The sequence below is a fragment of the Mustela nivalis genome, assembly GCF_964662115.1.
Source record: "Mustela nivalis genome assembly, chromosome: 8".
NCBI classification, from domain to species: Eukaryota; Metazoa; Chordata; class Mammalia; order Carnivora; family Mustelidae; genus Mustela; species Mustela nivalis.
Genome location: NC_139027.1, coordinates 37,071,318 through 37,212,491, shown reverse-complemented (window position 1 = coordinate 37,212,491; position 141,174 = coordinate 37,071,318). Strand labels below are relative to the sequence as shown.

General features: G+C 51.8%; 2 protein-coding genes and 3 long non-coding RNA genes across 13 annotated transcripts; 2 read left to right on the top strand and 3 right to left on the bottom strand.

The window, feature by feature from the left end:
- Positions 1 to 34,455: 34,455 nt before the first annotated feature.
- Positions 34,456 to 40,469, bottom strand: LOC309870873. The gene is made up of 3 exons (XR_014314863.1): positions 38,716 to 40,469; positions 36,492 to 37,482; positions 34,456 to 36,317 (listed from the first exon to the last, which is right to left on the bottom strand). It is a non-coding gene; the product is annotated as an uncharacterized lncRNA (long non-coding RNA).
- An 11,236-nt stretch (positions 40,470 to 51,705) lies between these two features.
- PAX8 (paired box 8) lies at positions 51,706 to 108,744 on the top strand. Of its 9 annotated transcripts, none has more exons than XM_082746587.1 (13): positions 51,706 to 51,808; positions 52,139 to 52,246; positions 71,949 to 72,144; positions 82,943 to 83,108; positions 85,054 to 85,251; positions 86,599 to 86,687; positions 86,960 to 87,085; positions 87,349 to 87,524; positions 91,602 to 91,725; positions 92,271 to 92,398; positions 99,036 to 99,137; positions 105,941 to 106,027; positions 107,513 to 108,744. In XM_082746587.1, exons 3-12 carry the CDS (start codon positions 72,012 to 72,014, stop codon positions 106,025 to 106,027), a joined length of 1,329 nt encoding a protein of 442 aa, XP_082602713.1. In that variant the 5' UTR covers positions 51,706 to 51,808; positions 52,139 to 52,246; positions 71,949 to 72,011; the 3' UTR covers positions 107,513 to 108,744. The 9 variants fall into 9 exon arrangements, with proteins under 9 accessions (XP_082602713.1, XP_082602709.1, XP_082602707.1 ...); XM_082746583.1 differs by having other exon boundaries at positions 92,192 to 92,398; XM_082746581.1 differs by having other exon boundaries at positions 87,349 to 87,536; positions 92,192 to 92,398.
- LOC309872427 lies at positions 65,182 to 67,411 on the bottom strand. The gene is made up of 2 exons (XR_014315859.1): positions 66,399 to 67,411; positions 65,182 to 65,337 (listed from the first exon to the last, which is right to left on the bottom strand). It is a non-coding gene; the product is annotated as an uncharacterized lncRNA (long non-coding RNA).
- Positions 108,745 to 119,868: 11,124 nt separating the features above from the next.
- Positions 119,869 to 135,523, bottom strand: PSD4 (pleckstrin and Sec7 domain containing 4). The gene is made up of 16 exons (XM_082743443.1): positions 134,490 to 135,523; positions 133,278 to 133,385; positions 132,913 to 132,991; positions 132,030 to 132,411; positions 129,310 to 129,486; positions 128,791 to 128,871; positions 128,533 to 128,645; positions 128,241 to 128,299; positions 127,972 to 128,061; positions 126,589 to 126,632; positions 126,079 to 126,239; positions 125,034 to 125,104; positions 124,754 to 124,920; positions 124,127 to 124,271; positions 123,713 to 123,856; positions 119,869 to 122,171 (listed from the first exon to the last, which is right to left on the bottom strand). The coding sequence occupies exons 1-16, from the start codon at positions 135,471 to 135,473 to the stop codon at positions 121,914 to 121,916; spliced, it is 3,063 nt and encodes a 1,020-aa protein (XP_082599569.1). The 5' UTR covers positions 135,474 to 135,523; the 3' UTR covers positions 119,869 to 121,913.
- On the top strand, positions 124,198 to 125,062 carry LOC309870871. The gene is made up of 2 exons (XR_014314861.1): positions 124,198 to 124,302; positions 124,670 to 125,062. It is a non-coding gene; the product is annotated as an uncharacterized lncRNA (long non-coding RNA).
- Positions 135,524 to 141,174: the final 5,651 nt, after the last annotated feature.

Sequence of the window (141,174 nt, the reverse complement as noted above, 5' to 3'; positions counted from 1 at the left end):
TGTCTGGAGGAATGTACTTCATGGTTTGAATCTAGAATCTGTGGAAAGCGAGGGAGTGAGGTATTAAGGTGGAAGGTGTTATGAAAGGGAAGTTGGGTAGAAGGGAGAGGAAGGAAGCTTCCAGATGGAGGGCAGGGGTTCAAGGATAAGGTTGGTGTAAATGGGGGGCCGAGGCTGTATGAAAGCAAGAGAGACAGAGACAGAGAGGCAGAGACAGAGGGAGGCAGAGGCAAGCAATGGAATCATTATTTCTGAGCAGTCAGACTGATAACTAGCAAGATTTTAGAGACAAGCTCTGGTTCCACCTTCCAGAATTTTGATCTCAGGACCTTTTTACTCTCTAAAAAAATGTGAGCAGCCCAAGAACCTTTATTTATGTGGGTTATAGGTAATAATATTTGCTGTATTATAGATCAAGAGTGAGACATTTTAAAAACCTGTATTTATTAATTCATTTTAAAGTAACAATAATAAAATCACTGGTGTTAATATAGATCATGTATTTTGATGGAAAATAGCTATATTTTTTTTTAAGTGAGCTGGGTGTCATTATTATATATATTTGCACATCTCCTGAATGTCTGGCTTAATAGAAGACAGCTGGATTCCGTACCTGCTTTTGCATTCAGAGTGTTGTGATGTGTTGTTCTGGTGAAGGTTTATAGGACAAACTTAGGCCTTAATCAAATAAGTAGCTGGAAGAGGGACAAGTGTATTAATCACCTTTACAGATCATTGTGGGTATCCTTCTTTGACACTACCTCACAATTCAGCAAATGGTAGTTTCTTTTTCACTTTCTTAAAGATTTTATTTTTGAGTAGTCTCTATGCCCAACATGGGGCTCAAAATCCCAAGCCTGAGATCAAGAGTGGGGCACTCCACCAACCAATCCAGCTAGGTGCCCCCAACAAATGGTTGCTTCTTCAAGGTTAGTTGCACCGTGGAAAGGAAATCTTTTTTTTTTTTTTTAAGATTTTATTTATCTATTTGATAGAGAGAGATCACAAATAGGCAGAAAGGCAGGCAGAGAGAGAGGGGGAAGCAGGCTCCCCGCTGAGCAGAGAGCCCGATGCGGGGCTCGAACCCAGGACCCCGAGATCATGACCTGAGCCGAAGGCAGAGGCTTAACCCACTGAGCCACCCAGGCACCACATGTGGAAAGGAAATCTTATCAGTGAAGTTTTAGGACCCTCTTACTTTATTTTTTTTTTTAAGATTTTATTTGTTTATGTGAGAGAGAGACAGTGACAGAGAGCATGAGCAAGGAGAAGGTCAGAGAGAGAAGCAGACTCCCCGTGGAGCTGGGAGCCTGATGCGGGCCTCGATCCCAGGACTCCAGGATCATGACCTAAGCCGAAGGCAGTCGTCCAACCAACTGAGCCACCCAGGCGTCCCGGGACCCTCTTACTTTAAATGCATTGCTCTGCCTTGAGTGGATGCTTTGCCCATGTATGGTCTGTAACATCAGGCATTGGTTATTTGGAAAATGCTGGCTAATGTCTGTGGTATGCAGAGCTTCCAAACGTACGGTAGAAAACCCCACTCTATACTCAGGAGCGAATGACAGACAAAAAGGCAAATGACTTCACAGACCCTTTTAAGGGTCTCAAGACCCTTAAATGCCCAACATGGGGACTACACTTGGAGAACTCCTGCTGTGGTCTAATAAAAAGTGTCCCAGACTGGGAAACAGACAACCCAGGTACGAGTTCAGACTCTACCATTCAGTAGCTTGGGTACATCCCTGAACTTCTCTGAGCCTTTTCAGCCAAGCCAGATGACTCACTCTTTCTTAAAACTTCTCCCATGAGTCCTTCCTATCGAGCTACTCGTCTCCTCCCAGTCCTCCAACTGCCACCTGTCAGGTTCACCCCTTCTTGAAGCCATCCCTTCCCTGATGTATGTCTGAGTGCCCCTCAGACAAGCTCATCACTCCTCCTTGGGCTCTTGCTGCCTTTGTCTGGACCTCTCTTGGGGATCTGTTACCCCACCCTGAGTGAGGATGACCAGAGTGCTTGTCTTCCAACCCCAGCCACCTGCACGGCCCTCCCGCCCTGACCGTCCCAACCATGGTGAGTCCCTGGAAGGCAGCGACCCCTGGGCTCATTGATGCTTGTGTCTCCTTCCACTACCAGCCATAGGCCTGACACAGAGTAGACACCCTGTGGAAGTGAAATTAATTGGTTAGCATATTTCAGGAAGATCTATCTGTAAGGTTGAATGGATATTTATGGGGGGCAGAGTCTGGGAAGAGGTGACTGGGAGGTGAAGGAAGAGGAATGATGGTACATGGAAATAAAGAGAAAACTGATAGAAGAGATGGAGAGCATAGGTCAGAGTGTGCACCTATAGGTCACTAAAGAGAGATAAAGGGATGGGCTGTGATCAGGGTGTGGTAAGAAGATAAGAAGGGCATTTTAGGGGAGATGGGGGGGGGGAGGGTATAGACGCTTGGGAAATGACATTGCATGGGATTAAAAAACTAAAGGACACTTGAGATGAAAATCCAGAGACACTGGTTGGCAGAGGGGCCTGAGTCCTGGGCAGCATCAGGACGGCCGCCTTTGTGAGTGAGTGAGTGAGTGAATGAGTGAGTGTGTGAGTGCCACGAACAAGGGTGAGAGGGAGCCCGCCCATGCAGTCACATTTCCAATTCTCTCCCTAACCATGCCAAGGATGCTCTGGGCTCCCAGACACCCAGAAACCCCTGCAGAAACCCCTGCCTGCTCCCACACATCCGGTGACGAATGAGCTTGCATGAGGCAGAAGTGAAAAAGAGCAAGACACTCTAAACCTCTATTTTTTTCTCTTCAAATATTTGCAGAGAGGGAGTGTGGCACGGGCACCGCGAATGCGGTGCTTACTGCTCACACTACATTAAAATTCAGATTGGCTTGTGCAATATCCCCAGCATAACCGCTCTGTGCTGATATTTTTATAACTCTTAATATCAAACAAATTGCCTCTTCACTGAGACAGTTTAATGGGACGGGGGCCGTGCCCGCCAGCTTCCTCACACCGGCCCCATAAAGATCACCGTTCTGTTACTGGGGACAGAGAAGCCATGAATTTCTTATCAAAAATATGGCTGGATTATGCAGAGTAAATCTTGGGTCGCATTAAAGGGATCATGGTGTTTTAATTTCTTTTCTCTCCACCCCACGCCCCCCACTGAATCTTTTCTTACTAATAAAAGGAAGGGGGGAGGGGGCTCCAGATTGGCTCAGCCATGAATCATCTTTTTTGGCCAAGATCCCTGTTTTTGTCACATTCATGCCTCTGCCCCAGTCATCACTGGATGCCTTCCGCCCACCCCACCCTCAATATGTTACCTCTCTTCTTCATGATCTGAGTGAGAAGGAGATTTGGATGGATTTTCCTAGACAGTCTCCACCATAGTGTCAAGCTCAGAATCAAAAGAGCACTCCAGTTTAAGCAGAATTTGCCTCAATGGCAGCTGGACAGTGGAGAACTATGATGACATTATACACTACTTCTCCAGCTCGTTCCACCAAAGACCCTCCTTCCTACCCATCCAGCCATGAACTCCTACATGATTAGAAAGAAACAGACTGTGTTTATTAAACAATTGGCTCTCCCTTTCACTGATGAATCAAAGACATAGGAAAATGTCAATCAAGGCAATCTGTTTGAGATAATAAATATCCCCAAATCGAGTTGGTATAAATTAACTGAAAGCAACAACAACAACAACAAAAACAAGCAAACAAACAAACCTTGACATTTTATCAGCCCAAGACACTTTCTAGCAGGTAACCTGAGTATTTTCCAAATATTGGAAATACTTCATGGACTCCTCTCTTCTTCCATTGCTGCCTCAGAGAGACGCTCAGGACATGAGGTTTATAACAAGTGGTGTAAGGTGTCCTCAAAGGCCCCAAGTACCAGATTGAGTGGAAGGACTGCACACAGAGAGATCTCAGTAAGACATGTGGTCATTCTCATTTGTTTGTAGTTACAGTGATGAGGACAACACGAACTCAAACAGCAAGTAATCAAATTTCTTCGCATTATCTTACAGGCTTCCTGAGATCCAAACCCTCCAGACTGATGGACAGACAGACATACAGATGGGCAAAGCCTTATTTTTCAAAGGAGAGAGGTGACCCTCCACCTCAGAAGCGTCCTGTCACTTGGGTTACCTATGCAGGGCACTTAAATATTGAATTTTTTTCTCTGACATCTTTATACCTCAAATTCTTCTTCCTCCATCACTCATATGCTAGTAGGTACTTTTCATACTAGACTAACCAATTTCAAGTTTTACATTTTAGTATTCTTTGAAATCAGTATGCTCATATAACACACTTAACATCCATCGAGGTAACGTGGCCTGTTCCTATAATTATTATCATTTGGCTCACATTTTATTTGAAAATGTCTTATAAACATTTAGGCTGAATAATCTTTTTCTTCAAATACTGGATCTTTTGGGGTTCTTATAGAAGCTGAAGTCGTATTTACCTCTCTTGTTTCCAGAACTTTCTCAGATCACCTTGGTTTGCGGAGTCAGGGTGTCTTTGAAAATCTGTGAAGTTTCTAGAAGGGTTGATCCAGGCTGGGGTCTGAGGCCAGGCCCTTCGAGGTATCAGCTTTTAAAATACATCACACTTTATTCTTAATTAGCCAGGAAGGAACAGAAATCACTGCTTTTATCACTGACTAGGATTTAAAAAAAAAAAAGGCACGATTTGGATAATAAAAGTTTAGCACATCTTTATAATAACAAAAATTTAGGAATAATCAAAATAAACAAAAATAGGTACCTTGCTAAAAAAAAATCATACACAGAACATACAAACATTCAATAAAATGCAGTATCCATTTACAATTATATCTTAGGAGTGCCTTGGTGGCTCAGTCAGTTGAGCACCTGACTCTCGATTTCAGCTCAGATCACTGTCTCAGGGTGGTGAGATCAAACCCAGAGGTAGGGATCTGGGTTGGGCATAGAGCCTACTTAAGATTCTCTCTCCTTGTTCCTCTTCCCCTCTCTGCTCATGCTCTCTCTCTCTGTCGTAAAATAAAATAAGATAAAATAAAATAAGGGTGCCTGGGTGGCTCAGTCCGCTAAACTTCTGCCTTTGGCTCAGGTCATGATCCTGGGATCCTGCAGTCTAACCAGAGTTAGGCTCCTTGCTCAGCAGTGAGTCTGCTTCTCCCTCTCCCCCTTTCCTGCACACGCTCACACTCTCTTTCTCTCTCTCAAATAAGTAAATAAAATCTTAAAAAAAAAATAAAATGAAATGAAATCTTAGAAGAATACTTAATATCATAAAAAAGTATGCACAATATAATGTTGACTGGAAAAAAAACAGGTCAGAAAAATGCTTTTTTTATATACATATATTAAAAATTAGGACAAATACCGAACTATAGAATAACAGTTGATTTTTATTTTCTTTTTTGTGCAGTTTCCTTAATGTTTGACATAAAAATAAATGTATTGCTTTTAAAATAGAGGGTAAAAAATAGACTGAAAAACTGGTTTCAATCCACATCCCATTGGAGTTTCTAAATGGAGCCTTGAGCTTGCCAGACATCTCTGTGTTCACTGAGTGAGTGCCCTCACTCCCTGCGCAAAGGCTCTCGCTCTCCCTGAGACACTCCAGACCCACCGCCTGCCCTCAGGGCGCTTACAACCTGCTACCCAGACTCCCCCAGGGATTAAACCCCTGCCAAGAGCTTCCCCTGCCTCGTTGAAGTACCCTGAGCTCTGGAGATGGCAGAAGAGGCCTGGGCTTCGAGGGGGCCCGGGGCCAGCGGAGCGTACACACCTGCCCACCCACCGTGGCCAGTCCCGCTGCCCTGGGTGGGACACCCACCTACTGGCGCTCTTCTGTCCCCTCCCCTTCCTGACCACCTCCAGAGGGACCTGCCTTTCCACTCGCAATCTGTTGCTTCTGTCTCTCTAGAAAGGTCCCTGGCCTCTGCAGCTCCGGGTCCCAGGACAGAAAGAAAGGCGCCCCGGAGCTGGCAGCCGCTCGCCCCAGGGGCGGAGTTCCGGCGGTTGGCGGCAGATGGGGGAGGCCCCAGTGGGGCGCACGTGGATGAATTTCTGGGAGGAAACCATGTACCATCCGCTGTCGCTCGCTGCCATCCAGTGTTTTCTCCCCCCAGTGAGTCTCTTAATTTTGCTCATTTATCTTAAAGAGCTCCGTAAGCGCCGTGGGCTCCGGTGGGGGGGCCGCACGGGGGCTCCGACACCCGACCCCCACGCCCGCCTCCCAGAGGAGCCATCCAGCGCGGACCAAATCTCATTTTCCTACAAATAGTTTGTCAGAAGCAGCAGGGCAAGTAATAAATCACCGAGAGCGAGAGCGGAGCAGGAAGGGGGAGAGGCAGGGAGCGGGCAGGGCGGGGCGCGCGGCGCGGGGAGGCTGCCGGCGCAGATGGAGGCCCAGGCGGGGAGGGGGAGGCCGGGGAGGGCGCCTGGGAAGGAAACCGGAGGAAAAGGAGGGAAGGAGATCGCAGAGACAAAGAAGAAAGGAGGGAGTACGAGAAAGGGAGGTGTGAGGAAGGGGAGAGAGGGGCCGGGTGGCGGGGGTTGGTGGTGACAAGGGGAGAGAGGGAAGGAGGAATATGAAACAGATCGCCAGGGATGAATCCGGACGCAGAGAGACCTGGGGGGAAAGGAGAGAAAAAACGAATCTGAAGGTGCTAACAGAAGGAGGAGACAGAGGTCAAGAGGCAGGGCTGACTGGTGGGCAGAGACACACCCTGCCCTCCTCCGCTGCCACCTTCTGGGCCCTCAGTTGTTGGGGGACCTGTGGTCTGACATCTTGTCCTCTTCGTCCCCACCTCTGGCCCTGCTGCCTGCTCCCAGCGAACAGGTGCAGGATGGAGCTCAAAAGGGTTATCTTGGTCCACTCTGTTTGCCAGCCTAGAAAGTCTCCAGAGACTGCTCTTGGTTATAGAGCAGTTATAGAGCAGGAGAGGGGGAAGCTGCCTACCAACTTTTATGATGAAGCTGTGTGGCCTTAAGCAAGCCACTGCACTCCTGTGTGCCTTGGTTTCCTAAACTAGAGAATGAGAACAACAATCCCTGTGTCCAGACCCAGAAAGACTGAAAAGGGTGACCTATATGGAAAAGCATCTAGCGCGCAGGGCAGACTGTTGATCAGGAGAAGGGGCCTCCCTTGAGGGTCCGTGGTCAGCGAACTTGGCCTGAGGGCCCAGGCCAGGAGCCTTCAGAATCTGTGCACTGCTTGGCCACCCCCGCAGCCTGTGATCCCCAGCCAGGATCTCGGATCCTTCAGCTGTCAACGCAAGCACACTCCAGTGCTTTCTGCTTTGCCTTTGGTCTCCCCCAGGAAGTAGGGAACACTACTGAGGTCATCATTGTCAAGCTCTCTGAGCTTCTGGTGCAAGGTCAGCCTGATAAGGTCCACCACAGTACCACCCTCTGCTTCATTCCCACCCCCAGGTCTACCTTCAGGACCTCTGGCTCCTGCAGGGCTATGGGCTCCAAACAAGACAGATTTTCTGCTTTCCTCCCATTCACTCCCTCCTTGTCCCTGGGTGCTGGGAGGGAGCCCGCTGTCACTTCCAGGTTGAAGGAAGGAAGTAGTACTTTTGGGGACCCAGGTTGTGTGGGGGCACAGAACTATCCCCAGCACCTAGCACAACCCTGGCACATAGCAGACACATAACATGAGTGAAATTCATTTAATGTCAGGAATATGCATTCACTCATTCATGCTTTACAAATATAAAGAAGCTGTTGTTATTCTGTTTTATAGAAAAGGCAACTAAGACACAAAATCGCCCAGCCAGGAAGTGGCAAGACTGGGATTTAAATCCAGAGCAATCATCCCTCCCCCTGCACTCCAGGGCTGGGCACCCTGCCCTTCAGCATCCATCCCTCTGCAATCCTCTGTGTTGTTCTAGGGATTCCTGAAGCCCAAGGCAAGGAACTGGCTAGGTGAATGCAGTTCCTGCACTGCTTTCTCCTTCCTCTTTGGACTTGGGGTAGCTTCTCCATTTCTGGGTTCTGTGCCACTGGCATTGCCCTCTAGCCCTGCACCTTAGGCTATGCCATCTTTAGGCAGAACTTCAGCCCCCAGGCCTCTGTCCTGCTTGGGGCTTTGAGGATGAGGTCACATCCTTGGACCTGCCTCCCCTCAGCTCTCAGGACCCTCCACTGGCTCTGCTCCCCTGTCCTCTGACCCGCTGGCAAGGCGGGCGTCCTGCAGGGATCCCAAGTCTGACCCAAGAAGGCGCAAAGCCCAGGGAGAGAGAACCAGTTTCTGTTCTCCTGCCATGTACCAGTTATATGACCCTGGGCAATTATTTTCATCTCCCCAGACCTCAGGTTCTTCAACTGGAAAATGGGGATTGAAAAAAATCCATGCCTAACTCCCAGGGCTGTCACAAGGATCAATTAAGGCGAAAGCTGGGAAGCACTTTACAAATTCTCCACTTTCTCTTATTCTCTGCTTTTTTCTGAGGCCACATCCCCAGCTCTATCTCCTCCTGTCCCTGCTCTCCTGGCCTGATGTGCATGTGATCATCATCCATCCAGGGTCTGACCCCCAAGGCCTGCAGATGCCTCCCAGGCTTCCCTTCCTGAAGAACCACAGTGAGAAACCATTTAAAATCCCAGAGAAGGCCTCGTGGGCGAATCAGGGGAGGCAGAATAAAGTAGAGCTGTGTGCTCTGGCAAAGTTAAAAAGCCAGATTTTCAAATTCTAGCATTCCCATGTATTACACTGTTAACCTTGAGCGAGCGCTACCTCTCTGAGCCACAGCTTCCCCATCTATAAAATGGCACAGTAATGACACTAGCCATCTTATAAGGTAGATAACTCCTACGTAGCAGTAGCCCCATATTAAACTACCAAGAAATAGCTACTTTTGTTCTTGCCCCGTTATTTTTGTCTCCACTCCTAAACAAGAAATCAGTTGCCAAACTTGGTAGCTTCTCACCTCTTTCTCAATTGTTCCAGGGCCAGAACCTGGTTGGCATCCTTACCCTCCCCTCCTTCCGTGAATGGTCCAGCCTCTCCTCCCAGCCCCCGAACTGCCCACTCAGCTCTGGTCTGGCCTCGTGACTAAGGTGATAAGCTACCTTGGGTTTCCAGAGTGCCAGACAACAGAGGAGGAGGTGAACATGGAAGCCCTTTAAAATCATGGGATGGTGAGCAGGGTGGGAGAGGAGACATGACCTGCCCAAGGTCATAGGGATGCTACCAACAGTGTGACTTCTAGGCCCCTGGACTCCTGGGGCTGTTCCTTTGGCTCAACCCCACCCAAAGCCCTGATGGAGCATTGAGTGCCTCACAGCCCAGGACTGCCTTCCCACTGGAAGCACCCTCCTCCTCAAAGCCCACAGGCTGCCCATGAGTCCCCGATTTGTCCCAGCCCACCTTCTCAGCCCTTATCACTCACCCCAGCTCTTATCTTCCTCTGATGGCTCAGCCGTGCCTGTGCTGGGCTTTACATTCACTGCCAAGGACCCAGGAGCTTCTGAACACAGTCTCTGCCTCAAGGAACCCTAGTATCCTGAGTGCCTGTACACCCATTCAATCTCCCACCCCAGACTTCCTGCTCAAGCTGAAACCCATCCTCCTCCGCAAAGCTCTCCGAGATTGACAGACTGATGGAAGGCTGCTTCCTAAAGCCTCGCAAATGGCACTGTTCCTCTCTGGAAACTCTATATGCATGAGGTACTTTTATCTCTTTTTAAAAAATTGGACTTCTCTCTTTGTTGATATAATATATATGGCTAACATTTTTAAATTGGCTTTTAAAAATATACTGTCTTATCACTTTCTTGAAGATAGAAGTCCACACCGCTGTCTGATTCCATTTTGAACCCCTGGAGGCAGAGACCCCAGTTCTCTGTGATTCTCAGGGAATCAGGCCCAGAAAGCCACCAGTGGGAGGGGGCGGCCAGGCCGGCCTCACTGAGGAAGGGAAAGGCACCCAGGAGCTAAGTAGAGCTTCACAGGTACCATCAGAGAGAGGAGATAGAGCACTGTGAACATCAGACAAGGAAAAGACCAGGAGAACCCAGGGAGAAATCATCTTCCATTCTGCTCACCTTCAACACACCCACTTCAAGGATCAGCTCAAGCTCCTTGCTCCAAAACAGAGCTGCTCTGATCCTCAAATGTGTTTGAACTCATTCTCCTAAGGAAACACACCACTCTGCATGGATCCGCCTTGTGACACTTCATGGGTTCTGCGTGGAAGTTGTGGACCGTTACATCTGTGCACAGCTTTGCCTCTTGTGTGCAGGTGGGCTGTGCCAATTCTTCCCAAAGAGAGGCCAGGCTCTCCAACATTTGTATTCCTCCGTCCCCGCACCCCGCCGACATTCCCCCGACCCCCAGCTTCATACTGGTACTTGGGAGGCTACTCAATTAATGCTCGTTGAAGGAAAGAAAGGAAGAGGGAACAAGAGAAAGGAAGAAAGAAGAGAGAGGGGAGGGGAAGTGGGGGAGAAAGAGGGAGGAGGAAAGAAGGGGTGAAGGAAAGGAGGAGTGAAGGGGGGGGCACAGAAATGCTCTCAGGTGGAAACACTGTAAATGATGCACAGAGGCTCTTCCACATCTCTACGTGGGGTTCCTCTCCTTCCCAAGGGCCAACAAAGGGGCCTGGGGAGCAGACTTAATTTTCTATGATCGCCCTGGGGATAGGGCCCCTGTCTCCTCAGCACGCAGAATGGAAGCCAACACTTCATGGATAGCGCTAAGTATGTGTTTCTGATGAGAAGAAACAGTTGCAAGCTCATTTGGATGATTAAGATTGCTCAGATCAACAACCTTGAGCTGGATCCAGTAAGATACAAGAAATCCATCAGCACCGCCCCTCCTTTAGGAACAGGAGGTCACTGAAGCAGAGCAGGACAACCAGCAGCCAGCCAAGGTCATCTGGCTGAGATGTACGTGGAACTTCCAGGTGAGAACACGGCCTCCAGATGGCAGGCACGTGGTGATGGCTGGAACATCCGGGGCTTTGAGCTGCAACATCCGGGGCTTTGAGCCTGAAAAAGGGGCGGGGGGGGGGGAGTGTGGAGAAAAAATGGAGTCTGCTGAAGGGTGACACGAACAAAAGTGTATTCCCGCACTTCTCTTTTTTTTTTTTCTGAAACATGGGGGACCTACAGTTCCCATTTCAGTTCTTCCTAGCAGAGGAGGAATTTGCCACAGAATGCAAAGGTCAGGCCAGCCCAAGAAAGGTCCTGGACTCTAGTGCCAGAGCTGCCTCAAACTGGTGGCATGGCCTTGGACCATTGGTTCCTCCCACCCAATCCTCATTTCTGAAACATTGTCCCTGTCAAGGTGGCTTTGTATTCCGTTTTTTGGTCTTTATAGACTCTCTTCTTGAGCAAAGAAGCTTTAGTGGGATTTGAAAAAAATCTCCTTTTTTCAGAAAAACTGTAGGCTGTAGCTTTCATTATTTCAATTCAAGACTAATTCCTCCTCTCCCACTCCGTATGCTTCTGGTCTTTCCTCAAGGGTTGCCCACCATGTGAGAATTTAGTTTGCTCTAAAACTCACTCTGCCCTCTGTGTCAAGACCTATTTTTTGTCCCACCCTTTGAAGACATTTTCACCCATTCACTCATTCAGCAGATCTTCTACTGTGCACATACTATTAGAAAGGCTACAGGAGAAAAAAAATAAAAGATGAGTAGCACTGCTGTGCTTTTAAGAAGCTCCTTTGTGGGAGAAAGAATGTAAGTGAACAGGTTAATTACTGTGTGTACAGGGTGTGCGTTCCATACAAAATAATGCCCTAGAATGTCAGAGTCCATCAAAATCCAAGAAGTCATCTAGCTGTTCAAATATCTTTGTATACTGGCCTTACAAATCCGATGCCAACATCATCTTGTGCCTAGCATCAGGAAGGCATAAATTCTACGGTTGTAAGAAAGAGATCAGAGCCTCTTTATCAGATCATCTAGAAGAAATGTCTGTCCTTCCTTGTGCTCGCCTGTCTCTATCCTGTTGGCCTTTTTAATCCAGAGCTTAACCTCTCCAGGCCTTAGCTCCTTCCTCTGTTAAATGAGAGGGCTGGACTACATGACTTCGGAGACCCTTCCAGCTCTAACATTTTATGATCTATGATTAAGACTCAGATGACATTGCTCAACCTGCTGTCCAGAGGGTCACCCGCCAACTTTCATAAAAACAATCATCATTAACCTATGTTAATTGGTCAATAAAACCATCACAGTTTTATAGCATGAAACTTGGGACCTGCTGAGACCAGTACTACCGTGCCATGTGGAAGCTCAGCCTTAGAAACGAAGAGAGCTGGCTGGTGACCGCTCGAGTCGTATTAGTCAAAGTGACATCTCCACTAATGGAGAAACAGAGTGACATATAAAACAGTCTCAGGGCTGGAAGAACATAGGCCAATCAGATGGAGGGGAGGGGGCTTTCTGGCACAGGGACTGGTACCAGAAGAGGAAGCCAGAGGCCTTGCTCAATAAGAAGGAACAGGTCCCCGTCTGTTTCTGCATCCTTGTAAGACCACAGCCATAACCACCAGGGGCCAGGCAGCCTGTGGCCAGTGAATAGGGTCTGGGTCTGCCTTCCAGCCTCATCTGACAACTACCTCCCACCCTTCCTCGAGTAGCTTCATCTGCTCAGTATCTGCTTACTTCTTACAACTGTGGACTCACAGTCTCTCCATTTGTCCCTTGGACTTGACAGAAATCTGATCTCCTAGGTTCAACTTCAAGATTTTCCTACTGTGTGCCACCATGTTCATAACAAAATGAGTGTTCTTGTTACCACCTTCTGTGTACTAGATGATTGTGTAGTAAATCCTCACCACAACCCTCTGAGATCAGACTTTTCCTTGCCATTTTTTAGTTATGGAAACTGAGGTTCAGAGAGTTGAAATTAACTTGCCAAGATCATATAAAGGTCATTGGTGGAGCCAGGATTCAAACCTGGATCTTCTGGCTTCCAAAACTCTTCCACCATCATGAAGACCTCCACCTGCTTAGTGACCTGGCCAGGTCTACCTTGACCCCCTTTCTCAAAAAAGGATGAGATAGTCACATTGTATTTTATCAATGACTTTGCCTTGTCTGAGAGGAAAGGCAAAATGGTAATGAGAGCAAATTCAAAAGCTGTGAGAAACATTTGAGGGATGAGCTAAGGGGTTCAGACAGAAACCACAGGAGACAGGCAAGGAGTTTGGAGGTCATGGAGGTCAGGGTCCAGAGGCAGCGCAGGTGAGAGCAAGCACCTCAAGAGACCAAATGCAGGACACTGGGGCCTGTAGTAAGAGGAGTCTTATAGCACAAAGCACAACCTGCCAAGGAGAGGGAAGTTCATTATAGATGACGCACGTAGCTGGACAGGAGGACGTCTCAAAGGTCAGCCGTCCTGCTTCCATCATCTTGTGTCATCTCTGCCAAGAAGCCTTCCAGCCTAGTACAGAGAGCCAAAGTGTGTGTGTGTGTGTGTGTGTGTGTGTGTGTGTGTGTGTGTGTATGTATAAAATGTATAAAATTTCAGAGAGAGACCCTATTAAGTTAAGGGAAAAAATATATGCATGTCGATCTACATTCCATATACCTACCGTCTTGTCACATGAAGGCAGCAGACCCTTACTGCAACATTCAGAAGTCAGCCCTCAAATATTACAGACAGGCCTGCTTTAGGAAAACCCATTATACAAATGTGTAAACACATCAAGCTTTGTTCTTGAAGAAGGAATTCTTCAGGTTACCTACAGGTCTGCGTTGCCCGATTTCAACTTAGAGATGAGTTTTCTAGAACATGTCTGTTGTGAAGGGTGATGATGACCTACAAAAAGCATTGCAGATGATTGCACTGTGAGAATCTGCCCAGGCTGCTTTCAGCTTAACAGAGGACTTCCTGGTTTTCCTCTTGTGGTATCGTTAACCAGAAAGATTCCAGAAACACGTTTGGAAGTTAAGCCAGATCATGACTGGTTATACTGTACATATGTAATTAAGGTTCATATTCGTGTAAGACACTGTAACAGTGTTAGATGTGTATTATAGATGCTTGATTAGCAATACATAATATTGTTAGTGGTTTAATGAGTGATAATGAGATGGTCTTCCCCAAGTATTCATGTTGAACAAACTACCTAGTATGTGAAAAACATTAAAGGGTCACCGGCTTCCCATGCTGTGAGGACTGTTCTTTTGAGCTGTGTGACACCATTCAAACCACTTACCCTCTCTGAGTCTCACTTTACTCATCTGTAAGTCCTGAACTGGGCCCACCTCCCAAGTCCCTCCCTCCTCCTGGTCTCTCTCCACCTCATTCCATCAGCACTGACCTTCTGGGCAGCCTCGTCCCTACCAGGCTCCCTCCCACCTCTGGGCTTCTGCACCTGCTACCCACTCTACCCTGCTCACTTTTTCTTAATTCTCAGCCCACTTGGCTCCTGTCGTCCTTTGGATCTTGGTTCAAGCATCATTTCCTTAAGAAGTCTCACTGCAGAAACCACTGGGTCAGATCCTTCCATTATAGACCATGTTTCACCACATTTATCACCAATGCAGATTTGCATGCATTCATGTGATGATTTCACTCGTGTTTATTTCCTCCACTGGACTATATGCTCCTGAGAGGAGAGACTGTTTAAACTCATCACCGTACCCCAGGACCTAGAACACCGTGAGAGCTCAATTACTAGGTGTTGGACCAAGGAATAAACTAATCAATCAATTGATATAAAGTGGGATAACGCCCAGCTATTACTAATAATAGTGATTAAGAGAAGAATAGCATACTCCTTCCATTACTAGGCCTTCCCCCCACCCCGCAGCACATGACTCTTACCTTTAGGAACATATAATCTCAAATTATAAAATTCTGGCCTCACCAATATTCCGTCCCATCTGCCAGCTGCCCACTGCCCACCACTGGCCTACCCATGAGAGTGTCCCTTAATGCCAGGCTCAGATTATTGTTTTATTTATAGTGTCAGCTATTGTTTGGTCTTTAAAGAAATCTGTATGCTCCCCTTCCTCCACACATCTGCTTTTCTCCCTTATCATACATCCCTCTCTTACCTCCTTCTCCCTGTAGTCATTTTATTTGTGAGCCAAAAATTGACCTTAATCATGACTGATAAATGCAAGAGCAGTGCTCAAGTGATTCGTCTGAATCAATGAGAGGGAGAGTGGAATTAGATGTCATAAAGAAACAGAGCCTCCAACCTCAAAAGTCCTTGAACATTCACACATCCTTCTCCAGAGTCCCCACAAAAGTCTACACCTTCAGCCTTCCTCGATTTCTACTTCTTCAAGAGGTCAACATTCAGGGAAAATGCAAACACAGGACATCCAACTGTTAGGTGCATTGTTTAATGACCAAATAGCAACAGTATGATATGATGGTTCCTTTTGTTGTAGTTGTGCGGGATCTTAGCTACACTGGAGTGGCTGATGAGGGAATTCTAAGGATTTATAGATTATATCTATGCAAAATGTTCCCACTGCAGGGCTCTTCTGTGACTTTCATCTTAACTTCCGAGAGAAGTTGGAAACAAACTAGTAATCATGGAGATTTGTTGGTGGTAAGACCCCTCAGATTTTAAAAGGGGACTGGTAATATCAGGTCTTTCTTTGGCCTGGAGTCTACAAGGAGCTCCCAAACTGACCTGGAGTGAACTCCTAGCAGCAAAGCCCCGGGGGCCCATGATAAAGAATGAAGTGTATGCAAAGCCTGCAACTGTAGTGATATGTCCCAGAACTTGTTTCCACCTCTGTCCCTGGGTCACACATCTGCCTGTCTCTGGGACAGCTGGCTTTCCCTGTCTCACCACCTCTCCTTATCATCCAGCTCTCAAAGGAGCATGCAGTTAGAGCTTCATAGAATTCATAGTGCAATGCAACTATGGAAGCCATTTTCCACTGAGGATATCCACAGCACGAGCCACGCCCTTGACAAACAGAGCCATAACAAGGTAGAAATGACAATGAACTACTGGTACTTCATCCAAATAAAAAGCTCCTGCACAGCAAAGGGAACAGTCAGTCAGCAAAACTAAAAGGCAACCTATGGATTTAGAGAAGATATTTGCAAATGACAAGTCAGACAAAGGGCTGGTATCTAAGATCTATAAAGAAGATATGAAACTCAACACCCCAAAAACAAATAATCCAGCCAAGAAATGGGCAGAAGACATGAACGGACATTTCTCCAAAGGAGACATCCAAATGGCCAACAGACCCAGGAAAAAATGATCAACATCACTCGGCATCAGAGAAATACAGACCAAAACCACAATGAGATATTACCTCACGCCAGTCAGAATGGCTAAAACTAACAAGTCAGGAAATGACAGATGCTGGCGAGGATTCGGAGAAAGGGGAACCCTCCTACACTCTTGGTGAGAATGCAAGCTGGTGCAGCCACTCTGGAAAACAGTATGGAGGTTTCTCAAAAACTTGAAAATAAAGCTACCCTACGACCAATCGCACTACTGGGTATTTACCCCAAAGATACAGATGTAGTGACCTGAAGGGGCATCTGCACCCCAATGTTTATAGCGGCAATATCCATAATAGGCAAACTATGGAAAGAGCCCAAATGTCCATCAACAGAAGACTGGATAAAGAAGATGTGGTCCATATAGACACACAATAGAATATTACTCAGCCATCAGAAAGAATGACTACTTACCATTTATGTTGATGTGGTTGGAACTGGAGGAGATTATGCTGAGGGAAATAAAGTCAATCAAAGAAAGACAATTATCATATGGTTTCATATGTGGAACATAAGAATCATAAGGATCATAGAAGAAGGGAGGGAAAACTAAATAGGAAGTATTCAGTATCTGATTAGAGAGGGAGAAAAACCATAACTCTAGGAAACGAACTGAGGGTTGTTGGAGAGGAGATGGGTAGGGGGGATGGAGTAATAGGGTGATTAAAGAGGGCACACGATGTGATGAGCACTCAGTGTTATACACAACTGATGAATTATTGAACTCTACATCTGAAACCAATGATATGTTGGCTAATTGAATTTAAATTTAAAAAAAAGTAGAAATGGCTATTGACACTTTGCATATGAGAAGAGTCAAGCTGAACGACAGAGAGGGGGTAAGGTATCTGAGATCTGAGCATGGCCAGCAGCCTTCTTCCTTCTAAGCCCCTGTACCTGCCATGCAGCCCAGTCCAGGGGCTGACATGTGCATGCCTGGATTCCTTATCTGAGGGCATACTGCACACAGAGCCCAGAGTGGGCAAGCCCCAACTGGTAAGTTTGGCATGTGTACAGAGGGAAAACCAAGGTGAGCCCTAGGTACCCAGGGTCCAGTCAGAGGGGTAAGAGGCCATAACCAAGGAGCAGAGTTGTGGGCCTGGAGCCACAAGTCAGGAAAAAGTGAGAGTAAAGAACAGGTCTCTCCAGGTGGAAGAATCAGGATGGATTAAAAAGAGGCTGGAGTTCCAGTGGTCCACACCTACCCAGGCTTGTCACAGATGTGGAGTCCCTGTTGCCCAGAATCTGTGACAAGCAGAGACCCCACAGCCTCTGCCAGAAAAGAAGCAGCCCCTTCCTGAGCGCGGAGGCCCACACCTGCCTGCATACAGTAGGTGGGGCTCTAAGATGTTATGTAAATGACCTGAGGCTGGTTTTTAATGCCCTGGGGAGATTCCCTCTTTGCAGTTCCCTAAGAAGAAAAAAAGAGCAGTGTGAGATGCCTCAATAACCAGCCACCCCCGCTCCCCTCCTTCCTAAGCCTGTGTCTGGCAGAGCAGGCCTTCCAGAAGTGGGACAGCTGAGCTGACCCTGGCCTGTATTTTCTGAGCCCACCCTGGTTTCTGATGAGCAGCGAACCACTGATTATTGCCCCTGATGGCTGCTGTGGCCTATTTGTAGGGGTCTCTGGGGAAAAAGATCCACAACCTTCTTCACAAACTCATTTCAACTCCTGAAGTTACCTGAGTCTGAGACTTCTCATCTGCCCCTCATCCTACACCCCCACTTCAGGAGAGGGTCGCCATCCCCTGGAGTCCTTCTTTGGGCCGGCAAGCCATTTTTCCTCTTAGCAATCCTGCTTTTCCTTTTGCTCTAGGATGCCCAGATCCCCCTTCTTTTCCCCCCAAAATGGAGACCTCTCACTGAGGAGCAAGGCATTAGAGCAAGTGCTGGCCTGAGGCAGACTCCTGGATGTCGGTGGGGGTGGGGAGCAGCTCTGTCAATGAGGAGCTGGGTCAGCTTAGTCTGCGGCTTGCCCACTCTGACCCCCAAGTCCCTAATCTGTATGAGATAGATAAGAGCAGCACCCACCACTGGGGCTCTCAGGATTAAAGAAAATCAAGCATATCGTAGCTGGCATGAGGTCTCTGTGACTATCACTGTGTCAGCCTCTGTCCCTCTCCACATGCTACAATGATCTCTTCCTTCTGCCTCCCCATGCTAGAATGATCTAGAAGCTTCATGATAGTAGGAGGCTGTGTATGGGGGGCTCCACTCAGCGCCCCAGTTTGTACGGTTCTAACATAGGTCTGGTTGCACTGAAGCTTATAATAACTGTGGTTACTTATCACACCCTATATGTTAATTTCATTATCTCAAACACGTATGTTGTATATGCTGAAGCCAACACCCATGGCTTGGTGACCTACAACACCAAGCCAAGGAACAATTTGGGAAGTGAGAATGGAATAGCAGGCGTGGATCGTATCCTGGGGCGCTTCCTGGTTATTTGGCAGAGACACCCAGGCACTCGAACACCCTCCCACTACCCTGCAGCTGGTCAGCCAGAATGCAAGCAGGTTCTCCAGGGAGGTCTTTCCTCTCTGGTGCTCGGAGCTGTCCGTGGGGCCTATGGATTCTGCCCCCTGCAGATTTACCTGAAAGGTTCCTTCACCAAGAGCAAGAGGTGGGGTGACGAGGGGTGGCAGGGGAAGGAACTGATTCAGCGGGCACTGTCTCTGTTCTAGTTCTGACGTTGTGTGTACACTCCAGATGTTTCATTTAATCCAGGAACACACACGGAGGGCTGTGGTGGATACTGTCCTGTGCTGCCCTGGTCTCCCTTTGAGACTGAAGGACTTAGCTGCCAGCTGTCAGACCTCTCCAGAACTGTGCTTGGCTGAAAAGAGTCAACTCACCCAAGGTCAAGGCCCACATCTAGTGAGTGGTCAATCTGGGGCTTTAAGGGGGTGGTCAGCCTGGGACAACTCTGCAGGGCTATCCCAACTCCAGAGCTCTGCAGGTAATACATCCCAGTTTGGCTTCTGCCTCTGCCCAAGCCTGCTCCCTTCCCTTCCTCCACAGGCACTGAGCCCAGAAGCATGCCACAATAATCTTCCCACACGCTCAACTATACGAAGAAATAGAGGCTCAGAGAGGCTAAGTAATTTTCCCCAGGTCACACAGCCTTTACGTGACAGGAGCGGCCTCAGACCCAACTTAGTATGACCGTAAAACTCTACTATTTTCAATATATGAGAAGAACCCCGTCCCTCATCAGTCCTTGAACTCTAAAGCTCCCAGAAAGAAGCAGAATGTCCACTTCAGGCCATGGGAAGCCCAAATGAGATTTAAAACAGACCATAACTCTTATTCTCTTCCCCCACTGAGAAGTTGTCCCTGATCATCTGTGTAGGAGGTCTCATGTAACTGGCAAGTGCACAAGCGATGGCTCCAAGTGCCAGTACAACCCACCACCACCACCCCGCCCCCGGCCACTTACTCTCTGTGTGACATTGACAAATTACTCAACACCTTTGGCCCTTGGTTTTCTCATCTATACATTGGAAATAAGAGCCCTGCCCCCAAGATTCTTTTCAAGACTTAAATAATATGATCAATATATTTACACTATTTTGAACACACAAAATTTTCCAGTTCTGTCAGTACCCAGAACCTTAAAAATGGGATGATAAAAAGGCATTTTCCCAGAACCCCAGGGCTAATTCAACCTCTTCACAGCTTGTGCAGCCCATCTCACGACTGCAGGGGTTCAGAAGGGACAGTGATGCTCTCAGGGGACCTCCGGCTGGCATTCGCCTTCCTTCCTGGGGCAGCGTGGGACGCTGGGACAAGCAGGGGTGTCAGGACACCTGGACGGGAGTCCTGGTTTTCTCAAAACTGAGCTTTATCAGTGTTACATGCCCTTTCCACTTCAGGGTCCAATCTTCTCTTTTTGGAAGTTAGGATATTGGGCCCAATGCTCCATAGTACAGCTTCCAGCCCAGCCTCGTAGACTCTATATATCTAATGTCTTCTAGAAGGAGAGTTCTTTCCGCTCCACCCCACCCCCAATACTACCAGCCTGTCTCCCCTACCCTTCCACCATGGGGGGCGGATGATGTCCTCAAGGCCCAAGTCAGGAGCCAGGAATGGCAGGAAAGGGAGGGAGAAGACTGCCACTAAACCCAGGGTCACCAGAGTACCGGCAAGCCATGGGCAACCATGAGGCAGTGCCGATGGCCCTCTTTGGCTCGGTATATGAAGGCTACTCCCCAATGCCAAACCTTTACCTGGCGGTCAGAGTACACACCCATGGCACCTGGTGATTCTCTGACCTCAAACCTCACAACACACCCGATTGTTTTGCCACAGAACATCTCAGGAGCTGCACCTTGATCTTACAATAAGTCAAAGCAAACACAAAGGAAAGAAAACGTACCAGGAAAGAGTTGTGTGAATGGACAGCAAAACCATAGACCATAGTTGTTCAGAAAGTCAGTTTACAAAGTTAAGGACCAGTACATTTCACTCAGAGTATGTGGGGCAACAAGAATGTGGAGCAGCTGTCCTGGGGTGCGGCGGGGTATGGCACAGCCGCCTTCTTTTTTTTTTAAGATTTTATTTATTTATTTGACAGAGAGAGATCACAAGTAGGCAGAGAGGCAGGCAGAGAGCAGAGAGCCCAATGCGGGCCTCGATCCCAGAACCCTGAGATCATGACCTGAGCTGAAGGCAGAGACACAACCCACTAAGCCACCCAAGTGCCCTATGGCACAGCCTTCTTGCAAAACCCCTCCCTGAGAGACATGCACTTTCCCGGAAAAGAGGGTGGGCAACTTGCTGGGATGGACAATTTTTCTCTGTTAAGAGCTCATCACCAGCACATCCCCTTGATAGCAGTTTTCAAAAGGAAGCTAAAGTTTTCAGGAAAAAATGCAGAATATTGACGATGTTAACAAAAACTAGAAGGGCTCTAATTTCATTCATTCGTCCTTCATTCATGTACCCATTCCCTCCGAAGTGCCTGGTCTAAGTATCCGCTACATGCAATTTCCTGGACTGTCAACCAAAACTATATGAATGCCCATGTGATTTTGAATGGCTGGTGTAGGAAATTAAGTAGAAAAGTGATAAAGAGTAACTTTTTATAATCAGTTTTTAAAGAGTGGTTTGTTGCTTTACCTTGGTGTGGGTATTGTAACAAGGGGACCATCGGGGATTTTGTGTTGGCTGCCCTGTCCCTGTCCACCAGCAAAAGTGGTATTTATAGATGATTCTCTGCAGTTGCCAGAGGACAGAGGTCCTGTAAGGCAATCGAAGGCATTACTAGTGTTGGAACTCAGCTTCTAGTCTAGAGAAGGTCAAGAGTTCACCAAAGTCAGCAACCCCGTTGATGGCAGTGCTGGGTTAAGACATATTCTGAGGTCAGCGTGGACCAGTGGGAAAGACTGCCTTGGGATTCCAGAAAGAGAGGGGTATTTGATACCCTGGCTTTGCCATTTTGAAGGCTGTATCCCAGCATCCTTTGGGTCTACTGATCAGAAGCATTCTCCCGCTGTTCGTGGCCTCCTAAGATTGCATTCATGCTGAGGTCTGGGCTCTTTTTCCAGAGTGCGGGTCTAAGCTGGAGAGGTGAACCACACAGTCTGAGCAGAGGACCAAAGCTCGGGAGCCCACACCGTCTGCCACTTCCCTCCTGCTTGAGGGAAGCTAGCCAAGGGAGTGAGCACTTCCCTCCCAGCAGAGAGCAAGGGTCAGGCATGGCGTGAGTTGGACCAACCCCATGGAGCCATTCCTCAGGGACTCAAGAAGCCCGTCCCCTCCATTTGGCCAGCAGCCGATTGCAGAAGTTACAGCTTCTTATGAGTCGTCCCTAAAGACAGCTGCGTTCCTCACCTCCCATCTGCATAATTAACCAGCAGTTGTTCCTGCTTTGTGGAACATGGACCAGACAACCCCTGTGAGGTCCTGTGGGGACGTTCCAAATCTGACTGGCAGACAGTTGGCAGGCAAGCCGGCTTCTGCAATGCTTGACCGAGGGGACCGAGGACAGCCAAGTGTTCCTTTCCCATCTCAAATTGTCCTTATCATCCACCGCTGCCCCTCTCACTCCAGACCCTCCCAGTGTAACCCTGGCTGGCCCTACTGGACCCTGACCCCACCATTCATTTGAGGCCCTCCAGCATGGCCCCTGATTTCCCCTCCTGGACCAGAAAGCTGAATGAAATCTTAAAACCACTGAATTCTAGTGCATCTAAGCTGGAAGAAATCATAAATCTTTTGATGACAATCTCACTCTCATGCAGAAGGCGAAACTTGCCCACAGGATGCCCAAGGACACACAGCTGGCCGGGGCAGGGCTGAACCCACTCCCAGAGCTGGTCACGGCCGAATTCCACTCACATTTTCTCCTCCCCAAAACCCTACAAGACATCCAATCCATAGCCATCTGGAGCCTCCTGATATTCCTAGACAAGCCTCACTCTGTTATTTTAACCCTCATTTCTACACATACAGCACCGACCTTTTATTTAAATTCCAGGTCTATTTTTTTCAGATAGCTAAAGCTCCCTCAGAGGCAACCTGGTAGAACCCCAGTGCCTCCCTCTTTCCTAAACCCATACTGCCATCTGTGCTCTTTCCTGGAAACATTCAATTCTGGGTGAGGATATGTCCTGGGAGGCTATCACCCTCTGGGAAGAAATATGTCTCAGTCAGGTAGTCACAGGGGAATTGCAGTGGGGGCTGCCGCTCAGACACGAAGATGGACTCCAGACCACCAGGATGATTGTCTTACCGGGGTAGGCTTTCTGGGAGCGGACAAGGAAGCTTAGAAGCCAGACGTCTCTGTCCCTACCCATTCTCAGCTGTCTACATTCAGGGCCTGAACATCCCTTCCTCTTCAGATGACACAGTCTGTCTTAGGGGATTCATGTTAGAACCTAGCTCTTCCAAAGGGTGAACTGAATCCTACCCCTCTCCACAGCACTAATGACATCGGTGTTATAGCCTGGCTAATGTTTAAACATGGCCCCCAGGCCTCCCAGACCAAATACTTCCAGGTCCCAGTGCTTACAGGACCTAATCCTCGGGCCACCCCAGGAATACACCTCATTTGTACTGGGGGAGCCTGGGGGGTAGGCCACAGCGTGCTCAGAAGGGACCTGGATAGAGTGGAACCCACCTGTCACCACTCATGTCCTAGCAGTGGTGATGTTCCTAGCAGCCTGGGCATAGGATCTCTTCCCAATCTCTTAAGAATTGGGGATCCCTCCATCAGGGTATCTCCTTCCTGCCTCAGTCAGGATGCCCTGCCTTGACTTCCCAATGCTCCAGCAACACAAACCACAGGATCTTTCTCAAATTCTTCCTCGCCTGCCAGGTCTACTCTGGGAGCCTCCATGATGGCTTCCTGTAAACATTCTCTGTGAAATACAGAGGATTGGTAAGGCTCTCCCAGCTGAGTTGAATAATTCTGGTATTCAATTGCCTTCTTGGTTAACTTAATCATAGCTTCTGCTTTCCTCTTCCACCTCAAGGGCATGATCAGGCCTGGCCCAGTGCTATTATTACTTAACAAACGCTCATTAAGTGGGATTAATGCACCTTGAGGAAGAGAATGGACTGGGAAAGGTCAGAGTTACTGGGAATGGGTCGATCATTCAGAAGAAGCAGGCAGCAAAGGAAGTCTTTCCCAGGAGAATGACACAAGTGGGCCCAGGGCAGGTGGGAGAGGACAAGGGGACAGACCACACCCAGAGGAGAAGAGAAGGGGCAAGTCATCATGCTCAGGCCTCTTGTCTGGGATTCAGAGTTTGAGCTGAGCTAAAAACGAGAAAGATTGGAGGCCATGGGGAATGACGGTCATGAGGCCAGGAGCTTCAAAACTGGGGCTTGCAGCTCATTCACATGCATCTTCTGAGCCTCAGTTCCCCATCTGCAAAACGGGGGACTTAGAGCCAGAGTCTCAAAGTGTGGGTGGAGCATGTTAGTGATGCAGAGTCCCAGGCCCAACCCTGGGACTGAGTCAGCCTTTAGCCAGTCCCCAGGATGCCATGTGTGCAGAAGTATAAGAAGGCCTCCACAGTTCTCACATGCTGCTGAGCCACAAAATCACCTGGGAAGCCTCTAAAACCTCGGGTCTGCGAGGAACCTTTCTGGGATGACAGGTTATCCTGTATCTCAACTGGGGCAGTGGTTAGAAAGATGCGCATACTGGTCAAAACACAGGAACTGTCCCCTTCCAGTGGGTGCCTTTTAGTATATTCAAATTATATCCCAATAAAGTTGATTGAAAAGAAAACTATCCCTTGCTCTAATCCATGTTTGCTTACTGTAAAGCCATAGTAAAGAACACTGCATTCCAGAATGTCTTCCAACATAGAGAATTTCTCCCCTTAGAGAAAGACTGTACTCTGTCATAAACATGAGATGACGTGTTCTCTGAGGATACAAATCAGTGTTTCTGTATCTGTATGGTAAGCCTCTCCCACCTGTCATGCATACGACCCCCCATAATCCCTTCTAATTAGGTCAGAATCCCTGGGTAGTTTGTACCCCTGTCCAGGTAAGTGTAGTGGGCATCTGAGCCGACCAGCACTTGAGCGCCTTCTGCAAGTATCAGCAACCAATACTCATGGCTTCACCAGGATCCCCGCCATCCCCCCCACCCCAGTACCCAGCCCTGCGCTGAGGGCCAAAGTGGGAGAGACAGAGGAACAGCATGTGACACATTATATCCCCAAGTAATTCACAATCTGGTTTGGAACACAAGACGGGGATCACATGAAAAGAAGTACAATTGTAACTGAGGCAGAGCTACTCCCACAGCAGGGGGTGGGGGATAGGGGTGTCCAAGCCCTCCCAAACCACCCCCATTCCACCCCCACAAGAGTAGCAAAGGCAAGGCAACTGCCAGAGGTCACACATACTCACCTCTGAGCTGACTTTCCAGGGCCCTCCTCTTGGCTCTCATCCCACCACTGCTTTCAGAAATGAATGAGCAGAGACTCAGAGAGGTCAAACCTCTTCCCAAAGGTCACACAGCTAGCACAGGAGGAGGGAAACCTTGAACCCACAGCCGCATGGGCTCCAGAGCACACACTCTACAGCGTACCCCATGCCCCCCGTCAGGCCGCGGACTGTCAACTTTGCTCCCTGATGTATTTGCCGGAACCAATCCATTGCTAAACCATGTGATGTTCTGACTCTGGACTTGGGAGTGGAAAAGGGAGCCAGAGCCGGGGTGGTGTGTACTGGCTGGGAGGGGTGTCTCTGGATGACAAGTACCCAGCATGCAATCACAGGAAACGAGGGGGATTGGAGCCTACAGGTGCCTGGTGTCTCCTCAGAGAAAGGAACCTCCTTGCGCAAGGGGAATAATTCAACTCCAGGAGGCGCGGGCATGGCGAACCCCACTGCCCCTCCTCCTTTGCCAGGGCAACGTAGGATGTCAGACAACACTGTGGCCGCCTCATTATTGGGCTGCTCGGCCATTGTCCCCCGGACAATGGTTTCCGGCCCTGGCTTTGTGTGGGGCTGCCAGCCGAAGTTATTAACCACAGGAGCTGCCTTTGAGGGACATCCAAGGGAGGGGTGAAAGGTCACCGGGGCAGCAAGGGGAGCGGAAGTGGGAGGGAGAGGCAGCACAAAAGAGAGGGATGAGCCCCTGTCCCCCTCCCCCTCCTCCTGAAGGAACCCCAAACAGAGCTGGGCCCAGAGGGAGGCATTGGGGGTGGGGGTTCAGGAGGAAGTTCCCGCTGTTGTTGTAGAGCAGAGAGGAGCCTGGGATGGCTGACTGTCCTTAGGCGCCTCAGAGGTATGAGCGTAGACAGACAGGGACACAAGCTGCATGTGGAAAGGACTGAATTGGGGACCGGCAGCAGAAGGGAGTGATATAGGCTGGCGTGGGGCTTCTCCACTCACTGGAAAAATAGTGCTACCCAAGACCTCTGATGGCCATGCCACCTGCCCATCCCCCAACCCTCAGGGAAGTCACCTAGGTGGAGAATGTGCTGGTCCGTCTCCAGCCCTGTGCGGCTCTGCCCGTGGGTCTGGGCAGTAAAGGTGAGGACATCGTGACTTAGAGCTGGTGGCTGTGGAGTTAGGCCACAGATAGAGCTAGAAAGATTTTCTTGGTCATCTCATGACAACCCACTTTTAATTGGACGGGGGGAGAGGACTCTGGGTGGGGCACAAAGCCGCCGGTGGGCAGAGCTGCAACGTGGTGTGTTATCTACGCCCTGCCCTGGGAGAAATGGTTTTTGGCATTTAGCTGAGGCTTCCATCCTCACCCCAGGTTTCCATGGGTTCCCATGGTGGTCCCAGCTTCCTAGATAATGTCCAAAGGCATGAGAACCCCTGAGAGGCCAGGCCTCAGGGAAGACAGCCTTGTCCTGCCTCTCAAATGAGAAAAAAGCAGAAAACACTCTTCTAGAGCTGCTACAGGCCATGGCAGGCCCATCTCCTGCTCTGCTGGCCCAGCAGAACGTGATGCCTGGACCAGAATTTGCCACCCAGAATAGGACCAGAGGGCCTGGAGCTTCAGGTCCTGAGGCTCAAGGAGGCCCGTGGCTTTCCAAGGTCACAAGGGTCAGAGCCAGAGTGCTGGTCTCCTTCATGACAGTCTCTCCTCCAGCCAGTGCCCAGGGATGGGGCAGGGGGTCATTAACTGAATAAGAGAGTGTCTTCAGTTATCTATAACTGGGTGTAGAAAGCAAAGTATAAATTATGCCACTCAAATTTTATATTTAAGGTGATACATTTTTTCAAACTAGAAATGATGTTTTAGTTCCATGGTAGGGATGGTTGCTTAGAAAGGAGAAGGAGAAGGAAAACTCTACACAGACAAGGAGCATGTTTGGACGGCGTGAGGATTCCAGGCAGGGCTGGGAGAGAACGGACAGCAGCCACCTATCGGGAACGACAGGGGCCAGGGGTCCCCGGGGGGCCTGCACCCATCCCCGTTCCCCACTTCCACATCCCAGACCTTGTCTCTGTTCCTCTGAAACAGGCTCATCTCCCTCTCCCTGTCTCTGTGCATCTGCCATCGCCCCTTCCAGGCCTCCCCTGACCCCCACCCGGGACAGCTTCACCTACCTCCTCCCCAGCTCCAGCTCTCAGTACACCCCACCCTGATTCCAGAATTTTCCGTGGTGTTCTCCCTCCTCTCGACTCCCTGTCTACCAGGCCACCCAGGCCTGGCAGCTTGCCACCCCACTCCTTTCTCCCACCCGCCCCTCCCCAAGGAAGCCCAGCCAAGCCCAGTTCTCCTTACCCTGGGCCCCCTGCCAGAATGCATTTCTGAACACCCTTTGCTTATCCTGTCACCTTTCCTGCCCTGCTCTGGGCACCCTCCCTAATGGCCAGCACAGCTCACCTGAGGGTCATAAACAGCCAGGGGAAGGCCTTCATCTTAACAAACCCTCAGTGAGCAGACCAGTCCGAGGTAACCGCAGAGTCTCTCTCTCTCCCTCTCTCCTATTCACACAGGCTCATCCATACACACAATATTCACACGCACCTACATCTTACACATACACACTCGCCCACATGTAGACATTCACAACAGTGGCACCACAACCCCACAGGTGTTGTCTATGTTCCTCTGGTCATTCTGGCCATCCTCCTTGTCTCTCTAAAGCCAAGGGCACTAACCCACTGCTCGCTGCCCTAACCTCCCTGTCCTGAAACTTCAAAACACCACCAATTCTGACCCAAAGCACTCAGCTCCCCAAATTGCAGCAGGTTCATTCGTCCTCCACGGGGCCCCTGCTTTTGCCCAACCAACCCCCCCCCCACAAAAATCCCTGCGCACCAAATGTTGTTGGGCCAAGTGCAGGTGGGGACAGAGCTCGCTCCCACTACAGACCCAGGCCTACTTTGCCCCTCTCCTCACTCGCATCCAAGAAGCTGGAACTTTCCAGAGTTTGGCAACAGCTTAAAATCTGAACCAACAACAAGAGGAGGCAGGGGGCGGGAAGGGGGGGGAATGGAAAGCAAATGAAATGTTAAAAAAAAAATTAAGCAATACTTGCATTCTCATTAGTAGGAACATGTGAGATGAAGCACGTTATGTTATTAGGCATTCTCTCGATTCAGTAAACACAAGCTGAATAAATTTATAAATATCAGCATTAAGTGAGATTTAACGGGGAGCTGTTTATCTTCCGCCTGTCAGGCAGAAGGCGACGATTGCCATGTATCACTCGCCAGCCGTGCAGTTCCCACTCGCTTGCCCAGGTGAGCTGGTCTGGGTGGAGGGGCTGGCACGGAGGGAGATCTCAGCTTGGGCTGCAGAGATCTGCATCTGAGGGCTGCGGAGGGTGGGGGCTGGGGGAACAGTGCTCAGGAGGCCCTCCTTGAGTCCTCCAGCAGCCAGCAAGTAGCTGGGTGACTCGAGGACACTCTGCAGCTTCACTGAACTAAGGCTCCTTGATATCAGAGGAACTAGTGCCCAGCAGGTGTCTGGCATGGAGCAGACTCACTGCTTACTTTATCTCCAGCACAGAGCTAGAGGAAATGGGCCCAATCAGCAGATGGGCATTGCTCTCCGGGATGGGGAAATAGATAGCGGGCTAAGGGGAATGACAAGGCAGCCACTGGGTGGACATGGGCTCGGAGAGTCTAGTGTCTATCTTGCCTCTGCTGCGACTACAGTCCTCCTGGGACTTTGTGTGACCGACTCCTCACTAAACCTCCATTTCCTTCTGTGGTCTGACCCCAGAGCCTGTGTGACCATTGCCCAGTTAGCCCGTTTGCAGTGGTATCAAGTGTCAGAGAACAGGACACCTAGGCTGAGAAGACTTTGTGTGACATGGGAGACCTGAATGTTAGGGAGATGGGGGTCCCCAGCCCTCTGCAATGTCTGCGGCCTGCCTCCCCCTTGCCTGGACATGTCCTGCAGCCTGGAGCCCCTTCATGAGCTCTGTAAACAAACAGCCCAGATTCCAAAGGCCTTCCCAGACCATGCAGTGTCTCCTGGAGCCGTCAGTAACCTGGACCTCAGGCCATGTCTGGGCTTCCACCACATCCTCACTCCCTGCCGCCCCAACGCACACACACTTACGAATAAAATAAGTTAAATTAAATGTCAGCATAAGATAAAACCTGCATTCCTATTCTGCCCTATAATGTATAAACTACTACTACATTAAGACAAGGCACAGTAACAGGCTCTCTCTAATGAGGTACTAAATACATGACTGATACTGGTCCTCGGCTAACCAGCAAGGCTTCCTTTGTCGAAAGAGGCTATAAGGTCCCAACAGGTGAAGAACAGAACGTGCACTTGGACTACCTCTGAACACTCCTTCTCTTTCTCTCCTCCCTCTGCTGAGCCTTCCAGACCCAAGGATCCGCCCTCATCAGGACAATATCCCTAAGTTATCCCAAGATGCTGGGCTGCCGGGCAGCATTCCACGGTACTGCGGGTGGATGTCGCTGGGTGAAAGTGTGCCAGGGAACTGCACTCCCACCAACACACTGCAAGCAGGTGAGCTGGGAGAAGACCCCTCGGCCTGCCACTGCCCTATGGAGTGAGTAAATCATGCAGACGGCCTGCAAGGGGACCACACAGGGGGCCCTGGGGAAGTCTCTCGGTGTCTCAGAGTGTCCACAGAATGAAGGGATTGAAGCAGGTTCATCTCTGCAGTCCACTCCAGCCCTGAATCTTAACTACAGTCACTATTATGCCATCTGCCTGTGCTGGGAAAGAAGGTTGTGGAGAGCTGAGCTGCCGAGAAGCAGCATCAGCTGCTTATTTACAGATCCTTGAGTGCAAGTGTATTGGGGTTTATGGCTGAGATAAGCACCAGGCAAATTCCATTATTCAACCACATTTATGAGAAGCTAGCTATGTGTAAGACTCCCCACCAGTGGCTCTGAAAAAAGGGAGAATTCATGTGAAAGTCATACATTCCAAAACCAACAGCATATGAGTGAGAAGGTGCCCCTGGGCCTCGCTACACCTGAAACCAGGCCCAGAAGTATCCACATTCCCAAGATGGCTGCTCCATATACTTTTGCTATTGTTGCCATGAGCTCCTAGCCTACAGAATCAGGTACACACCAGACCTCCCCCGGCCTCCACAGCCTGTGTCTAAATCCGGGTCCACAGTAGTGGCAGTAAGGCACATCTCACTGGACAGTTCCCACCCACTTCGGCGGGAGCCTGTCCACCTTCAAAATGCCACAGTCTTCCTTGACGTCTCAGAACAATTTCACAAAGACGAACATGGATACTTGAAAACAAAGAATGGGAGGGTGTGGCGGTGTTATGAGCAAAAGGGAAGCTAAGAAGAGAAACAAGTTGTTTCTTTGATCGGGGTGTGTGTGTAAAGACAATCTGTTGTGCTTGGGATATATTACCTTTGAGGCCCTTCCATGATTTCCAAGCGGCAATGCTCGCCCTGAGCTCAGGAGACAGTTGGACGAGAGATATATATTTGTTATCTACTTAGAAGAGAGCACTGAAGCGTGAAGGTTGGGAGTAGGCCAGAGGAGAGAGTGTGTTGAAAGAAGAGAATATGACCAGGGCCCCAACATTAAAATGCATCATGAACTGGAGATGGGGTGAGAAGGAAAAACCAGAGAAGTCACATGCAGAACAATATGGAAGACAGAAGGAGCCCCAGATGTGCACAACGACCCAGAAGTCAGGTGAGCTGAGGGGTTTAGGGAGGAGGGAAATAGTAACCGTGACAAAAAACACAAGTCTGTCACAAGGATTGGGACTGAGAAAAGCCATTGAATGTGACACTGGTGACCTTTACCAGAAGGTTTACAAGTAACAAAGTATGGAGAGGAACCCAGTTATAGAAGTCAAGGAATGTGTTGGTAGTAAAGACCTTCCCGCCATGTTATGGGTTCAATTGTGCACCCCCCCCCCCAAAGAGATATTGAAATCCTGATCCTGGCATCCGTGAATGTGTCCTTATTAAAGAAATGGGGTATTTGTGAAAGTAATTAGGTTGAGGTCGTTAGGACAGGCCTTTAATCCCATATGACCTGTCCTTACAAGAGAGAGGAGAACACCCTGTGAAGACAAAGAAACACACAGGGCCCCCAGTCCCTGCAGATAAAGGCAGATGTTGGAATGACTTTGCCACAGGCCAAGGATCGTCTGGAGCTACAGGAACCTGAAAGAGGCAAAGCAGAATCCTCCTCTCCAGGCTTCAGAGGAAACATAGCCCTGCCAGCACTTTGATTTCAGGCTTCTAGCTTCCAGGACCATTAGAAAGCACCTTTTTATTACCTTAAGCCCACCCAATTTGTGCTACATTGTTATAGCAGCCCTAGAAAACTAATAAAGGCAGTAAATACAACTTCATAAGAAATCTGTTCGTGAAGAGATGCAATTAAGCACTTTTAGTAAAGGGAATGTTTACCTTTCATGGAAATACTCGAATACATTTGGAGACTAAGAGAAAGGAATCCATAAAGAGGAAGAAATAGGAAACTCAAAACAACAGAAAAATGTATATGTTGATTGTATCTCAAAAAAGAAATTGAAGAATGGTTAACAAAGCACAGAGGAGGCAGAAAGAAATTTGAAATGAGAACCCAAGTGAGAGAACTGTCCTGAGAAGGAAGGGGGGCACTGTCTTGTAACGCCAACTATCTCAGCCTCGATCCTATAGAAAGCAGAGCCTGAGGCAAGGATTGAAGATGTGATCCTTTACCTGGCGGAAAGGTGCAAGGCCAGTACAGTGTGGATTAAGAGAAGATGAAAGTAAGGCAGGAGAAGGGGTGAAGCACTGTGCTGAAATGCGTGACTGTGCTGCTGGAAACTTGACAACAAACTGGGAAAACACACAGCAGCTCACTCACAGACACGTTAAGACATGCTAAGTAGCAGGCTGGTTGCAAGGGTTGCAAGAACTAAACCATACCTTCAGTAGAGTATCCCCTGAAAGGAGATGGGAGAATTTATGTGACCATCCTCCTCCAGTGTTTCATTTCCCACCAATCAAGACTTACCCAATAGTAAGCAAATGTCCCTGAACATCTGGATTATCAACATTCAATCTTCGTCCACCAACATGACAAATCTCACAGTGTAATCAAGTCTTGAAGTAGGAGGGTGGAATGTGCTCCAAACAAGAGAAAGGAGGCAGTTGAATCAATCCAAGAAAGTACACTAATACACCAGAGAAAAGGGGAGAATGGATGAGTGGAGAGAGAGAGAGACACCTTATAAATAGAGCAGAAAGAAGTTGAGGAAATTGATGTGGAATGGTCATCGATGTTAAAAGAGACAGAGCTGAAGGAGCCTGTAAGAAAGAAAGAGCTGAAGGGGTGCCTAGGTGGCTCAGTCGATTAAGGTCGTGATCTCAGGGCCCTGGGATCGAGCCCCAAGTTGGGCTTCACGCTCAGCATGGAGTCTGCTTGAGATTCTCTCCCTCTCCCTCCGCCCCTCCCTCCTCTCTCTTTCTCAAATAAATCAATAAGACGGAAGGAAGAGAGAGAAGAAGGAAAGAAGGAAGGAAGCGAGGGAGAGAAAGAAATAGATGGGGAATGGGGGATGAGATCCCACATTTCTAAAGAGCTAGGAAAAATCAAAGATAAGTACAATAAACCATCTTGAAATTTGTATTAGGGACTCCTAGACTTTCAGAGGGGATTTAGCAACAAAGTCCCGGCAAAGACTAGTGGTAACTAAGTAACTTTCCTAAATTTACAACACTTGCTGGTGGAGGAGTCCTATCTCAATAATTAATATTTTGGTCTGTGTGTTTAGGAACAGTTTTAATCATGATAGTTAAACCCTGTTACCTCCTCAGTTACCCACACTCATGGGAAATCATGTGAGTCCAAGGTTGTAATCCAGACAATTCCCCACCTGGTGGCCCCTACCTGATTTACAGGCAGTCTACTCAATGGGAAGAAACCACCATGGACACTGGCTGGGAATCCCAAAAGGACATGTGAAGTGCTCAGACTTTCACAGATCCAGACCAGCTTCTCATGGACTTGTTTTTCCCTTTGCCTTAGTCCTCGGATTTGTCCTGCTTGCTGCCCATCTCCCTCCCCCAGCCTGTTCTGTATCCCACCCCACTCTGCAGAAGGAAATAGGAGCTAGAAGTGAAAAAAACTTGTGAATTTGACCAGTGCTGGTCCCGCCAACCTCTAACCCTTTGCAGACTTCAAAGATGGCAAATGGAAAGAACACCCGTGTACATGCACACGCAGATAGGAAATGCAGGGAGAGAGACTCCATGCCTGAGGAGGCCTTCTCTCTCTTTCTCTTTGACTCCGAAAAGTAAGTCTCACCAACCTCAACCATTGTCCACCGCCTCCACCATTTTCCCTGACTTGTCTCTAGAAAAGGCCACGTGACCCCCTTCTCAGCCAGAATGCCTAGCCAAAACAGAATAAAGAATCTGGAGTGACCAGACTCCTTCCCCTCCAGGTGCTTGTGGACCTGGGAAACTCTAGGTTTCTAGAATCTACTGGACTCAAAGGAGCATCCCAGATGTCTCCATGCTAGCTGCTGGGAGCATTACCTCTGAGGATTTGATCACAGCTGCTCTGAATTCATGTGTTAAATCACCAAATCCATGTATTAAGGCTAGAGGCAGGTTTAAAGCCCAAAGAAGTCAATTTACAAGAAAGAAGAAGGAGGACTATGGAGTGGGGAAGAGGAGGAGAAGTAGGGAGGGGGAGGAGGAGGAGGGAAGGAGAAGGAAGACAGTAGGACAGAGGAGGGAGGAAGAAGGGGGAGGGGAAAGAGGAGGGGAAAGGGAGGGAGAAGAAATTCTACTTGCTTTGGCACTGAAAATATTCTAACTGATCCAAATTAACTGCCTTTACTTGCAACTAAAGAGATGGATACATCAACCAAGAAGACCGTGGGTTGGCCTTGCTGATGTTATTAGGTCTTCACTAGGTGGAGACAAGCTTCCCTCCTACAAGAAGAACATTCCTTGAGCTTCTAGACCCGCCCAGACCTTTCCTTTCACCAACTCAGTGAAGAACCGTCTACGTTCTACCAAGCCAGCATCCAGTCACACAGAACCCACCCCCAAGCCTAATTGTACAATCACCATTAAAATCAATGACACTTTCTTAAACCTTTTAGGAAATGTCTCTCTTTTTCATGCGGCCAAGGCACTATGAGAAAAGGAGGGCTTCCAGGCACATTGGCAAGCATACACCCCACCCCACATCCTCTCTCACAAGGATCCAATCTGAAAATAGAATCCATCCTTATTTAATACTTAATACTTCCTCTTTTTAAAAAATAATTTTTATTTATTTATTTGACAGAGAGAGAGAGAGCACAAGCAGCGGGAGCACCAGGCAGAGGGAGAGGGAGAAGCAGGCTCCCCACCAAGCAAGGAACCCAATGTGGGGCTTGATCCCAGCACCCTGGGATCAAGCCAAAGGCAGATGCCCAACTGATTGAGACACCCAGGTGCCCCAATATTTACTACTTCCAATATCTGTTGAGAACCTACATGTACCCAAAGTCATGCAAGGCAATGAGGACACAGAGGGAGCAAGGCAGTCTCGGGATCTGGCCTCATGGAGGTCTTTTTTCCAGCCCTCACCTCCCCTCCCTTAATGCTTCAGAGCACAAGCCTCACTGCTCAGACCCTTGTCTTCCTCCCCTCCTCATCTCCAGTCCTCCCAAAGCTCTTTTAAGTTGTGGGGGCATCCCCTGAGGCTCATGCTTTCTGCTGTCCAGGTGACAGCAAGCTTATCAAATGACCCAGTGCTTGCTGGCATCTGTTGGGCCTTACAATTCATACTTCACACTCTTCTCATCACAAATGTTGGTGTTTTAACACATCTTTGCAGTTGCAGTGTCCAAATTAGAGGAGAGACCTACTGGAGGCCATTTCAAGGAAGGTGTTCTTTCAAGTGTCCTATTCAAGAAGATTCCACTTTCCTGGGAGAGTCTGGAGAGGTGAGGGTCCTTTCCAGGCCCCACTTGCTTTCTAGATGGCTTTTCCTAACCGCTCTAGTCTCTGGTCATATCCTGGCCCCAATACTCAAGGAGTTAGGCAACCGTGGATATGGCAAACCCATGAGGCAGATCAACACCAACATCAGCCATGGCTCACCAGGATGATATGACATAATGCTTTTGAAAAGTGTTCTGGAGGTTTTCATTGCTGCCATTGCTCACGGCAGTCTTCCCACCTCCCCCAATTTGCCTGAGCACCCATGGCAAGGGAGAAGGGAGAGCCCACCACTCTTTGGGGTGGGGGGCTGAGAAATGCTAATGAAAGACTTCTGTATCATGTGCTCCCCCAGCTAGTAGGGAAGGGGAATGCCCTCCTGAAAATGCCTTAAAAACACACCTCTAAAGTTAGTCTTGAGCTCACCCTGCCCTCTCCTGGACCTGGAGTACTGTCAGCTGACTGTCTTCTGGGCTGAGCTGGGCTGGGCTGGCTCCAGGAGGCAAAGGGCTCCTTCAAACTCCCAGTTCCAGAGGCTTCCTGTGGTAAAGTGAGTGGGAATGCTGCCTACCTTTTCCTGAAGTATTGTAGGAGGGGTTGGTGGCACAACAGCCTGGTGTCTATACCCCAGATGACTACAGGGTGGTGGGGAAACAAGCCAGTGAACAAGGGGCTCTAACCAACCCCCATTATGGTCCATGTCTCTTGCCTCCTCTGTTTTGAACACGGAAGGCTGTGTCGGATCCTGAACCCATTCATCCGTCCCTTCGTGGTTGTCTGGTCTGTATCAGGCACTCTGCCTGGAAAGAGTCACAGTAACTCCAGGACCCCATGGTGTCTGCCAAGTCCAATGACAAGGGGAAATGGGATTCCTAAATAGGAAGATTTATACTAGTTCACAGAATTTGGGAGAAGGGGGGTCTTCGGAATCAGTGTAAGAAAAGGAGTAAAAACAGAAGCAAAGACAGAGCCGCACTCACTGCATTTCCTCTTATCTCTAAGAATTGGGCCTGCTACGCAAAAAGGGCTGACTGCTTTTACCTCCCTGGTCTTGAGACATCGGGGGTGCTGGTGACGGAGTGACTCCAGTGGATGGGGCGCTGAACAGACTGGAGAATGTTCTACAGAAAATTCCAAGTCCGCTGAGGAAACCAGAACCATGAGGTAGAGCCCACTATGGGCTCAGAAGCAAAGACCTTGACCTAGAGTTTCCCAGGTCCACAAGCACCTGGAGGGGAAGGAGTCTGGTCACTCCAGGGTGGACGCCGCCTCCTCCCTCCCCCCTCCTTCCCTCTCCCCCTTCTTCCCCTCCCCCCTCCCCTTCCTCCTTCCCCCCTCCCCCTTCTCCCCCTCCCCCCCTCCTCCTCCCCTTCCTCCTAAATTGTAAGGTGCTGCCAGTAACCATCAGTTCACTTCCTGCTTTCCTCTGAGCTCCAGTGCCCCTTGAGGTGAAGCCTTCCTGCAGTTTCTAACCACCTTCTGCCTTGATATCACCGTTCTTTGCGTAATCTCCAATACAATTTTCTCCTGATCCGCTCTTGGCTCCTTGGGGCGGGAATCATGACTTGCCCTGCAAGTACCCCACGAACCAGTGTCTGGCAAACACAGGTGATTGGAAAACACCCGCCTTCCGCACGGATTCCGAGGCGTACAGAGCAGCTCCGAAGGCAGCGGAGATGCAGAGGACCCCGCCCAGGCTGCGAGGACCGAAGGGGACGCGGGCTGTAAGCACGAAGAGGCGGGAGGCCGGGCCGTGTCCCGGGCCGGCTCCGGGGAGCCTCGGGCGTCTGCGCTCCCGCCTGCGTCCAGCCAGGCGAGCCAGAGCCGCTAGAAAGCCAGCAGCTCCCCACCCCGCGGCGTGCGGAGTCCCCGGGGGCCGCGGCGGGGACGGGGCACTCGGCTCAGCCGGCTGTCCCGGGACGCGGTGCGAGGACGCTTCGTTAACCTCCTGGCTCGCTCTGATACCGAGGCTGCATAAAGGGAGGGATCCCATGCAAATGAGGGCCGGTGTCGCGGAAGGCTAAAGACTTTTAATTAAAGGAAGGCACCTGGAGACCCAGCCGGTGGGAGGAGGGAACTAAATAGAGCAAGTCGGCCGCCGCGGGGTAGGGAGGGAGTCAGCCTACGCCGGGCTCGCCCTCGTCCCGGCCCCCGCCCACCTCCCCGCGCAGAGGAGGGCGCCTGGAGAAGAGAGGCCTTTCTGTCCTTTGGAATAGCTCTGACATTGCGCCGCTGGCCCAGCGCCCTGGGACCAACTCTCAGACCCCAGAATCAAAATTGTCTCGAGGAAATAAATGGCCCCAAAGGACCAGACAAGTGGGAAACAGAGTTAGACTCTCAGAACTGCCAGCCTCAGGACCTCTCTGCTGCGTAGCGGGAAATTCCAGGTAAACCTGAGGCCAAGGATAACATCTGGGGGAGCCTTTCAGAGCGCGTGCTATTTTATTATCATCATCACCCCTAAAAGCTTCAAAGCGCTTAGCAAGCCTCCTGTCATGTGCTTTACTTCTCTCATCTCAGTTAATCTTCAACAACCCTCAAAACGTAGGTGTTCTAATTAGCCCCATCTCACAGGGGAGGCAATTGAGGCCAAGTCACTTGTTAAGGCCCTCCAGTGATTGGTAAAGCAGAGCCTCCAAGCCTATCCAACTCCATAATTCAAGGTCTCGGGACCCTTTTCTTTTGGAATAAGAGCTCCCAGAAGGGCGGACGTGGCAAACGGGCAGCACCTTGGACAGCATCTACTACCTTCTTGGTGCTTGCAAAGTAGGTGCTCAATAATTGTAATGCTCCGGCCAGGCTAAAGATTTCCTATATTAAGACCATGCACGTGCTCCCAGACCTAGTTCTTTTTCTACCTCGGTTTTATAAATGCTGGTGACAAACCGATTCTGATTCATATGATTCATCTTATGTGAGGAAAGCCTGACCCTAGGTTATCTGATCAACCCTGAGAAATAACAACATAGCTAGGGGAATAACTTGAGGATAACCATGACCAGTTTGATGATTACCAGTTGCTGTTAAATGAATCGTAAAACTAAAAGTAAGATTTATATGGGAAGGCAAAGAAAACCTAAATAGTCAAAATAATTTTGTATAAAGAAAAAAGTTGTAGGATTCCCATTACTTGATTTTTAAGAATTACTATGAAGCTACAGTAATGAAGACAGTATAGTATTGGTAGATGGAGAGATACATAGATTAGTGGGTCTTGAGAAATAAAAAATGGAGTCATACAAGTATGTCCAGTGGATTTTTGACAAAAGGGCAAAAGTAGTTCAGTGGGGCAAAGGGAGTCTATTCTTCAAATGATGTGGAAGAATGGACATGCATATGCCAAAAAAATTACCTCTAATAGTTGTAATGCTCCTGCTCCCTTGCCCAGATCTTCCTTCATATTTGGGGGCGGGGCGGTGAGGAAAGGGGAGTGTTCCTCTGGAGAATGACTCTGGAGAGATAAAATTTGGAATGCAAAAATCACCTGCTGGGCCTCAAGAGCTAGGGTTATGGCCAAGGGTCCCTCAGGCACCTGGACCCCAGCCCATAGAACAATATCTTCCCACAAAGTCACATGGCAAAAGCTGAGTCCTGTTTATTGTCTTTCCCTCTTTCTTCATAGAAACGTGTGTTGAGAACTGGAGCAAAGCAGAGCTGGGACCTCTAAACCCATAGGAAGTACCTCGGACCCACGGTCGTCCTGGTTTACTTCAAGCTCCCTGACTCCAATTCACCTCTTATCCCTTCTCAAACTTTTGGCTAAGATCAAATGAAAATTCACCTCTGTTTTACTCTCTACACAGTGGGTGCTCAAGAATCTTGCAGTGTAGTAAGGAAATTCCTTATTCTCCTGTCTGTTAAAAATCAAGGTTTTTGTGTCAACCCAGCTGAAAGCTCCTGCATCGTGTCATCTCCGTTAGGGTCACCTGTAAGGAAAAAAGTAAACAACCCACTCTTGGTGGAACTCTCCTATAGTTACTGAATGGCCTGTGGAGTGACACCTACCTATAAACTTTGAGTGGGCAAAAGGTGCTAAGCCCTGTCCAACTCCTCACTACTCCGGCGACAGTAACAAACACATTCTTGTGCTACAGGCCAAAATTTTACGGACCTCATTTTGTTTAAGATCATCTACAATCATATATGATAAGCATTATCATCCCCATTTTATAAGTGAGGAACCTAAGTCTCAGAGAGGTTAAGTATCTTACCTAAGGCCATGCAACTTAAAAGCAGAGAAACTGGGATATACTCTCTGACAGCTTGGTCTGGCACTCCAGAAACTTTCCCCACCATATTTTTTAGTCTGGCAGGTTCAGCCACAGTTCAATAGCCCCAAATCCTTGTCTTGTGGAGTGCTCAGGTTCTGCAAAAGAAGATCTCCTTCTAAGAAAGGGCTTCATGGGACTCCCTGGACCCAGTCATGACAGGTGGAAAACCTTTGGGGATTTCTAAAATATCAAAATTAGTGATCAGCAGTCTTCACCACCCAAAGCAAATGTTGGAAGACAATGGTTAAAGTCAAAGTGTCGCCAAGAGTCAAACAGTAGTGATGTTGCCAGTGTCTGCCATTCTTCGTGGGGTCTAAAACCCAAATGGGCTTACTGCATGCTTCTCACTTAAATACTTATTCCTGGCTCTCGGACCAGACCAGAGCAAATGGGTCTCCCAGAAGATACCCTCCTTCCCTAAGACCTTTGAGACAATACCTCCCCAGTTTGGAGCCCCTGTAAATCAGGGCCCCAGAAGGGCCTGGCAGGGATGGAATGGGGTGTGTCTTGGCAAGGGGACCTGCATGTTTAGCACAATGACCTGATTGTGTGGCTTGTTCCAACTCAGCAGCACTCTGGTCACATGTCCCCTGGGCAGCAGGTGCTGTGACCTTTGCCCAGAGATTTGGAGCCCTTGGTGTCAGGGCTGAATGCCAAAGAGGAAGAGGTTGGCCTGGCTGTCCCCCCCCCCGCCCTTGGAACCTAGGGGAGGCAGCTCCCTATACACCTCTCATTGACCATGGCCAGGACCTGAGCCCAACTTCCACCTAGATTTTCCTCCAAGCATCCTCAGATGGCTGGAACAAAGAAGGATTTGGGCCGGCAGGTTTCTCAGGTAAAAAGTGAAGGGCTATGGAGTTTCTGCATCTCCCACCAGCTGCCAGGAACCAATGAGGGGCATTCATAGCTGAGACTTTGGCCCAGTGTTTGTCTTGTTAACTGCTGTGTGTCCAGTGCCTAGCACCACTCGGTTACAATAAAGTCATTGTTATCCTTGCTGTTACCATTCATTACATCAAACCCTCATGCAAGCCCAAATGTTTACTGAGCTCCTCTTATGCACCAAGCACTCTTCTAGGCATGAAGAACACAAAAGTGAGTGAGACCGACGAACACTCCCTGCCCTCATGCCACTTATCTGTTACTGATGGGGAGAGGGGGAAGGTGACGAACAAATAAATACATGATCAATATAATAGGTCAGTGGCAGAGAGAAATAAAGCAGAGGAACAGGGATAAAGAGTCAGGGAGAAGGTTGCAATAAGGGGGACTAGAGAGGGGTTCCATGAGAAGGTGGTTGGGGCCAGGACTTGGAGGTGAGGCAAGCATCAGACTCAGCGAGTGAGAACAAGCCTGGCATGTCTGAGGAAGGTCAAAAGGCCAGTGCAGCTAGAGCAGAATAAAAGAGGAGAAGCAAGGAGACGTATGAGGAAAGTGACGGGGTGGCGTGCACTGATGGAGGAGGACTTGGGAGCTTTGTCATTTTCTCTGAGTGATCAAGGGAGCCGCCGAGTATGCACTGGAACATATTAGAATCTCACGCCAGCATATATACATAATATAGTATATATACACATACACTGTTATTATATGTAGTGACAAATTATAAATATATTTGATATATATTACATGCAGTATTCTCCATTATTATATAGCCGATATACATAATAATACATAGTAATAGACATACGAACAGACGAACATATTAAATGAAATCATGGATATGACAGCATTTATTCACTATAGTGTATCAGGCTACAGTATTATTACTACCTAAGGGTTTTCAAGATGCTTGCACACACAGTGGCTCCCAAGAGCCAACCCAATGAAATCAAAAGCACTTTGCATTAAAAACAAGAGAACTTGGGTGTAGGGACAATGAGTGTTTTTCGCTCAGGGCACAACTCTAGGAAATGCTTCCCTATGCTATTACTTGGGAACTGGTACACGTTCCAGCTTCTACATTCTTCTTTACAGAGATGGAGACGTGAAGGCCCAAGAAGCTGTGTGACCTTCCCGAGGTCCTGCTGCTTCGGTCCAAAGCCTGGCACCCACACCTTGTATGCCTTTCCACTCCCTCCTTCATCCCATATTGTTCAGCTGCAAGGGGGCTACTGGTATCCAAGTCCGGATGGGGTTTGAAATCCAAAACCCTGGGCAACTTGAGGCATATGTCCCCTCCCGATCTCATCTGTCAGCCAGTCTGTAACAGTCCGACCCACATCTCCATCCTCTCTTGTCTGATCTGTCATCAGACAGAGATTTCCCTTGGCCATTAGGAGGTTTTGAGGTGAGAAGAGCTAGATCTGCCTACAGCAGTTACAATTTTGGGGGGGGACCCAAGATCAGAGCTCTCCAGAGGACATAGGAAGATAAGCCAGGACTAGCACTTATATTCAGTCTGGTCTTTGTAGGGCTGCAGCCTGTCACCACCAGACCAAGGATGAAATTGAAAGTCAAGAGCTGACTATGACAGTATTTCCACCTCCCCATCTCCAGCATTGCTTCTCTCCAGACCCAGTGTTCCCATCACCGCCCCCCAAGGGGAATCATGGGAACACAGTCTCTTCCAGCCTGCTGCCTGTCTGCCTCCAACCCCCTGTGAGGAAGAATTTTCTAAAGTTGCAGTGAGAAAGAACTTTCTAAAACATTTAGAATATAATTTAGAATATATTTAATATTCTAAATAGATATTAAATAGAATATATTTAATATTCTAAATATGCAATTCAAATACATTTAAATGTATTTAGAACACTTAGAATATATTTAGAATAATTTAAATTCCTTAACATGCCTACAGGACGTTAGTGAGCTAACCCTGCGCAAATTCTCAGTCACATCTCTCAGCCCATACCACACATGCACACACACACACTGTAATGGTATTTCATTTCCCACTACAGTGAGTTCTGTTCCCTAAATGTGCCTGGCACCCCCTGGCCTCTGGACCTTCATATTGTGGATTTCTTTCTGCCCATACAAGAATATTCGACCTCCATTTCCTACCATTCCTCTATTTGCCTGGTTGATTGCACCTCTTTATTCAAATGTCTGCTTAGAGGTCTCTTCTGTACAGCTAAGGCTCTGTGAGGTGCCCTGCTCTGTGCTCCCCACACCTTCCACTCCCCACTCCAGCCCCATCACGGCACCTAGCACACCTCCCTGCAGGAGCCTGCCTCTTTGTTCTGTAAAGATATGATTCTTGTTTGGGTCACTACTGTGTTCCCAGGTCCTAGCAGAGTGCCCAGCACTTAGTAGAGGCTCAATAAACATCTGTACAACTAAATTCATGGAAAGGAAGGGAAGGAGAGAGGGAAGGAAAGAGAAAGGCTCTCCTGGTGAGGTAACCCTCACATTACACTCATCATCATAACTGCTTCAAATTCATCATTTCTTAACAGTTTACAAACCACTTTCACAGAACCTTACTGACAGGATGTGAATATGATATGCATTTTCTTTTTTTTACTAAGTATGAGGAACCTGAGAATCAGAGTAAGTGACTTTCCCAAGATCACATAGCTCAGGGCAAGGCTGTGTCACAAACCCAGTCCTCTCTGATTCTGAGCTCACAACCCGTCAGGCTCTGGAATGCAGAGACTGAGTCTCAAGCATGAGGGGCCAGATCCCTCTTAATTCCTGAAGGAAAGACCATAATAGTGAGTTCAGTCACCCAGTCTGATCCGTGAAGGTGGCCTTGGGATCCCGGAGGTTGCAGTGAACCCTCTCTTCATTCCCTAATTAGTTCTGAGCAGTCAGGAATGTTCTCAGGGAGAAGAGCATTTCCCGGTCAGGACGCCCACCCTGACTTCTGTACACCTTTGTCCCTGCCTGGAGGATGACAATGACCCTGGATTAGGAAACCTCACAAGTACCTCTCTTCTTACTCTGCCTGACCTGCTTAACTTCCATCTTTAGAGGAATGTTTAAGAGCAATGAAGAGAGAAGCCAAACCAGACTGCTAGGAAGCCAATTAGTCCTGCCTATTTTAAAGGTGCCCAGACTGTGCCCCCACGATTCCTTTTCTCGTCTCCCATCTTGCCAGGAAAATATTCACACACATGCACAAAGAGTTTGTTGCAAACCAATTTTGATAAGAAAAAAAGGTAGAAGGCAAAAATACATGGAAAGGGGGACAATTAGAGTGTTTTCAATCCATATTGTGGACTATGATTGAGAAGTTCAAAGGTAGAGCTATGTACCGACATGTAGAAATGTTCAAGACATGGCTAAGCGAATAAAAGCAACTTGCAGAGCAAAATTCACAGACAGTAGGCTACTCTGTATGCTGAAACACACGCTCCTAAAACAAAGGTCATAATTTCTACCATAACAGACATAAGGAACGAATAGCGAAGTTCTGGAAGGACAAACATCAAATAGATAACAGGGTTACTGCTGGCTAAGGACTGGAGGATGGGAGCCATTTATCATTGGTTTTGATATATTATGCATGGAAGGAAGAAAGAAAGAAAACTAGCTAAGACTCTAGCTTTTCGAGATAGTGGCAGTTGGGTCAGACGTCACCCACCACGAAGCTCAGCCTGAAGAGGCAGAGCTCTAGAAGGCACATGCCAGCCCTCCCAGGAATGGTGTCTTCCTCTATTCCAGACTCCACTCTCTGGATCCCCAGGAACACTTTCTGGGAGGAGAGTTCTCAGGCTGAAGAACTTGGCAGGCTCCTCAGGCAATGGAGCGGGTTCTGATCCATGAGTGTGGTCCTGGATACTCAGAAGATAGGGGCCAGGATGCTGGGTGGGTGCACATCTGCAGATGGCCGGGAAAAGAAAGAACTCACGTATGCCACAGAAGAACCAGCTGTCCTAGGACCCAGAATGTTCCATCCTCCTTCTCTGCGCTCTCCTTCTTCGATGACCACGTTTGGTGTTGAGTATCATGTCTTCTGGTGTTGATGCCAGTCTCAGAAACGGTGGCCTCTATCATCTCCACTGTGGCCAACATTCACAGAGTACCCACTGTGCTCCAAGCACTTTACCTGACTTAATCACTGCAATATAATAAAAGAGAAGGACCATTAATAGTTCTGCTTCTCAGATACAGAAATTTGGGCTCAGAGAAATTTGATTGGGTGACTGGCACCCATCACACAGCCCCTACAGGAGTGTGCCAGGGTTCAGCTTCGGCTGCCAGACTTCCAGCCCTACCGTCATGACTCTGACACCATCTGCATGGTGGAGGACGGCATCAGGATCCAAGTGGGAAAAGATTTCTCCCCGGACTCTGGGCTCTCTGTGCTGGAGTGAGCCCTGGGGGAAGTGATTCTACTTGAAAGACTGAAGTCTCTCCCAGCAGACAAGATTGAAGTCTATAACTGACAGGGAATGGGGAGGAAATAAACAGAAATCAGCAAGACCACAGTACATAACATGTGAGGTTCAAAGGAGAAGAGCTTAAGACAAATAAAAGGAAATGCTACCTTATATGAAGAGGATACGCCTGAAAAAGGAAAAAAAAAAGAAATTTAAAACAAAGTTTTGAAACTTGCATAGGTTTAAGGTCTGTGGATCTAACGTAAAACATTGAGACTGCCATTGTTAACACTTACTTAGAGAAGGCATTGTTAACATTTGCTAAGGGAATAGAATGTAAATGTTCTCACCCAAAGAGATAGAGATAGAGAGAGAGAGAGAGAGAAACATGAGGGGTGATGGATGTGTTCATTAACTAGATAGTAGGGACTCTTGCACAATATATACACATATTCACCATGATGTTCACCTGAAATGTCCTACAATTTTATTTGTGAATTATACCTCAAGAAAGCTGAAAAAGAAAAAAAAAATGTATACCTGGATGATTCCCTAGTTCTTGCCACAAATGAGTTCTGTTTCTGTGTTTTGCCGAATGTGTGAGAATTCCTTGAGGGAGAGGTGGAATGCATTGTGACCCCAACCTTTGTTTTGTTTTTTATTCTGCCATTTACCTGGTCTCTCTGAGGGCCAAGGAAGCCTCTGTCTCATCACTAGGTTGAGGTCAAGCCCATCGGCCACAGGTGGCCCCTGAAACTGACAAATGAAACTCACTTTCCAGTTTGTTTTCAAGTTTGGTCCAACAGCCTTCTGGAAGCTACATAGCTGTCCACGCCCTTGAAACATCCCATGGGGTGGCGGAGAGAATGCGGGCTCAGGTTTTCAATTCTGATGAGCCTGGGTTCAGATCCTGACTCTGCTGCTCAACAATGGGGTGACCCAGAGCGACCTGTATGCCCCAGCTACCTCAAAACTCAGTTTTGCTGGGTGTGTGTAAGGCACTTAATAGCCCCTAGCATTAAATGATACCTTGTAAATAATAGTAGTGGTGGTTGTTATTAGAAAGAAATCCTATGCTTCACATCCGCTCAAGGTGAGAGTGTGTCTATCCTTTTGTGGGGGCCACCGAACAAGGATGGACATATTGCTGGGGCACTGGAGGAGAGATACAAAATCAGGGTCCAAAGTTGTAAACCCTCAGAGCTCCTTCTCCAAAAGCAAAGAATCCAGGGGCTTACAGCAGAATGCAAGTAGTCTTGAGTCCAGCCTAAGCCCAAAGTGTGGCAAAGCGCCCAGGATTGCTCTGTTCAGAATACGGGCAGCCTTCCAGGGGCCAGGCAGTGAAAGCTAGGGGCAAAAGGCATCTGAAATCTCCAGAACTTTCTCTATCCCTCAACCTCCCCCAACCCTGACTCTTCTCCCTCCCCGCCCCCTCCCCAAGGTCCCTTGGTCTTTCCATCAGGGCCCTGGGCACTGCCAAGGGGTAGGGGAGGCCATACCCCGGTCTGTGGTTTGTATGAACAGCAGGAGGAACCTCTGGCAGTCCAAGGCCACAGAGAACAAAGCCAGCCTGGAGCCTGACAAAGAGCCCTGGGTCTGGGTTTTTTCCTTGGCGCCTCCCCAAAAGCAGCTGTCAGGAAGGCAGCCCAATCCAGTGCCCTGGCATTGGCTTGAGAAGATTCTTGGGCCCTGAATCCTGCTGCCCAGGGCTAGACCAGGAGCCTGGCCAAGGGGAGGGCATTCCTGCTGAGTGAGCTGCTCTCCTCTCTCGTGGCAGGCAAGTTTTCTAGCCATGAGGGTCTGACCTCACTCTGGCCACTCCTTGGGTTCCAGAACCTTCCTTCCTGAGTGGAGGGTGGGTAGGTGCTGGGGAGTGGGAGGAAGTAGGATGGGGTGAGCAGAATTTCTAACACTTAAGGCAGGACCTGGATCGCTAGTGTTTATATGGTCACTGAGTCATCCACCTACCAGCTGGGTCACCTTGGATATTCTACTTACCTTCTCTGGGGCTCAGTATTCTCATCTGTAAAATGGGTTGCAAAAGGACCTTGCTAATTATTTGTAGCTTTGAAAAACAAAACTATTAAAACTAGAAAAAAGTAGACGTGCTATCCCTGTATACCTTGTTCCTGTCCTTTCCTTCTGTCACCTTCCACTCCGCTTCCCCAGTGATGTTCTTTCCTACACAGGGGTCCTCCAGATACCCCGGGTGCAGTCATCAAAAGACTGCGAGTAGGCAAAGAACTTGAAAGATACATGCCCAGGACATATCTCCAACCCAAAACCAACCAGACAAACCTGCCGTTGGTGGCTTTTTCCAAACTGCCTTGCACACACGGGCCTTTCCTCTCACCTGCCAGGACCTGTATTTCTGTTTCTGTGTTTGGACAGCCTGAGGGGGAGGGGTGGAACAGAGGCTCATTAATGATTGATTCTCTGGCAGGGCCGCCAGGAGGCCTCTGGGCAGGCTGTCAGCCATTTCCTGAGGTGTGGGGACTGGGTAGAGATCCCACAGGGCTGCAGCCTCACAGGGCAAGCCTGGGAGGGGGAAAGGCAGAGCACAACCTGCAGGTGCCCTCAACACTTCTGCCCTCTGTGAAGGGGAAGTCGGGGAGTCTGGGGGCTCTGCCCTAGTGCTGGCCCTCCCCTTCTGCCATTGGCTTTGCTCCCCTTTTGGCGGGTCAAACCATGCACTGTTCTCCTCACAGACACCTCCGCCCCCACGGCAGCCCACCCCACACACACAGCACATGGACTCACTGGCCCTTTCCTGTCCCACGGCTCAACTGTCCATTACCCCATGGTTCACAGGGCTGTTAGAAAAACTCATGTTGCAAATTTTGGGAAGGGGATTAAAAAAATGGGCTTCTCCAGCAAAATTTCAGAGAAGTTATAATTCTACCCTTCTTGAAAGTATTGGCCGGCCTCTGTTGCCTAACAATAATTAACTTCTGTGCAGAGCTGTGGTTTCCAAAGGGCTTCCACGTTCGTAACCCTCTTCATCTCTGCAGCAAATCTATGAGGCCGGTCTCACCCTCCACACTCCCCACCTGCACCCACATCCCACTGAATAAGCAAGCAAGGTTCAGAAAAAGGAGATGGGGGGCACCTGGGTGGCTCAGTGGGTTAAGGCCTCTGCTTTTGGCTCAGGTCATGATTCCAAGATCCTGGGATCCAGCCCCACATCGAGCTCTCAGGCTTCCCCTTCTCTCTCTGCCTGCCTCTCTGCCTACTTGTGATCTCTCTCTGTCAAATAAATAAATAAAATCTTTAAAAAAAAAAAAAAAAAAGAAAGAAAGAAAGAAAAGAAAAAGGAGATGGTCCTGTTTCCCATAGCCAGGGTGGAAACGCCCACCTTCTACCTCTTAGCAGAGGGCTGTCGGTTTCTTCCCAGAGAATGCATTTCAGTCCCAGAATGGTTTCCCATGCAGGGAGAGGGGGCATTGGCAGGTAAGCAAGGAGCATTTGGGGGGGCAGGTATCTTCCCCCAAGGCTGGCCTCTAGGTGGTCTGCACAGAGGAACTTCCAAGGCTTCATGTCAAAATGGGAGAGAGGGGTCCCCGATTCCCTCCCTGTCCTGTCATTAAGAAGTAAGGCCCATGGTCCATGCTGGAGTCCAAGGGGCCAAGGACCCTGAGCCACAAGGTGATAGGATTCTACCTGTGCACTTAAACAGCCACCTCAGTAGCCCATATAAACTCTGAGCTGCTTATAGAAACCCCAAACTACCGTCCTTCCTAATGCTATCAGCTATGAGGGCCAACTCCTCCTGGTATGCATAGTGCAGCTTGGTTTTAGCACCAAAAATCCCACATCTAGGGCATGCTTTCTGTCTTATCTCAGACAAACCCAACCACCGGCTCTGCCGATGTCGGCTTAATCCTGGGGAAAAAAAAGATCATGTTTTGAAGGCTCAGCAGGTCAACTTAGAATTTAAAAAAAAAAAAAAATTCACAGAATACTCCTGGGACTTAGGCAACTATACCTGACATGTATTTCAGACTCTTTGAGTGTTAAACCTGAAAGAACATTTATTTCCACAAAGAAACACTCAGATCTGTGGCCAGATCTGTCCAATTTTTAAAGGCAAGCCAGAGCTACTCTTTCTTCTCTAATTTCATATCGGCAATTAATCACATTTTCTTGGAAAAACACTGAGTTCAAAAAAATTGTAACTGGATTTAAACCACAGGTTTCCAGTTGATCATCTCAGCATGAAAACCTTATGGGCCCCAAATCTAAGAAAAGCTGGAGAAGGAAGTGTCGGTTTTAAAAATTTTGTTCTAAATGTCCCATTGATCCAGGAGTCTCTCATTCGTGATGCTAGATTATCTTGAAATATTAAGTAACATCAGAAGAAGGCTTAAGATTTTTATGTATAACTAAAATGTTCATAGATATGAGTTTTTCAAATACGTATTTTTTATTTAAATAGACATAATATAAATATATTTTAATGTATTTAGCTTAAATATTGAAATATATGTATTTCAAACTCTCATTTTGCAGAGAAGGAGAGTGATGTCAAAGAGACTAAGTTGGCGTCCTGATTAATAATTATTTTCTTGGGTTGGGCATCTGCCTTTGGCCCAGGTCATAATCCCTGGGTGCTGGGATCCAGCCCCAAGTCAGGCTCCGTGCTCAATAGGGAGATGGCTTCTCCCTCTCCCTCTGCCTGCCACTCCCCCTGCTTGTGCTCTCTTTCTCTCTCTCTGTCAAAAAAATAAATAAAAATCTTTAAAAATAAAATTCTAAAAATTCCATTTTCCAGACCTTGGTGGCGGGGAAATAGGAAGCAGTAAGTTACCCATGCCCGATTTCTGATTGTGATTAAAAACTACCACGAGGCCTTGGTTTATCTCCTCAGTAGGGCTTACTATATTCTTACTGTTCGCTAGCTCTAGAACTCTGCTAGGTCTCCTCCTGGCTGTCTGCTATCACCTGTAGTCCGGGGAATGGATGCTCTCATGACATGCAAATGGGCTTTTTGCACCTTTCATTTTCATATTTAAATGACTTTTTAAAATGAGCTCACAAATGAGACAGGAATATTTTGACAAGTGGCTGTTTTTGTCCTTTGAGAAGAGTTTGCTAGAAAAGGGGGGGGTGGATTTATTTTGTCGAGTGGGAGAAAAGCAAGAATGGATGTGTGAGTTTCCATGGTGATTGGTACCTATCAATCCCTTCGCTTGGGAAGAACTTCTGAGGTTTGCAGAACTGTTTGGGTCAGAGCTTGGCGGGCTCACCTGGGCACTGCCTCCTTAGTGGAGGGAAGCCTGAGTGGACAGTCAGCCTCCACGTCTACTGCCCCAAAGCTCCCCTATGGAAGCAGGGTGGGCACCAGAGTGATCAGCTGGCCCATGGCAGTGTCCATCGGACCTGCGCTGAGGTCCACCTCCATCCCAACACCCTTGATCTTCCCTCTCCAGTGGTCTTACCAGAGAAGTACAGGATCTGGACATTTGGAAACCACAGAGCAATTTTAAATAACAATTTTGGGGAAACTTTTCACACAGTAAGGCCCCTGCTGTTTTTGTTTAGGGCCATTGTTACAAATGTGGAAGATCCACTTGGGGACACGCATCTTCTCTGCTCTTTCTTTTCACAAAATGATTAATTTCTATGAAATCAAGAAAGCCTGGGAGAGAGGAAGAAGCGAAAGAAAACTTCTTTTTAAAAAATATTTTATTTATTTATTTGACAGAGGGAGGGGGAATACAAGCAGGCAGAGTGGGAGAGGGAGAAGCAGGCTCCCCGTTGAGCAGGGAGCCTGACCTGGGGCTCAATCCTAGGATCCAGGATGACTTGAGCTAAAGGCAGATGCTTAATGACTGAGCCACCCAAGTGCCCCCAAAACTTTGTTTTTTCATTAAGAAAAACTGTGTGGTTTTACACACACAGGCACACACACGTGTACACACATGCACACCCTCCTGAACAAGACATTCCCTCTCCCCCTTCACTCCCCTCTCACTCTGCTATCTCTGGACTCTGTATCCCACAGCAGTCCCTTCAGGTCAAGGAGTTGTGTTTCTGAGCTTGGCCATCTGGTCTGAGACTGGGGAGCATCCAGGCCCTGTGCCACCCCCCCACCCCCACACCCCCTGCCTCCAGCCTGCAAGGTGCTCCAACATATTTGTTCACATGCATGATTTTCCCTGGACCCAGCCTCCTGGACAGAAGAGAAAAACCTATGATCAACAGAGAAGGCAGCTCATTCCTACCCAAGACACCCCATCTTCTCCCTACCTAGGACCCCCAGCTCCCAAGGCTGCTGATTCCCCCAGACTAGGCCAGAGGTCAGCTCAGTCCTATCCCCATCTGACACCCTTCCATGCTAAAGTGAGATCTAGACCCTTACTGCCCGCCCTCTGAGCTGTTCTTTCAAGTTCAAAACCCCCAAAGGGCAAGAATGAGGGCTGGCTGGTGACTGCGTGTGTTTTGGAGGAGGAGAAGCCCTGTTGATGAGGTTATGGGACCATTTTCGTTAATCTAATAATATGAGTTTGTGGCTCTTGTCTGGGAGAGATGGATGCAATGGGTTCTGGGGCTATTCAGGGTTCTGCCTTGGAAGAAGTCCACACCAGTGGTGAGAAGGTCGGACTTTCCTGCCTTCCTGTCTCCAGCCCTATTTGCAGGCTTCTACCTTAAGAAACAGGCTTAAAAACAAAAGTTCCCTCCTATAGAAGAAAAGACTGCTTCCCCAGAGGGGAGGGGGCGTGAGAGAAGGGATGCAAGGTGTCACAGAGAAACTGTGTCTCTCACCTCTGGTAGTCAGTGACCCCAGGAGGACCCAGAAACCCTCATCCTCAGGCTCTGAGGCCTCCATCTCCCACTCCTCCAATATATCCAGGCCTGATGAGGTAGGGCTCAGCTGCCTCCCTCTCCTCTCTCCGCTGGAAACAGAAGCTCCAGCGAATGTTTCTAACTCCTGAGTCCACTCAGCCATGTCCCCCTTGCAAAATCCTCCCCTTCCCGCACCCCCCTGCACCCAGCCAGCCAATCCGCGGCCTGCGAGTCTCTCCAGACCCATCTCTCAGGGCCCTGGCGGGATAAAACCGGTAGGCGATGCCGGGTGGATGGGAACAAACTTCAGAACGAGGAGAGACGCAGGGCCCAGGGCACCCTCACGGGCTGACCCGGACAGTGAGGGCCTGCGGCGGCCGGCTGGCCAGGTATGCTGCCCAGGGGTCGGCTGAAAGGTGACTGGGGGACAGCGGTGATTCGAGAAGGGACAGGGGCCCAGGGAGCCTGGCAGCGTTTCCCCCTCCTAAGTTAAACTGGATAAGGCTGGGGCAACAGAGGAAGAGGGCCCCGGGCTGGAGTTTGGGGCTCCCTCAGAGGACCCCCAATCCCGGATCCTCCCAGCAAACGTGTGTGGGCCACCCTTCGCCTAAAAATCCTCTGACTCCAGCCACGTGATGAGAGCCTGAGGGATAGGGCCCGGGGAGAAGGCATAAAACAGGGACATCGAATCTCATGCCCCTTCCCCTGGGTCTGTGCAGGGCAGTGGCGTGGCGGCGGGCGCGGCGGGGACCTGCCTAAGGAAGCCCTGAGCCCTCGGCGGGCTGCGAGCGACTCCCCGGCGATGCCTCACAACTCCATCAGATCCGGTAAGGACGCGGCGCTGCCGGGACCCCAGAGCCCCCGCGTCGCCGTGCGTCCGTGCGTGCGCTCGGGTCGGTGGGGCTGGGGAGCTTACGCTCCGGGCTCGTGGGACCCACCTGCGCCGGGACGCAGCCGGGGGCGCCTCTGGCCTAGCTCTCCGCTGCGGCCGTCTCGCTGTTCTCAGGCCCCGAGGTCCCCCTCTCGGCCCGGCGAGCCGCCCTCCCCAGGCCTTGGTTTCTGCGGACCACACGGAGCGGTGAGGAGCTCTCCGTGCGGGTCAGAGGGGGTGTCCCTCGCGCCGCATCCCCGTCTTGCATGTCCCATGGGGGAGGACATCCTGCGTCTCTCAGGCCCTGGGCCGCCCCCGACCTCTAAGCCCTCGAGCGCGGGTGCGCGCCGCTCTTGCTCCAGGCTGCCCTGGTGGGAGGTGAGCCCTGCGCACCCCTCAAGCGGGCGGGAAAGAAGCCCGTGGTCCGGGGCCTGCGGGGCCTCTGAGTGCCCTCAGCTGCTCTCGGACTCCTCCTTGCCTAGCCTGGGGCAGGCGGAGAGAGGCGCGCGGGGCGTCCGGCCTGCGAGCATCCGGCTGCCCGCGGGGCCGAAACCCCCTCCCCAGCGGCGACCCGGCCCAAAACCTCCCAAAGCGCTCCGGGCGGGTCCCTCCCTGGCCGGGGCGCCTGCTCTTCCCCGCCTCCTGGCGCAGGCCCGGGTTGTTGGGGGCGGCGGGGAGGGTGGGGGTAGGTGTTACGGAGAAAGAGCCCCAGGGTCTGGGCCGGCGGGCGCGGCGTGCGCGGTGGGCACGGTGTGCGCGGTGGGCACGGTCGCCTGGCGCGCAGCAAGTGTGGACAGCCGGCAGAGACACGGCCCGGCCCCCGGTGATGGATGGAGCCGGGCGGGCCGCGGGGAAAGCGATTTATGGGGCCAGGGCGCAACGCTATCGATTTGGGCCGGCGAAGTGAGAGTAAATCAATATTTCAGATGAATTCTCGGCGAATATGAAGTCCCGCTCGGCAAACGGGACATTTGTTATAATAAGCAGGGTCGGATCGGGCACGGCGCGCGGCTGAGATCTCTATTTAGCCGAGAAAGCCATGAGTCCGAGCTTCGCCGCGCAGCCTCGGGTCCGGGGGCCGAGGCTCCACAACGAGGGGTGCGGGGAACCCCGCGAGGCTCCGGAAGGTTGCTCTTTTTGGCTTGCTCTAAGGTGGGAGAAGGAGTCAGCCGTACTTTGCCTCGCCACCTCCGTGCCCGTAGAAGAGCGTGGTCCGAGCCGTCCCGGCCACCTCTGCGGGCGCGGGGCCGCTTTCGGCGCGCGGAGTGGAGACCTCGCGGCCCTTCCCGGGAGCCGCGGGGTCGGCGAGCCAGGGAATCGAGCGGACCTCCCTGGCTCCCCTTACCCTGCCGCACTCCGGCGCTGCGCACGCTCCTTGACCACTTTCTGAGGCCGGGACCAGGTTTTCGCCCCTCGGTCATTAGCCAAACCGGGGTACAATACCGGACGTCGTCCCTGCCTCGGGATCAGAACGGTCTCCGAGGACGAGCTTAGTGCCCCTGGTTCCGGCCAATTCCTCTGGGCTCGCGATTCCATCTCCCCCAGCCCGCAGCCCGACCTTCCCCTGACCTTTCAGGCAATGGTAGGATTGGGTGCCCTGGGACCTCGAATTTACCGTGCTGCACCAGACCCCTTTCCCTCAGTTCTGTTAGAAATAAGACGAGGTCACGATCCCTTGGGTTGGCTTGATTTTGTTTTCGCTACCTATTTTCATTCTAGAAGCACTCAGAATAAATGGGGATAAAAGAAGAAGGGGGGGGGAGACACCATTTATTTTTACTTTATTTTTAATCAGCAACTGGCCCAGAAGATGAGAGGTCATTCCCGACTGGCTCAGATGCAAATTGTCCTTGGGTTTGGAGAGAGAGCCGTCCACTCCCTGCAGGGCCAGGACAGAGGTATTTTTCCGTTTAAGGAAGGCACAGAGTCTACTTCTAAACCTTCCCCCACAACAAATAAAGAAATAAAACTGCAAGGAGGGAAAATGAGCCTTTCTCTTTTCGTTTACTTTAATGCTAATAAAACAGAAGAAAACTGTAAAACACAGCTCAAACATTTCAAGGCTCTCCCATTTCTTTTCTAAATTGTCTTAACGAAAACCTGAGCCAGAGACCTCCCTCTATCTAATCAGTTTTCTTAACACCGTTGCCTATATTTAAAGATAAACTCATAAACTGACTCCCGTTTTTATAAGCCCATTTCTATCAGTTTTTAGCAGCTTCCCTCTTTTCCCCAGGCACTTCCATTCTTGAGTTGTCTTTTGCCAGGAGAGCTTCTATTTAAGTTTTCTCTGGAGCAGAATCCCGGCGTGCGCAGGCTAGGCGGTCACGGGGCTTTTCGCGGGACCGAGGCCGAGAGCACCCACCGTTTCCAAAAACCCAAGAAGCCCGAGAAAAGTTTCCTGCGCGCCCCAAAAACCCAAGAAGCCCGAGAAAAGTTTCCTGCGCGGCCCTGCCCACCCGACCAGCCGAAGCAGCTCACCCTGGTCTGGTTCACTCTCACTGTCGTTTGATCTTGCTTTGAAGAAAGGTCATATATATATATATATATAAGCTTTATTCTGAAGGGCTGCGGAGAGCACACGGGGAATTATTTTGATTGTGCTGGTCAGCAGTGAGCTGAACATTCTGTAAAATCTGCTGGGAATTTTGTAGCATCGGGGAACAAAGATCCTTTAAAGCACAAGACCACTTTTTAATGTTTAAAGATAAATGCCACATAAATATTAAAATGAAAATAATTCCGTATCAGCAAGGAAGAGAGTTTAGTAAAAGCAAGCAGGTTGTCATTAAAAGTTATGTGCCAGAACTTGCCGGCAACCCTCTTCCCCAGCTACTGAAAATAGATTATTCAAGGGGTCAAATGAGACTTAAGATCGAGAAGGAACATGCCTCTAACGTCCTAAATCTGAGATGCAAAGCCCTGTTCCCTCCTCTTGGTCTATGAAAGGAGGAAAGGGGACCAAATGCGTTTGGAGAGATCTATTTTCTTCCCAGTTTTCTTGCCTGGGTTGAAAACAAGGTCTCCGGATGGGAAACAGTCTCAAGGAACATAAAGAGGTATCGGGGTTCCTCAATTCATCTTTGTTTCAAGAGGGTCCATCCTCCTACCCTCCTCAATGCAAGTTAATTAGGAGATAATTTAGCTACCTTGTGAATTAGTTTTAAGATAAGTATCTTTTCAAGCTTTGTCACTTTAATTGCCCCACTGATTGATAAGAAGTAATTATTTCTAATTGACACTTTTTTGATGTCCACTGGAAGCATTTATTTGGGACTTTTTTGGGGTGGAAGAAAAGTTAATTAATTTCATCAGTCTCTACCCAAAAAGACTCTGCCTAATTTTGCTGAAGAGGACAAAGGAAATGGAGGAAAAACAAAACAAAAAATCAGTCTCATGAAATTTTAATTACTGCAATATTTTTATTGAAAGGAGATCATCCGCTAATACAATAATATGTCAAAACTTTCTATTTATGGCTTCAAATCTCTAATTTAAGGGGGTACCTGTTTATTGGGTATATATTTTTCGATGGATCTACTCCCAACCCCTTCAGATGCTGACTTCATTTTGAAGGTTACTACGGTTTGTAATTAATTTTTGTGAAAAGTAAAATCGATAGAACTCCATATGCTCAGAATAAATGGCATCATTTTCATAAGAGCTAATTGTAAGAAAGACTTACTAATCATCATCCCTGTTCTGTAATTATTGATAGAGTTGAGTATGAAGGTGAAACTTTACTTCGGTGACATGCCTTTTCATACTTAAACCTCGGAGTAAACAGTTTAATCATTCACACCCTCCAGAATATGTTACTGTGAAAGAGAAAGAAGGGACAGAATAAAGAGCAAAAGAAAGACCCTTAAAGGAAGCAAGGGGGAAGGGGAGGGGAGTGAGGGGGGGGGGGAGGTGGCTGGAGAGAATCAAAATGAAAGAACTTATCACAGAAGCAAAGGTAGCCAGGTGCACAGGACCTTTGTCATTCAATATATTAAAATGGGAATTCTACTTCAAAACACATCCTTTTGAACACAGATCTCTACCATAGCCCTAAGCAACCCCTATACACCACAGGCAACTTCCTCACTTTTCTATGCATGAAAAGAGGCAGGATTTTCAGGAGCCAGCTGGTCTGGCTCTTGGGTGTCTAGATATGAAGGTCTTGATTTGGTGGTGTCCCTTTTAAAAAGGAAGCAAGAAAATACGCATTGTGCTCTGGGGGCTTGTAAAGAGATTTGAGTGTTGTTTATTTTTATTATTAAAGCCCCTGGGATCTTCATTCCTAGCTGTACACCCACAATCTTTCCACCGATGGACTTGCAACTCACTGACAGAAAAATGTTTGCACACAAACCCAAAGTGGAGACACATACTTGCACACACTCATGCACGACTGAAATGAGAGAAGCACGATCAGACAAGATGCGCTCCTGCCAGGTTAATTTCAGCCAGTGCCTTTCTCATTTATGTATAAAATCTTGTCTGCTTTTAATGATGTTTCTCCCAGATTACGTGGAGCTGCAAGAATGAGGAAACATTCTAAATGAAAAAAGAAATTTAAGACGTACAAACAGCAGATAATATCACATACCAATCTCACTATTAGTGAAACTGAAAAAATATATAAATAATGCAAAAAAAAATCAGCAAGGGAGAGTTTAGTAATGGAAAATTCCCCTGCAATTAAATGAAACAGTAATTTAGTAGAGATATGCCTGAATGAATTAGCATTTATTAATTGGTTCTCATAAAAAACAATTTGTGTGTGTGTTTCCGGGGGGGGGGTGGGGGAGGATATTTAAAGTATTTATTTTTCATAGGAAAAGTGCCTCAAATATTCCTATCAAATTATGGAGTGATCATATCGTATTTTGTGAAAAATCCCAGTTTTCTCACGGGGGAATTTCACCTGCCCACAAAGAATGCGGGTTGAGGGAGAGGAGTCCTTTTAAATCAGAATGGAGCGGGTCCCCTCTTCTCTTGGGACATTTCCAAGTACCAAACCAATGGGAAACCCATTGGCAGGGTCTGTTATGCTCAGAAACATCCAAGCCTGGTACTGAGCAGACTCCCAGGTGACCTGTCTCCTCTGGGGCACGACTAACTGAGGCAGAGAAGCCTGCTTTGTGGCTCTGCCCGCCCCCACCTCCCCCCTCAACCCTCCGCAGCCAGCCCGCTCTAGCATCCTCGCCAGCTCAGGCAGGAACTGCAGTTTGTAATCTCAGCGAGGAGCTTGCTAGGGTTGACTGGTGCATGGATGTGTTTACTTTCTCTCGCCACAGTTGGTCTGTCTTCAGTTCTAAGCATTTTAAAGCTGCTCTATTTATCAGTCCAAGAGGGGCCGAGCTCTCAGTTGCGCTCAGAAAGCTTTGAGCTCTGGGGTTCTGAGGACACAAGGAGCCAAAAGATAAAAGAAACAATATTGTTTAAGGAAAAAAAAAGATGGTTTTAAAAGGAGAGGACAGGAGAATGCACCCCTATCCAATTGGCTTTTGTTTCAGTTGAAACTTGGGGACCGGCTGAATCACTGGCCCCCACAAGCCCCCGCTCCCTTCGGAGATAGGACACGGGGATATAAAACATCATATAAAAAGAGGAGAAGGCACCCCCATACTCAGAGTTCTTTGGGGGAGTGATTCTTTTCTGGGTTCAGAATGGAATAGTCCGAGTTCTTTTGGAGAAAGAGCTAGAAGACATTCTGCCTAGGAAGTATGTGCAGGGACCGCACCTGCTTCTTTGCAGGGAGGAAGAGAGAAGAGCCATCCAGGGGTCTCTCGGTTCCTGAAAGCTCTACTATCCCAGGCCAATCCCAGGTCATTCAGTCAGTGATCAGTGACTCCATGACGGAGTCTCTCGGTAGGGTGGGTGGGCAGAGGCATCCACTCTTCCTCATTTACCTGTGGTCAGCGCACTTTTAAGTGGACCTTTGAGGGTCATAACTATTTCCTTAAGTCCAGAGTTAAGGTTGACAGTCCTGTTTGGGTTTTTTGAAAGCCCCTCTAGGTCTCTCCCTCAGCCAGGTGGGGACACGATGAGCAAATGTCTCTTCCATGGACCAGGGACTAGAAAAATCTTCCCAGGAAGTTTTCTATTTTAAACCCACAATTCATGTCATGAGTCTAGGCTTTGCCCTGACTGGGGCTCCTTCCCCAGGAATGGGGCTGGGCAGAAACCAGCATCTCCTTCCTTGAAGCATGTCCAAGGTCAAGGGCAGGGAGGTTCAGGAGGTCCCCCAGGGAGGGGTGGGTTCTGTTTCTGTGTTCATTCCTCAGGATCCCTCCCTAGTCCCGAATGCCAAATAAGATGCCAAGTCTTGCTAAGGCTCGGCACAGCCAGCCCCACGCTACGCTGGCTTTCCCGATGCCACTTTTAGAGTTAAGAAAGAGCTCAGCACACCTTGGCACTTAGTGAGCCCTCAGTAAATGAAAGCTGGCTTAGTATCTCGGCGGGCTCTTCTTGGGATGGTTTTCCTCGGGAGAGGGCACATCAGCTTCTAATTTAATTCTCAGGACTCTAACTAGGCAGCTACTGTTTTTGACATTTTTGCAGAAGAGAAGACAATGGGTGCTAAGAGAGGCTGATGTGACTCCAAACCCCTTTCTTCCACCCGCCCTCTTTCCCAAAGTCCAGCTCATTCAAACTCCCTGTACCACTGCATGGTTCACGCCTGCAGCTCCGCTGGGAATTCGGGCCAGAACCTTCAATGAGAGAGGGTGTGAGAGCCTATAGGGACAGCAGTTGTGACAGCAACAGGCAGGGCCTTCTGTCTGTCAGCTTGTTCTCCTCATCTGGGTCCCTAACACTCCCACTCCTTAGAATAGACCCCTTTTCAGTCCAGTCCTTGGTCTTCCCATCTGCACAATGGGAGAAGTAGCACCCATGACGATTTCCCTCCTGGAGGTCACTGTGAGGAAGAAAGAGGTGATCAGCCACCGGGAAAGGCAGAGTTAGGGGACTTTCTTTTAATGCATGCCCCCAAGGCTGCCATGTTTCCACCTGTATCAAAAAAGGGGGACAACTATTCTCCGGTACCTCGATTTATCATAAGCCAGCAAGGAACTCAGTCCCTTGGCAGCTCCAAACTGCACTTGGCCTACCTATGTGCATCCACTTCAGAAACTAATGAGTTAGTGGGTATGATGGAAGTTTCCGAGTTACTGGGAAGACCCATCCACGACGTCAGGGGCCATCACCTGTGCCCAGTCTCATTTCCCTGAGTTTAGGCTCATTCCTTCTGCTGCTTCCGCAGAGTCCCTCTCACTCAGGGCTTCAAAACCAAATCATCTCCTCCTTCAGAGATGCCTCCGTGGTCCAACTTGTAACATTAGCTGGTAATGTTTGCTCTCTTTGCTGTGAGAGCTGCATTTCTCGGATGAAAACCCTTCTGTAGTTTAAGCGGAGAGACTGTGTGAGAGAGAGAGGAAAAAAAAAACCCTAAATATTTTATATGTTTCTTTTCCTCTCACTTCTTTTAACTCTGGTCTTTCTTCTCCTGTCTTCGGCCACAATGCTCATCAGTTTTTCTTTTGCACTTGTTCTCCTAAGTGGCCTTGGAGTGACCTGAGTAGTTAGTGCTAATTAGTCCCCTGGGACATATTGTCGCTGTCAGACCAGCACAGCAGAGAGGTCGGGGAGCTGGTTGGGTGACGCATCCAAGAAACAGCTTAATCTGCTGTCATTTTGTGAACTGCATGTTTGCACACCCAGGGTCCTCTGTGTGCATTGCATTTTTTATCCCTCAGCCTCTCTAGGAGGACAGCAGAACTATTATTCCTAGAATAAACTCCAGGGCCAGGAGGTGTCAGGAGGCAAGGGATTTTGCAGCCCCTGGGAAGCCAGGGCCATGGGAGCCTCCCCACCCCCACAGGCAGCTTTGCCTTGGAGGCTCTGCCTGTGCTGACCTTGCTGTTTTCTCCCTGTGTGACCTAGGGCAAGTCAGTTGTCTCTCTGGGTTTGAATTTCCTTGTGTGTGTGTGTGTGTGTGTGTGTGCGCGCGCGCGTGCACGCCTAGAATACGAAAATGTTGCAGGACTTCTAGAAAGTGCTGGAGTACAACCAGTATCCCCGCCTGGCACATAGCTCCTACTCAAGAGTTTGGGATTTTTCGGTTTTTGTTTGTTTGTTTGTTTGTCCTGCTCCATCCACTGGGCATAGGGAGGAGAGTCTCCAAAAATTACATTGTCTCAGCATTTCCTGTGAAACTCTGCAGGAGTAACTCACAACCCAGCATCCAAACTGTTCCAGTTAAAATTGAGGCCTACTGCCTAGGAGTGTTGGATTAAGTGAAAGCACACTGGGGAAGGGCTGGCTCGGACTCCCGTGGCCACTGTCAGCTGCTATAGCAGCGCACTCTGCAAAGTGAGTCCTTCTTTCATTCTACCAGAAAACCCAGTCATAGGGGAAACACTAGATCGGGCTATCCATGGGCTTTATGTTGGAACCCAGAGCATTCTAGGGCTTTGGTAAAATGTAGTCTTAGAGGACAGGTGCGTGGAAGTGGGTGTAGAGCTCCACTGGGCGTGTAGTAAGAGAGAACCACACAAAGACACGTCTTGGTACTTGTTCTTAATTGACACAAGACCATATGGTTATGTTTTTAAAAATTCACTAATCTCTCTTTCCCTCTCCCTGCCTCCACCCTGCCCCTTCTTGCATTTTCTTACTTTGCGTAATAATAATCCAGCTTTGTCTTGGCCAAAAACCCTGAGTGACATTTAGTATTAGCTGAGCCCCAAATCACTGACCCCAGCTCTGTTTTGGTCTTCTACCCCAACCCTGAGATCATTCTTTCAAAATGGTCCTTGGGCATCTGGCTCTGACTCAGGAGGTGGGAAGGGGGCTTGAGGAATGAGGAAGGGAAGAAGAGGTACTCTTGGCTCAGAGGTACTGGAGCCAAGATAGGACCCTGAGAGTCAGCGGTTTACTTCAATGTAACAAGCCCTCATGGTGGGCCACCCACCATGTGCAGGGCGTCATGCCAGCGAGGTGGCACTTGCTGACCCGGTGACAGGGGTGAGCAGCACCTTCCCAGGGCCACTGGAGTCTTGTGATTCTCTGTCAAGGGGACAGACCCCTTGACGAGGAGGGGAAATAATCAGACCAAACAATTCAGTGGCGAGTCAAGGACTGAAAACTAACAACCTGGGTAGTGGGAACACCAAAGGTCATTCATTTATCTCCATCAGTCACCCCGGCCCCACCGCGTCGTTGCTGACAGCGTGTAAAGCTCATCTGGCCTTCGTGAGTCTAGTTGATCCTTGGAGCACTTGTTCTAGAAAGACAGCATTGGAGCCCGTGTGGGCTCAGCCGGCTCGTGGGGGTCTACACGAGGGACCCCAGAGTGGGGTGACTGGCCGAGTCATGGCAAGATGTTGTCAATCTGTAGGTACAAATGCCATGGAGATCTGCCCACATCTGCTAAATCAAACCCTAGCCAGACACCTCTGATGCACGTCCTCCCTTCCCCCACCTTCAGGGATGTGCGAACTTCATAGGATTTCCCTTCTAGACCCCCCATCTCCTTGACAGTGTGACAAAGAGTGGGTCCTTCCGGTCCCCACATTCTGTGATGACATGACAGTGCCCCACACCGGGAAGATCCTCATGCCCCCCAAGCTTTCCCTCTCCTGCTGGCCACAGAGCTGTCTGGACAGCTGCCCCTAACTGTAACAGGTGGGCCCAGACCTAAGGGCTCACCCTTCTGCAGGTGAGACCTGCTCTCGAGAATCCTGCTGGCAGTGACACGGTGGCTGTCTTGATGGCTTTCTCACAGCTTCGTCCCTGGCTGGCTGGCTCCTGTTGGCTGGAAGGCATCCATCTCCCCGGGAGATCTGAAGCCAGGAGCGCATCGTGCCGCTGCCCACACTGCTCTCTGCCCCCACCCCCTGGAAGTCACTGTCCGTACCACAGCAAGGACGCAATTGTGCACAGCTTTCTATTGTTTGCAGACAATTTGGTGTGCGTTTGCCAATCCGCTCCATGTAGATAGCTCCTTTGTTGAGGCCAGGTGAGCCTCTCTTTCCCCTGGCTGGAGGACAAAAGGGAGTGACAAAGGGGCTGGTGTCGGGGGTCTTATAAATTCAACCACCTACACCTGCAGAAAAATAGACACTCGGCTCTCGCCTAGGTGTGGCTGTGAGGACTAGATGACCTCGGGCTTAGGAAGAGCTTAGTCGGGTGCTTCCCCCACCCAGCGACCCCCCCACCGGCCCAGCTCAGATACAACCTTCCCCTAAAGTCTTCCCTCCTCTCCAGCTCCCCAGGGCCCCCTAGCATTTTCTTTTTATGGCATGTTTTGCAGTCCACTGTGTGAAGGAATATTTCTATCTGTGGTTCTTGCCCTTCTAGATCTGGGCTACCTGAACACCTTTGAGGCTATGGGCCTCACCCAGAAGCTCCCTAGGGTTATGTGACACCAAATATCTACCTGGACCAGAGTTGGGTCCAGACCTCACAAGCCTTGTGGCACAGCAGAGGCTCCATGCTTACGACCAGGGCCGGGTCAGGGACACCGGGCTGCCTTCAGAATGTGCTGGGGTAGAGTGAGGGCAGACTCAAGTCCAGAGAGTGCTGGCTGCGGCCTGTTCTAAGTGAACACTGACCCGGGGAACAGAGGAGGGAGGCCTCCCACACCTGCTGACAGGGACTGCTGAAGCCTAGGGAGAGGCACCAACACACACAGACACACATATACACAACACGCACACTCCCATACACACAAACGTACAGAACCATACACATACGCACTCACTGGCACACCCAGCCAGAGTTGGGACTAGGGCGAGGCACTGGGAGGGCAAGATTTAAGGACGTGCTCACTCTCAGGCTCATGCAAGGGGAAGGCTGGCCCTGAGAGTGAGGGCCTCCTTAAATTCTGTACCCTGGGTGCAGGGTGTCCTGCCCCAGTCCCCTGGACATGATACACGTGCTCACATAGCCAGTTACACCCACACTCATATACACGTGGGTGAAAAATGCTCATACACATACATACAATGCTTACTCTGTCTCACTAGGAAGTGTAAACACTAGGAAGAGGCCTTTACAGTGCGGAACACTGTCCTAGGTCTGAGGGTGATTTAAAAAAAAAAAAAAAAAAAGGCCAAAAAATCCCCTGCTCTCAGAGACCCCCAGAGATCCAGCCAGGAAAACCCAGGTGCCATTGCGAAGTCCCAATCTAGTCCACATTGCTGAGAAGAACCAGTAACAGACACGGTAGACTAAGAGAGGCCCAAGGTATCCGGGGGATCTGCTCTGTGTTGTGGGTCAACTCGGATCAATGTAAGCATGAGGTCCCTGGCTTGTGACCTCCCCTTTCTTGCAGCCTATGGTTTGAGGTATGAGCAGAGGACCTCCGCTGTCTAGCCATGCCCTCCTCCCCGGGAATCCCATTTAAGTTCTAGGACAGAGGAATCATGAGGGCCCTACAGAGACCTGGGTTTCAAATGAGACCAAAAGACGGCCATTCACTTGGGCCACTCAGGAGACCAGTGTCAGAATCACTAGCAATACTCTGCCTCTGGGGTTCATATTGGCTCTTCCCAGACGAGGACACTGTTACCAAGCAGGCAGCAACAGCAGTGGGAACTGCTTATTCTAGAATCTGGCCTCTTGGTGCCCTGAGGACCGCAGCACTGAAGGCAGGTAGCTGAGGGTTGTCACTGGTGGGCTCCTTCCTCCACACAGACCATGAGAATATCCTGTCCGATCTTTCATCCTTGCTCAGAATTCCCCGGCAGCTCTCCCCGTGAGCCCTTCTGCCCTCAGCCTGCGGTTATGTGAGTACACAGGCCCCTGATTACAGAAACGTTCAGGGACCACAGGAGTGTGCCTCACAATCTCATGGAGGCACAAGGGTTCTACAGCGCTTGCATGGACCGATTATTACCAACAATGCGGTGGCATCGTGAATGCTTTGTACATTGGATCCACAAATATTTGTATCACCTTCATAAATCAGTGATTCTCAAACCATGTGTCCCTGCAGAACAGGCAGAAGTGCTCACTGATAATAATGAAACTGAGCAACAGTGGCAAGAGAAAGTGCATTTGTGGACAAACCACCTTCAAGTTCAAGGTGTAATTTTTTTTTTCTATTTAAGGGCCACTACCTCATATATTCCTTGGGATCTCGGATCGACTGGGCAGCACGTTATACTTTTTGCTATGTGGAGCTTGCTGTTCAGACGCCTTCTTGGTGGAATCGTGTGTGGCCTTCCTGAGGAGTGTCACAATAGTGTTGATGTGAGGCTAGGGCTGCCTGATGTCTGCCTGGCCGGCATAGCACCCCCATTCTGTGAAATGATGAGCTGCGCAGGCCTGCATCAGAAGGTACCATGGAGAATTTGCATTTACCACCATCCAGGAAGGAGCCCCGTCCCCAAGTCCCCACCACTCTCACCTTTCCCTTCTCAAAAAGCCCCCTGCTTTCCAGGCAAGTGGTACCTAGCATGCATGGGTCAGTCATGTAAGAGAATCAGTGATCATGGCCAAGTAAGGACACTCACCCACACAACTTGTGCAGGTTGCTCCCCTGTCTTGCTCTGGAGCAGACTTAGGGCCAAGACACCTCTCCTGGAGCTTTCCTCCAAAGATCCTGCACCCCCCCACACACTCTCTGTCCCAGCCCCCCCCCCCCCTTATTCAGCTCAGGCTGTTAAAACACAATGCCAAGGGTGCCTGGGGGCTCCATTCATTAAGCCTCTGACTCTTGACTTTGGCGCTGGTCATGATCTCAGGGTTGTGGGATCCAGCCCTGCAGTGGGCTCTGTACTCAGTGCAGAGTCTGCTTGTCCTCCTACCCTTTCCCCACCCCACACGGGCTCGCACTCTCTCTCTCTCAAATAAAATATTAAAAAAAAAAAAAAAAAACACAGTGGCACTCGCCAGGTGGCTTAAACCACAGACATTTATTCCTCACTGTCCTGGAGGCAGAGTCTGAGATCAGAGTACCAGCATGGTCAAGTCTGGTAAGGGTGCCCTTCCTGGCGTGAAGGCGGGGCCTTCACGTTGTGTCCTCACATGGCCTTTCCTTGATGCAGGCGCCTGAGGAGAGAGAACGGGTGTCTCTTCTTATAAGAATAAGCATTATTATAAGCTCAAATGATAAGCACTGTCCCATCATGAGGGCTCACCCTCATGACCTCATCTAACCCTAATTACCTCCCAAAGCCCCCCCCCATACCAAGACACCAGCATCTAGCCCATGACACCAGCCACAGAAATATCATTTCTTTTTCTCCTCAGGTGCACAGACCACTGGGTCCGCTAACCTAGTGGTGCTTCTGTTCCCAACCCTCTACAGCCCTGAGACAGACCTGTCTCCTCTCTTTCTGACCTGTTTCTCTCTTAAGTGGGTACCCTGCTGGGTCCCTGTGCCCAGATTTCCTGAGGTTTTACTCCAGCTCCTCAAGAAGCATCTGGGGTCTCTCTGCTCTCCTCCTGATTCTCCACATGCCTGACTACACCCCACCGTCATCCATGCTTAGTTACTCCAGGGTCCTAGGACACACTCTCACTCTCTCACCCAATCACACCTCCCCGGGGCCACACAAGCCTTGAGCTCTAACTCCAAATTGTTTCAAAGGACATTTGTACTCTAACATTCAGTTTAATAAGTAAACATCTACAGAACCCCTCAGCATGGCAGGTGTGGAGCTAGACTCGGACTGCAGAACTCAGGAGACACGCTGACATTCTAGAGAGAATGGAAACAAGTTGGACTTTTAGCCACAAGCGAAGAGAGAATGGAAAGGTTCCTTTCAGACAGACCTAAAATGCAGAGCTAGTGGGAGAGGGAGGGAGGCAGGGCTATGATGGGAGGGGCAGGGGTGGGACCCTACCCTGAGGGAGGGGGCAGGATTCTAGCAGGGTCTGGAGGAGGGACCAGTGGGAGCAGAAATGTGGGGTTCTAGGACTGTGTCAGCTCCAGGGACCAGAGCCGGCTCCAGGCAAAGGGTGCAGCAATGGAACATCAGGTTGGGACTCCCACAAATGACAGGGGTCTTTGACCAGAGAGGCCAGGCGAAGGCATCAATACCAACCCTGCCATCAGGAAGGCTGGGTCAAGTGCACTCAATGTACGCGTTTGGGAGTGTTTCACTCACTGTGCATGAGAACTTCCATCCTCCCCTGGTTTGACTTCGCACTTCTCTTGTTGATCTTCATCTTCCCTTTAGCTCTCTAGCTAGAGCCACATACCTATTTTATCCTCTTTGAGCTTTGTGGTATTTTTATTAAGGGGAACAGCTTGGCAGTAGTCCGGGATGGCTAGATGACTCACGTTATTCAAATGTTCTGATTTCTCTCCTTTCCCAGCCCTATTCCAGAGAATCTTAGCCTGGTGATTTTCCAAAATCATCTCAGAGTCCCGTTTGCACTTCCTTTTAGTCCAATCATTAACAGGCGTTTGTGGGCAAACCGCTGGTGTACAGTTCGAGAACATTCTACCCCACCTCCCTGACGCTGTTTCCCACCACTTCCATATGCAAACCCGTGTTCCAGCCAACTGGTCTCTGTTTCCAAAACACAGTGTGTACAGTCCCACCTCTGCACCTTTGCCCGTGCAATGGCAGTGGCCGGGACCGTCATCCCTACTCCCACTCTTTTGACAGAGTTCTGCCTATGTTCCACTTCCCTCAGCTTTTGCGACCATCCCCGTCTGATTCCCCATCTGATTCCTGCTGAGCTAGGCAAGAGTGAGAACTCTTCGTTCTCTCTACCTCCCCAGCACTGGAACACAGAATCCTATACCAGATGAGGGCTCCACAAAGGCCCGTGATGGGATTTTTGACATAAATCTCCAATAGCATGTTTTATTGTTTTGCTAGTTGACCTAAATTGTCCATTTGAGCTTTTCGAGTGAGGTCTTCCCCCCGTGGAGCCCACTTGGTCCTTTCACACGATATTGCTGTAATCACTGTCTGATTTTCTTTATAATAAGGGGGTGCTATGGGACTGAGGAGACCAGGAATTGTTGCTTTTCTGGGAAACCTGATGTGGCCACTGAGGAAGCCTGAGACCTCTGGGTCTCAGGGACCCCTCCTCAGTCCTAAAGCACCTTGCTGGCCTAAGCCCAGATGTGGGGTGTTGAAGTTTGGGTAGTAGAGACCACTGGAATTAGCAAACACTGGTAGGCTGGGCAAGACTGACCCAACAGTGTCCTTCCTCATGGATGCTGGGCATCGGCTGGGCAGGGTGGGTGGCCAGATTCAGGGCTATCTGGGAGGACCAGTGCTTCCAAGAGCTGAATTCCCCAAACTCATCTGGCACATTGTAGATATAGGCTAGATGCTTAATAAATATTTGCTAAATGAAATCACCACTTTGAAATTTGCTTTATACAAGTGTTTCTCAAGTGTAGGCTTTATTCCAGCTTCAGAAGCTTCCAGGGCTCTGCGAACAGATGTAAGGCCCTGGAGCCTGTCCCCATCACAAGAGCCCAGTAATTCTGCTGTGGATTAGCATTTGAGAACTCCAGATCTAGGGTCTGCCAGTCAAGGCCCCATCAGGGATCTCTCACACATGGAGACTCGCATGCCACATTTGCTGGGGAGACAGACCTTCTTTCTGTATGGAACCCCTGCCTCTCAGAGATTTCCCCTCTGGCTGTGGGAGAGAGTGGATCTGACTCTCATGCAGTCTCAGGTCTTCTCTTAACTGGCTGTGCACAAGTTAGTTAACCTTCCTAGTCAGTGTCTTCATCTAGAAAATGGGCTCGACATGCCAGCCCCACCTCTCATAGAATTATGAAAACCCGTCCCTGGTGCAATCAAGGTCCCATTGATATTTGTTGAATTTATTTAAATGTAAGAATCACCTACTTGCCAGCACTTTAAAAGGGCTCTACAAGTGTTAAGTGAGTCCATAACCAACCTTTGGGCAAAATCTAGAAAGTTCTTGAAAGGAGGAGAAGCCCGGAACTCCTGGTTAACTTGGGGGGAACCCCGCCTGGCCAGGCAAGAGTGATTGGCACCTACACGAGGCTTTGCTATACTGCTGTGTGTGTTGACATCCTTGCATTAAAGAAAAATTTGCCACGTGATAGAAGGATCAGGAATGGAGACCAAGATGGGAATGACAGCGATGTCAAGAGAGCAGGTGCACATAGAGAGGGTCAGATGTTAGAAAGCACTCTCTGCTTGACTGAGCCTGCCTTAGACTGGAAAGTACTTGGAGGGACAGCTGAATATCCCAGAAGAGTAGCCCCCAGGGGCCTCCCAAGTCTTCTGGATCCAGTTCAGAGCTAGAACCCTATGGATCTGTGCATTAAATTGCTGGCGCTGCCCTACCAAAGCACCACAAACTGGGCAGGGATACAGGAGGCTGAAATAACAGAAAGTTACTGTCTCACAGCTCTGGAGGCTGGAAGTCTGAGATCAAGGTGTTGGCAGGATTGGTTCTTTCTGAGGGCTCTGAGGGGAAATCTGTTTCCCATGCCCCTCCTCCAACTTCTGGTGGTTTACTGGCCATCTTTGATGTTCCTTGGCTTATAGCAACATAACTCCAACCTTTGCATCACATTCTCCCTACGTCACCCCTCGGTGTCCACATTTCCCATTTCTGAAGGACGCAGTCACATTGGATTAGGGCCCACCCTAATGACCGCATCTTGATCATTTACAAAGACCCTATTTCCAAATAAGGTCACATTCTGAGGTCCCGTGGGTTGGGACTCAACGTCCGAGTTTTGAGGGGACACGATTTGATGCATAACAATCTGAATGTTGTGGGTGGTTAGTCTGGGTCAGTCCCCCACCCAGCTCTGAATGGACCTTTAGCTGCTTTAGGTCCAAATGGCACCAAGTGTAGAAACCTCTATTGGGACTGACAGAAGAGGAGGAGAAGCCAATCTGGGTTCTGTAGAGCCTTTCTTGTTTGCCCACCCAGTGTTCCCACAGAGGAAAGGAATCTGCTTCCCAAACCCGGAACCCACAGAACAGAGCCTCCTGTCTGGGTTCATGATGTAAGTAAATAAGAATGATAAGCAAACAAGCTAGTAAGAGGAGCAGAAATCTCTTTAGGGTGTGCCTTGGTTCAGAACACATTCTGCCCAATCCCTACAATTTTCTTCCTCCAGTGTCCACTAAGATGGCGCTAGCCATCAGGTCCCAAAGGGTCGCCTGGAATGTGGAATGAACAAGGATTAGGTCAGAAAATGTGAGAAAATTATGTGAGAAAATGTGAACCTTGGTGAGGTCATGAAGTGCATTGGTGACACTAGACAGGTCGCCTCCCCCTTCCTGGCCAAGGACAGTCTAGAAGGGCCCACCACTCTGTCGCTGATCAGGATACAGCACATGGCCCCCTCCATATTCACTTAGCCACAGTGTCTCACTCTGCCATCATGCAGGTCACATGGTGGCCCAGAGGGCTACTTTCCTTCATTCCTACAAGTGGCCTCAGGGCCACCCCCTGGTAGGTCTCCTGTGTGGAAAAGTTGTCCAAGGTCCCCCACAGAGCTCTCTCTGCACCCAAGGGCCTGAGGGCAGTCCTGGCGTTGCAGTGATTGGACTGGGAGGACAGTAAAGATCATCGGTGCTTTCAGACCAGATGAGGATGCTGAGGCACAAACAGGCAAGGTCAGAGAGTGGGTGGAACCTGGGTCTCAGCAACCCCGTTCCTACCCCTGAAACCATAACCTGCAGGCTGAGTCTATCCCCATCTATGCCTTGCTGGTATCTTATGCAGCAGCAAGTGCGGCTTCTAGGGTGTGTAATCCACTCAGCTACGGTGCCGTGCCGGGTTCTGGGGAACCAGCCATCGTCAGGTGTGGAAACCACAGACATGCCATTTTGTCACAGATTTGGCTCGGTGCGTCAGGCTCAAAAAAGCAGTTCCTCTTCATTTGTTCCTACCTGTTTCGCACCTCAGGAAGGCCAGACCTCCTTTCTTCCCCCTCCCACCCCAGCCCCGAGGGTTCTGCCCCCCACCCCACACACACATACACACAGACACAAAATCTTTCTAAGTTCAGGCCAAAGCTCACCTTCAAGTTCAGGCCAAAGCTCATCCTTTCCAGCCACCTCCGTGCTGAGCTAGTCAATCACCTCTTATCTCAGTTAAGATCCAGAAGCACAGAATCCCAGTTAGAGAGAATCTCAGAGCAGAGGTCATTGAGTTCAGCCTTCTAGGTGAGGCAAGATTCCCCTCGTCTCTTTGTCACATGATTTCATGTCTCTTCAGGATGCCCTAGTGCCTGTGGCCTCTCAGGGAGGGCAGACTGCTGCTTCCTTCCCTCTCCCCCTCCCTGTTCTCCCTTCCCCTCCAGGGGCCCTTCCAGCTACCTCCCCACTCTCTCCCCTCCCCATCGCTGGGTGACTTTTAAATCAACATCCACAAAACTCACATTTATAGCATTATAACTTTCAGCTATAGAACCTGGCAGAATGTTCCATAACATACGACATCAGGACGCAAATTCTGATGACTCACCCTCATTCCCCAACACACACACACACACACACACACACACACACACACCACCCCCCACCACCATAAGCATTCCACAGGCTCATCGAAAGAACTGAAGGAGACAGTGCATGTGAATGGATTTTTAAAATTTTAAGGTTCTATAATGTGTCAGGGATTATTAACTTGTGAGTTTCTCAAGGGCAAGAACTGTGTCTTCTGCTCAGAAGCCATCTCCCCACACACACCCAGCCTGGAATATTATTAGACATAGAGGGGGTACTCATGGAATTGAAATCTAACGAACTGAAAATTGCTTTAATATAGACCCATATTTTAAAAAACAGCATTAATATCCGCAAGGCCTCTGACCCCAGGGAGGGTGCTGGAAGGTGTAGCACAGTGATTTGTGGGGCTTCTGGGATTCTAAGTATGTGTCCAGGGGCTGCTGGCCTTGCCGCCACCTCGCACACCTCTCTCCTCTGAGAGATAGAGGCTCAAGCCTTTTCTGCTGCATCATCCCCCTCACGTCCTCCATGGCGTGTGGTGTCGGGAGTCTAGAGGTCTCTGAGCTCAGTGGGAAGGAGCCGAGAAGAATGGCCTCTGGGAACCCTCCAACCAGCCCTGGAAACATCCACCAAAGCCTCTGACCAGAAGTTTATTTTTAATCAATTAATTAATGCTTTCAATAAATATCTATTGACCATCTACTGAGTGGATATAAACTCTGGGCAATCACAGAGGAACTGTTAAAAAATACAGATTCAGGGACACCTTGCCAAGAAATTCTGGTCGAACTGACTGGATGTAGAAAGTTCCAAAGGCCCCAGGCGATCCCAGCATGCAGTCAGGGCAGGAGCACGGCTGTCCCCCTGCAAGGCAAGCTTATGTGGCCAGGTAGGAAGCTACCCCTGCCTTCCAGCAGCTAGGCAGCTAGGGGGCAGGCAAAGCATGGACCCTGAGAAAGGCCTTAATAATGAGCCTCAGGTGGAGGGCTAGGGACGGAGCAATCGGAGAGGGGATAGTAAATGTCTCTGAGAGCTGGCCCAGGGGGGCTTCTATTTGGGGGAACACGAAGGCCAGAGTGTGAGGTGCAGATTAGCCACTCCAAGGCTGCGCCCCTTCAGGGAGAAGAGGCAGTGTGTCTCGAGTTGGAGAATGAAGGAAGGAAGGGAAACGGTGCCCAAGCTTAACCACAGGGAGAGGGTGGCCCATCCAACTGTTTGGATTACCGATACCGTTTATAGACCTGAGGAAGCTTGTAGAGGCCTCCAGAAATCTCTGAGACAGCCCCAGAGGGGAACCTAGCCATGGAACCCTTGCGCTTGCTGGCCCTCCAGGACTCAGAAGAGCCCATGTTCTCCCCCTCGCCTCCAGCTCACCAGCCCCTGGTCTCTCCGGGTGTCCAGACTGGCTTCAGGACAAGGCCGCACCTCACATCCGGTAGGACTTTTCCCAGGAAGCTTGGAGGTTTTTTTGCCATTTACAGCAGCTCCGTCCCTGGAAATCCACGCACTGGGGCCCTTCCTGGGAGGGAGGTGACAGGGTTAATCTAAGGGCTGGGGGAGGCGGAGAAAGGCCTTGAAACATACAGGGAAGCCAACCAGATTAATAGAGGAAGAGAGAGGGGGGTAGACCATTAGGAAGACAAAGAGAAAATCATGCTGGAGCAATAGAAAGGGAAATCTAATATCAACTAGGGAAAAATAAATGGAGATTAGGGCAAACAAATTAGCTTTAATGGGTTCAATGCTAATACAAGAATAACAGCCGAGCTGCGAATGCCTTTGAGGGGAAGATGGGATGAAGAACCTGAGCAGTCATGCAGGCAATAAAGATGGTGTGGAGAGGGGGGGCGGCCAAAGGCGCGGGGGAGGCAGAGAGGAGAGAATGCTGGGGGTGAAAGGTAGGCGAGAGGTGGGCCAGATGGGCGGGCTCTGCCATCTTGGACAGGACCCAGGGGCTGGGGCAGGGAAGGGGCGGGCTGGGAGGACTGAGAACAGGGAGACGCAGGAGCCCCGAGTGAAGGCTGGAAATAGAGACGCAGGAGGCGATTGGAAAGGGCAGGGACAAGGGACGGGAGGGCAGAGGAATGAAACCCGGATTGGAGACAGACTGGGCACAAAGCAGGGTTGGGAGCGACAGAGGGGAACAGAATGCAGGAGAATGAACCAGTATGCAGGGGAAGAAGGTATAAGAGAACCGAATTCAGTGAGTCCTCTGAAGAAAACCATCGAAAAGACAAGATTAGGCCTCAAGAAAAGGAAAACCTGGGGGGGACCCCAAAGTGGGTTTGGTAGGTGACAGAAAGGCACAGTTGCTCCAAGAGAAGGGGCCGACTATCCTGCTGCCAGGAGCCGTGCCTGGTGAGGACATGGGCCCAAGCAGTATCTTGAAGGCCCGAAGCCCACCTCTCACTTCTGCCCCTTTGTAATGGTGTGGCCTTGGGCAAGTTACATATGGCCTCTGCTCCTCAGCTCCTCATCTGTAAAACGGGGACAACAGGGTACCTACCTCAGCGGGCTGTCAGGAGGGCTAACGAAAGGATGCTTTCAGAGTGTTCTGCCTGGCTCAGGAGCCAGTACCTCCTGCCATGCTGGCTTTCCATGGTATCCCTAAGCATTGACTCATGGGGGAAGGAGGCTGAATCCTGAAAATAGCCTTTGCTCCTTGCCTCCTTCCCCTCTTTCCTCTTCTTTTAAAGTCCAACATTGGCAAATGACCCGCCAAATGTGGGTCTTTCCCAGCTAGAGACTAATCCAGAGGAAATCTCTTTATCCACCCTTGGTCGCCCTCTGCCTCTCCCAGCCCTCTCTCCCTGTTGAGGAGCAAAGAGGAAGGCAGAGCTTCCAAGGGAGCTGGACTTCTTATCCTATTGTTCCAGGGGCCTCCAGAGACCCTCAGATTTGCCAGAACTCCAAGTAAGAGAGGCTGGGAGCTGAGCCTGACCTCATGGCCTCAACCTGGAGAACCCTCAGGCTGCATTAAAGTGCAGGGAGGCCCCACAAGAGGAACAGAGCCCAACAGACCAGAAGGGAAAACCAAGAAGAACAAGGCCAGGAATCAACGAAGAACCACTTAGATAGGGACTCCAGGGCATTCTAGAACCTTACAAGAGCAAGACAATGAACAGGCAGGAATAGGCCTCTTCCTTTTGCTCCCTGCTGGGACCAGTGGCTTCTTCCTGCAATGTCCACCTCAGGATACTTCAGGGTACCTCAGGGTACCCTGCTCAGGATACCTCAAGGTACCTCAGGGGTACCTCAGGGCTCCTTTGTGCTCTTACAGCCCTCCAGCACCCAGAGAAACAAGTTTCTACACCAAAGCCTCCTGCTAAAGTGCCTAGGAACAGGCTTCTTGTTTCTGACTGGACTCCGACAGACATGCTACTTAATGTCAGAGGAGATCTGAGGAAACAGGACTCCAGGACTGGCTTGGTTGTGCCCTCGGGCCTTGAACACAGAGCACAATGCTGAGCTTCTTGGCAACGAGACCTGGGAAACCAGTTTCATTTTGACCAGCTGGATCCTGTTAGACATAAAAGGGCAGCCCTGCCCCACAGCCCCAAGTCAGAAACTTCTCCTCAAGGGAGCCCCTAACCCTGGGATGTCCAAGTCCCTGGAAGGGCAGTTTTTGACACTACACCGTGGTCATCCCTAATGCAAGCTGTCCCTTGTGGCTCTTTCCCTTGATGCACACTGAAGTCTCCCCCAAAGAGCCATAAACCCCGGGGAGGGAGGTCAACTTGTGTAGGTCACCCCTCGTCTTTCTCCATAAGGCCCTCTCAGGCCAGGGTTAGAAGGAAAAGGCTTCTCACCTCAGAATCTGCAGACCCACCTTGGTGACAGTTGCCTCACGTGGGTGACATGGCACAGTAGCTCTGTTCCCACAGAGAGCTCCCGTAGAACCAAACAGGCTGTAAGTTCATGACAAGCACTCACACATCTCGTGCTGATGACAAAGCCTGGGTGTAAAGGAAGGCCTCTGCCTTCATCCCGTGGCTCCTGGAGGAGGGCAAACTTCTCTTTTCCCGGACCCTTTTTTTAAAAAGCTCATGTCTAAGAGAATGTGACTTTGGAAGACACAATTCTGCATAGGGCAAAGAATGTGTGGGCTTCGCTAGGCTTGTTTTAGGCCTGTTTACTTTCTCTCCTCCCCCTGTCTCTCTGTCCCTCCCTTCCCCCCCCCTCCCTTCCTTCTTTCCTTCCTTCCGTTCTTCTAGTAATTACCCAACACTTATTGGATACCTACTATGCACCAAGCATTATACTAGATATCCAGGCTTTTAAGAGATTTAAAAAAAAAAAAAAAAAAAAAGCCCCATCATCCCTCAAGGGGCCCATAGTCGAAGGCCATGGGACATAGCCAGTATATAAACAGACATGTTCTCTAATACATGTAGTGGCAGACACCGTGCCCTGGCATGTTTCAAAGAAAGGACCAGAAACAGCAGGCAGGAAGGGCAGGGAAGACTTCCTGTAGGAGGTAGCTTCCTGAAGTGACTCAAGGTACAAAGTACAGATTTACCCAGAGCTGGTGAAGAAAGGTCACTGCGGGCATGGAGGGCAGCAGAAACAAGGCTACAGGCAAGAATTCAGATGCTGTGAAAGACCAACAAACAATTCTGATGTGTTCGGTCATTGGAAATAAGGCTTGGACAGGTAGGGATGCAGGCTGGAGAGGTAAGCCTGGCTCAGCTCATGAGGACCCTCTCCTCCAGGTTTAGTACAGACACGTTCTCTAATACGTGTAGTGGCAGACACTACCACCAGGTAGTGACCTTACCAGGTAGGAGATGAGGCTGTGCCCCAGCAGTCTCCTTCAGTAGGGACACGGCTGGACTTGGGTTTTAGATGTGTGGCTCTGCAGGAAAAAGTCACTTGTGCACGCTGAATGCGGGCACGGGTGAGTCCACGTGACTCGTTAATTCCTACACACCTTTGTCCCAGATTATACATCACTTAGGAACTAATTCTATCTCTCACCCTCCACCCATTATGCTTTAGTACTGTACCCTTCTGTGTCCTTAGCACCATCCAAGCAGGACTCACACATTATTTGTGTGTTCACTTTGTAAATATCTACCCATTTCTAGACTGGAGGCTCCCTGAGGTCAGGCGTCCGTTCTCTGTGATCAGTTCCAGTAAAGTGCTTGGCATGTGGTGGGTATTCAGCACATGTACACCGAATAGATCCATAAATACACAGATGCGTGAATGCAGGGATGGCTAGGAAGGTACCGGTTAGGTAAACATTTAGGGGGCAAAAATGCCATAGTTTGGTGAGTCCTCCATCTGGGGAGAATGGAAGAAGCTAAAGGTGCTCAGTTAATTCATGGGGCATATATTAATTGAATACCTAATCCAATTTAATAACAAACAAAACAGACATGGTCCTGTCCCCTTCATGGAGCTTTCAACCTGGTGAGCTACTCGGGTGTATAATCATGCCAATGAGTGTGAAATTTAAATTTGAATGAATACCAGGCAGGAAAGGAAAGGTAAGTTGGTGGAGAACATCTAAACACAGGCCCTAACCTTCTCCGTAGGAGATAGCAAAGCCACCTGGCCCAAGTGGCTTTGCACTAAACTGTAAGGGACAAGTCCGAGTTAATGAGATAAGAGGGGAAGACAATGAAATAAGTCAATCAGAGAAAGAAAATTATCATACAATCATGCTCATATGTGGAATTGAGAAAGAAGGCAGAAGATCATGGTGAGAAGAAAGGAAAAATGGAACGGACAAAACCGGAGTGGGAGACAAACCATAAGAGACCCTTAATCTCAGGAAACAAACTGAGGGTTGCAGGAGTAGAGAGGCTGGGGAGGAATGGGGTGGCTGAGGGATAGCCACTGGGGAGGGTATGTGCTACAGTGAGTGCTGTGAATTGTGTGAGACTGATGAATCACAGACCTGTACCCCTGAAACAAATAATACATTATATGTTAATTTAAAAAAAATTCTGTGTAATGGGGGAAAAAATAAAGAGGGGAAGACAACAGTTCAGGCAGAGGGAACAGCACGTGCAAAAGCCCCAAGGGAGAAGGACGCGTTGCTGGCTCTGGGGTCACGCAGAAGGCCCACGAGGGTGCAGGGCGGAGTGGTGAAGGGGGCACGAGGTGATGCCAAAGGGTAGGTCCTCTGCTTGTGCGGCAGCTCCTTGGCTCCCAACCAAGATGACACTAGTAAGAAGCTTCTTTGTGACCCAACAGGAGATTTCCAATAGGAAACTGAACGTAGGAGAAGGGGGAACGCTCTGGAGGTCCCGGGGAAGCCCGCAGGACCATCAGGGCATCAGTAGTAGGTAAAATGGCAGGAGTGGGAGTGATCACCAAGGATGACCGTCTACAGTGGGCAGAGCCCTGGGGTTTGAAAGAAGCCTGAAAAATACACACATATAGAGGGGCCTGGGTGGCTCAGTGGGTTAAAGCCTCTGCCTTCAGCTCAGGTCGTGGTCCCGGGTTGCTGGGATCAAGCCCCGAGTCAGGCTCTCTGCTCCACAGGGAGCCTGCTTCCTCCTCCTCTCTCTCTCTCTCTCTCTCTCTCTTTGCCTGCCTCTCTGCCTACTTGTGATCTCTGTCTGTCAAATAAATAAATAAATAAATATCTTTTTTTAAAAATACGCCTATAATAGAACAAAGGGAAAGGAGAATCCCAGTAGGGAGAAACAATAGCAGGTCTGAAGGTCTGAGGAGCCAGGAGACAGCACATCACAGAACCACCCTCAAGGAGGAGAACTTAGTACCAGCACCACCCCCTTCCATCCAGTACTGAGTGTCTGAGTACCCACTAACCCTGAGGCCCACTGCAGGGTAAGCAGCAGAGCAACCAGGAGGGAAAGGAAAGAAATAGGAACAGCAAGTAGGACTACTTCTTGAGAGATCTGTTCAAAAACAATACTAAGAAAAAAGTTTATGGTCAGGAGGAGAATATTGGGGGGAGGGGGTGGGGGTGAGGAAGCAGCATAGATGAATTTCCTTGTAGGTCCAGGGGAAAGACGGTGTAGAAAGGGAGACGTAAACAACATAAAAGGAATAGGATCATGTATGGAGTAGCGTTCCAGAACAGGTAGAAGGGTGAGGGGTTAACGCGAAATGAAGTATAACCCACAGCTTTAGCCAGCCCCTGACTCTGCCACTCCAGTTAGTTAGCCTGGGGGGTGGGGGTGGGGTGGGGGGCAAAGTGCAAGGCACAGATGCCAAGGCCATGCAGCAGGCTGAAGCCTGATGCGGAAACCTGCTTCTCCGCGCCCGCGTCTTTTGTGTTAGAGCTAGACGCACGGATGCGGGATGCCTGCACCATCCACGGTGCGCACTTGCAATGGCAGATGGACCGAGAGGTTGGAAGGAGGTTTTCCGTGGTCCTGGAACATCTTCTCTAAGAACGGAAAGAGGCACAGGCCCTGGCCTTTATTCCAGAAAGGCGCCGGGCCAACGAGAGCCGCTGCAAAGTTGCCGTGGGATACCACGGGCCTGGAAGCGAGGGAGCTGGGGAACAGCCTGCTCTGCATCAGCAAGGCCATTCCCTTGTGGAAGGCGAGCAGGCACCTAGGGGTCTAAAGGACATCCCAAAGCAGCCACCGCCTGCCCCCTTGACTCCCTTTGGAACTAAAGCAAAAACCCCCAGGTAGTTAAGGGGAAATTTTCCAAAAACAACCCATTGAATCAGTGTCACTCTGGAACTGGGCAGAGGCGTGAGGAACGGGACAGAAAGAAAGGGGACGGTTGTAGAGTCCGCCATTTAGGGATCCCACGGCAGGGAGTCTGCGCAGTAACCATCACAATGGCCGCCCACCCGCCCCTCACATGGGAAAAGCATTTTTCTGTTGCATGTGCACACGGAAGCATTAGACTTTTGTGGCACGTGCTGGGTGGGCAAAGATAGGGCCTCTGCACTTGAGGAGAAGAAACAAAGAGACTGATCACTGTAATCGATACCATGATGACGACTTGTAAGGAGGACTATGGGGGGCCCAGGAAAGTTCTGTGTGGGCCTTAAGGATGTGGGATTGGTGCCTGTAATAGGAGTTTTGCATGATGAGCCTCTCTCTTTTCCTTCCACCGTTCCTGCTCCTCAGAGCTCTATAAGCAGTAAAGAAATGACCAAAGAAAGCCCTAATGCTTCCCTAAATGGTCATTTCTCCAAAGTATACCTTGCTGGACATCAGGCTTTGCAGGCATCCAGACCCCTCACTATAGAACAGTCCTCTCTGGTCCCGGGAAGGTTGGCAACCCTTAGTCTGAGGGCCTTCACACTTAGAACCTGCTGGTGTCCAGCTGGACAGGCTTATCTTCCTCTTCCTTACCCACCCCTCCCCACCCACGATGCTCCAGACCACGCAAAGAGCCCTTGCTTAGGAAGATTCAAACCTCTTCCTGGTTCACACCTTCCCCCCAGCCCAACCAGGGGCCCCCACTCATTCCTGGCTTCCGGCCTCAAAGCCCACCCTGTCCACAGCGTCATGGAAAGGTGGTCAGCACAGTGGGTGGCCCAGCCCTTCCCAGGGCAGGAAGGAAGTCTGCACCCACCTCTGGGCAGTTGGTGGTGACTCACCCAGAAGAGCCCACTCCCCCGCACCGGACACAGGAAGGACAAAAGTCCTTCCATTACAAAGACTCAGCTCAAAACCTCAAACCATAGTGGCCATCTCCATCTTCCGCCAGCAGGCTCTTTCCAGACTCCGCCTGTCCTACACCACAGTAAAGGTCTTCCAATGTCTTGAGAGCATCAAGACCTCAGGGATTTATTAAATCCCCTGCAGGGATTTATTTTCCTGTGGAAACTTCTTTACCTGGTTATCTCCTAGTCATCCCTCCCAACAACCTCCAACTGACCACTTATGGCCTCCCCTAGTACCTGAACTTAACCTCTTCCAGAAACTTCTCCCTTAGCACAGTGATTCCCAATATATGTGATTGCGTCTCCCAAAGATTTGAAGTTTCTTGAGGGCCAATTTCTTGACCTTTTCAAGATAGTTTCCACCTTCATGGTAGGCACCTCGTACATGAAGAAGTGAAAACTATGATATACTAACAGTATGAATTATTATTCTTTGAAGCTGGTGGGGACAAGGTGGTAGCTGTACAAGTATTTAGTTCTTCTCTTGATTTTCTTTACAAGCCATCGCCCAGCCTAAACCAGTGGTTTGCAGTGGTTTGCCCCAGACAAGCAGTATCTGGGAACTTCTTAGAAACAAATACTTGGTTCCATCCCAGAACTGCTAATTCAGACACTCAGGGCATTGGGTTCATCAACCTGTGATTTAACGAGCCCCCCAAGTGATTCTGATGCATGCTCAAATTTGAGAACCACTGTTCCAGCCCTAAGGCCGAGCTTGGGGTCATAACATTCAACCATGTAAATATTCAAAATTAGAAAAATTTTGCACAAAATCAAGATTTTCAGCAAACCAAACACTCCTACATCCTCGTTTCCCCGTCTTCTAATAACTGTTGTTATAGGTCAACAGCAGACACAGCACAATACCCAGACACAGCACAATACCCAGACACAGCACGAAGTCCCATTGAATGGATGAGAACAGTAAAGCTGGGAAAAAAGAAAGCTACTTTCTCAAATGATAAAATTAAAACAGGCAGAGTCTGTGTAGGAATCTGGCCCAGTGCTCTTTGTACAGCAACACAAGGTCATTCCAAAGTCAGTAAAATAAGAGAAAGCACTTGAGAATTTATAATTTAAGGACCAGAAGTATGAGAACAACTTCCTCTTCACTCTGATGTTAGATGATCTAATAAATAAGCTTTCAAGGAGGGCTCCTGAGGATCTAAGGATCCTGATAAGTCCTTCAGGAAGATTTAGGACAATAGTCCACATAGCTCCTTCAATAGAAAAACAGACGGGGTTTTTTGTTTGGTTTGGTTTTTTGGGGTTTTTTTTTGTGTGTGTGTGGTTTTTTTTTTTTTTTTTTTTTTAAGGCACAATACCCAATTTAGGTATTGGGTATTGTGCCTTAAAAATGGCACTTGGTTTTTTAAACCTGTTACCTTTCTACTGGTGAAGAACTCCACGTGTAGGAAACCTTGCTTCCAGACAGAGCAGTCCTAGGACAAACACCTGAGCCTTGTGGATGAGGTAGAAGCCTAAGTTCTGGAAAATGGGGACAAAGCTGGACTGTCTCAAAGTCTTGTGTGCGTTTGGGTGGCTGTCTGGCGCCCCCTTGTGTTCAGTGTCTGCACCCAACGAGCCAAAAGACCACCGGGATGGAGTGTGGGTCAAAGCACTAAGCCATTGTCCAAGGACGGCCTGTGGCCATCAGAAGTCAGTGAAAGGGGTTCAAAAGTGGGCCATCTGGGATGTCCTCCCAGCCCTGGTGGAGAGCACTCTTTGGGACAAGCTGCCTAGTATGGGTACAGTGGAAAATTGTGTCCAAGCTCACCCAATTCCCTCTACCGGGGAAATGGATCGCTGTGTCCCTCCTGCTGGGTATTTGGCCAGCAGGCCTGTTCCTCCTGACTTAGCGCCCAGGCCAGAGACTTATAGCCTCTTTCTTTTTTCATTTAAGAGAAATTGACTGTTCTGCTGAAGCCAGCTTGGGCCCCCGAGGAGACATTGCAAGGCAGTTCTGAATGTGCTAAGTCAGTGGGTGGTAATGGGTACTGTGTGCCCAGTGGAGGCACTTCCCACCCTTTCCCATAAATAGTCCTTAACGGGCTCACACAGAAGGCTTGGGGTGGGCTCTTCCTCTTTGCCTGCCTGCTCTCCCTGACTCCTACCCCTGGAGCTCTACCATCCCAGCCAGATCACCAAGTCATCCCCTGGCGTGAAATGATATCCTTTATGCCCAAATCATGGCACCTTCAGCACAGACTGCAGGACCAATGCCAAGCTGCCAGGGTTGGTTCTGGCCATAGGACAACCCAAGAACTGAGGGGAGCCTTAATCCTTGGGTAGAGCCTGGGCGCTCCTCATATACGCTAAATTACGTTAAGTCATGGAAAGCAGGTCACTCACACTCTCCAACCCCCAGTCTTCATCAGCAAAAGGGCGATCTCAGCCCCAGAATGAGCCCAGTGTGGGTCTTGGCATTTTCAAGAGTTGAGAAGTTTGGTAAATCTAACAGACAAGCACCTTCTTGACTCTAAGCCTTTGCACATGCTGTTCGCACTGCCTGGAACAGTTTTCTCCCTCTCTCCTTCCCTTGACGAATACCTCTTTACCTTCAGTTATAGTGTAGACTTCTCCAGGAACCCTTCTCGAGTCCCCTAAGCCCGGGCTTGGTCCCCTCCAGTAGTTCCCATAACTCCCTGCCTGGTCCTGGGCTCAGCAGTGGTCACGTGGTCTGGTGATTGGCTGTTTGTTGGTCTGGGCTCTCACTTTAGTAAACGCCATGAAAAAAGAGCAGAGATCGCATCTGCCTTACTCACCTAGGCACCTGCAGGGCCTGGTACAGTGCCCAGAACACGGTAGGCGCTCAATACATATGTGCTTGACTAGGTAGATGGGCTCAGAATGACACAAAGGCTGGGGCCGAGGGCAAGTTAGCAAGACAGCTAAGGAAACACGCACACACATCCACATTCTGCATCATGGCCTGCAGCCCGGCATGTCATGACCCTGGAGTCCCCACGTGCTGTGGAGATCTCTGTCCAGCCTTGCAGCTCTCTGGCCCATTAGAGGGAGAAGAAGCCATAGGATCACTAGGTCCGGGAGCCCACAGATGAGGCCTGGGCCGCTCTGCCCCAGCTCAACCAGAGAATCTCTGCTTTTATTCATTCCTGTTTCTTGATGCACTTGTGCTGATAAAATCTGGCTCTGTGTTAAAAAGAAAAAAGACAAAGACAAACGTAAAGACCACCGATTTAGTCTATGCCCTCATTTTACAGATAAAGAAAGGGGAGCCAGAGAGGAGAGGAGACGTTCTCCAGCATCACACAGCTCAGCATCAGAGTAGGAAGACCCCGCATCTCTAATCTTTAGATACTTGTCAGAAAGAGGGAAGAAGGGGGGGGGGTGTTATTCAGAGTGAAGGGCTGAGGGTCTGAGAGGAGACTGAGTAGGCCCAATAGGTCCCCAGATGGCGTGTGTCCCTCCTGCATCATACACCACCCTTCCCATTTTTAGCCTCCCCCTGCAACGGGAGAGAGGAGATGTCAGCAGGAGCACTGGAGGGCCTGATGGTGGGAGTTTGCACGTGCGCACAGCACCCACACGCAAGGGCTAATTCCCACCGCCCTGCCCTGCCTGGCCTTGACAGCTGTTCCTGGGACTACTGTCTTCTTAGGCCACGGAGGGCTGAACCAACTGGGAGGAGCCTTTGTGAACGGCCGACCCCTGCCGGAAGTGGTGCGTCAACGCATCGTGGACCTGGCCCACCAGGGCGTGCGGCCCTGTGACATCTCCCGCCAGCTCCGAGTCAGCCATGGCTGTGTCAGCAAAATCCTCGGCAGGTAAGCACGAAATTCATCATAAGCACGAAATTCACCACGAGCCACCTTCCGCGCAGGGTTTGCCTTGGGAGGTCCACCTTGCGACCACGCCCCTTCCTCTGGGCGCACTAGGTCAGCTCCCACGTCCAGCTTCCCTCCCGGTGGTGCCTCCCCACCCACTGCTCTTCTGTAATTTTCCTGTCCTTGCTTCTTTCTTTGTCCATTTCTCCTTCCTTTCATTTCTCCCTCCCCCTTTGCTCCTGTGCCCCATCTCTCATTTTTAGGGGCCTCCCCACTCCTAAAGCTTGAGATGCTTCCCCAAAGCACCCCAGCCCCACCCTGGCTGAGACCAAGGGAAACGGAGCAGCCAGGGAGGGGACACACAGGAGAGGTGGCTCCTGCGGTCTCACTCCCTGCATGAGGGATATTTGAGTGTGCTTCTTAAACTCTTAAGTCCCAGAGCACCTGCAAAGGAGCACCAGGGTTCCTTGATGAGCTGCACAGCCCTAAGCCTGGTCCACACCGACATATAAATCACAGCATCTTCTCCAGGAGCCAGACCTGGGTGTTGTGATTTTTAGGGGATGACAGGGACCAGTTAAGAACACTCATGCCAGAGCAGTGGTTCATCACCAGGTCTGCACGAGGGAGTCACCTGGGGAAACCTAGTTAAAAAATAGGTATGTGTGTCTAGGCCCAAGCCCACACTCGTTATTAAAGCAGAACTTTAGGAGAACAGGCCCAAAGGTTTGTATAGTGTTAAGGCTCCTTCAAGGGATTCCAGTTTTCAATACCCAGAGTTGAGGACCACCGGCCCAAAGTTTCAGGAGGGACCAGGAGCAGCAAAGCCTTGCTTCTGGGCTGACAGAGCATAGCCTGGAGAGCCACTCCCAAAATGCCCCTTCCCTGGGGGACTTGAGGCTTTGCAGCAGCTCAGTGTACTTGTCTCCCTCACCCAGCTCATAGGTGGATTCAGCAACAGTCCTGGTTTAAAGAGCCAAAGGGACCTGACTGTAGCTGAACTGTGGAGAGCTCTGGCTTCCTGACTGAAGTTGCCAAGGACAAGGGCACTGTCCCACCCCCTCTGCCTCGGGTCAGGAGAGGGGCTCCTAGGATGGACTGCAGTGCCCTCAAGAGATGAGTCTGGAATGGCTATGGTAGACAAGCAGAGTTTTAAAGAACCAAGCTTTATTCTCTGACAGAAGAGACCAGAGAGTTTCCACCACAAAGAGGGGAAAGTTATCCTGACCTAAGTTACGAATCTACCAAAGCAGCTGTCTGGGGCTTAAAGGAGAGGAAAAGTGGACAGCCTGAGAGAGCAGGCTTGGCTTGAGGGGCTGGATGTGGTTGGGGATCCAAGCCAGGCCGGCATTCCAGAGTCCGGGAAGAACAGCTTCCACCTGAACTATGTAATCTGGTAGAAAGCCAGTGGCCAACCAGGGTGGTGGTGGGGGCGGTGGGGGGAGAAGGTAGGGGAGCAAAGGTAAGACAGAGCCGAGGGCCCAACAATCCAAGCTGGCCTCCTGGGGAGGCATAAAGCCAGGATGGCCAAGAACGGTGAGTCAAGCTTTAACCCCGGAAAGCTGCATAGAGAAACCCACTACTGTGAACTTTTATGGACGCACAGACATACGCAGCAAAACTTCCTTTCTTAAAGGGAGATTGTTTGTATGCCATAGGAGGCTCTTGTGGGAACTCAGATGCAGGATACTGGCAGGAGGGAAAAAGGGAGAAGCCAGGTGTCCAGGGCGAAGTCATGAGCTGGGGGCTCTGGTTTGGCAGCAGCATAAACCTACTCATGCAAGGGAAACAGACAGTGCCAGGAACATTAAGTATCTGAGCCCAGCCCTGGGGGTACATCTTACCCCCAGAAGCCTTGGGGAGGAACAAGAGTCTCTGGCTAAGTCCCAGCCCGGAGACACCACCTGCTTATTGGGTAATTCTTTGGGGTTCTCTATTGGAGTAGGTACTACGAGACTGGCAGCATCCGGCCTGGAGTGATAGGGGGCTCCAAGCCCAAGGTGGCCACCCCCAAGGTGGTGGAGAAGATTGGAGACTACAAGCGGCAGAACCCCACCATGTTTGCCTGGGAGATCCGAGACCGGCTCCTGGCGGAGGGTGTCTGTGACAATGACACTGTGCCCAGTGTCAGCTCCATCAATAGGTAAGAGGGACACAGCCACCGGGTTGGGGGGAGGGGAAGAGTCAGAGCACCTGGGCTTTGGGGAAACCATGATAGAGACCCAAAGGAGGGCTGGCTTGGGTGGAAGAGAGCCTAGGAAGGGCCCTCCTGCTGAAAAGCTAAGCAGGAAGCACCCTAGGTGCTACAGAGCAGGATTCACACCTCCCCACTGCTCTGCGACACTCCTGTCCCCACCCCACCCCACCCCACCCCACCCCACCCCTAGTTGTACTTTGCCAGTTTCCTTCTTCACACGCTATATCCTCTTCCATTCGATAAAAGAATCCTGAAGTGACCCTTTTCTGGGCCACACGACCCCTAACCTGGCCCTCATTCAAGCATTCACTCAATTGTTTGGTCATTCAATTATTCACTCATAGCCTCAATCAATCATTTATCACTCATTCATTCCCATATACGTAATTCACTCATTATGTGCTAGGCCCCGGGAACACACAATCCTTGTCCTTGTGGAGCTTATAGTCTAGAGAGAAGACAGATGCTATCAAGTACTGAGTGCCGCCACACACAATTGTAAAAATGCAGCTCTCAGTCCTCCTAGGGAGAGGAACATGAGGTACGTGAGCTAGCATGGGGTGCTTGGTTTAGGAAGGAAAAAAAAGATGTCCCTGAGAAAGAAAGAATGAGTAAGAGTTAACTAAGTAAAAAGGGAAGCCAAAGATGCTCTGAAACAACACACGCAAAGGCCCTGTGGCTCACAGATCTTAGACAAGAAGCTGAAAGGAAGCCAGCAGACAGAAGGGGAGCACAAGGTAAGCTGAGGTGGAAATATCAGCAAAGACTGCCTTTTAGAGGCTGGTGGCCATGTCACATATTCTTGCCTGTGATCTGTAAGAAACGGGACAGACTGTCAGCAGGAGGCTGAGTTGCATTTCAAAATGTCCACTCCGGGTACAATAGGGAGAACAGATCAGAAAAAGTCAAGAGCAGGTAGGGATGGGCCAGTGAGGGATCCCTGAATGGCCTGAATGAAGTTGCTGACTGTGACATGCAGAGAGGAGTCAATGCTGGAGAGGTTTAGAAGGTCAAACCCAAGAACTTCATGATGGCTTTGATAGAGGAGGGAGGGAGGCAGAGGTGAGGCCCCACCGATCTTTCTATCTTGAGTTTCCAGTGGAACTGATCATGAAACAGGAACACTGGGAAGGACCAGGTGTGAGGAGTGAGGTCAGGGGGTTGGTTTTAGACAGGTTGTCCTTGAGGCACCTCTAAGTTACCCAAAAAAACTCAGAAAGGCACGGGATCCCAGGCCTCGTGAGTCCTGTTTCCTCCTCTTCTCTCTAATGGCCTTTCTGGTCTTCCTTACAGAATCATCCGGACCAAAGTGCAGCAACCGTTCAACCTCCCCATGGACAGCTGCGTGGCCACCAAGTCCCTGAGCCCAGGACATACGCTGAGTGAGTGCTGATGTGCTGGCACGCTCAACCTTGCATGCAAACACCCATGTGCAAACACATAGTCACACACACGCCCACACAGACAAACACACTGGCGTGGACTGAGCCCTTCTGCAAGGACAAAGCTTCGCTGGGTCCCGGGAAAGATGCGCTGACACACTTAGGGGCAGCAACATTTCAGGCAGCCTTCATTCCAAGAACCCCTCCCACAAGGGACTCTGAGGGGTGTCCCCCCTCCATGTGCTAACCCTCTCCCTCTCATCCCACTGCAGTCCCCAGCTCGGCTGTAACCCCCCCAGAGTCACCCCAGTCAGACTCTCTGGGCTCCACCTACTCCATCAACGGGCTCCTGGGGATCGCTCAGCCGGGCAGCGACAGCAAGAGGAAAATGGATGACAGTGAGTGTCAGGGAACCAGAGGGCAGCTTGGGGTGCAGGAGGGTGGTCTGCTCAGGCTCCAAGGGGACTGGTAGCTCCAGACTTTGCAGAGGCTGGTGACTCCCACCTACAGCACATGGCCTGCCCCTAAGCTGGCCACAGTCCCCCAGCCTGGAGCCGGGTCCTCCCCGTCCCTCTGCAGCCCAGAGTCTGCCCCTCCAGTCCCGCCTGGGGCATGGGTAGGTGGGTCCCCTGAATGCTTTCTCCCTGCCTGGGGACGCCAGGTGACCAGGACAGCTGCCGGCTGAGCATCGACTCCCAGAGCAGCAGCAGCGGGCCCCGCAAGCACCTGCGCACGGACGCCTTCAGCCAGCACCACCTGGAGCCGCTCGAGTGCCCCTTTGAGCGGCAGCACTACCCGGAGGCCTATGCCTCCCCCAGCCACACCAAAGGCGAGCAGGTGAGCAGCCAGGTGAGTGGTGGTGCAGTGGCAGGCAGGGGCCGCCCAATAGCACGGTCTCGGGAAGACTCCTAGGCTGCTTGCTGCTTGCCACCCGATCAACCAGAAGTTGCACCAGTGGGCCCAGGGTGCGTGCTTCCTGTGGCGCCTTGCAAGTCAGCCTTTATTTTACCAGATGCTGGTACCTTCCTCCTTCTGCCCCCAGCCCCCTCAGCTTCCCTCACTCTTAGCCTCTGAGCTCTGCCCTTTCCCAAAGAGCGACACACCCTGGCCTCGCCTTCCCTCTGTCCTCTGCGGCTTTCCCAGAGCAGTCAGGTCCTACAGCTCTGAAGCGGCAGCTCAAAGCCCTACACCATGACCTTGACGAGCACCGCCAGCGTACCCCCGGCCACTCACACCTGCACACCATAAGATCTGCTTTACTCACGCTCCCGAGCAGGTCCTTCCCGTTCACACCTCTCTGCCCTGGCACACAGCATGCCCGCCCCACGGAGCGCCTTGCCTTCCACCTTCCTGCCTGGAAAAGTACTGCTTGGCCGTCATCACGAGTCAGCTCAAGCACCCCTTACCCACGATTCGAGCCCTGCCCCACAGCCATGCTCCATGTCTCCCTGGTCCGTGCTTCTGTCCAACCAGCAGCCACCCCAGTAACTTCTCACGGCCTACTCTAATTGCCCAGGGGGCAGAGGTATAGACAGTGGGTTTCCTAAGGCAAGGCAGCATCTAGAAGCATTTTTTTCTTTTTATTTTAATCTCCAGCACCAACGTGGTGCCCCTCTTAAAAGAGATACTCAGTAAACCGGTATTAGTGAGTGAGCTGAGAAATCCAGAACAATAAATTGCAGGTTGCGGGGGAGTTTTGATGTCCAGTGCTCAGGACAGGTAAAATGGTTTACAGTGGGTCCACTTCTGGGAAAAGCTAACAGAGACGTCCCTGGTCTCCCCGCCGAGGCCAGCAGAGACTCCAGAGCTCTGACAGAACTTCTGGGACCACCGGCCCCTCCGTTCATGTGTATCTGTCCACAGTAGCAGCGGCTCCCGTCCCCACCCCCATGATCCCTCCCCAGGTCAGCCAGCTGAGGAATTCCCTTAGGGTGGGTCCGCTCACCCCACTTTGCTCATGCTGTCATTTGATCCGGCAGTGAGGCAAGCCTTACGCCTTGAAAGTCTGAGCAGGACAATGCGGACGAGGCCAATAAGGGGCTGAACCACGGCCAGTGACCGTCTGGGCTGCTGGGCCCACGCCAGCATCGCAGCTGGCTAGGCAATCTGCGTCAGCGATTTTTATCAGCCTGGGCTGTGGCCACCACGAGGGGGTGCAGAGAAAGTTGGCCGTCAGCAGACCTGGGGAGAGGGCCGGAGTGCTCATCTGAGAGTCAGCACACGGCTCCCCAAGGGACGTGCAGCTCTGGGCTCCCTCACAGGGAGCCCGCTCTGTGTGCAAGCACCAGCTTTCCTGCAGAAATCCTGCTGCCTAGACACTGGGCACCCGCTGGGTCCCAAAGCCACCTCCTGGCTCTATGGCTGAGCCCCCAGAGGGCCCCGCCTGATGATGACAGGGAGACCAAGACCAGCATCAAGCTGGCCCATGCACATAGGGAATCAGGGTCTTAGAGAGTCGTGGAGCCACAGGGACCTTGGGGACCACGGAGCCCAGTCTTTCCATTTGTGTGGCGATAACCCAGGGCTGGGGGGTAGACAGAGCCTGGGGGAGTGATCGGTTGTGGAGCTCAGGTCTGCCGGCCTTGGTTTCCTTCTGACTGGCCTGCCGGCTCCCTGTTTTAGATACAATGCTTCCACATCAGTTCTCACTCGAAGGCTAGAGAAAGAGAGTTTGAAAACCATGGAACTGCTCCAACCTCTTGTCCTATAGATAAGAAAGTGGACGCTCGGCAGTGTCCATCCACGATTCATTCCTCCCTCAGTCAATCTGCTCGCTCATTCATTCACCCGGTTGGGTGGTAAGGGGCAGGGAGCGCCCAGCCTGTGCCGAGGGCTCCCTGTGTCTGAGCCCCTGCCTCTCCTGTCCTTGGTGACTCGGACTTTGTCATCCAAGGACACTGCGCACTCTCACCTGGCCCCAGGAAGGCCCTCTGGCCTGGGGAGCTGAGAGTGAGAAGCATAGGTCCTCACACTCGACCTCAGGATTGGGGGGGGAAGGCACAGCCATCTTCCCTTTCAGATCGACAAGGAGGAAAGCATTCAGCGGAAACACCACGTGGCCTACTCCTGGTTCTGGTTGCTGTTTCACCACTAGGCACAGCCAGGAGTCACAGTGAGGAACAGTTCTTTGTCCTCTCTTTCACGAGGGCAACAAGAACACATCAGCCAAATGTGAATATTATGACAGCCACCGAGAACTTTGCAGCTTATGACTCTGCACAGAATTCAGAAATAATAATACCTTTTAGAGCAATGTCCTGGGCATTCTGTGCTAAGCATTTAATGTATGTATAAAAAAATCTCATATAGTCCTTACATCCGCCTGGTGACGCAGATTCAATTTTCCCTGTTAAAGGGATGAGTGGCTGATCACGGCAGACCCAGGCCTCAAGCTGGCCCATGTGCTAGAGCATTATGTCCCTGTGCCCCCGGATTCAAGTTCAATCCCAGGAAGAAATCCGGCCATCACTGGGATGACTGGGGACTTCGGGGGGAACTGGGGGACATTTTATTTCCCCACTGAACTGTCTGGATTTGGGAAAGCTAGGGATTTTGAGTTTGTATTTGTTATCAAATCAACACAACCATAAGGCATTTTAAACTTTTCTTACACTCTCTAGAAATTAGGTATTTTGCTCGATTTCATTAAGCCTGACTCTAAGCAGCTTCCCCCTACCTCGAAGCAGGCCCGCCTCAGAAAACCATGGAACCAGAGAACCATTCAGTCAGTAATCACAACCATATGACAATGGTGCCCTTGTGGCCTCTAGAAATGCCTGCAGCTTCCAGAAGTGCCTGGCAGGCAACCTGAAAACGCCGTAGCCCTTTGGAGAACCCAGCTCCATAAAAATCGTTAGAAGTGAACCCATTATGTAACCACGGAGCGTTCGTTGCTTTTACCATTGCACACAGAGTGTGTTTGTGACGTGTGTGACCCACACGCAGAGGACAGGTGTGTGCTTGTGTGTGCTATCCTGTCCCCCTCGAGGGAGGGAGTGACAGTGAGGGGTAGTGCACACTAGCCTATAACTGAACAAGGGAGAAAGAAAACCTCACAGGTACTTAATAAAGAGGATTTTGTTTGTTTTATTTTGTTTAAGCAAAATTAGCCCCAAGGATCACCTTCCAGCAGAAGCAGCAAATTAAATTGACTTGGATATAGAGGAGAGGAAGAAGACAGCCACCTGTTGGGGGTGGGGGTGTTATATCTGCTGCTTCCCTGAAGGAAGAGCACTGCGGCAGCCTAGCACCTGTGTCACTCTTGCCTGGGGACTTGCCTCTGGGCTTCAGGCTCTCCACCTATAAAACAGACACAGTATTGCCTGCCCATGTCACAGGGCTGTGGGGGTCAGCGGACAGGTTAATGTGGGCAAAGCTCTAATGTGCGCCCTTGGCAAACGGCTGTGGTTATGACGTCATCCAGTTGAGCACAAGGTTGGGGAGCATGGACGGGAGAGCCAGACCTCTAGGTTTCCATCCTGCCTCTGCCCCATAGGGGAACCTACCAGGTTTCGTGGCCTCCGCGGCTGTGTTTCCCATCTGGAGAGGCTTAAACGAATGAATGGGTGAAGCACTCTGAAACCCGCCACAGAGAGACGGCTCCTGCTCTACAGCCTGTTCTCTGAGGGTCCAGACCCTGTGGGGTCAGCCAAGCCGTGGAGCCACCAGGTGGCTTTGAATCCCGGGGCTGCACTAGCAGAAGCTGGGAGCCGGGGATTGGGAGAACAGTGGGGTTGCCAGTCCAGTGGGAGAATAAGAAACCCAAGAACCCATTAACAGGCTAAGTGGAGTCCAGCTGGAGTGCAAAGAAGGAAGAAAGGAAAGGAGCCTTTCTGTGCAGATCAGGTCTCAGGGTCCCCTAGTGAGGACTGAGGCCAGGGGACCCCCACACGCTGACTTCTCTTTGTTCCCCAGGGCCTCTACCCGCTGCCCTTGCTCAACAGCGCCGCCCTGGACGACGGCAAGGCCACCCTGACCCCTTCCAACACACCCTTGGGGCGCAACCTCTCGACTCACCAGACCTACCCGGTGGTGGCAGGTACGATGCCTGGAATGTCTTGGGCCACGTGGGCCCAGCTGCGCAGAGGGGCTGGAAGGCAGAGCGTGGACGGCCCTGAGGCGGAGGTGGCTAGCGCCCTGGGCCTGCTGAGGAGAGGTGGGCTGTGCCGGCTGGGCCTCGGGGTGGGTACAGAGGGTCCGGCCTCCCGGTGGCCCACCGCCTCCTCCGCGCTCCCCCACTGCAGTGGGGGAGGGGAGGGGGGCACACACAGTCCTTCCGCACCTCAGAGGCACAGCACGGAGGCAGAGCTTCTGTCTCCCCAGCCCCCACTCACCCCGAGGAACACGCGCAGCCCCTCCCATCACCCCCAGACTCAGAGAGGAGCCGTCTGCCCCAGCGCCCCGCCCGCTCTCCCCCAACCCCACATCTCATGGCTGGGTTTGTGCATGTGCCCACCCCATCATCTCACACCCCTCTCTCCTTGTTGTCTCCCTCCCTCCGGCAGATCCTCATTCACCCTTCGCCATAAAGCAGGAAACCCCCGAGGTGTCCAGTTCTAGCTCCACCCCTTCCTCTTTATCTAGCTCCGCCTTTTTGGATCTGCAGCAAGTCGGCTCCGGGGTCCCAGCCGGTGCCTCGGTCCCGCCCTTCAATGCCTTTCCCCATGCTGCCTCCGTGTACGGGCAGTTCACGGGCCAGGCCCTCCTCTCAGGTACGACAGGGAGGTCCCGGGCAGCTCTCGCGGGGGGTGGGAGCGGGGGGGATCTCAGGGCCGGCCACCAGTCCCCTGCTTTGGGGTCCAGCCCCCTCTCTGGCCTTCAGTTCTGTCCGCCATCACTCTATTCCCTAAATCTTCCCACAACTTTTGGACATGCTCATATGTGGAGCTCTGTGCTGGCAACATCAGGCGGTGGGAGGGGCAGTCGATGCCCGGAAGAGGGGTGCCTGGCTGATTTCTAGAAACTTGCTCCAAAGCCCCATGGACAAGCAGGGACGTTAAGGTCAGGAGCTGGGCAGTATAAAGCAGTGAACACTTGGTTAGGGTGAGAAATAAAAAAGAAGGGAAAAAGAACTTTGGAGGGGAAAAAGTCGTTGGCTTTTGTAGCCAATGAATGGACCAAATTTCTAAAGACAACAGGGTCTGTCCCCATTGGGTCTCCATAGTGTATCTCTTTTTATACCCAACTTAGCAGTGTCACCCTTGGAGAACACTGAAGCAGAGTTACTCACCAGCTTGAGAGAAGAGAACAGAGGGACCTTCCATCAGGAACCTCACTGGCTCAAAACATTTAAAGCTGGAAGCACTTAGGGGCATCTACAGCAAATCTGTCCTTACACTGATGGGAAACAGACCCAGGAAGGAGAAGGGCCTGGTTAAGGTCCCTGAATAGGCATGTGGTGTCTGGCAGAGTGAGGGCTCAACCTGCGTTCACCCCAAGTTATAAATCAAACTGGGTCTCCCCAGCAGAAGGACATCAGCCTATCCAGCCAGGGCCTGGGCAGTAGCCGAAAGAGTCAGGGTATCCAGCTTGGGCAGGTGGCCTGGAGTGGAATAAGCAAAGAGAGCAGAGACCCATTATCATCTCCAGATATCGGAAGGGCTTCCCCAACAATGGGACTATTTGAGATATGGGCCCAAGGCATTGAACTAGAACCCAAGGAGGAAGCCAGAAGTGAGGCAGTCCTTCTTGGCCAGTGGTTTTCAACTTTCTGGGCCTCAAAACACTCTCTTGAAGTGACAGCTTTTACAGAAGCCAGGTATCCAAACCAGACAAATGCAGAGCTACTCTGTTTGAAGCAGGAACTCTGCCCCTGAAAGCCCTGGGACCACCAAACTAGAAAACCAAGACCTCTGCCTGCCCAGTAGGACCACAAGGTCGTTTATTCACGTCCACAGACCCTGTCGGATAGCTGCCTCTATATTCTGTCCGGCAGGCACCTGTGATTTTTACTCTCTGTACATGCCCACCTGTCTGATGTGGGAGGCCCTCTTGGAAGAAGTGGGCACAGAGGTAAAGGGTTAACAAAGGAAGTCCAGTGTGTGGGCTGAGAGACAGTGTTTCGGGGCATGGAGCAAGGAAGCGAACGTTGACTCAGAGTTCAAAATTTCAAAAGCTGGTGAAGTCAGCGGAGATGGGTCATTTGTTTTGACCAAAGTGATTAAAGAAGAAAAATCCGTGAGCTGAGTGGGATGATGTCAGCCAGAGAAAATGGGATAGGGAGGGTGGGAGGCGAGCCAGGGAGTAAAGGGACTCCCATCCCCTGCAGGGTGGAGAGGCCCGATCGTGGGTGAGGCTGCCCGCTTCGTGTGAATGGCAGGCCCGGAGCAGGAGGGCTGCGGTAAGGCAGCAAGGGGTGAGGTGTGGGTGAAGCGTGTGATGCTGGGGAATGGGACTTTGGTTACTGTGTGAGTCGCTCAGAGACTTGGCAGGCCCAGTGGAGTGGAGAGGGAAGGGCAGGTGTCCATGGGAAGCGGTCTTGGGTAGTCGTATGAAGTATAGTTGGAACAGCCCGGGGCAAAGTGCTCCCCCACAGTCCCCCCACAACTTTCTCCCCTCCCATCACCCTGTGAGGGCTTCAAGCACCTCCTGTCAACACGCAGTCAAACCGGGTGCCACTTCCACTCTCTGCCAGTTCTTAGACTAGTGGCCATGCCGACTCTCTAGACCGACGGCAGGAAGGGAAGGTTATCCACCACATGGGGTAAGGAAGACGCCAGGGTGCCGAGCATGGCCCCTGCGAGAGCCACTGGGGGGCTGCAAGGCTCGGAAGACGTGGCACCAGAGGCAGGGACTCAGAAAAGCAAGAGGTGCCCAGACTTGGAGGTACCGGGTCCAGGCAGGTTGCTAAGAACAGGAAGCAAGTCAGGGCTGCGGTTCACAGAGTTGGGCCAGCTCTGTAGCTAAGGATCAGCGTGTTCATGCAGAGCCCAGGGTGTTGACCCTCAGCTCCTTGAAGACCAACCACCTGTGGCCTCTGGTCAAGAATGGGCCTAAATGCGTAACCTGTGGCTGAGCCGTGGTGATCGGGATGTGAGGAGACCCAGGGAGAAGGAAGGCTAGGAGGAACGATCTCAAGAGTCCAGGAACCTAGAAATTGACCCAAAGGAGAAAGAGGTGAACTTGAAAGGAAGGGAAGGTAGCCCAGACTGAATTATTCTGAGGTAGTGCTGCAGACCAGAGGAAGGGGCAGGACAGCTGAGTTTTCCTTCCAGATTCAGCGTGGCCCTACCGGCTCTCCTCCTCTGAGTGGCTTCCAAAGGATCCTCCCAGCTGCATCTCCATCTCCCCCCGGGGTCTTCTCCTCTCCTTGCTCAGTGGCTCTGATTGTGCGATTTCCAGGGTGACTGTCCTTCTGGGTCTCAGCTTCTCCCTAATTAGCCAAAAAAGTAGCATCAGGGTTTGGGGAACAATAGGATTGCCCCTGATATTCCTGTCGTTTCCCTTCAGATGCCCCAGTCTGGGTCCCACACACTTGCAAGAGTGATATCAAGGCCGTCCCTGTCCTGCCTGTCCTGGGGCTGACTCCAGCTCAGCTGATCAGAAAGCTCTGAGTTTGGTTTTATCATCAAAGAGTCCATTACCCGCCTCCATTCTTTTGTGCGAAATTATATTTAGTCCTGCCAAAGAGATTTCTGGATTGCTATAAATTTTCTTTGCTATCAGAACAAGATAAGGAATTGAAAAGGGGTCACATAGAGGGCAGACATCAAAGTGGACAAATAAAATTGTCTGCAATCACCTCTACCCTCTGAATTCCTCGGAGGAATGCTACCAATATTTAGAACTTTTACCAGTATTTCTAGGGCGCTAGGGTTTTCTTATAGAACCCCACTTCATAGCCAGCCAACATGGGCCTATATCTACATCACCTTCTGAAAAACAGGGCCATGTTGGAAGTATATTTGAGTGCTGAGGAGATGCGAATCAGAAAAACTCATGAGGAAGAGCCTTAAAAATAAGTAAGTCAGTTAAAGCTCATGGTTAGGCCACGTTGGAACTCATGTCCTCATGGTTTCTGTGGTTTCATTTCTGAGAAGTTTGTAAGGTTCGCGGCTTTTTGGAAGAAAGCACTTATGTAAGGAACGGAAGCAGAGTTTTGAGGGATTGACAAGGAAGTTAAAGGGGCCACAGCCTGGGTGAGAGCCATCCTATAGAAAATCTTGCTAGACTTCCCAGGAGGGCCAGGTTTCCTGGAAGCCTTTGGGATGTGCCTCTGGCATTTGATTCAGAAACTTCTGTCCCACCGGGAGAAAACATGGGGACTGAGGAGAGGTGAAGATTGAAATCTCAGAATTTAAGGGAGTGAGACTGATGGATGTATTTCTAAGAGCAGTCTAAGGGCTGGTTTCATGGGATGGGGTCCCACAGGGCAACTGCGGCTAAATTAAATTGTGGCTTCAGGGGACCCCATGCCCCAGGGCTGGGTCCACGGAGCTTCCAAGCTCAAGAAGCAGTAGGAGCAGGTGATGGGATGGGGTGGATGAGGGTGGGAAAAAGGGGAATGTGGGACCACAAGAGGCCTGGAGAGTACCTAGGCCAGCACCAGCAAAGAGGTGGCCTAAGAGCCAAGACTGACCTCCTCACCTCCAGCCACAGTCTTGGTAGACACAGATACAGCCTCAGAATCCTGCTCAACACAGTGTACCAGGGAGCCCCTACCAAAGAATTTAGGGGTAGACTGAACCTAATTTGCAATCTCTTATTTAACCTAGCTCTTCACGAGACAGACAGGAAGATGTAATTCAGAGCAATTAAGGGGTTTGTCACTCAGCCACAGTCTGGCTTGGATCTAGAAGCAGGAGGAGGAAAGAGAGAAGCATCAGGCTTGAATTAGCCACCACCCTTTTCCATCACTCTCCTTTGCATGCACCTGTCTACCCTCTGTACCCCTGCCACCCCACAGGCTTCTTGTCACCCCTTTCTCTCATGGGCTCCAGTACCTGGCCAGGTGCTTCATCTGAGGGCTGAAGGGGCTGAGTCTGATAGCTGATTGTATTGCACTCTTCTTGGAAGAGAGATCAGATTTTACTTTGGTATATCTTCTGCGTATTTCTCCCTCTACTTCTGAATATACTGAAATTTCCTTGCCTCACCTGGGTTTCCAGTCCCTCATCTGTTTGGACCCTGGGTCAAGTGAACTGAACCCACCTGCAGCATTTGGGTAGATTCTTCCCTGTTTGGTCCAGCATCAACCACAGCAGGACATTGTACTAAAGTCAAACAAATTAGGAGGTGGTATATGAAAACATTCACATAGCTTTAGATAATAAACACTGATGGCTTATTCAAATTTGTTCTGTAATGGTTCCCATGACATGTAGTCATTTATAGAATGTGTCCATCGCCCTGCTCAGTGTCCGCCTGTAGCATGGAATGCTGGCTCTGAGTTATACTGGTCATACTGTAGCAGTAGTAATAAGGTGCATAAGGCTACTCTTCCTGTTTTCCTCCCACTTTGCACACGAAGACACAAGCTTGGGCACATAGGTGACTGGTCTAAGGGCACTTGGAAAATTAGCTGTAGCAGCAGACTAAGGACTGAGGTCCTCTGGTGCCCACACCATTCCCTCCAGAGAAAGGGCAGAAGCCCAGAAGGCTGGGTCTTGTCTGCTGACCCCCAGGCTTGCCTCCACACGTCCATCTGATCTCGTGCCCCATCTTGAGTTAATGGCGGCCCTGCTAATTTAGCATTCTTATTCACTGCTGTATTCCCAGTACTCAGAAAAGTGCCTAGGACATCATACTTACTCAAAAAATCTTTACTGAATGCACAAACAGTCGTCAGGGAATCCCTAGAAATCAAGGTAAGAGTTAGTCCTTCCGGTATCGACGACTCATAAGGTTCCATGGGACATACCTTCCCTTTCATCATTCCTGGCCACCCCTTGGTGAGTTTGAAGCATGCAGGACCTGGGGCAAGGGGGGGGAAACTTGGGGGGAAAAAAAGTTGGACAAGCAGGGATATAGAAAGAATGACCTTGGCAAGTTGGTTGACAGGCTCACAGGGTGTCCATGCAAGTCCTAGGAGAAGAAGCAGCCCCTTTGCGGAAGAGGCAGAGGCATTTGGGGGAAATGGTCATAATCGAACATAATGGTTCTCAACCCAGGACGATTTTGCCCCCTGGGGACATAGGGCAATATTTAGAGATATTTAGGGTTGTCACACGGTGGGGGCGGGGGAGGGTGCTGGGCTGCTGCTACTGACACCTTCTGAGTAGATACCACGGGTGCTGCTGAATGTCCCGCAATGCAAGGAACAGCCCCCTCGCAAAGATGGCACCAAATGTCAAGAGTGCTGGAGTTGAGGAAATCCCGTAACTATCACCAAGAACTGGGTTGACCAAATAATTCATCACTCACACTGGGCATTTGAGAGTGAAATGGGCATTATTAATACATATGCTGGCGTGGGGGTCCTAACCTGGGCAGAAGTGGGCAAGCCAGGATGTGCTACCAAGAATCCCTGGGTGAGGGAAGAGTTCCATCCGGGCCTGTGGGACATGGTGGCTGCGGAAGAAACACAGCCAGTCAGATGGGGCCTTCAAAACGGGAAGGCTTGACTTCTGGGTATAAGGAAGAAGTAAAGCCAGGGCAATCAGACAGGTCTCCAGAGCTGCCTCAGTGCCACTGAGGCAAGGGCATTATAAACAGAGGGGGGTGTCTGTTTTACTGAAAATGTGGGGTTTTCCCTCCCTCAGAAATGGGGTTACCAGTTGTCTAGTTCATGTTCACATGTAAACGCTGAGTATCTCCCAGCCCACATCTCCTTTCTAGGTCAGGGATCACCGGTAGGTTTTGTGTCCTTCACAGCTCTGATAGGAAGACCCTCTCTGGTCCCCTAGCAAACAGTACAACGATTGATTAGCAGTGTCTGCCTCAGATCCAGAAAAAGGGTGGTCAAAGGTAGTGGCCCAAAGGCCACACCTGTGCCATCCCTTGCTCCTGAGCCTCAGAACTGGGGCTGGGAGACCATGAGTCTGAGTCCAGTGGCCTCTGACCTATTACGGCTGCACCCACTGCTGTTCTCGATGCTGGCGGGATAATAAGGACCCAGAAGACATAGCCTCCAGCCTCCCTCCAACAGCATGAGCTTTTTGTGAGTGAATTAAGATTCACGCAAGTGAAATCATTGGATAATACAGGACTGCAATAGGCAGGTGCTCTCTGCACAGTGCGGCCTGCGCCCTGAACTCGGAGAAGGGAGGAGGGGGAAGCGGGTTTGGAGAGTGGCTTGAGAGAGAGCTGGCCTTGGCACGAGGAAAGACTTGCTGAGCCTCAGGGAAGCAAGACAGGAAGTGCCAGAGCCCACAGTAGCTGAGCTAATGATTCCTCGTTGTATTTTTCCAGGGAGAGAGATGGTGGGACCCACACTGCCCGGATACCCACCCCACATCCCCACCAGTGGACAGGGCAGCTATGCCTCTTCTGCCATCGCGGGCATGGTGGCAGGTAAGGAGGCAGGGGGCTGGGCAGGAGGGGAGTTCTACAAACAGGAGGTGTGGGCCAGAGGTGGAGCGTGAGGGGACAGGAGGGTGTGTCCCATGCACAGACTTCCCAAAGGGCATGGCAGGACCCACCAAAGGGCACAGGTTGTAAATGCCTCCAGGCAAGATGTTAGTTCTGGGTCCTTAACTCTCCCCTGCTCAACCTCCTTCTTCCCACATGCTCCCAGACTCCCCATGATGAAATGGGCGCGGCGGAGACAGACCAGTGTTCAAATCCAAGCTCTGCCACTTCCTCCATTGACTCAGTGAGCCTTGACGGAGAGCCTTGATGGAGAGTGCTTTAGGGGTCCGCAGAGCGATGTGAGCTGAACACCAGCCTGGCCCTTGAACCATCCATGGTCTTCCAGGCATTTCCCTCTGGTGAATCTGTATGCCCTTTCTGCACAGTCTGAGTGTGAATGGTGTTGGTGATGATGATGATGATGATGGTTGACATATACCTTCCTTTACACCCCACCCCCACTCAACCCTGTATGGGTGGGACCCATGTTCTAGGGACTCCCAGGGTACCCAGGAGACTTGCTGGGATTTCTCCACCATCATTTGAACCGTCCTGGATTCCTGTGTGCCAGTCCTTTGGGTTTCTTTATCTACCAGCATGATCATTGCTCAAAAGTGACCCGGGGTGTCAAGGTGTAGGCGAGGGAGGAAGACAAGGGGCGAGTCACATTCCCTCTGTTAGGGAGTTATGGGAAGGACCTAAGGGTGGATAGCGCAGAATCAAGCCATTTCTACTGCCTCAAGAGGTCCTAGGACCTGGAGCTTCTGGAATGGGCTGTGAATCAGAGCATCTGTGACCCCCATGCCAGCCTCTGTGGCTCTGACCCTAGACCCTTAGCAGATACACCCAGGTCTGCTTCCCTCCCTCCCTGGCAGGGACTGTTCTTTGCCAGCCACCCACTCTGGGTGCCCAGTGCTGAGGCAGGTGGGCTGGGCTCTCCTGGGCCGAGGGCGGGGAGGGAGACTGGAGGGAAGGAAGGAGGCTCCGAGCTCCCTGGGAACCTGCTGAGCTGGCACTTGTTGCCGGCCTGGTTACCGTGGCGATGTGCTTAATGCAGCGTTGAAAATACAGAATACTGACTCCTCTCTCCCTCCTGGCCCTGGACTCCCTCCCTCCCTCCCTTCCTCTTCTGGAGCGTGAAATGAGATTGGTCAAGATAAAAAAGGAAAAGATTCGGTTATTTTTTTAAGAGTGTGGATAATGGGGCCTCTCAATCAAAATCCCAGGCTCCAGTCGGCTCCCCCATCCCCCGTCCAACCTCTCCACCTTCCAGGCCGCCTGCTTAGAGGAGGAGGAGGGAACAGAAAGCACAGGGCTTTTCTCTTAATTATGAATCATTCCCCAGGGCCAGGCCCAGGGCAAGGGGGTCCAGGAGCCTGGAGTCTGACCTGGGAGGTAGCTGGAAGGTTTGGGCCTCTCATCAAAGGCCCCCAGGTGTTTCGAGAAAGATCTCATCCTGAGTGAGTGTGGTGGGAAAAAAAGAAAAAAGAAAAAAAAAAACATACAATACAGTTGATGAACTACCATTGAATTGCAAAAGGATGGGCCTTGCCTTGCATGGGGCTCCCCAATCAGTTGTGTGTAAATAAGTTTCCAGAAAATGGAATACTATTTAATGCATCATCTGGGTCCTAGGAATGCCACGGTACAAATGAAGTCTTTTTTTTTTTTTTTTTTTTAATTTATTTTATTGAGAGGGAAAGAGTACAAGCAAGGGGAGCAGTAGAGGGAGAGGGAGAAGCAGGATCCCTGCTGAGCAGGGAGCCCGATGTGGGGCTCAGATCACAGAACCCTGGAATCATGACCTGAGCAGAAGGCAGACGCTCAATGGACTGAGCCACCCAGGCGCCCTATACAAATGAATTCTTAAGGAAGGTTGTGTTTTTTTTTTTCCCCATAAAATATTATTTGTCCATCTCTTACCAGTAGCCACAATCTTCCAGTGGGCTGAATGGTGATGCTTTCCATTAAAATTAATAAACCTTCACTGATCCTCCTCCTCTCTCTCTCTCCCTGCCTCTCTGCCTACTTGTGATCTCTGTCTGTCAAATAAATAAATAAAATCTTTAAAAAAATAAAAAATAAACCTTCACTGAGCATCTATTGTGTGCTAGGTGCAGAACATGTGCTTAATGCAAGGCATGCCAGTGAAGTCTTCAATCACCTATGGAAGGAAGGTGACGATCATTTATTATGCACTTCTGTGTGCCTGGTCATTCATAGATACAGCTTTCTTGCTTAATCCTCACCATAGGACGGGGAGGCTGGTATAATTCTAGTTTAATATAGATAAGGAAACAAGTTTAGTGTGCTCAGGGTCTCTATGAACCGCACTAGGTGGTTGAGTTGTTCAAACACAGGTCTTCTGATTTCAAATCTAGGGCTCTTCCTACTATATGGCACTGCCTCCTACAATACCAGAAATAACAACACATATTCTAAGAAAGCAACACAAGAACAGGACCAGGACAGAATTCTCTTATCCACTCATCTGTTTTGCTTTCTCATGGTTGTTGTTGTTCCTGCCCCATTAACAGAGTTGATGACCCTCACACCAGCTCTAGAGCGGACCGGCAACTCCAGACAGATGGATCCATTCATCCATCCACTCAGCTTTCCACCGTGTGTCTTTGTACACATTTTCCACCTATCCGTGCTTCTTCTTACCCATTCATCCCTCCTTCCATCCTCCGTCTTTCCATTCATCTTTCCTTCCATCCATTGTTCCTTCTATGCACTAATCTATCCAACCTTTCTTACATCCATCCTTTCAGTGAGCCATCCATCCTTCTATCTACCCACCCACCCATCCATCCATCCATCCATCCATCCATATATCCTTCCATCCATCCATCCATCCATATATCCACCCACCCATCCATCCATCCATCCATCCATATATCCTTCCATCCATCCATCCATCCATCCATCCATCCATATATCCTTCCATCCATCCATCCATCCATCCATCCATCCATATATCCTTCCATCCATCCATCCCTTCATCTATCCATCTTCCTGCCATCCATCCTCCATTACCCAGCCTTTCAACCATTCTTGCATCCTTCCATTCATTCACCACCTTTTCACCTAACAAATGTCAGTTGAATGTCTGTGGCATAGGATGCTGGGGGGTTATAGCAGTGAACAAGGCAGGTCCCTCTATTCATGGAGCTTAGGACCTAATAGTGGAGGGAAAAGTACAGTAAACAAGTCAATGAATGAATAAAGAAGATAATTTCAGATAGTGATTAAGTGCCGTGAAGATAATAAAGTAGAATGATGTCACAAAGAGCCACAGGGAGAGGAGATCACTACTTTAGATTGGGTGAACAGGGGAGACCTCTCTGAGAAGGTGTTCAAAGTGGTCAGCCAAGTGATGAACTGGAGCAGGCCATCCCCAGCCCAAAAGAACAGCAAGTGCAAAGGCCCCGAGGCAAGAACCAGTTTAGCATGATCACACATGGAAAGGGGGTGAGTATATCTAAGAACAGCAAGTGAATGGGGAAAGCATTACAAAAGGAGGGGATTTGGGGAGTGGCTGGGTCAAATTTTAAGACTACTTGGGCTTCTAGGAAAACAGAGAGTAGCTAGTCAAAAGCAGAAACACAGAGACCAGTTAGGGGAGGGACAATTGCAATAGTTCACTCAAGACATGACCATAGGCACCTGGGTGGCTCAGTAGATTAAGCATCTGCCTTCAGTTCAGGTCATGATCCCAGGGTCCAGGGATCAAGTCCCGCATGGGGCACCCTGCTCAGCAGGGAGTGGCTTCTGCCTCTCTCTCTCTGCCCTTGTTCATGCTTTCTCTCTCTCTCTCAAATAAATAAATAAAATCTTAAAAAAAAAAAAAAAAAGACAGATGGGGCTTGGGCTGGGGAGGTAGCAATGAAGGAGGAGAAAAGAGACACTGAGGCTATGTTAGTGGGACAGCCAACAATACTTACTGGTGATTTGGCTGTAGGGGTTCCAAAACAGAGGCTACAAGGATGACTCCTAGGCTTGGGGCTTGGGAAAATGCATGACTGGTGGTGGTGGCAAGTAAAAATGTGGGAGACCAAGAGAGAAGGAGGTAGAGCGTGTGGCACGTGGAAATTAAGAGTTCTATAGGCCCCAAGAGGATTGAGACACCTCCAAATACCCAGTTTAATAAGGCAGTAGCACTGATATATGTCTCAAGTCAGGAAAGAATTCTGGCTAGGGCATAAATTTCAGCCATCGTACTGAGCTGTTATTTAATGCCAACGGATTAGACAAGATCACTAGAAAGAGAATGTGGATGGAAAATCACAGAAGGCTCACAAACCAGGCCTTCAGCATTTAGAGCTCGAGGAGAGAAGAAACCAGCAAAGAGAGTGAGTGGGGGAGGACAGTGGATCCGGCAGCAGAGGCATCACAAAACCCAAAGGCGTTAGAAGGAGCGATGACCTGAATCACGGTCAGCTAGGAGGTCGGGGGAGGGGATAGGGAGGGGATAGGGGAGTGACCATTGCAATGATTGGCGTGGAAGTTGTGGGATTTCGGGGATCAGCACTCCTGTCGGGAATAAGAGGTAAGGGCAGAAACCAGGAAGGAAGCACAGAAAGGGGCTGGTAGCCAGAGTTGGGGCAGAAAAAAACGATGCAGAAGATGGCAGAGCATGTTTGCTGGGTGGAGGAAGTGGTAATTAGGAAGGAGAGATTGACAGAGCAGAAAAGAAGGGACAGATTGTAGGGCCAAGACCTTGGAAGGGTGAGTGGGGTGGGATGCAGAGCAAAGCGGACAGGGGATAGCCCTGAGGTAGAGCGAGGCCTTTCGTGGGTGTAGGGGCCTTTCATCCATGTGGCTGGGGCAGGTGGACGGATCTGGTGGCGGGGAGAAGCTGCTCCCAGGCATGTACCCCCTCCTGTGCCCCCAGCCCTACACCAGCCTCCGTGTAACCGAAGCATATAGGTCTTGGTGAATATGTGTTTAGTAAGTAAGTGTGTGAGTGAGTGAAATGCATGGGTAAGTGACAAAATGAGAGAGGAAGCAATGTGTATTTTCCACCAATGTCTTCCTCGTGCTTCTGAGCCAGCAGTGTTTGGCACCGGGTGGAAGAAAAGGCACAGGGCCCCTGGCTTCCCACTAGGGTGCTCTGATACCAGGCTGTTCTGGGGTCCACCAGCAATAAATGGGGAACAGTTAGCATTGTGGGACACAAGGAAGACCCCTGGAGTAGGAGCGAGGGGCTGGGATTCTAGTGCAGGCTCTAACTGAACACGGGACCTGGGGTAAATGTCTCTCCCTCTCTGGGGAGCGATTTCTTCATGGGAAAATAATCAAAGTTAGCATGTTTTGAGAGTTTTTTATATAGCAAGTGTGGGGCTCACCATTTAATGGATATTATCTAATTTAATCGTCCCTAAACCCCACGAGACAGGGACAATAATTCACCCCATGTTACAGATGAGGAAATCAAGGCTCCGAGAGGAGACGTGACTGGCCAGGGTACGCAGCTGAGGAGTGGAGAGCAGAGGTTTGACTCCAGGCAGGCCAGCTGTGGATCTGGTGGTGGGGAGCTGGAGCTGAAAAGCTTGCACTTTCAAGCTTCCCTTCCAGAGTCTGTGAAAGAGACGGGAAGCCACAGAAGGTCCTCAGACCCCAACAGCAGATGAGGTTTTGAAAGGCCGTGCGGACTGACAGGGGATGGCGGAGTTGGCAGGAACCTGGCTTTGCCTCGGCTCAGAAGCACGTAAAGGGATTATCTGGAATTCAGAGCCCTAAGGTCAAGTTCTGCTCTGCTATTTGCCGCCAACGCCAATGTGGGATTTGAGGCAAACTGCTTAATCCTGGGGCACTCCCAACATCTTCCCTTATAAATTGGCGGTATTAATGGGGGCTTGAGAGCTAGCTGGTGAGGATAAAGGGGATGAGTGAGTGGGAAATCGTTTTGCAGTCTCTAAGCTCCCTGGGGAGTATGGATGGTACTGGAGAGGGCTGCTTGGGTCTGTTGCTGTCGTCTGCTATTTCTCTGGTCAGTCACTCCTTTGGTAAAGCCAAGAATCCACTCGCAGAAGGAGGTGATCTGATGAACTTTGTTTCAATTCATGCACTGAGTTTGCTTCAGGGGGCAGACTTGGAATGCGACAGGGACATCCTCGGAGCAAGTCCCAGGACAGATTTCCCTACAGGGCGTTCCCTCCCTCTGCTCTTTCCTCTAATCCTCACTCGGGACCCCCTCCCCTCCCCGCCACCTCACCCCTGCCCCTAACAAACTCAGACCTAGGGAGGCTAACAAGTGTACGACCTGAGCATTCTTTCTGTGGCTGTTTCTGGCCCCTCTCACTCCCTAAGGCCCCTCCTGGAATGACCTTCTGCCGGAGGTCCACGCAGCAGAAAAAGCGGCTACAACTTGGGCCCTAGAGTCCCAGTGCAGCTTCCAAACACCACTAAGCCCTTCAGCTGCGTGTGCTTCTGCAGGTCTCCAAGCCTCAGCTTTTTTACCTGAAAAATGGGCCTTAAAATATCACGCCCCTCCTGGGGTAGCCAGGAGGACTGAGCTTGTCAGGGCAGTGCCTCTGGTACCTGGCAATAAAGGGCTCTGTCCAAAGTGATGCAGTCTAGGGGCCCCCAAAGGTGGGTCCTCTGAGCTCACCTTGTCCTGCCCCGGCTTCCCCTGTGCCCCAGGGCTCACCCAATGGCAGCCCTGCAGACCCTTCTCCCCACCCCCAAGCCTACGGTGGTGTGTCCACCTCACAGGCCTCTCACCTGTGTGCCTCCAACAGGAAGCGAATACTCTGGCAATGCCTACAGCCACACCCCGTACTCCTCCTACGGCGAGGCCTGGCGCTTCCCCAACTCCAGCTTGCTGAGTAAGTCCGCTGGGGGCCACCCAGGCCCTCTGCTGCATGGGGTGGGGTGGGGGTACAGGGCTGGGCTGGGCCAAAAATCCGTCTGAAAGGCAGCCGGAGGCCCAGAGGAGATGGAGGGTCTGGGGAGACAGGTGCTCTTGGCAGGCCAAGCGGGTGGAGGGAAGCCAGAGCCCCGGGTTGTCTGGAGGGAAAGCACAGAAGCGGGAGACTTTCTTCTCCTTGTCATGCTCCCTCCTGCCGCCTGAGGCCATGTGTCGGGTGTAAGATTCGTAGCTCAGGCCTTGGGAGGGCAAGGGTGGACTCAAGAAACGTCTCAGAGTGGACTTCCCGTCTTCAGGGGCTCAGAGTGCAGCCGCGTCCAGCCGCGGTGACTCTGAGACATGGGTGCCCAGCAGGATGCCAGCTGCCCTCTGGCCCCTGGGAGCGCGCTGTTGGCAAACGGAGGCCATCCTGCTGTACACATAAACCATCTCAGTGTCGCACCAGGGGCTCATGACTCCAGACCAAAACCCTCACACGGGATCCTTTGTTCACATTCCCAGTATTTGGCTTGAGATGCAGATGCCCCCTTCCGTGGAAGGTCCAGAGAGTGAGCCGTGGGTTCCCCTTCACCCATCTCTTGACCGGGGGCCATGGGCTAGATACAGAAGCTTTTTAGGAAACCAGGCCCCATAAATGGAAACTCAAGGGATTCTGCTAGAGTCTCCCAGAGCGATGACCTTGAGGGTCTCAGAGCAAACCTGAGCCCAGGAAAAGCGATGAGGCCAGTGTGGCCCACCCCATGGGCACTGTCATAGGCCTGGCAGGACCATCCATCTCCAAGTCTCCCTCTCCTGCCGTGACCCCCTGGCATTCCAGAAGCGACCAGAAGGATGGCTCACTTGGGCTCTGTTTGCCAGATGGGTTCAACTCTAAGCCACCTTTCTGTTCGATTTTATCAGAAAGGATGAGGCTGCTGAGCTGGGCCAGGGGGCAGGGCACCTCCCTGCCAACCCCACCTGGGCTGCCTATCCTGCAGGTGGACAATCTCCCCAGGGAGGCCCTCAAAGGCACATTTCCCCTGGGCACTCGGGATTCTAGTCCTTCTGGGCCCTAAGAGGAAGATTCTCTGACCTCTCACTGTTTGGGCAAGGGTTGGGACGGCCTCAGGAATCCCCCAGTGTGCTTGGTTCTTCGGGGTTCCAGATGTAACTGCTGCCAATTGCCCTTTCCCTGAGACGAGGGTGTTGAAGGTCAAGGCGATCCTGGGAGGAGGGGCAAGAAGCCACGGTTCTCATTCTGGCCAGAAACCCGAAGGTGAGGCGGGAGAAGGAGGAAATAGGGCCGGAGAGGAGTTAATCTTTGATGATCAGATAGGCCTAAGGAGTAGATGATTAACTTATGTTGTCTTCAAGGTTAGCAGATGCAGGAGAGACTATGTGGTGCAATTTCCACTCTGACCAGCGGTGTGGTTGTTGTTGTTTTTTTTTTTTTAAACATGTCCAGGTTCCCCGTATTATTACAGTTCCACATCAAGGCCAAGTGCGCCACCCACCACCGCCACGGCCTTTGACCATCTGTAGTTGCTATGGGGACAGTGGGAGCAACTGAGCACCAGGAGGACTTGGCCTGGGACAGGCCTCAGAGAGTCACACAAAGGAATCTTTATTTATTACATGAAAAATAACCGCAAGTCCAGCACTGCGGCGCACTCCCTGTGTGGTTGTTTTAATGAACCATGAAAGACAGGATAACTTTGGAGAAGGCCAAACTGTCCTCTAAGACTCCATAAGGAGGGGCAGGAGTCCCAGGGAAAGAGAGAACGGTTCTGTTCCAAAAGAGAACGGAATGGAAAAAATGTGGAGAGAAGAAGGAACAGTCGAGGAGCTCGAGAGGGATGGCGCAGGGGCCCACGATGGGCTTAGGACCCCACGATGGGCTTAGGACCCCACGGGGGCCCCCTGGCTCCACCATCGACAGGCTTTCGGAAGTGCGGCCCACACCCCGCAGCCAGGCGCCAGTGCTCCCGTCACAGCCCCTCGGAGAGCCGCCTCCCGCCTGCCCCACAGCTGAGGCTCCGGCTGTCCACCTTCTCCACTCAGCTTGCTTGGCATTTCTGCACCTCCCTCCTGGCCAGGGCTGAGGGCTGGGTCAAAGCCGGAAGCTCCTCCTGATGGTCACCGGGACCTTCCTGTCGCCTGCTGCTGAGAACCTGTGAGCACGCCCCAGTTCTCCGGTGGATCACCCCCTCGCAGCCAGATCAGCCCACTCCAGCTGGAGACAACCATTCCCAAAGGCACCCCACCCCCAACCCTGGCTCCTGGGGAGTCACCTGCAGCCCTGGGGTAGAGTGAGGCCCAATTGCTGGGGGCCCGCTTCCCTTCCCCGACATCCCCTGCCCTGCCAGGTGTGCCCCCTGCAGCCCCAGCCCACAGCAACTCAAGAGTCCCCGTGGCAACCCCCCCAAGCCAGCATGGAGGTGCCCTCTCCGGCCTCCCTGCCCTGCAACCCTTGCCCCCGCCAAAGCCTGACTGTAAATACTATAAATGAAGCTCTGTTTGGGTCAAGCTTCCCTCATTCCACCCCCAGACTTTGGCCTCTCAGTGAATTGTCTCCCTGCCATGTTGGGCTTCTCTCCTTGATGCTTCTTTTCTTTTTCTTTTTTCTTTTTTCTTTTTTTTTTTTTTAAAGACAACCCATCATTACCACATAACTCAATAAACCATTACTCTTCGTCTAAGGCTTTGGGGTTGGCTGGGGAAGGAAGCAGCCTGGGTCTGGGCTTTCTCCAGAGAACTTCAGAGCCCCCATGGACCACGAGCTCACTGTGGGGTGGGGGGCGGGGAGTTGAAGGACCGTGGGCTGTCCAGAAGCCCTGACTTCGCATTCCCCCTCTCCCTCTGTTGCTAGACGTTGAACTCCGGGCAGTCACATCTCCTCAACTTTGATTTCCACTGTGAGTGAACACCAGGACAAAATGAGCACATGGCACGGTGCCCGGGGCCAGTCTTAGACTTCCCACAAGTAGTCGCTCTCGTTATTCACAGGAAGCCAGAGAAGCTGCAGGGAGGACTGGAGAAGGTTCTGGAAACACAATAACCTGGGGCCTACATAACAGCTCCCGTGCCTCCTGGAGCGGGAGAGGAGGAGGGGTGAAGACGTCTCCTGGGCAGTGCTGTGTGCCAGAGTCGGTGCGAAAGGCATCCAATAGATAAGTTGGGATTAGCTCCATTTTACATTTGAGGAAACTGAAGCTCAGACAAAATGAAATAACTTGCTCAAGGTGGGAAATAGTGGGTTCAATCAAGTTTTCTTGGAAGGACTGGGTGATGGGAGGCCCTGGGTGTGCAGGGCCATGAGGAGCCGAGGGAGCCTGTGGGGACTTGCAGACAATCCCTGTCTGAGAAATGCAGGAGAACATGGGTCAACATAAAATGGTGGCTGTGAGGGCTCTGCCCCCACCAGGACGCTTGGCCTGCAGGCACCTTCTCCATGTGGGGCGCAGCGGGAACAAGGGGCAACGCGCCCTGTTAAATGCTGACAGCAGGGCAGACAACTCAGGTTGAGTCAGATGAAGAGAGAACTCCTCAGCCACCATGGACTCCAAGACTAGGAAGGCTGAGGAAGAGACATAGGGCTCTTACTATCCACCCCCCCCCCCGTCTCTTCCCTAAAGAGAAGCCGGGGATGCTCACCAAGGATGGCATGAGTGTAGAGCCGTGGGACCATCCCATAGAGAAAACCAGCCTCGTGTCTGAGAGGACCCGAATTGAGGCTCATTTTCCAGTAACAGCGCTTCCCTCTACAACAAGCTTAGCCACAGGCTCCTCATCATCTCAAACCTCTGAGTCCCTGAGTACCCTAAGGCAGCCCCCCACCTGGTTCTGAGGAGCAACGAACCACCCGCCCCCATCCAAGATCACTTTGAGATATGCGGTGCCCCTGGCAGGCCTCCTCCAAACCCCAAACAGCAAAGGGATTTAGGCTGTGCTTTTGCTACGGGGTGACCATGGTTCAGAACTCCCCTTCCTTTCTCTGAGGTGCTGAGCATCCCTGGGCACTTTGCCTCAAGCAAGTGTTGGTGTGTGGTCTGTGGTGTGGGCCAAGGGCAGCATGGCTGGCCAGTACCTACCCAGACATTTGATCTGTCAATTCGACCGTCAAACCACGGTCCCCCTTTGGAAAATGCAGTCATCTATGCATTCTGGGAAAGCGACCATTTGAGGTGCCCCAGGTATTGCGAGGCGCTGTTGAGAGAAGTCGGGGCCACACTGGCAGTGCTTGGTAAAGAACTATGAAGAGGATGGGGGGACATAGGGGTTGGGTTACCACATAGCAAGGTTTCTGTGAAGGGTTGCGGGAGTTGAGTGTGTGGGGAGGATAATGGGGGATGGGGCCTGGGCCTGTGGATTCCCAAGGCACCATGGGCCCACCATCACCCACCCTGCAGAGCAGCTACAACAATCCCAGTGACAGCCCGTTTGAGGAGGCCTCCACAGCTTTCCCGGCAGCTCTCCCTGCTGCTCCCTTATCTTCACTCATCCCCTTCTGTGACCTCTACCCCCTGCCCCTGCTAACATGGCCAGGCCTGCCCAGTGTCAGGAGCTCACAGAAGTCTGAGCGGGCCAGGCAGCCCCTGCAGGTGGCCGTAAAAGTTCCTGCTAGGAGACAGAGCAGCTCAGACCACCTGGACCACGAGATGGAGTAGAACCCATCTTTCCAAGGTGGGCTGGAGCTGGTGTGATCCTCAGGCCTCTAGGAGTGGGGACAGGGGCAGCTGGGAGTCCTGCCTCCAAGATCCGCCCCAGGCTGGTTCACCTCCGTGGCTCCTCCAATATTCTTGCCATGAGTTGTTACCAAAGAGAGCCTGTTTTCCATGGGGGAGGGGGGTACACTCCATCCTGGCAACAAGCTCAGGCAAGAGGAGTCAGTGGCCAGTCTACTGATAGGAAATAGGGGACCAGCAAGATTGAGGGGTTTGCTAGGGTTGCCCCTCTCCTGCCTTCCCTCCTCATCCTCCTGCTTCCTTCCCCCAAAGCACGTACTTTTTCAGGTGTGTACCTATCTGGGTCCTCATCAGGTGATTCCTGATGTCCTGGTCCTTCAGGGGTGCCGGAGGAGAGGCCTAGAGACCTCAAGGCCCCTAGTGGGTGGGACTGAGCTTCAGGGGCAGAGGGAAGCCGATGAGGATTGGGGCTCCTTGCCCAGCCCCCCTCAATCCCTACTTCACTCCGACCTTCATCTTCCCTCATCCTCAGTAAGAGTCCTAACCCTTCACAAAGGCGTAGTTTCTGCTTATAAAAAAGCTCATTCGCGTCGATTTGTGTCCCTGATTCTGAACATTGGCTCCATTTTGCACTTGGAGTAACTGAGAACTTAAGATTTCTTGAACTTTTTCAATGTCATTCAGAGGAGGAGGGACCACCACCCAACCCCTCGTCCAAGGCCAACTCTGGGGTGGAATCCAAGGCTTGGATACCCAGATGTGGCCAGGCCTCTGCAGAGACCTCAGGCAGCTGTGACTTTGTGCAGAGGGTCAGAAGGTCCGTGACCGCCTAGGGCCCTGCCTTGCACTCCTGACGGGGCCAGCAGTCCCTGATGGAAAGCCTGGACGTCAGGCTACAGGTAGAGGAGTGCAGGGCCGGGTTGATCCCGGTTCCCTTCTGTCCCTGGCCCTGAGTTTCTCCTTAGGCCATCCCTTGGCTGCTGTTCTCCTTCCTTTAGGGTCACAAAGCATTTGCGTCGGTAGGGGAATTCCTTGTTCCTCTGCTGCAGCTTCTGAGTCACCCTCCAGAGGGAGTGAGCCAGCCGAGTGACCACCGAGGTGAATCTTGGGACAAGTCGCGTCCCTCTACCTCTCTCACCTCCTTGTCCTGACACTTTCATCTCTTAGTTTTTGTTCCAGTACCTTCTCCTCAGGGTCTGATGAAATTATTCCTTTGATGCCTCTGAACCTCCCCCACTTTGTGGGTGTCCACAGGGGTGTGGACCTGTGAGAGAGTGGGCAAATGCTCAGGAAAGGCTTAGAGGTCCTGCATCCGGCTCCACAAGTGCCACCAACTCTCCTCTCTCCGTCTCCTCACCATTCAGCCCCTTGTTCTTCTCATTACCACCTTCTGTTCCTCTTGCTTTTGGGGGACTCAGGGACACAGGCGTAGAGGCTCCCTCTCCCAGCAGGTGCACAGGCCCACAGCTGACAGCTCCCTCACACACCCCACCACCTTTCCGCCCCACCTGCAATGTCACAGGCCCTGGGACAGAACCCACAGCCAGGCCTTCGAAGAAGCTGGAGGAAGGGGCAAGACGGGCCCCTCCTGGCCAGCATCCTCTCCCCTCCCCCGAGGGCACCCCTTCTCCTGTTCTTGCAAAGGGCCGCACGGGGATTCAGGAATTCGGGGACCAGGACTAGGGGCTCCCCAGCGGCAGCGGTGGCGGGAAGCAGGGCTCTCTGGGTGAGGGGAAGGGGAGCGGGGAGGTGGGCCCCAGCTCCTCCGCATCTGTGCCTGGTGGCAGCCGGCCAGGTTGTGGAGTGGAGCGCTGCCTGCGGCTCTCCCAGGGAAATGTGATTTCCCCTTGAGTGAAGCGGACTGTGCAGTGTGGAAATTGGCTCTTTTCTGAGCGAGCGGCGGCTGTTCTGGAGTTGGGGCGGGCTGGGGCCCGCGGGAGGCTGCGCTGGCCCCTGGAGTGAGCCGGGAGCAGCCATGTGCTGAGAACTCATTAGGGATAAATCAAACTAGTACCAGCATGAAGCCAACACCCTCCCCCCCCCCACCGTGCCTCTGGTCCCCACCCCCTCGGAGACCCCCTACTTCCACCTCCTCCTCCTTCTCCGCAGCCCAGGCCCCCTCCCCCACGTCAGGGAGCAGAGCCCACTGCACACAGACAATCACACACACAGGACTGCAGCCTGCGGCCCACTCCAGGAGCCGGCCTCCAACGGGAGCCCAGTTGGCTGGCAAATAAATCTTTGTTGTTTGGTTTTTGCTTGTTTACTTTGGGGACAGGGGATTGGTAGCAAGCTGTAACTTCCAGCCCCCGGGCATACAGCGCCCCTCCCCACCTCAGCCTCACCGTGAGTGTGGATGGGGCGCTCACAGACAAACCCTCTCACCTTCCTGCCTTCTTTCCAGGCCTGCCCCTGCCTCCCCACATGGGTCCCCCCCCCCCCCCCCCCCGCCACATCTATCCCCCTGGGGAGATGAGAGCAGAAGGTTCCCTGGGCCCAATCTTATCTGTCTACCACAGGCCTCCCCGGGGACTTCACCCAAGCAGGACACACAAATTGTCCATAAAAGGGCGAGCTTGGTCTGAATGGACTGAATGGAAAACTCATGCCCCCACCCTCTCCCTGCCCCCAAAGGAAGGGAAGAGAAAGAGAAAAGCTTAAGAAGGAGGGGAGGAGGCTGATGAAACTAGCTGTTGGTGCCAGGGAAAGGGGGCTGCTCTGCCTGCCTTTCTGGGGACTGAATTTGAGGGGTACCAGAACCTGCTGGTTCTTGTCGTCAGAACAAGGTCCCGGTCATCACCTTTGTTTCTCCCACCCCTCCCTGAGAGAGAGAGGGGCCAGGGATGGAGGGAAGGAGCCCAGAGCTGGGGGGTGGGCCTTGGACCCCTCCCTATCACCTCCCCACTGGAGACCCCAGGGGACTCCAGTTTCCTCAGCTGTGAAATGCATGGCATGGGCCATGATGTCCAGCCCGAACACTGTGACTCAACAGTTGCTGGGTCAGTGAAAGGCATTCCCAGCCTCATCTGACTGGTTCAGGTATGAAGCCTCTTTTCCCCAAATTCCCCAGGTAACTTTCCATTGAACACCCCCAGGAAACGCCATATTTCCATATTTGGAATCGGGTCTCTGTTGCGGTGGGGTGGGGTGGCTTCTGGTGCCCACTCACGCAGGGCACTGGAGCCCTGCCTTGGCTGGAGGAGAGAAGCCAGGCTTCCAAAGGATTCCAGGACTGGGGCAGAAACCAGAGCGAGGCTAAGGCATCACAGTTAATGGTTGGGGTGCGGGGGGGGGAATCTGCTGAGCTCTCATGCTGACTGCCATGTTCATCTGGGGTTCGCTCGTGAACCATCTACGATGTCCCAGCCTCGGTGACAGGCACGGAGCTGAGAACAAGATGAATCCGATTGGATTCCACCACCCACTGTCCCCCAACCCTCAAGTCCCTCTGACCATAGAAATGAGACTTCCACGGAAGTCACTACAGAACAAGCTGGAAAAGTCATGCAGGCCATGAGTGCTTGCAGGTTTCCGACAATGCTTGCAAAATCCTTCCTGTCCCTCCCAGGCCTTTCTCTGGCATCGCTGTCTCCTCGAAGATGAAGCAGCAGCCGCCGGGAACACCAACCACAAACCCTAAACCCCCTCTAGGGCCTTAAAAGCCAGACCTCAATCCCCAGAAAAGGGCTGTTCTCCTGTGCTTGGGTTCCCAGGATAGAGAACGAGGGTGCTGGGTGAGGGCAACGCAAAATGTAAGCGAGACCCTTCTCAAACGCCATCTCACCCCACTCCAGCTCAAATGCCACTAGCCCGGAGCCTGGGACCTGAAGCCCTGGGTTTTACTCTGAGCTGCTTCTTTGTTCCTGCTATGTGGTGCCAGGCCAGGACGGGGGAAGAGGGGTCTCAGCCTCTAAACCAGCTGGGCAGCTGCCCCTCCCTGTGTGGGCTTCCCTGGTTACCCCCCTTTGTCCCATCTCAATACCGGCCCCTCCCCAGCTCAGCAGGCTGCCCCCCACACACACCCTTCTCCAACCACAGCTTGGAGGAGCAGAAGGGAAAGGAGGAGGGAGAGGTGTGGAGGGTAGGAAATGAGACATAGGAGAGCAGCGGGGAGATACAGGGGCACGGAGACTCCAGCTGGCTGTGAGTTCTAGGTCCTTGGGTTCTTCTTTCCCATAAGCTTCTGCTAAGTGTTGGTGACAGAGACAGCAGTCTTGGGGGACAGGCCTCCCCTCCCCCGATCCCCCCCCCAAGCGCATTGCAGCCAAGCCCCACTTGGAGGGTGTAGGGAGGGGCCCATAAGGGCTGTAGCACAATGATGGGGGGGGGGCGTCCTAGCAGGGGGAGCAGGTGCCTTCTCTCAGCAGCAGGCCCCGGGGTGGGGGTTGGGTGGGGGTGGGCTGAGACCCAGGCCAAGGCTCAGGGCCCATCTGAGCATGTCGCCTGCTAAGGAGGAGCGGAGGCGGGGGAGGGGAGGGCGGGGAGGTGAATAAATAATAGGAAATAAAACTTCATGAAGCAGAAAATAAAAGGCAGATTATACAGATGTGGCAATTTGAAGGATCATTGCCTCTGTCCTCTTTTTAACTGCTGCATCTGGAGTTTTGAAGCAGCTTACCCTCTCCCTCCCTCAGCCACGTCCCCGCCTGGCTGGAGGCCCCCACAGGGCCAAGGCACGAGTGGGGACAGCACCTCTAACCTCTCTGCCGGTGGCGGTCCCTTAGCACCATGCGCTGCTGCCCGGCCTCCACTGAGCCTGTGGGTGGAGGGTGAAGGGGGGCTGTGCTGGGTGTTTCGGGGTGAAGCCCTGAGCGAGGTGCGGCTGGGGCTGGGTTTATGTGAGGAAGGGGAACAGCTGCAAGACAGCAGGGTCTGGGTGAGGACAGGGCTGGTCATGAGGAAGGTCACAGGGCCTTTCTCTGGCATCCCTGTCTCCTCGAAGATGAAGCAGCAGCCGCCGGGAACACCAACCACAAACCCTAAACCCCCTCTAGGGCCTTAAAAGCCAGACCTCAATCCCCAGAAAAGGGCTGTTCTCCTGTGCTTGGGTTCCCAGGAGAAAGAACGAGGGTGCTAGGTGAGGGCAACGCAAAATGTAAGCGAGACCCTTCTCAGGAGGGAACGTGGATGGTCAGGAACGGAGTGAGGCAGGGCGCCCCGTGCCAAAGGGGCTTTGGCTGAGGGGTAGCTGGAGGGTGAAGTTTAAATCTCCGTATCTTCCTGCAGGCAGCTTCTTTCTCCCTCTTCATCAAAATTCATTTGTTAAGCTTCAATTTGACACTGTGCCAGGTGCCATATAAACAGACATGGTCCCTGCCCTTAAGGAATTTCCAACCTAAGACACACACACACTGACATTTTGTTTATTTTATTTTAAATATTAATGTATTCCCCACCTTGTTCCAGAGAGGATTTGAGACAGCTCACAGGAAATGCATGCAATAAATTAGGAAAATACAAGTAAGGACTAAAGTATCGGGACCCCAGAAAATGCAGAGTGAGCGGCCCTGAGCAGGCCCCGTTGAGCTGGAGATCGGCCTTGAGTCTCGTGGCAGTGGCCAAGTGGAAGGGTTTCACGGTCCCTTACCTGACTGAGAAAATCATCGCTTTTCTGTCCATGTACCTCCTCCAGACCCTGTCTGTGTCACACCAGACGGAGACAAAGACGTCAGAAAACCAGAAGCTTCCGCCTGACACCAAAGGTGAGGCAAAGGCCCATTTGGCTCAAATATCCTCAGAATCCTGGTGTGTCACCTCTCAAGTCACAGAACCGTCACAGAATCATTAATAGAAACAGAGGAGTCAGAAGGGGACAGGTTTAGGGGGACGACACTAAATCCAGTCTTATGTGTAATAAGTAACATCTATACGGAAACTTATCCTCTCCGGGAAGAATATTGAGGGCCGAGTCCTGCCCAGTTAGACCTCCGGGGCAAAAGCCAGGGCAGAGATCAGAGCTGAAGGTTTATTTACATCAGGAGGCTTTCCGAGAAGCTATCCTGAAGGCCTCCGAAAGCTGCACCTTGGGGGAAGACTGAGTTCAGGGATAGGAGGAGAAAGCAGAAGAAAGACAGAGAAAGAACATGGAAGAAGGGAGAAGAACCAGGAGAACATGGAGGCCAGAAGCCCAAGGGCATACAGCTTTGAGAGTTATACTTTCATACTGCAGGTGTTGGCTCCTGAGCATTGGGAACCAGCTTGCCCAGCTCCTCCCCTTGGGAAGCGTCTGTTCCACTGGGAGCAGGGACAGAAAGAAGAGGGAAGGGAATGAGGGGATAGCAGGGGAAGGGAGGGATGTAGAAAGTTAGAGACTTAACTGGGGGAGCAGTGATCAAGGAAGGCTTCCTGGAGGAGACGGCATCCAGATACAGTTGGTTTCCTCCCCATCCTGGTACCAGTAGTACTCAGAATTTCTCCGCAGCTGGTCCCAGCCTCCATCCTTTGTGTGATACGGCTTCACCACCACCCCATCTCAGAAGGTGGACTCTGCCTATCCTAAGCCCCTGACCCTGGTGATTGGCTCAGAGATGAGCACATGGCTCAAAGTGGGCAGCTCAGAGAGACTCTGTTGCTGGACTTGAGTTTGAACTTCCCAAGAAGCAGATAGTCTCTCTGTGTTAGACTGGCACCAAGAAGAGGGCCACTTGGTAGCTCCTGGGGCCATCTTGGGACCATGAGGGCTCCTCCTGCTTCCTAGCCTGGGAGATGGAGCCCAGAAGAACAGAGCGGGGCAAGGCTCAGTGCAGAGCCCTCGCTCAAGCTTCACCTGACCTGGATATAGAGCGACTCATTATGGGAGCGATGGAATGTCCTCTCTTTTTTTAGCTAAAGCCCATTTGAGTTCAGATTTGTTACTTGCAACTTCCAGGCAGAAGAAAAAACGAGGCCTTGCATTTGGAGAGCAGAACCCAAGCGGGGCCCCCAGGAGGGGAGGGTGCATGGGGTAAGGCCAGTAAGGCCGTGAGCTAATAGCTAACTTGCTAGGCTTTCCTTCAGTGCCAGGCATTGTTCTGAGATGTTTACGTGCATAATTTTACTTATTCCTCACAAGGACTCTCTGAGGTAAATAGTGTTATGATCCCTGTTTGATAAGCAATCCGGAGTATAAGAGGGTAGGTAACTGACCCATGGTCAGACGGCTAGAAAAGGGACCATGGGGGCTCAATCCCAGGCAGTCTAACTCCAGGTCCTAACTGCTGACTCCAGATCATGCTGGGCCTTGTGCAGGGCTAGGCAGGTCTCTGGGTCAAAGGTCGCTGAGAGGTGCAGGGCATGAAGGCTGAGAAGACACTGGATTTGATGATTAAGGGTCACAAGTGGCTTTTCTGGTATGTCCTCATTTCAGAGACGAGTACCACAGAAACCAGTTTGCAAGGTGTGAACAGGAGCCAGGTGTGAACAAAAGCCAGGTGTGAATGGGACCCAGGCAAGGGAGAGCAACAGCCCGCAAAGACCACACATGTGTGGGTCTCAGCTCCAACAAGCAAGGAGTCAAATGCCCGCTTTTCTTTTTCTTTTTCCTCGCAAGGGCGATATCCTGGAAGTTGTTGGCAAGGGATGAAGAAGGGGGTAAAAGTAGGTCCAGAGACCCAGATGGAAGCCCTGAGGGAGACAGGTCACGGCAGGCAGGAGAAGCAGGGGTGGTGTGTGGTCTCAGGGAAGAGGTCGGTCCCAAGAACGCAGTGAGCACCTCTTCTGCTAGAGAAGGGAAGAGGAAAGGACAGGTAAAGGTGTAAGCCACAGTGAGATGGCAAGGGGGCAGAGACATCCAGAAGAGTTAGTTGATGGAGAGGCGGTGGGGAGGAGCCGTCGTGGAGAGTGTGGCATTCAGGAAAGCCATAAGTACGCGTTGAGTATGTGCAGGCATGCGCCTGGGGGCGGGGGTCAGGGAGGGAGAAGGGCCAGATGGCGGATTGCCAGGTTGTCCTAAGTTTCCAGGCCACTGGTTTTTCCCCCCTCTTTTCATTTTTTATTTTAGACTTAAAAGAAGTTGCGCAGGTAGTACAGAGGGTCCCGAGGCCCCATTCCGACTCTCCCTATTGGCCTTATTCACTCAAGTCATTTCATTTTCTTAAAGCAAAACTCCCAGGCTGGCTGGCTGGCTGTTAAGCCATGAGTCTGGGCCTCTCCTAGGGAAAAGCACACTCTTGGGCTGCAGGCAAGGTCCCATGTGACCAGGCCCCGAGCCCCACTGCTGTGTTTCCCTTGCCCACCCTCACCCCAGTCCTGCAGCCCTGCTTCTTCCATGATAGCCCATCTGTTGTCACCATCGGACTCAGTTAAATGATAACATTTAAATGTTATCAGCAGAAAGCCACACAAAACAGAGATGCTGGGAGACCAGGGAAAGATTACATCTGGGGTATCACCTGGGTCACACCAGGCCCAGGGTCCCAGAGGCTGATCCCCCCCCTAGAAGGGAAAGGAGGAGCCAGAGACAAAACAGAGCCTGAGCTCATCACCAAGAACCTGTGCCCATCCCATTGTCTGCAAAGAGATGCACCAACCCACTTCCCAGGTGGGAGAGGAAGCGAGGGTGAACACAAGGTCAGACATATGCCTGTGGGCCACATCTGCCCCACACCTCAGAATTAGGACTGGGAGCTCACTCAGTGTTCACTTTTGTGGGGACAATTCTTTGCGGGAACTCTAGGCTTCCCCCATATGGCTCCAGAAACTCTTTTTCTTCTCCATCTGCAGAAAGATGTCAGAGTTGCAACCCTTCCCATGGCTGACTTCTCCAGAAGTTGGGGAGAATGGCTTGGACCTCTGTGGGTTTAGGGAAGTGGAAGGTCCTGGTTCTGGTGATGGCTGGGGACAAACAGACTAACTTCCTCTTCTTCAGGGAGCAGAGCTCTGCAGCTGGACACCTGAGCACACAAGCTTGAAAGATGCAAGCCCGCCCCCCAGTGGTCACATATCAGAACTGCAGCTTAGCCTCGCGTCGCCCTCAGGCGAGAATGCAACTTCATGGGATGGGCTGCGTGGGAGGCAGCCAGGCTGGTCCAAGCCCCGGTCTAGCTGCATTGGCCAGGTGGGGTCCCGCGACCCCCATCTGTCTCTGAAGGCTTCAGGTGCCCAGGTGAAAGACAGGTGCCAGTCCCACATGAGCAAAGAAGCATCAAACTGCCACATACATGCAAAGATGCAGACAAACCTCTGCCTTTTATTCTGGTTTTAGAAAGAAGGATACATGTTCAGTGAGGTCAAATAACCCACTCAAGGCCAAGCTTGTATCAGTCCTGGGGCAAGTCACCTTGATCTGATACTAGGTTTTCACTTATTAGCTGCACATCAGTGATGTGACCCAAGCTGCTTTAAAAATATTTATCCGTGCCTCTGACCCCAAACTACTGAATCCGAATCCCTGAGCAGAGTGGGAGTGTGTCTTCCACATGCCTCTCCAGCAAGATGAAGTGTGCCTCTGCCCTAACAGCAAGGAGCCAGAGGACGGGCTGTTACCTCCTGGAGGCCATAGGCGGATTCCATAAAAAGTGGTCAATATCAGTTGTGAAATGAATGAATGAACAAATGTGTGAGTGGGTGAACAAATGTTCCGAGGTCCCAAGGCTCTGACAGCCTGCACACACAGCGTTCCACACCCGCACACAGACACGGACACGCACATTCAGATGTGCACGGGCACCCGGGCAAAGGGAGACCCAGCCTGGGATCCTGCAGGGGGTCCCAGCTGCACCAATCCCCCTGACCCTCGGTTCCTTGCACACACGTGCACACCTCCTTCTTCACTGGCCTGCAGTTACTGGACACCGACTGAGTACCCGGCCCTGCCCTGAGCTGAGCCCTGGCCAGACAACCCCTGTGGTCCCCGAAGGGCCAGCCCCGCTTGGTGGCCTTCCAGGCCCCAGGGCTGGTTTCTAGCATGGATTGTGAGGAGAGGGGCCCCGGCAGGAAGGCTGGAGAGGCCGTGCGTCAGCCAGCAGGCGGCAGCCGGGCAGCAGAGGCCCCTCTTGGCAGGCAGCCTGCTCGCACACTTGGCTGAACAGAGACAATGGTGGCTGCTTCTCCATCCCAGCCTCCTTCCCACAGGCAGAGCCCGAGGTCCATGAGTGTCCGGAACCTCCCCCAGAGCCCAGCTGGGAGGCAGCCAGAGGGCAGCACAGGGGGACTTCCCAGGAAGGGCAGCAAAGCCCCCTGAGAGCTGGCAGGGGGGTGAAGGATTCTGGAAGGGTCCCTGGTGCCCCTCCTTGGGAATGCAACTTCATGGGATGGGCTGCGTGGGAGGCAGCCAGGCTTTCACCCGGCCCTCACAGCTCCCAGACTAGCTCCTTCCAAGAGGGCCCCCAGGGGATATATCATGGCCTCTTGCCCCTCAGCCTCTCCCAGGTCTGAACCTGAGGGACCTCCTTTCCTGCTCTGAGGAAACAAAGGCCTCTTGTTCCCAGGGCTCTCCACAGAGCTCTGGAGGCCCCATGCCCTCTGGCCTTCACTGACCACCAATGGTTCTGCTCTGATGATTAGCAATTGGGTGTGTGGGGTGTGGCCTCTCCCATCTGCCCCAGGTGCAAGGGTGATTGTGGCGGAAAGCACACAAAGGCCTGGGGCCCCAGAGTCAGCATCACTGAGTTTGTCCTCGAAGCCCCCGAAGCCCTACCTGTCAGGGGGCAGGGCCAAGCCACCCCGCTGTCTCAGTCACCTGAGGCTGCCTGGGTTCTCCCAGGACCTCTCATCCCAGGCCACCCGACTCCCAGAGCAAGACTGTCCTCAGGGCTGTGGCTCCTCTGGCTTGACTGCCCAGAGGCTTCTGCTGCCCCAGCCTCCCTTCTGGAAGCTCAGGGCCCACGGGTTCTTGGATTCTCAAATGAGTGCTGACCTGCCTCCAGGCCCAAGCAATGTGGCCACTCTAGACTGTGGAACAGGGAAGGGTGACATGGGAGCGCAGCCCACCCCTTGACCTCTGTCCTCCCTTGGGAGTGAGCAGGGATGAGGGCAGCTGGGGGCTGTCGTTGGGGTGGGCACAGCAGTAGCAGGAAAGCTCCAGCAAAGGGGGCGGTGAGGACTGCAGAGGAACAGGGGCTGTCCTTCAGCAGGAAAGGGAGGGCCTCCTCCCCAGTACAGACCCGCTGAAGCAAGTCTCCTCCATGGGGTCTCACCTCAGGTCCCTTTCCCGACTTCTAGACCCCGGAACTCAGGGCCTGAGTCCGTGAGGCGGTCCCAGCTTCAGAGCTGATTGCGGTTCCTCTTGGGTATGATCTTCCGGTAAGTTCTGCGCTCGGAGATGTTGCGTTTCACCTTGGCCGTGGTGGGGGCCTCCTCCTGGTGCAGGGATGGGCTGGAGTGGGACTTCTTCAGGCTGGGCTTGGGCTCCTGAGCGCCTCTGGCTTCCCTCCCCAGCTGCTCTTCCCACAGGTCCAGGTCATCCGAGGGGCAGTGCAGACGGGCCACCAGCAGCTGCACGTAGGTCTCGTAGCGGGTTTTCTGCAATACACGGCCGTGCCCCCTTAACACCAGCCAGGCTTCTGCACAGGAGGAGGCCAGAAGCATGCAGGGCAGACCCCTCCCACATGCACAAAGCTCTGGACAATAAAGATTTCTGCAGAAAGAGGGCTGGACTCACAGCCAGTGTCTGCACTGAGCTTGAGCAAGCCAACTTTGCAGAACACGGCAGCCACATCGCCAAACCCTGCAGTTACCTGGATGGTAACAGCACCCACCAGCCCAGCCTTGTTCTAACAGCCTCCACCTTGTAGCGCTGTAACTAATGTCTCCAGAATGTGTTCCATCCCCGAGACACTAAAAGATCCATAACCCGCTAGGCCTGATCTGTGCGGCATTGCACACAAACAGCTCACATCTGTACTGAAGCCTAATTGAGTCTGAATCGCATTTTAACAATTGGCATCTGGAGAGCGGGATGCTAACCACCTTCATCTGTTTAACACTCCGAAGGTCTCTGTAACTAGCAGCCTTCAGATACGGGTCCCCGTGTAGTAAGTGCCTGCTCACCCTGGGTGCCTGGGTGGCCCAGGAGTCCTTTTCTCCACTTAATCAAGAGGGCAAGATGTCTAGAGAGGGCCCGGGGTTGCTACAGGTTGCAGCTGGTCATAGGTAGGGAGAGGCTAGAATTCTGCAGGCAGAGCTGGGTCCTGCCCCCCTTCCCCAGGACCTCTGGGAAGTAGTGCACCTACCAAACCAAAGGCTGGGCCACAAAGGCAGGGAGGGGACAGCACGAAGCCCAGCACACACAGCCAGAGATGACACAGGTGCTCCCTTCTCTGGTCTCTGCCTCTGAGTGGCTCTGACCCTCTCTGTTCTCATACTGCCCCCCACCATCCCCCTCCTGCTTCGGGTCCCAGAACGTGCGCACTGACCATAGGCATAAAGTGTAAGGGGGGATGGGGAGATAGAATGGGGGGGTCAGGGGATAAAACAGTGCAGCATCAATCAGAGGGGTGAAAAGGTCCTTGGTGAAGGTTATAAATGGGCTACAGTCCTGACTGGAGTAGGATGTGAATTCATGGGGTTTGGACACATTGTTTCATTCCTCCTTGCCTGTTTCCTCCTCTGTAAAGTGAAGATCATGGTCCCTACAGCAGTTGTTAGACAACTAAACAAGGTAATACAGGCAAGTATGACAAACACCATAAATACTGCCTATTAGGACTAGGCAGGTATTAGGGGAAATAATTAAACTAAAACACAGTTTTTCCTTCAATTTAAGCAAAGTCAAATACAGTCCACTCTTAGGTAAAAGAAACTGACCAAACGTCTCCTGTGAGTGTTTCCAGAAAAGCAGTTTCTAGGAGCCCCCAGGACAAGAACTGAAGGGGTCTGAGTGCACACGGACACACACACTTTGCGCACAGCCCTGCACATGAATTCGCACACACGGCCTCCCCCAGTCCTGAGCGACCTGGGCAACGAAAACTGCAAGGCCGGATGCGGCCACGAGAGGGCGGCAGAGAGCCCAGCCGAGGGGGTGGGAAAGCCCAGCGAAGGCGGAGACTCCGCAGCCTGACCTCATACTCCAGGTACTCCTTCCTCAAGCGGTACTCCTCCAGCTCGCGGCCGCGGCCCCGCCGCTCGGGTAAGTTCCTCTGCAGATCCAGCAGGTCGTCGGAGGCGGCGTCCAGGCAGTTCTCGTGGGATCGATGCTGCTCCTCCTGGGAGCGGGAGGCGGAGAGGGAAGCTGTCCCACCGCACCCCTATCCGTTCCCAGCCCGAGGTGCGCAGTCCACCACAAACCTCTCAACATTCTGGACCCAGGTGCGCAGCCGCCCACCCTCCCTTTGTTTCGGGGCCCAGTGCGCAGCCCATCCCTCTCCCGGTTCCTAAGCCTGGCGCGCAGCCCCGCCCAACCATCTCCCACTTCGTCCCGAGGCTGAGCAGCCCCTTTCCCCGCCGCACCCGCCCCTTTCCGGGGCCCCCAGTACCAGGGAGCTCTGGGCGGGACCTATAGGCAGGATGGGCCGGACGAATCGGCGCTGGGAGCCCACAGCGGCGGGGAAGGGCGGCGCTGAGTGCATGGCGGCGGCCAGGTTGATGCGCGCGATCCAGGAACTCATCTCCTTCGCGGTGCTGAGGGCAGAGGAGACCGTCAGACCCCAAGGTGACAGAGTCGGCCCTGCCCCCCCCCCCACTCCCACCCCAACCTCCTATGGTCTGCACAGCCTTCCAGACTCAGGATTCAGCGCTTCAAAAAGCCAGAAGCCCGCCCACCAGTCGAGGTGGTTGACCTGTGCCGGTGGCTTTTATCATCAAAGAGGAAAATCTAGGAAGGCGAAAGATTTTTAGATCAAATGGGGGGGGGGGAATTGATCACTAGAGGCTTCCTGGAATCCTGGGTTCAGAAGTAGGAGGCTCAACCAGGCGCTGGACCAGGGAAGAGGCCCAGTTGGAGGCAAAGTGGGCGGGGTCGGGGGAGCAGGTGCGGCCCAAGGACCCCTGCCACCAGCATTGTCCTGCTTCCACCACAGCCATCAGAGGGTGATGAGCGAGGAACCAGGGAGAAGCGAGCCAGGGCCTTGCTGCTGGTCCATTCTCCCCCGCCCCCGACTTACGGAGCCTGGAAGAGGTAGAGGCGCCAGTCGGCAGTCCGCAGCTGGAAGACGTGCGGCTTCTTGGTGTAATGGGTGGCCGGTGTAGCCAGTGAGTGGTGCACCCCCACGGGCTCGTCCACCATCTGCCCCACCAAACTCTCCCCTGCAGGGGGGCAGTGGTCCTCTCCCTGGGGGGGGGGCACAGGGGCTCAGAAAAGAGGTAATCATCAGTTGCCCACCCTCTGAACCATTCTGGGCCCTTCCCTGCCCTGCCTGTCAGGGCCATGCACCCCCTCCCTACCTTCAGGAAGTAAAGGACCATCCCTCGAAGCAACGTGTGGAACATCTTCCAGCCGCGCTTGCCCCACGGCGCTGCCCCAGGAGCAGAACACAACCAGACTCAGACACACATGACCCCTCTCCCCAACTTCGTCCCTCCCCAGGTGCACATAAACACACAGCAACATGCCAGCACCACAAGACACAGTCACAAACAAGCAGTGCCACATCTCACACCCTGGAAGTTGCACTCAAGCCCCACCAACAACAAAAGCAGATGTCCACACTGACTGTCCCCTCTCTCGGCACTCCCACCCATCCTGAGAGGCACAGGGGCTCAGCTCCTCGTGCAGAAGAAGGGTCTCCGGGGTCACCTCTCTACCTTGCTCAGGCCCTGTGGCTTCTTGAAGCCAAATGCTAGTCCCCCGGCCGGCTACCTCACCCTGTCCGATCCATCCAGGACCCCATTAATGTTCTGGTCCTGTCGCTGCCCTGCTATAAAGCCTGCACCTGTCCGCACTGAGGCCAGATGTACCTCCTGCTGTTTTGTTCCTAGCAGACTATGCCTGCTCCTTTGTCTGGGGTGGGGGGGATGCCCTCTGGCCTCTTCCACCAAGGTTCGGCTCAGATACCATCATTTCCCAGAAACCTCACCCATCCCTTTCCCCCACACCTCACCCCCAAGTCTAATCAAAGCCTGCCCCTCCTCCACACCCCCATACTTGATCTCCCCCTCCCTACACCCCTCAGCCATTTCCACCTTTTATCCCAGACACTGATGTGCTCACCTAACCTCCCCCTTACCACGAGGACCTGGAAAGCAGGGAGTACCTAGGTATGTCTTATCTCTGTACCCCTATCCCTGGCGTCTTACCCGGTGCCCAGCACATGATCCCCATCAAGGAAGCAACAAAGGCTGCCTGTCCCTGACCCTGACCGTGCCAGCCCTCTGCACCTCAGCCCCCAGGTCACCTGCGCCAAGCCACTTGGCACTCCCACAGGCACGCACACACTTGGGTTTGATGGCGGACACGAGCCCTCCACGCCACAGGGCAGCAGATACTCACTCTTCTTGCCGTCCGCATCGTGATGCATCTTCCGGGCGAGGATGCCCTGCTTGTAGGTGGGCGCCGTGGGGTTCTGGGCCAGCTGCAGGAAAGGGTTGCTCAGCTTGCCAGTTGGGGGAGACACCTGGGCCTTCTCTGGTCGGCCTGCGTCTTCTTCATCCCTGGACATCAGAGAATCAGATTGGGGGTACTGACCAGGCAGAGGCCACCAGGGGGTGTCCATGCACCTGTGCCCCAGGATCCCCAAAAAGGAGTCCTTCAAAACCAGCCCGTCCATTCCTGTCATCCCCACCCTCCACGGCCCCTGGCTTCTCCAGGTGTTACCTGGGCTCCTTCACCCCTTGGAGACTCGCCCAGCGCCCAGCCTCTGGCTGGGCCCCACTCAGAGGGGAACACTGTCCAGCACCTCTCCCAGGCTCGTGCAACTCTCAGGTAGGCAGGTGGAGGGAGGACAGGCCCAGGGACGGGGGAGAGGGGCAGGCAGTGGAGGGAAGAGGGACTGTCACTTACATAGCCCATTCAAGCTTCTCACTTCGGATAGACCAGTAGAGGGCCTAGAACAGAAGCACACAGTGGGCAGGGAGCCTCGACCCGTGGGGCCCAAATTCTGGCTGGCCCAGGTCAGACAGGGCCAAGCTACAGTCTGCCTCTTCTACCCCTGGCCCAGCTGCCTTCCTCCTTGAGTGGGAAGCAGCTCCCGCATGCATCCAGCTACCCACGAGTGCAAGCGTGCAGCCACGGACGGAGTGGCCATGTGCCAGGCACCGTGCGAGACACTCCAGACAGGATGAGCAAAGCAATCCTAGTCCCTACCTGAGCTTAGGGAGGCCTGAGCTAGTTCTCTGGGTAAGGAAATGAATCATCTAGTACCATTCTGCCCTGAGGGATGGGACAGAGCAGGAACAGCCGACCAAGGTCGGGGCGGGGGTGGAGAGAGCAACAAATGGTGGTGAAGGAATGAGTCATCGAGGCACTGGGACATGGAAATGATCTAACAGTATTCATGTCCATGCAATCTTGCTTGCCTTTTTAGCCCCGGCAATGTCTAGCAGGATGCCAAGCACACAGCAAGTGTTATAGAAATGTCCACCATGCAGACAAAAGAACCAGTGCAGGGGCTCCTGGGTGGCTCAGTCGGTTAAGCCGCTGCCTTCGGCTCAGGTCGTGATCTCAGTGTCCTGGGATCGAGTCCCGCATCCGGCTCTCTGCTCAGCCAGAAGCCTGCTTCTTCCCCCCCTCTCTCTCTGCCTTCCTCTCTGCCTACTTGTAATCTCTGTGTCTGTCAAATAAATAAATAAAATCTTTAAAAAAAAAAAAAAAGAAGAACTAGTGCCTTGCTGCATATGAAAAGCCAGCCGTGTGCCCCGTGCGCTGTGCTAGGCCCCTGACGCCCTTTATTTCATTGTGAGCACCACGCTGTAATGTAGTCGCTACCCCAGGAGGAACTCGAGCAGGCCAGGGGGTAAGCTGCCCAAGACTAGAGTTCAGACCCTAGAACATCTGGCTTCTAAGTCTTAGCCTTACTGGCACTTGAAACTTTGCCCTTTGCTCATTCCAAGAACCAAAGACGCAGTGCATCTCAAGACTCCCCATGCTCAGAATCACCTGGAAACTCCAGAGAACATCTTAGGGGTCCGAGCCCCAGGAATTCTAATTCAGTAGGTCCAAGGCAGGGGGCCTACGAGTTCGCACAAGCCAACAAACTCTAAGGTGTGGCTGCTGCCGGCTGGGACGCACACTCTAGTACCTTCCATACACAGGCCATGGCCTCCCAAGGACATTGCAGCAGAGCCAGGCCCAGGCTGAGCATTGCCCCCACCTTTCGGGGGGGATAAAGAGCTACAGAGGGAGCCCCGGTATCACGAGCCCAGGGAATAGCCCCGTGTGCCTTACCTTCAGCAGCTCCTTCGGGAAGTTCCCTCCGTCTCGCAGGCCATTCAGGTTGGTGATAAATTCCTGGCAGCTCATGCTCTTCCCAATGTTCTGTGGCCATTGAGGGAAGTGAGGCAACAGGCACACACTCCCCACCCCCCCACAGAATACCTTCCCCTACCACCATTGGCCACTCTGGAACCTTCTCCAGTTCTCCAGACCTACGTCCTCCAGAGCCCTTCCATGACCCCATCCCAGGCCTCTGGCCTCAAGCTCCCCTGTGCCCTCACCTGTCCGTGCAGGTCTGTGTTGAGGAGCATGATGGCACAGGTCAAAGTGTGAACGGAATCTGTCCCAGAGGGAGGCGAGTGGAGAGAAATCTCCTTAGAACCAGGACTCCTGCCTTTCTGCTGCCCAGACTGGGTGGGGTGACTGCAAATGCTTTTGGGTCTCCATGGCTCCCCAAACACACACCCATGAGCTGGTACCCAGTAAATGCCTGAGCAGACCCAGGGGACACTTCCATGCCATCCCCCAAGGCAGCCCAGCGAGCCCTGCCCTCAGGGCCCGCCCCCTCCCTACCTGCAGAAGGGAAGGCCCCCGGATTGCAATAATGGAAGCGTTTGGAGAACTGGTAGAGGATTCGCTCCCGCTCCTGAGTCTCCCCGCTGAGCACCAGGGCCTGGAGGAAGCCCCTGGAAGGAGGACCAGAGTCCAGGACAGGGCCCAGGCTGGGGTAGCCAGCAGGCTCCAGAGCTGGTGGCCAATCAGATTCTGGCCTCACCGGGGCCACCACCTCCCAGCCATCCCTCCTCTCCAGAGAGGACCTGGAGGCCTTACCGGAGGGCTCGGTCCAGGCTCTGGCCTCCAAACTGGAAGAAGGACAAGTACTCCTCAGCCACAGCCCTACTGAAGTCATTGCTGCAGAGAGGAAACAGGAATGACGTCTGCAGTGGGGGGTGGAGGTGGAGGTGGGGGTTGGGAGGTTGTCTGGGCTGGGGCTGCAGATGCCAAGGGGCCCAAGGACCCATGCACATTCCCAGAGGGTGAGAGGGCAAGGGAGCAGCCGGGGTCTGGTCTGCCGTGGGCACTGTCTACTGCTGAGTGGGGAGCACACGTGCAGTTGGGTGGGGGGCAAGGTGGCCAGGTCCGGTGGCGCGAGGCAGGGCTCAAGAGTGTGGAGAAGGGGTGACAAGTGGGACTAAGAGGAAGCGGCAGGCACTGCCCAGGGACGGACTAGGACAGGATCGAGGGGATGAAGGTCAGCAGTGGGGCGGCCGGCCGGTGGACGGAGTCTGATGACCGTGCCTCCCTCTCCTGACATAACCTCCAGCCTTACTCAGGGTCAAACCCCCTTACTTCTTCTGCAGGTAGGCGGCCACTTCAGACTTCCGGAAGCCTTCCAGGTGATAGAGGCGAGAGGCCAAGTTCCAGGCCACCTTGTCGCTGTTGACACCATTAGCCAGCTTGTCTCCAGTCTGTGGCCTCTGGCCTTCCTCCGGACACTGCGCCTGGGGCATGGGGCTCTCGGGAAGCCTGCGAATGTCCAATAGTGGCCTCAGACTTCCACAAGGGATGGACAGGTGGGGGTACTGGGTCAAGTGTCCCTCCAGGTCAGTCATGGAAGGGGTGATCAGCAGGGGAGCTGGGGTGGTGGAGGGAGCAGCTAGACCAGGGCCTCACTGGGGAAACTTGTGCCTGGCCTGGCCTGGCCCAGGCACTGGGAGCCAAGGGCACCTCCCTAAGTGGGAGCCAAGCTTAGCACATGGTGCCTTCTCAGGTCAACCAAAAGGACATTCTGAGTCTAGCTCACCTTAGGCGGCAGGTGCAGCCCGTTGAGGATGCCAGTGGTATTGAACCCATCCCCAGGAGGGACGGCACAGGTCTCCCCGACCCCCATCAGCCACTTGTCTCCCTCACCTGTCCTGCCCCGCTCGTGATACCCCCTTGCCCCCTCCCCCTCCCTGCCCCAGCCCCAGGCTTTCCTCCTAGAGCTGTAGCCAAGGAAGGTGCAAGGGTAAGGGGAGATCAGGCCTCAGGCATGGTGACAGCTGGCGGTGGGGGTAGGGGCGGTCACACACTCGGGGAACACTCAGCATCTGACACTCAGAACTTTGGAGGCAACCAAGCCCAGTCTCTGCCAAACTCTTCCATTTCCCCAGCAACCCGACCACTGGGGCTGGGGGATCCTCCTTATGGGGTATTGGGATAGTCCATAGCCCAGTGACCAGAGTTAGGCAGCTGGACAGGAGCAGCATCAGCAGCACCTGCAAATGTTCACGGGTAAACCGACACTTATAACACGAGGCCACACCCGACAGTCCCTCTGCCCGAACACAAACGTCCATCTCTGCCCCTGCCTGGGCCATGTCTCTGCAGCTCACGCCTCCCTGAGGCTCCTGGGGGTGTAACGGCGCCCCGCTGCAAAGGGACAGACACATCTCGCCCTCCCTCCCCCAAAACACAGGGCTTCGTGAAGTCTGTGTTAGTGAGGCCAGAAGATTCTAGGAGTCGCAGGAAAAGCCACTGACAGACAAGGAACCGGAGGCGTTAGTCCAGTGGGCCGTTGGAGAGGAGAAAAATGACACGCTTGTCACAGCTGAAGAGCGCTGTTTGATAATCAGCGGAGCGCGCCCAGAAATGACCTCATGGATTAGTGTTGTTACAAAAATAGTATCTAGATGGGGAGTTGCTTTTGGGGAAAAAATAATGCAAATATAAACTGTCATGGGATTGTGTACTTTAAACGGGTACACTGTACAGTCTGTTAATTATTTCTCAATAAAGCTACTATAAAATTTATTAACGGAGGTGTGGGGCCTGCTTGGGATTCTCTCTCTCTCCCTCTCTCTTGGCCCCTCCCCCTCAAAAAAAAATAAAAATGAAACTAATCGATTGGAATGAAATAAAATGAAACAATAAAATATGATAAAAATAGCCTCCATGACCTCACTGTGACAGTCAAGCCCACAGGAGCACTCCCATGGGACCAGCACACTCAGGTCAGGAAAATTAGCTCAATATTGTGCTGAAAATAAGACTGAACTTCTTTGTGTCATGATATTTAGCATCCTAGCAAGAAAAGTCCTAATTGATCCTTTTTCATTACTTACTATGAATATATGGTTCTCATTTCAGGTGGATCTACTTACTTTTCTCTTGGGCTGAACTTGACTTTAGTTTTGGTATGATGAGCCCTCTCTTCTCAGATCCGGAAAGACTCCCCACTGATTCCCAAGCCTCCCAGCACCTCCAGAGACTGAATGGTTTTCCAGATGCATGAGAGAGATGCTTTCATTTTGACACTGCCTGAGGTTCTGTCCCCATCACCCCGTGACACAGAGATGGGGTGGGGGGGAGGGCCGACCCTCCAGTTAGTGCAACCCGAACAATCACGGTTCCCCCTTGCCTCTTCAGGAGGTGCCCTCCTTTCCCAGGTGGAGGCCCCAGGCGCTGGCAACCCCCTGCAGCCTCCAGAAGGAGGCAGACATCTAGCTTGGTTTCCCCGTTGTCCTATTCCTGCGTCTGGCCACAGATCTGGGGCCATTTGATCCTGCTATGGGGTCCCGAGATCCACTTCCTTGGTTCTAGTCACAACTGCCCTTAGGGTTCTGGCTTTCCCCCGAGATCTGAGCCATACCCTCAGCCTAAGGCTCACGGATGGGTTTCTCCCAGACACTTTCTTCAAGTTCAAAGCACTGTGTCATCCCCCCCATCACAAGCTCTGACCTTCCTGCTCCCCACCCTGCTTAGCATGACACCCGTTTTTTCTGGGTACAGGACCCTTGTCAGGGCCCCCAACACCTCCCCTCCTTCTCTCCTGGTGTCCAGGTTCTTGGGGCATTGCCAAGCCACGCACAAATCTTGCCCCGTGTGTAAAACTGTCTGCTTTTTGGTTTCTCGTGCTTTTCAACCCTCCAGTGTTGCTCAAAGCTGCAGGCACCCAGTCATACAATCCTGGCTTAATCCACGTTAGTGTATTAAATCCCAGCAGGCATTTCTCATGCTCCATCCAGTCCAGGGAATTCTTAAATGTATCCACGATTAGAAGCCAGAGAGCGGGTTCGTCGGACACTTACCCTGCCGCAGAGGTCAAGCACACGCCAGGCTGGACGGCTCCAGCCTCGGCAGTCCCAGCTGGGCCTTCACTCTTCACTTCCTCCCCTGGCTGTGGGGGCTCTCCTGCCTCCTCTTTCTCCAGGAAGCTTGGCTCTGCCCCATCTGTCTCCAAGAGTGAAGGGCATGAAGCATCTAGTGTCTGCTCAGGAAGACTGCTGCCCCAGTTGGGGTCCTGGGGCGATGGGCTGCCTTCCCGTGAGGACACAGGGCTGGGCCTGGGGCCAGGGCCTCTGCTCTCAGACTCGGGGCTGCTGGGCTCCGGCGATGAGGCTGGGCTCCCCCAGGGGCCAGGAGCCAACGTGCGCAGAGCAGACTCCTGGGGACACTCAGCATCACTGTCACCTGAGGAAGAACATGGAGGAAAGCTGACATGGGGTGAGAGGCAGGCTGAGGGCCAAGGGGCCCCGCAGAGCCAGGAAAACAGCCTGGAGGGCCACCTCTGCAAGCTCCCTCCCTGCGGCTCCACCCCCTGGAGCTGGGCAGCACGTTCTGTCCCTCCTCCGGCTGGGGACCTCCCACACGCGGAAGCAGCCGGCAGAAGGCTCCTAGGACTCCAGACCCGAGGCAACCCTGGGGGGTTCAGGGCTTTCTAAGCCAGTAGGACCCAGGCGTCAGAAATGTTGAGTCTTTGGCACATTTCTTTGTGAATTCTACAAAATGAGCATTTTCAAACCCATTGTGTGAATGAAGTCATAGGAGAAGCAGGATTTCACCCCTGGTCTGCCTTCCACACGACACAACGGGACTTCTCAATGCTGTCTGCGGATCCAAGGACAATCTTTGTTCCCCCCCAGATTCAAAGCCTCCTGCACCCAATTTCCCAGAGCTCATAAGAGATCTCACCTTGGTCCTGGGAAATCAGAGGCACCCCAGGCCAGGAAGGACCCTCTTCTGTCTGCCAGCCTTCCGGGCCGGGCAGGGCCTGTTGAGAGAGTCACAGGATCTCCGTGAGCCCTAGAGGCACTGAGAAGGGGCGGGGGGTAGGGGAGAATGACTTTGAATATCCGGGGCCCTCCCTCCCTGTTCTCTTCCCACCTGGCAACAGGGCCCCAGTCTCATCCGGGGCCCTCAGATCAGAAGAGGAACCCCGGAGAGAAGACCTGCATCCTAGGGGTACTGGTGCCCACCCTGAGAATCGAGAATCACTGGGGCTCACGTTCCTCCATACAGATGGGGAAGGGGAGGCCGAGAGAGGGGAAGTGACTTGCCCAAGGTTGCACCGGATGCCTGGCAGAGCTGGGGTCAGATCCAACTTGTCCTGTTTCCACACCAGATGCTGCAGATGGGGCGGGGCCAAGACTGTCCCCCAGAGAAGTCTTAGAGAGAAAGAGAGGTAAGAGATTTGACCCAAGGGAAACTGTTCTTAGGGCTTTTAATGCACCCCCTAGGCCTCGGGAGCCCCTCCTCCATGCTCACTAATTTCCAGTCTTCTCTGTCCCCATCTTCCTCCCTCCGTGGTCTGCAGTACCAGCCCAAGGACCGGCTGTATTATAGAGAGGGTGACAGCACCCAGGCACTGGGGTAGAGCAATGGCTACTTGCTGTGAGGATGGGGCTCCCAGGCATCCCCCTGAGGACCCCAAGGACCCTAGAGCAACAAGGTCACAAGAACGCACTCTCACGGGACAGAGCCACAACACTGCAGCCTTGGGGTTGGGGGACACCGACGGTATCTAGCAGCTCCTGTTGTCTTAGGGTCAGGTAGGAGATCTGCTCTGGGAATGACTCTTCTGCATTTTCTCTGGGACCAGAGAGATTAGAAAGTTATAGCCCCACTCTGCCACCTTGAGGTTCCTTATCTCTTGAGCAGAAGATTCCCTGGGAAAACTGTGCTCCCTACCATCTCATGTCATTTGTCCCCGCAACTCAGCCCAGTTGCTATTGAGGATCTCTGCCATTGTCATAAGGGCCCAATCTATCCACCCTGGGGAGTGGGGTAGAGGGGTGGGAATGAAAGACAATGAACCCAAAGTAACCAAATGCCTAGATCTCTCAAGAAAAGGCCAGACTCTTAAAACAGATATCTCCTGCCTGGGGCAGAGGTCATCTGGCCTGTTGTGGTTGGGAAAGTCCTGGAGGTGGGAGGGGTCGAGTCTAAGAATGGCCTGGAACACACAGCCTTGGAGGAGCTGTTTGTTCTCCAAATGTGTCCAGACACAGTCCCTGGAGCTGCTGAGATAGAGACATTTGTGGACTTAATTGCCAGCACGTTCCATTGACATCATGGTATTTGTACAATGTCCTGTAATTCTGAAGGCCACACTGGGCCTGCTTTTCTGCTATATTGCTTCAGGATTCCAAAAGGCCCTAGCATTGAAAATGAGCGTTCTGGGCCCAGTGACCACAGAGAATAGCCCTTCCTTCCCTGCCCTTCCCTGTCCCTACGCACAGTCTTGGGTGGGTCCCCAGGGCTCAGCTTACCTCAGTCTCCCCACAGTCAGGAGGTGCTTCAGGGGTCCCCTTGGTGGCCTCATTCACTACAGGCCACGAGAAGGAGTGAGGTTTGTAGGTGGGTACAGGGAACGGAGGCGTGGTGTGCCCGCTAGAATCAGCTGTGCCAGCCCCCAAATCCAGCTCGCTGTCCAATTCCCATAGGACGCCCCCTCCTGGGAGAGGAGGCTCTAGGATCTGGGGACACTCGGGCTTGGGTCCCCCATCCATGCAGGAGTCTGAGAGCCCCCAGGACAAGCGAGCTCCAGAAGCACTGTCCGAGCAAGGGCTCTCCAAAAAGAGGGGATTGTCAAAGAACAGGCTTTCCTCCTCGGCACCCCACTCCGGGGAGGAGTCTGTCCTTCCCTCCCTGGGCCACAGGGAGTGCTGGTTCTCCCCCTCAGTGCCACTGCTGTCTCCTCCTGGAACCTCATCCACTGGTGAGTCATCCACCGGTGAGCTAGGGTGGAGGCCTGAGCCCTGGGGGCCTGCGGGGCTGGAGGGGAAAGCAGGGAGCTCCACAGGGGCAGTGGGGAGGCAGCACCTCAGCTCAGCCCTGAGCCCCTCTGTCTTCTCTAGCTCCTCCTCCAGGTCCAGGACACACATCTGGGCCTGCAGGATGCCTGCCCAGAACACCACCTGCGTGGATGTGCTCTGGCTCTGCCTCGGGCTCCCCAGGGGATGGTTGTTCCCCCGTGACTCGGGAGGCGCTACTTTGTGCCTGGGCTCCTCCTGGGAGGAGCTGCTCCCCAAGTGCAGGGGCTCCATGCTGGAGCCCCCAGGGGGAGCATCTGGCTTCGTAGAACTGGGAGGCTCCAAGGCCCAGGTCTGTTCTCCATGAGGTTCGGGAGGGTCGGGAAGGCTGCATGTGTCCCTTGGGTGGGCCCCTGGGCCAGTCTGCAGGTTGTCTCCCAAATAGAGGTTGAGAAATTCCATGGGCTTGGGGTGTTCCGAGAGTCTGTCGTCTCCCATCATCCAGCATGCAAGCTGCTCTGGTGTCCCCAGAAGTGTCTGCCTTCACAGTCCCATGGTGTGGGTCCGGGGCAGCACGGGCGGCGGGTAGGTGGGCTGGGGGGTGGGGAGATCCACACGCCTACCCTGGAAGTGCCGAAAGCAAATGTGTGTTAGCAAAGTGTGCTCAGCCCCTGGAGGCCCACGTCTTGTATATCAGACAGGTTTCCGGGGGCTTGCCACAGCCCCGGCCCTGGCCGAGGGGCGTGTGCCCTCCACAGCCTTGCCTGGAGTGAGGGAGGCACCAGAGACGTCGTCCATTCCCAGCCCCATCCCCCCACTGCTCGCACCAAGCCGGCCCTGCTCCGGAGACACCTGCCTGCTGGCTGAAGGTGGCCGAGTGGCCTCCCTGAAAAAGATAAAGGGGACATCTTCTCGGGCATTAGGGGCGGAGAACTTAGACACTGAAGTGGCTGGTGGCAGGAATGGCAGGTAGACGTCCCTCAGAACAGCATGAAAGCCGTGGTACACCGAAAACACAAATCAGCCAAGAACATGGGAGCCACACAGACACAGACTCCAGGCCAGGAGCCCTGAGGGAGGCACAGGCACCCAAGAGAGGAAGGCACAGGCCGCCTTATTTCTACTTCCCAGGCCTCCTGTCCTGCCTCATCTCAGCTGGGGGCCCACCCACCAGCTGTGAGGGGAGGGGGGGCCATGGTGGAGCCCATGGGGGCTGTACCACACCTGCTCAGACCCGCCCCATGCATCGACCACACTAGTACCACGTGCATGCAGCCGAGGAATCTTGAAGCGTATTTTCCAGGAGCACGTGTCTCCCTCCCCTGCAGGTAGACAAGTCACACGGCTCTCTGGTGGCCCTGCTTCTTCAAAACAATGGCTTGTTTTGGTCCCATGGACACCCGTTTCTCACTGGGTAGAGGATCTCAGGCAGCTCAGGGTTAAGGCTATGACCCTTCCAGCACAGTATGGTCCCCAGCAAAGAATGCACCCCTGACTCCATCACATCTTCTCCGGTCTTCTCTTTGGCCCACTTCCTTCACTCAGCATCTGCACCCTGAAGTCTTATATGCACTTGTGTGCTGTATTAAACTATTTGGGGGAACAAGGGTATAAAGAAACACACACCTATGGGGGCCTGGGTGGCTCAGTGGGTTAAAGCCTCTGCCTTCGGCTCAGGTCATGGTCCCAGGGTCCTGGGATTGTACCAGGCATTGGGCTCTCTGCTCAGCAGGGGGCCTGCTTCCTCCTCTCTCTCTGCCTGCCTCTCTGCCTACTTGTGATCTCTGTCTGTCAAATAAATAAATAAAATCTTTGAAAGAAAGAAAGTTAGAAAGAAAGAAAGAAAGACACACCTTCTTCCAACTTGTAAACCACCCCCTAACTCTGCAGCTGCCTACCTATGGGCCCACCATCAGACACTCAATAAATAGGAATCCCCAGGGCTGGAAAACCAGGGTCAGATGAGGGGCCTACTGTCCAAACCTATTTCCTGAGGTCACCTAGGAAACATGGCTTGCCACTGCGCCCTCTTTCAGGAGGATGCCTGACAGAAATGACACAGGACCACCATGAATTTCAGTTTCTTGTTCCTCCTGAGAGCCTCTGCCTAAAAGTCCCTCAGAAATAGAACCCCTTTCTGGACTTTTCCCTCTCTGTCCCAACCTCCCACCCCCACCCCAGTCCTACCTCGGAGCAAGAAGATGTCATTGCTGAACTCGGGCCTCATGGTCCTGAACTTGCAGTCCCTGGGGAAAGCCAGCCTTCAGGGCCACCAGGTTCTGGCAGTGACTGTGGAAATTGTGCTTTCTCCAAAGCTGGGGCTGTTGCTTATTTTTAATCTTGGATACGATGCTCTGCTCTGAATCAAATCAGGGTGCACTGGTCTTGCCCTGGGCTCTTCTTGCATGGGTCTCCTAGCTTAGCCTTGGCTCCTGCTCAGTTCTTTGTCTCCACTCCCAGCCCTGCCCCCATTTATAGGCTGAGGATGCATAGGCTTTGCTCCCTAAGTCCTCGGCTGGCTCCTCAGAATACCTCCCTCCCCCTAAGCAGCCGTCCATTTTCAACTCTCCATCCTCTGTGTAAGAGAGCTGCCATGGTCCTCTATCCAAGGGGGAGGGAGGAGTGAGTCTCACAACCCACTGTCTATACTCGGGCAGCCCTTCCAAATCCATGCATTCCTCCCCAGGCCAGTGGGAGAGAGGAGGGGAGATCCCTCCACCGCAGCCTTCTCGAGCAAGCAGCCCACAGGGTACTGGGAACACTGGGAAGGCAGTTCCATTTAGGAGCCAGAGGACAGAGGTGGAGGGAAGCACCTTATTTATAGCTCTCTTCCCTCCCTCCCTGCCAAGACCTGGTGTATTTGTGCTTGGCCGGCCCTCCTCCCCACACCCCTGCGCTGGTTCTCATTCCTCCACACGTCCACACATGGTAGGTGACTGCGTGTCAGCCTCAGGAGCGTGGCCCTGCGCCCACGAGAGCATTTTGCCTGGATGACAGCACTCCCCCTACTCTCCTTTGTGAACTCGCTTGATGGGAAAAGTTCAAACGCCCGTAACTGGAATGAGAAGAGCTAGCAGCAGCCCATGGAGAGGACATCCTGCCATTTGTATGAGACAAGAGTCCCACGTGTTCCTCTTTGCAAATACATACATCTAAATAAATCTGTGTATAAATTAAGGAGCCATAAGAGTAGATGTTCACGAATCTGCGAGGTATCAAAGGTCACTGGATCTGCCTGCCCAGAAGAAGCCAGGTGATCCTCAATGCGCTCCGGTGGGGGAAAAAAAAAATCAGAGAAGCTGTTGCAGCTTTCCAGAGACCAAAAAGGAGGGAGCAGATTTCTGGGGCCCAAGGAGTCTAAAGGGCCTGAGGGAGGTAGGGATGGGGCCTGGGGAATGAAGGGAAGCAGACAGACAGACAGATGGTGCATTGGGTGGGGGAAGAGGTGCATGGTTTGGTTGGACCATGACTCCTCGGAATCGATTAAACTCACCCTGGCTCCACCCCAGCCCTCACTCCCCGTCTCAGAGCATTTAGCACAGGGTGTGACCGCCGGTGCTTTCCCGCATGCTCGTCTGCATCCCCTTCCCAGAATGTGAGCACCAGGAAGTCAGGCTCCCCGTGCTTCTGTTCACCTGTCTCCGCACAGAAGTACTGAAGGACTGAATCGGTTGCGTGCACATGTTACGCCCACACCCGCCTCCAAAGTTCTGCGTATTCCTTATACTTCAGTTCAAGTACATTTAGAAGTACGTTTGGAAGTTAAAGGTCAGTGTCGCCTCGAGAAGTTCCGGATCACCCATGGGACATCTGGGGGGATGGTGACAGAGCCCACTGGACAGTGTTCCTGGCTCTAGGCACAGTGTTCCTGGCTCTAGGCTGGCCATTCCAAAGGGGCAGCACACAGCTCCACGGTATAGAGCAAATACACATACAGGATGCCTAATCTTTGGGACATGCTTATACTAAAAATTTCCTCTGTTTAACTGAAATTCAAATTTAATGGGCATTCTGTATTTTACCTGGCAACCCCACGTGCAACTCACGGGGAGGGGAAAAGAACGTACCAAGCCCTCACAATGCAGCCATCATGCAGCTCGGTGCTTTAAGCCGTGAGCTCATCTGCAGGTCTGGACAGCCACCCCACACACGAGACAAGTGGTAACATTTCCTTCCTACTAAAAAGGAAGCAAAGACTCAGAGACTGTCAGAAATGGATCCAGGGAGCTCAGCTAGTAAGTAGGTGAGCTGGGGTCTGCATCCAGGCCTGTAGCTCTCTTAAGCATCACTGTCTCTCCCCCATACATACATCAATTCCCTTGGGCCTTTGTGGATTGACTGAAGCATGAATTATTTTGAAGCAGAGAGTCTCTTGAATTCATCGGTTTTACCAGTGTCCAGTGCAGTGCCTACTTGACTCAGAAGAAGTGGTACTCTGAGTTTGTGGAATTCTGTGGTACAGAATTGTGGTCCTCTGAGTTTGTGGAATGGAGAAGATGGATGGATGAATGGATGCATGGGAGGGACAGCGGGTAGAAGGGAAGAATAGATGGATGGATGGACAGATGGATGGATCAATGGTTGGATGGAAGGGAGGGATGGATGGAAGGATGGAGGAGAAGGACGACGGATGGATGGATGGATGGGAAGGAAGGATGATGGATGAATGGATGGATGGATGGATAGATGATGGATGGATGGATGGATGGATGGATGGGAAGGAAGGATGATGGATGGATGAATGGATGGATGGAAGGATGGAGGGGAAGGACAACAGATAAATGGATGGATGGATGGATAGATGATGGGTGGATGGATGGATGGATGGACAGATGGATAAAAGGGAAGGATGGAGGGATGGGTGGATGGATGATGGATGGATGAGTGGGTGGGAGGGATGGATCCTCAGAAAGCCCCTCCTCAACGATCTTACTAGAGGACTAGGAAGACTGAGGCTTAGAGGAGATTAAGCATCATTTTGACCTCACGATTTCCTCCTAAGGGCAGTCTGCCCATAAATCAATCACATCTTCCTCCCAGGAAGCCCAGTGCCCTTGAGGCAGAGCTTTCCCAGAGGTGAGGTCCTGCCAGGCCAGGAGCCAAAATGTTCCTATGGGTCCTGGCTCCCACACAGCAGCTGGATAGAGAGGAGGAGACGCGAGGAAGACCCACCCATTCAACCACCTTGTTGGGGCTCTCTGCCTGTGCGAGGCCACTGTCCTGAGGATTTAAGAAGTGTCTCTCCTGCCCTGCCCCCTTTCTTCTTCTCATTCTTTCTCTTTCTCTTCCCCATCTCCTTTCTCTTTCTCACCTCCTTTTAAAATTGCTCTTCCCTGAATGAAGCGATAGGATGAACTGAGGGGTAAGGTCACTTCCTATGGCCATCACGGCAGCCCCACCACTCAGTTGAGTGGGGGCAGGCTGACACGGCCAGGATCAAGGGTGGGGAAGGGCTTCTATTTCCCAGAGGGAGGTTGGCACCTTTTAGGCAGAGGTGGGCCAGGAACTGGAGACCAGAAGCTCAGGTCTCCAGCGCCTAGAATTTTCTTGGTTTACTTTCTTTTCTCAGCCCCCGTGTTCAGTGAAATCTCTGTTGAAATGGCTTGTCTCAGGCATCCTAACCAGAACGAAGGACGAAGAAGGTCTGCCACATGCCTCATAAGGTAGGTTTTGTTCACCTCCAAAATAAAGTGGTCCTCCGATGGTTTATGGAATGGAAGGATAAGTTCCAGGAGAAGTGGAATGATTCTGGAATCCAACAAAATGCTCTGAGCTCTTCAGACAGTGAGAGGAAGGACTGGGAAGGAGCTGAGGCTGGTGGAGAGGGAGGAGGTGGGGGGGCACCCCCCTCTACCTTAGTGAAGAAAACTGCTGGGGTCAAGCAGCGCCTGGCTGATGGGAGGACAGGACGCAGAATCTGACTGCTGGGGGATCAAGGGGGCGTAAATCCCTCCATCCCTACCTGACCTTGCCCTGTCTTGAGTGCAACACTGTCTTGATCTTGGGGGTGAGGAGACCCGTTGGCTCCTGGATTGTAATTTGGAGAGTGTGTATTTGCTTTTCACCACCCCTGCCCCCGGCTTTCTTCTTGGGCACAAGCCTGTACCCTCTAGTACAAGGAGACCACAGGAGGCTGGAGGAGAGCCTGCTCCGAGGAAGGAGATGGTGCCTTAAATGTCTGCAGCCCCATTCTGCCTGGAGG

Bases quoted from the DNA above. Each gene is read 5' to 3' on its own strand.
- PAX8 (XM_082746580.1), top strand. From the start codon at position 72,012: ATGGAACCCTTGCGCTTGCTGGCCCTCCAGGACTCAGAAGAGCCCATG. The intron at 91,726-92,191 runs GTACGATGCCTG...TCCCTCCGGCAG, and splicing joins GACCTACCCGGTGGTGGCAG to ATCCTCATTCACCCTTCGCC. The intron at 106,028-107,512 runs GTAAGTCCGCTG...AAACATGTCCAG, and splicing joins CCCCAACTCCAGCTTGCTGA to GTTCCCCGTATTATTACAGT.
- PSD4 (XM_082743443.1), bottom strand. From the start codon at position 135,473: ATGATGGGAGACGACAGACTCTCGGAACACCCCAAGCCCATGGAATTT. The intron at 132,992-133,277 runs GCAAGTCACTTC...CTCTCTCAACAG, and splicing joins GGCATCCGGTGCAACCTTGG to GCCCTGCCCGGCCCGGAAGG. The intron at 124,921-125,033 runs GTAGGGAGGGGG...CCCCCCCCCCAG, and splicing joins TGGTCCTTTACTTCCTGAAG to GGAGAGGACCACTGCCCCCC.